This window comes from Schistocerca piceifrons, chromosome 9, assembly GCF_021461385.2.
Source record: "Schistocerca piceifrons isolate TAMUIC-IGC-003096 chromosome 9, iqSchPice1.1, whole genome shotgun sequence".
Lineage (NCBI taxonomy): Eukaryota > Metazoa > Arthropoda > Insecta > Orthoptera > Acrididae > Schistocerca > Schistocerca piceifrons.
This window is the reverse complement of record NC_060146.1, coordinates 97255458-97399636: the sequence shown is the minus strand read 5'-3', so window position 1 is coordinate 97399636 and position 144179 is coordinate 97255458. Positions and strand designations below refer to the sequence as shown.

The 144179-nt window shown below is 44.0% G+C and overlaps 1 protein-coding gene, 4 non-coding genes and 1 pseudogene across 5 annotated transcripts; 4 read left to right on the top strand and 2 right to left on the bottom strand.

Moving 5' to 3' along the window:
- Nucleotides 1-5010: 5010 nt before the first annotated feature.
- LOC124717446 lies at nt 5011-5128 on the bottom strand (annotated as a pseudogene).
- A 28404-nt stretch (nt 5129-33532) lies between these two features.
- LOC124717276 (poly [ADP-ribose] polymerase tankyrase-1-like) lies at nt 33533-127489 on the top strand. Its single transcript, XM_047244090.1, has 7 exons — nt 33533-33555; nt 52931-53082; nt 67872-68451; nt 77429-77566; nt 89378-89509; nt 97050-97181; nt 126901-127489. Exons 2-7 carry the CDS (start codon nt 52995-52997, stop codon nt 127478-127480), a joined length of 1650 nt encoding a protein of 549 aa, XP_047100046.1. The 5' UTR covers nt 33533-33555; nt 52931-52994; the 3' UTR covers nt 127481-127489.
- Trnas-cga lies at nt 76808-76882 on the bottom strand. The gene has a single exon. It is a non-coding gene; the product is annotated as a tRNA-Ser (tRNA).
- Nucleotides 105825-105899, top strand: Trnas-cga. Its single transcript has one exon. It is a non-coding gene; the product is annotated as a tRNA-Ser (tRNA).
- Nucleotides 106126-106200, top strand: Trnas-cga. The gene has a single exon. It is a non-coding gene; the product is annotated as a tRNA-Ser (tRNA).
- On the top strand, nt 106427-106501 carry Trnas-cga. The gene has a single exon. It is a non-coding gene; the product is annotated as a tRNA-Ser (tRNA).
- Nucleotides 127490-144179: the final 16690 nt, after the last annotated feature.

Below are 144179 nucleotides of genomic sequence, written 5' to 3'. Positions count from 1 at the left end.
GTGCATTTCCTTCGCAATTTAAGTTATTTTCGCTTTTTTCTCTCATTTATGTTTTATTGTTGAAGTATTATTCTGCAGTAGTGGGATACAGTAATGTATTGTAAAGTTACTATTGCTTATGTCATAGGATGAGTACAGAGAATGACCGCGTGTGTGTGTGTGTGTGTGTGTGTGTGTGTGTGTGTGTGTGTGTGTGTTCGTGTGTGTGTGTGTGTCAACACGCCTTGCATTCAACAGCAGAGACGAGCGAAACCTGGAGATGCCTCGAATATGAGACTGGTGTGGGCGCTGCTTGGAATGCAACTTTCACCGGTGTTCGGTGGCAGCGACTGGTGCGTGCAAGCTGTGGCTGCCACACTTCGTGGGGGTTGTGGCGCGCGCGGTGAAGCATCAGTCAATCTTCACTTATGGTCCGTTAGAATCACTAAGAGGGGATAGCAGGCTCTGCTACTGTGGAATGGAATTCTGAAGCGTCTTCGTCGGACCGCAGTTAGATTGAGGAACGCCGAACGCGCGCAGCTCTGATTGGAGTGCGCGTTGTGTGTGTAAATAAATGCTTGGTCATTAAGGGCGCCTACATCCAACTTTGGCCTACATTCGGCTGAAGCTCGGGGTTGCACTCCCGCCCGCTCACATCAGCACGTGTGTGTAGGCGAGCGCGTATTTGGATAAGATTGATACAATAGCTCCCTACTTGGCACTCATATACAACCGCTCGCTCACCGATAGATCTGTACCTACAGATTAGAAAATTGCGCAGGTCGCACCAGTGTTTAAGAAGAGTAGTTGGAGTAATCCATCGAACTACAGACCTATATCATTGACGTCGGTTTGCAGTAGGGTTTTTTAGCATATACTGTATTGAAACATTATGAATCACCTCGAAGGGAACGATCTATTGATACGTAATCAGCATGGTTTCAGAAAACATCGTTCTTGTGCAACGCAGCTAGCTCTTTATTCGCACGAAGTAATGGCCGCTATCGACAGTGGATCTCAAGTTGATTCCGTATTTCTGGATTTCCGGAGAGCTTTTGACACCGTTCCTCACAAGCGACTTCTAATCAAGCTGCGGGCCTTTGGGGTATCGTCTCAGTTGTGCGACTGTATTCGTGATTTCCTGTCAGGAAGGTCGAAGTTCGTAGTAATAGACGGCAAATCATCGAGTAAAACTGAAGTGATATCAGGTGTTCCCCAGGGAAGCGTCCTGGGACCTCTGCTGTTACTGATCTATATAAATGACCTGGGTAACAATCTGAGCAGTTCTCTTAGGTTGTTCGCAGATGATGCTGTAATTTACCGTCTAGTAAGGTCATCCGAAGACCAGTATCAGTTGCAAAGCGATTTAGAAAAGATTGCTGTATGGTGTGGCAGGTGGCAGTTGACGCTAAATAACGAAAAGTGTGAGGTGATCCACATGAGTTCCAAAAGAAATCCGTTGGAATTCGATTACTCGATAAATAGTACATTTCTCGAGGCTGTCAATTCAACTAAGTACCTGGGTGTCAAAATTACGAACAACTTCAGTTGGAAAGACCACATAGATAATATTGTGGGGAAGGCGAGCCAAAGGTTGCGTTTCATTGGCAGGACACTTAGAAGATACAACAAGTCCACTAAAGAGACAGCTTACACTAATTACACTCGTTCGTCCTCTGTTAGAATATTGCTGCGCGGTGTGGGATCCTTACCAGGTGGGATTGACGGAGGACACCGAAAGGGTGCAAAAAAGGGCAGCTCGTTTTGTATTATCACGTAGTAGGGGAGAGAGTGTGGCAGTTATGATATGCGAGTTGGAATGGAAGTCATTAAAGCAAAGACGTTTTTCGTCGCGGCGAGATCTATTTACGAAATTTCAGTCACCAACTTTCTCTTCCGAATGCGAAAATATTTTGTTGAGCCCAACCTACACAGGTAGGGATGATCATCAAAATCAATTAAGAGAAATCAGAGCTCGAACAGAAAGGTTTAGGTGTTCGTTTTTCCCGCGCGCTGTTCGGGAGTGGAATGGTAGAGAGATAGTATGATTGTGGTTCGACGAACCCTCTGCCAAGCACTTAAATGTGAATTGCAGAGTAATCATGTAGATGTAGATGTAGATGTAGATGAGGGAGGTGCCGCCACCTCATGTTTGCGGAAGCCGAGCAGGGGCTGTGCGCGGTTCGACATCTGAGGTATACGTCACTTATTGCTGCCTCCTGTGTTCTCAATGGACTGTGCTTGCGCGCGTTGATTGCATTATTTCGGTATCAGGTCGGTAGGCCTTCGTATGCGCTACTTGAATAGTTTACGAGTACTTAGCGTGTCTACACATCATTGTTCTGTATTATTTAGGAGCATTTTACAGGTCTGCACTGAAATTATTTCCGAAAATTAGGAGTTGTTTGGCTATTTGGACGTAAATGTTTTGCATTATTTACGAGCGGTTCGAATGGCTGTAGGCTGTACTATGGGTTATATTTAACTGTTTACAATTAGCAAGCGTGTGTCTAGAGCATTATAAATGAGTTATGTAAGAGTGGTTTGCAGATGTGTATGGTGTGGGACACGTCGGTGCGTGTGTTCTGTGATACATATACTCCATCCCTAAATAAGGTACACTCCTTCCCCCCTAAATCAGACTAGTGCAGGGTGAGTCCTTTTACCACCCACCCCCTAGGCAGTGGTGGTGGTGGTAAGCTTCATTTTCAGCAACTTTCTTACGTTGGCAGTGAATACGCAAGTGAGCTTTGTTTACTGGCAGATTTCACACTTGGCGCCTGATCCTGGGATGAAGTGGTGGTTGGGTGGATGAGGTTAGTACAAGTGTCCTTTCTTTACGTGCAATTTTCTTAGGTTGGTAGCGAGAGCACAAGTGACCTTTCTTTACTGACACAATTCAAACTCGGTGAGGGTTCCTAGGAAGAGGTGGGGGTCTGGTCCTCTAAAAGTAATTGAAAGTAGGCAGTTGAACACCTTTGCATTTGTATACGAAATTGTAAATTAAATTATTTAATGTGATTAAAATTGAAATGGAATTAAGTACTTGGGTAATTGATAGGTTAGTTGCGCGATGTGGGTATTATCATATTTACAGAAGACCATGTCACATCCATGGTTCAGCGGCATGGCACGTGTCCAGTTATAACACACGCATGCATGAGAGAGAGTCAATTAACTTAGTGAGGGGTCTCGTGGCGACCGAACGTGCTGTTGTACAGTCATGACGGGTTCCACTCTCGAGCAAACTTTGGCGGTAAAAGTGTAGCACGGCATTCTCGGTCGCACAAAGACATGTGGTGGATGGTGAACAGTCAGCATCGACAGGTTTGAACGTGTCCAGCGAACAGCTTTGGCGCCAGCTGGTCGGTGGGGGCAGACTCCACTGTTCACGAAAACATGTTTACATTGCCGGACCAGCGCGGGCCTGCGAAGCGAGTTGGTGCCAGTGGGCTGTGATGTGAGCGAGTGCTCACTTGGTGGTGGCGCACAGGCCGGCGTGGGTCGGCAACGACCATATGAAATAATTCAGTTGGACTGGGGACCTTGTGTCGACTGGACTGCGATCTCTCAGATGTGTACTAAGTCTGTTGGAGAACAAGTTATGACTGTACTACTTGAAATAAAGACTTCAGTCCTTTTTCCTTGCAAAATCAGCGGATCTGAATTAAGTTAGTACAAGTGCGGTTTATTATTTGATGCGATTTTGATAGCTTAGCAGTGAAAAAAGATAAGTGACAGTCCAAGATTGTAGGACGTGGACTATTTCGTACGTATGATCGATTACGGTGTTGGAATTTGAACCTGTGACAGATTTTTTACTATGGATGTCTTGCAAATGGCTTTCTTCCTACCGAAATCAGACATCTTGAATAAATAATAAATGATAATAATAATAAATAGAAGTACAGTTTTCGAGACATTATCGTGTTGGAATTTGAATTTGGCACAATTTTCTAGTGGAGGTAGGCCAATAATAAAAATAAATAATAATAATAATAAATGATAATAAATGAATAATAATAAAGATGATTACTATTTTTGAAGGCATTATCATGTTGGAATTTGAATTTGGCGCAAATTTTTTCTGGAGGGTTAGGTTAGTGGAGGTAGCCCAATTGGCTATCTTCCCGCCAAAATCCGCCATCTAGGATGACGTCATCCGCTGTTGCCAAGTCTACACGCCGCCATCTTGGATGACGTCATCGCCGCCATCTTGAATAAAATTGGCAAGAATGCAGAATAGCCTCCTACTACTTACATACTCTCTATTTCCGCTTGTTCGTTTCACCTGTCGATGTTAAATACTGTATAAATATTGTCGGTATTAATGACTTGTACACCCTAGGGGACTGCGTTAACTGTTTTTCTTGATGCACGATGTGTCCAGTGAGATTGAAGAGTTTTCCTTCGAATAAAAGTCCCTTTTGTAGAACACAAGTCAATTTTTCTCTCAACCCCACTCATGGTACGCCGTTTCCTTGCAGTCCTTGCAATAGAAAGAACATTCCACTAGGAAATGTTTGGCAAAAATACAAACAAACATCGTTCCTGTATCACTGTGTCGACGTCTTCGCATTAATCCCGTTGTGCATTCAGTCACTGTATAGCAGGGCCAGCCGCCAGTGCTCAACCGCCAGCCGACGATTCACTTCACTTACAGCCACGTTCGCGTTCGCTGCGCTGTCGGAACTATTACAGCAAAACAATGCAATGAATAATTACGGCACACCGGAAAGTGTCGTAGTATTCGAGCAATCATTGCACTTCGTAGGTATCGTTAATGACCAATTTTGTGTCACACAAAAATACCATCGACTGAAAAAGTAAAAACTTAAACTCCATCGACAGGCCCTGGCGGACCCAGCGGTACGCATCGGCCGCCGTGTCATCCTCAGCCCACAGGCGTCACCGGATGCAGACACGGAGGGGCATGTGGCCAGCGCACCGCTCTCCCGGCCGTCAGTTTCCGAATCTGGAGCCGCTACTTCTCAATCAAGTAGCTTCTCTGTATGCTGAGTGCATCCCACTTGCCAACAACGCTCGGCACAACGGATGGTCACCCATCCAAGTTCTAGCCCAGACCGACAACGCTTAACTTCGGTGATCTGACGGGAACTGGTGTTACCACTGAGGCAAGGCCGTTGGCCGAATGAAAAAGCAAAAACAGCTAATAACAATTCTGTCGCGAGGAAAAGCAAATGAATTTACTCTAGTGTCCATGATTTTATGCGCCATCTGTTCACATAAGGCACTGCACGTCAGTCATTAGATATTAAAACAGACCAGTTGTTTTCCTGTGTTTGTCTGTGACTGAAATATAGTTTCGATTTTTTCGTTGTGCGACCAGCTCGTACTACATGTTCCACTCTCGTCTGAAACACAAAAGCAGCTATCCACATGACACCAGCAGAGGACCGATAAGTGGTTGGCCCTCTGCAGAGCGACAGAGAAAGAAATAAAAATTGTGGTGTCTAGGAAGCCTGCGTACTCGTTTCGCTAGACACACAGATCAAACAATCGTATTAATAAGTTCATATCAAAAAGTAAATGATAATACTTAAGTTTGCAATTACACAGATGTGTCGCAAGCAAAGGGCGACATACAAAGTAATCAAGCGTCTTCAGTATAAACAATTCCAAGTCTGTGCTGCATAGAGTGTCCAAGCGAAGTAACGAGCGTTGACGCTGCTGTAGAACTGGCTATAACGAAGCTACTGTTCAACTGGCCACTCCCAGTCGATGGAGGCGCTTATGTCCTCTTCACGTAGGGGCCGCTGCTGTCGCGTTGTCGTCCTGGGGGGAGGTCCGGTCAGCGTGTGGTTGACTGACCTCTTCTCACAGCCATCTCCTCTATCGTTCCCGACTGGGGTGCCAGCGCTTGGCTTTACACTCTACCAAAAAGTAATCTTTTCACTGCTTAATGTCTTAATGAGTAATCGTGCCTCCAAAATAATACACTGCATAATATGACTGCAGTTAGTTATAAGCTATACTAAACGTTTCAAATTCTGTCTTTCAGTTTAGCGGAGAACGGAGCAGGGGTGCCGGGATGGGGGGAAGCGGTACAGCTATCAAGAAGAAAGGAATAAAATATCAAATTTCCTGGTCACAAACACAACACAGACATAAAGTAATAAGCAACAAAGACATGCATCTTTATTAAACGTCTACTAACTTAATACATGTAAGCATACTGAGAAGTGTTATGTTCTGTTTTCACCTTGTCGTTATCAAAGCAACGACGCGGTATGACTACCAACCAGCTGTCCACCGAGGTGAATGGCCACCGCCGAAAAAGAGCAAAAAATTCTATCCTGTAGCACAGCATACAGCTGAACATAACAAACATGATTTCAATGGCTGCTTCACTACCCAACCCATCTGGATCCATCCCTCCGCCACCAGCCTTCCTGAACTACGCAGATGGGAGTTATCGTTACAACATATCCTCAACTCCTGTAAGTATCCCAGCGTCAAGCTATTTGCAGTCTGGATCAGTCTCTCGTCCCCAAAACACTAACCATTAAAATATTAACCTTGCCACCGAAGGTGCAACTTGATTTTACCTTCTAAGAAAAGTCTTACAGTGAAACGGTGGCAACTTTATATACTAAAATGATCATTTATATAAAAGCCCATGAAATGCAATCTTATATAAAATTCTACAAGGTTGGCCAAACAATAGTTAAGATGCTCTACAGTACATAGATACCGCCTCTCAAGATCATAGGCAATAACATCAAAGTTTCCAAAGATCAAAACATATTTCAGGTATTAGGCCGTTAGGCTCCAAGCAATAAATTCGTTAACACTCTAAATCCGACAAACATGACAGAGGCAGCTACTAACGTACGACAGATTGATAGGAAGATTACCGAACAACCCGAATCGCACGTTGCTCTAACCCGCCCCTGCTCCACAAGGGAAAAACGGACCACCCAATTTATAAACAACCACCTTCCCGCGGTGGGCAAACGGAGAAGAATGGTGGGACGACCCCAAAGCAAAGCGGCTGGTGACCTCACCAAGAAAACAAGTAGAATTTAACAAGAGTAAATCAAACAAGATATCACCAATCACTCCTAATAAACCGCGATTTTTCGAGAAGACCTGGCGCAGCACCCCCAAATCGCTCTCCCGAATCGTCCGCTGCCAGCCGCTTCAACGGACGCAGGAAGGAGCGCCGATCTCCCGTCTCACGGCGTCGCAGCTCGCACCGGCCAGACCGATGTCGAGGGTTGACTCCTGTTGCTCTCGTGTCGACCGCGAAGTCACTCACTACCCTCGCTATTCGCCGCGGCCCATTGGACTCACGTGGCGCCCTCACATGCGCCGACGTTCAAGACGGACAAGTCATCTTGTGTCTCTGTGCGCGACCGACCAACCGATCGATCCAACTGCCAATGACCATTGCCTGAGCAAACTCGAGCAGACTGGCGGCCTAACGCGCAGACTCAGATGCAGGAACTAAGCCCCGACCAGGCGATCACTCGCTGAGTTCTCTTCCTGGCGGAGTGGAAAGACTCTCATTTTGTCGGCTTTAAAGGTTGATCCGAACGACCGACATACTAGCACTCCGAACGATAGACAGACACTAACTGCCTAACAAATGCGGACGAGAGACTGACTAGCAAGCTGGGGACAAGAGACTGAACCAGACTGACCGACTGGCGGGCTCATAGCGCCCCTTAAATGCACGTGAACAGGCAACCTTTCTCCTTTCCCACCAGAGGGAGACACCAAAGCTGCGACTGCCACAGCGGCGCCACCGCCAGAAACGGAGGGCGACTGCTTCACACTGCGCACTGTGGCGCGCTCTTCAACACAGCAAGTTTTACCACGGCTCAACACTGTCCCCACACCATCCACCCAACAGTTTCCACCCCCTCCTCATTCTCATCTCCAATGCTGTTTATTTGCCATATTCTGTCAATGCATCCACCTGTCTTTCCCAGCTCCTCTCCTTTTTCCCCCACCTCCCTGCTCCACAAAATCCTAACGCTGCCCCTGTTTGCTTTCTAGTCCCTGCACACTTCACCAGACAGCGTTCGTCTCTCTCCCCTTCCCCGCCCCCTCCACATTGCTGCTGCTTGCATCCAACGTGACTGTTGCATTCCAGCCTGAGATGCTAGAGTTGGTGGCCATGTGTGCATGATGTGTGCTTGCTTGTGTGTTTGAATGGTGTGTGTCTCTCTTTTAGTCATGAAGGCTGTGGCCAAAAGCTTTATGTAAGTGTCTTTTAGTTGTACCTACCTGCAACATAATGCATCTTCTTTGCAGTAAGTAGGGCTCTGTCTTTTCCTACATTGTTGATATTCGTACCTGGAGTTTCCATCGTTTCATTTTCTAATCTTAACTGCTTTGTGCCTCTCCAGTGTCCTAATTTACAAAACAGTTCATCATTTTTACTAGTTCAAGTTTGAACTGCCCCTTTTTAACTGCCTCCTTACAAATTTAACTTTAGCAACATCTATAATGCCACCTACAAAAGTGTCCTTGCATACAGCCACGAAATTCTTTGTATGATATCTGTCCCCTCCATTAAAAGCTCTGGTAAGAAATCATTACCCCCATAGGATCCCCTAACAAATTATCATTTCCAGCTAAGTCCAATTCTTGGCAACACGTCTGTTTCTCTTGTTCGGATGGTAGGAATACTTATGTCCCAACGCCCTCTGACCCACAGTCTGTTACATGAGCTACGACTGACATACGAAAATACAAACGAGAAATGGGCAACTGCTGTCACAGTCTCTTGAACACCTACAGATATACACATTGCAGAAGGTGACACCTGCGAATATTGTCTGCGGTGAAGAGACACGACGGAAACACTGCAGAGACCATATGATGATGTGATGATGGCAGCACAGACGGTGGTGGCTACAGCGGCAAGTGTGCACGTCGCTGCAGACAGAGGTGGCGCCAGCTCGGAAGGCTGTCCCGAAGAGACGCTGTGGCAATTGTGTGACGGTGTGGAGGTGCTGTGGCATCTGCGCTTAGACATTGCAACAGTGGCAGCAGCCAGGTCGAGTCACGGTGGCTGCGACCGGCCAAGGTGCAGACAGTGCGGTGTCAGTGCGGGCAGGTGCGACAGCTGCCACACGGTTGGGATGTGGCCCGGGCTGTCAGTGCCGTGTGAATGTGGCGATCCGATGAAAATCTGGAGCAGTCGCGCGCAGCAGTTCGGATGGCAGCAACACTATCCTCGCGACCCAGTGAACACTTGCGTAAATGTGTGGTGGCGAGAAACTCTGTGCAGAGACTGTGGCAGAGTGCAGTGGTACAAAATGCACTTCGATTTCGAGTGTGCCGTAGCCTACTGCTACACTACATGTGCTCCCATACGTGACGATTGCACTGCTACTAACGCTCCTCCTGCTCTTGCAATGCCTGCGGCTCTGAGCCTCCACATTAACTGTTCAAAGCCATTAACATTTACTGGAACAAGAGACCTCTAAATAAATCATGGAATGGAATGCAAATTACAGTACTATCCTGGATAAGCCAATCCAATTTCATCACGTATACTATTGGTGCTTTATTTTCTGATGAAAGCTAACCAATTTCAATGTACCATTCGGTTTGTAGCAATGAAATAAAGTGAAGTTAATCGTCAGGCGAATGTTTTCTGCTGACTACAAACCGTTGGGCAAGCACACATCTGTATAGTAAATTTAGTATGTTCTCAGCCAACATAGGTGTCTGATTGTGCAGTGGTGCATGTGCCAGTAAATATTCCTTTAAATAATTTTAAACGATCTAAAAAATCAACAAATTGATTGAGAAGCACAAATAAATATTAAATAAATAAAGCGAAAATCGTACATCTGGACAAGGTTTTATCCTGACACCAGAATTGTATTTAATGTCAATTTTGTGCAAGTCAAGAGAACGAGTTACCTGGACAATTAAAGTCAGCAGAGCAAACACAGTTAACATTTAATTTGTGACCACAGTATAATAATTTGTTAATCTAAAAAAAATTCCCCACGTCTAACGTTTTCACTGCTGTATGTTACTATATGACATATTGTGTTCTTGGTAAGGTGTTCTTAGTTCCCTGTGATCTCTGTGTGTGTCATGTGTTAGTGTTGCTAGTCCTTTCTTATGACTGTTAATATATATTTGTTTGTTCTTTTTCAATTTGCTTCTTTTTATTTTGTTGTACAGTTTGTTTATTTGTGTTTTCTGCTCTTTCTCTCTTGCCGTCTATTATATTATGTATATTTTCCGTGCATAGCTGAGTTTGTCCAGTGGAGTTCTGTTAAGACTGTGCGGCATGAATCTGAAATTTGAGTGTATGTGTGCCAGTGGCTGACTGTATTGTCTGTGGAATTTCTATCAGCTAGTTCGTGTTTTGTAGGCTCCAGTTGTTAATGTACGTGTACAATTTATGTAGTAGTAGTATGTGTGTGTGTGTGTGTGTGTGTGTGTGTGTGTGTGTGTGTGTGTGTGAGTATGTGTGGCTAGGTGGTAAGATAGTGCATTTTCAGTTAATTAATAGCCTACTTAAACAGTTGTTTTTCTGTATTTATGGTAAATTATTTAGGTGGGGTGCTTTGGGAATCTTTTGCGCCATCTTGAACTTCTGTGGAGGTAATTTTGAGCATTTCAGAAGTTTTGTGTGTGTTTTTTTGGTACCTCATGGCAGGGTGACTGATCAATTTAATGATGTTATCCTGTTCTGCAAATTTTATTGAACGGTGAACCATCCTCAGCTACCTTGTGCTTTGGTTTCCAGTAGTTGTGTCGGTACAGGCACCGTTAGTCAGTTGTGATTAGCAGCAGTTTCAAATTAAACCTTTTTACACTAATGCGCACTTATAGCTACACTCACTTAAGCCTGTGCTACATGAATTATTTATGCAGTAGCACCCCAAGTGTTCATGGTTAGAGCTGCAGACTGGCTCATCTCATGTGATTTACAAGATACACATGTGATATTTCTCACAAAAATCCGCACGTGTACACTGTGTGTCAATAATGCACAAAACTTGGAGGAAAGTGACTTATTTCTTGTAAAGGTATTGATTCAAATTAAAAATTTCTAATAGCTCAAGGTTCCTATTTATTAATTAATTATTTCATTTATTGGTATTATTATTATCATTTTTTTTATTAAGTAACTGTTGCTCTCTTATGTGGCTATCACAGAATTATGTTGTTACTGTTCTGAACTAAAGGCTCATTTGTTTATGTTATATTATGTTTACAATAGCGTATGTTCATCCAAACTTACATGTATAGATGATGCAGTTATTTTTGGAGCTATTGCCCTGACAGCGTCTACCCTTAGGATTAGGAGAGCAGAACAATGGAAAGCCAATCCTGAGTTCGAGCCTGGCTGGGAAGAAAGGTTGAAGACATCTGTGGGACTTGCAGCTCTTCGTAACTTGTTTTGACAAACTGGGAGGAAGGAATTCACTTGATATGTAGCCACGATTGTAGGAGAGAATTTTACCGAATTGGAAATAAAAATTACACCATTTGGTTATTCATTTTGTGAACTGACTGTTTCACTGATTTATTGCCAGTTTCTCGTTCTTGCTATGTTGAAATAAAGCAAAAGATGTAGTAATATCAAACATGAACATTCGTTAATTGAGACTTTACATGTACAAATCGAAAATCGCATATGAAAAGTTACATGTATTGAGACGCCCTGCTAAACCTGCAGGAAGGGGCCAAAATAAGGGGTTGTCAGTTACACTCGAACATACAATTTTATTATTTGATCAAACATTACAAAAGCCCAAAAAAATTTTTTTAACACACAGATTTAATCTTTGGGACTTAATTACCAGCTGAAAGCCACTTTAAAATAAAAACGGCTGAAGGCCAATAACTTAAAACGCAAGCATAATCACAAATTTAAAAGGCAAGCCTTATCTTAAAACAGTTCTTTATTTAGGCTGAAGGCCTGAAGAATCTGAGCTTTTCAGACCAAACAATTTGAATTCAAAATCGGCTGAAAGCCCAACACTCAAGGCTAAACAACATTATTTTTTTTAAAAAAAAGGCCTTACATAAAACAGTTCTTAATTAGGGAGAACACAACCAAAACAGGAATTTAAAAGGCAAAGCCTTATCTTAAGACAGTTCTTTAGTTAGGCTGAAGGCCCAAAGAATCAGACACTTCAAAAGCAAAGAAGTTAAATTCAAATCGGCTGAAGGCCTGACACCTAAAATTCAACAACATTAAAATTTTTAAAATGCCGAAGGCCTTACGTGAGGCAGTTCTTTAAATGAGGCTGAAGGCCTAAAGAGCAAAATAACTCAAACTCAAAATCGGCTGAAGGCCCAACACTTAAAATTCAACAACTTTAAAATCTCTAAAATGCCAAAGGTCTTACGTGAAACAGTTATTTAAATTAGGCTGAAGGCCAAAAGAATCTTATACCTTAAGGGCAAAACAAACTTAATTTAAAAAAATCGGCTAGAAGACATACAAGTACAAACAACAAGAATAAATTTAAAAAAAGGTAGTACACCCAAGGGCGCTTAGATGTTCGAGGGTCGGCCTGGAAGTCAAACACTATCACTTGCTTGGGTGAGACAGGCAGTCGGGCCAACCACTCACGATCCGACGACAACCCAACCGACCAACAGTCAACGGACCCACCGACAAGATAACTTCCACTTCACCCGACCAGGGCACAACAGGGAGTTCAGTGGAACAACGTAGAAGATATTGGCGCCCACAGCCAATAATACATGGAACTGTCAAACTATACACCGTGCTGGACAGCAACAACACGATGAGGAAACTACACTGCCTGAAATTTACGTCATCGGCGAGGGTTTGTAACCGGAACGTTAACGGGCACAAGGCAGAAGATTGCGCTGGTGCACTTCAAATAACCAAATACAGTAAAACTCTTCCGGGGGGGGGGGGGGGGGGCTAGAATTTTCCAACTTGAAAACCATGTTGTTGCTCCCGGGAATATCCCAACAGCCGACAACGAACTCCAAACGACATAATGTGAACAGTCTTGACTTGCCAGTAGATTAAATCAAACTCAACTTTCGTGTCCAAGGTCGGTGACCCACGAACCTCGTAAGAATTGGAACAGCCCCACGCACTCCGACACCATGTAGAGAATGCCAGCGGCCCCAGCCAAACTACATCCCATGGAGAACTCCTCGCTGTTCCACGCCAACTGACCAACTGCCCAGGCCCGGAAATGGTGAAAGGACCAAGTACACGTCGGCCGATGAGACGACCAACCGAACGACCAACCAACGGTCTTCCTGCTCCAATCTTCCTCCGTCGGACAGTTCATGTGTGTCACCAGCGGTCAGCGAGCATTTGATGTCGGCGCCTCACCGGTGCTGTGTCCCCCGACTTCTCTGCTGCTGCATCCCGGCTGCACTGCTGGTCCGTCTCCAACTGAGTGCCAGACACACGACGACCCAGACATACTATCGGTCGCTCCAGAGATGATATGACAGTGCACTTACCGATATGCACTGTTGCTGTCACTCACGGGTAAGTAGGGCAGGGAGTCAGTAACGCCAGTAAATGGAATAAGAAAACGATGCGGCAGTACCGTAATAGAAGATGAGAAACAATAAATGGAATACATACGTGCCGTGCATGGTTCATGTATGTTTACTCAGAAGTAAATGACTCCCGACAGAGCAGGTAATGAGGGTTATAGAGGTGCCTTTCCTCACTAGACACCTGTATTAGGATGCTTGATGCTTGTGTAGTGCATTCCATTTCTAGAATACGTAGCAGTCGGTACAAAAAATGCTTTTTGAAAACAGCTTGTGTACAAGACATATGCTGGCAAAAAATATTTATTTTCTTTGATTACTGCATGTATGAAAATTTACCCAGGGAAGATTGCATGAAATATTCAATATTCGAGGTCTGTTCAAAAAATTCTGGAACATTCGTAATTTTGCGCCAGTGTTGTGCTGGAAAGAAAAGTGGTTGACATCCGTGCACGTGTCTGTTTAATGTGTCACTGCTGGAAGCTTCATTGTTTTTGTCTGTTACTTATTGTTCGCTGCTGTATTGAGTAGAACGTTGTGTGACACAGTTTGCGAATTTTGAGATAGCAGAGTTAGAGGAGCAACACATCTGCATTAAATGTTGCGTGAAACTCAAGAAAACCTTTACATAGGCATACCAAATAACACAGTAAGCCTACAGCGGTGAGTAGTCAAGCAGTACTCGGTCCTGTGAATGCTTCACATGGTTTAAAAATGGCCAGATAGAGGTAAAAGATGACACTCATTCAGCATGTCCTTCGACATTTACTGACTACACTCATGTCATAAATGTCAAAGAAGTTTTGCATGCCCAAGACTGACTGACTGAGGGATTGCAGAAGAATCTGGTATTTGAGTTGGATTACGTCACGAACTCCTGACACAGCATTTTGGAATGCATCATGTTGGTACCAAGGCCATCCCTCGGCTAATGAGTCAATCAGTGAAGAGCTTTTGGATTGTCCAAATGAGCACAAGATGTTCCTTAAGAGAATTGCAACTAGTGATGAGACGTTGGCCAACAATAGGTTGGGAAATGTTCTGTCAGACCACAAAAAGTTCATCATGTGAGGTCAAATGTCAAATATGTGCTGATAGTTTTCTTTGACTATCGGGATTTGAGTGGCACCTGAAAAAAATGTGAGAAGGAAATGGCCTGAAATGTGGCGAGACAATTCATGCCTCTTGCATCACAATAATGCACCCTTACATTCATCCCTGTTGGTGCTTGACTATTTCACAGAAATCGAAATCACTGTGCTGCCTTATCCTCTGTACTCTCCAAATCTGGCTCCTGTGGACTTTTTTTATTTCCAAAGTTGAAAACCTCGCTAAATGAATGGAGATTTGCGATAGACAAGATAAAAGAAAATTTGCAGACGATGCTTCACGTGATCCAGCAAGAGGCGTACCGAGACTGCTACCAGAAGTGGGAACAGTACTGGGAGCGGTGATTGAGGAGGAGAGTATTTCCAAGGAGACCATGCACAATAAGTGAAAGGTAAGCCTAGAAAAATTTTGTGGCCAAAATTACAGAATTTTTTGAACAGACGTCATAAAATCTGTAGTTTGTGCATGACACAGATGTCATCAATAACAGAAGACCATAAACAGTGACAATCACAGAGCACATTCAGTGTTCACCCTTCTGCACTTGCACACGTTATCAGTGTTTAGCACGTATGCACGAATTCGTGGGTGTTTAGAACTGCTGTCTATTTCCACACAGGGATAATGTCTCTGGTAATTCCCTTTGTTCCATCCTGTCTACCGCCGGGTGGCTGTTGGTCTATACTTCTGCCATTCTTGGCGGATTGTCCAATAATATCTGGTCAGATGAATAAATCTGTAGCACCCAGTCAGCTTGAGTTGACAGTTCCTTATGATGACATGAATCATGAATCTCTGTGAAAGACAGCAGTTGCTTAAATGCTCAAAACAGATGATTTGTAAGTTTCAAATATTCCAATTTCTCTTAAACTGCTATGTGTGTTTCAAAGATATAAATGGAATTGAATTCATTTCCATTAGAACCACAATATTACTAGCAGAAATTATTGTAATGTAGTTACAGTTGAAAAGCTGAAATTGACTTAAGGATCTCTTTAGTTTAGTGAGGACTTTTACACAGTTCATTTGGATGAAAACTGAAGCACAATATCTTAAAACAGGTTCAGAAATATTTGACATGAACAGCTTACCTGAATCACGCTGTATATTTCCTATCGTGTGATATTGCACTGTTGTGACAAAGCTTTATGATGCAGTTTTTCTGTAGTTCTACAGTATTATCCCCAATGGCACAGAGGACGACGATAAAACTGGAGGCAGTGGCAGTCTGGTTACCAGAGTCAGTCTCCCTGCATAAATGGGCAACACCATACAAGGCACCATCAAGCAGGAAGCATCTTGCGAGATCAACAGCAGTTCACAATATTTTGAGTACAAGTGCAATTACTGCAAAAATACATTTGCAAGAGTTGAAGGAACGCAAACATGTGGAGGTTTATGATTTTCTGCATTCATGCAGTGTGTGTCACACAACATTCACAAGTAGTGTTGACTTGAAGAAGCCTACATATGTGCACACAGATAAACATTCCTACAGATGTGGACTGTGTCACAAGGTGTTCATGAGCCTTAATGTGCTGGAGATTCGCGTACAAGTGCCCACAGGCTCATATACGCCATACGCTTTTTGTGTGTGTCCCGAGACATTCACACAGAGAAGCCATCTCAATGCTCATTTACAACAGCACACAGGGAAAATGCCCTTTTCTTGCACCAGTGTCACTAGCAGTTCTGGTATAGCTCTAGTTTGAAGATCCATTTCCGTGTGCACACTGGTGAAAGCCCATATGTCTGTGAACCTGCCACAAGACATACACACGAAGTTCTGCCCTTAAGGCTCACTTGAGAATGCACACAGGGGAAGAACCCTACATTTACAGACTTAGTCATGAAAAATTTTCAAGCAAAAGCGGTGTGAAGAGTCATTATCGTGTTCACACAGGGGAACGCCCATGTAGTTGTGATTTGTGTGAGACAAGATTTACGAGAAGTGACTGCCTCAGGCAACTCTTGGCAAGTCACACCACTGGCGAACGCCTGTACAGTTGTGATGAGTCAGAAGAGATTCAAAAACAGACGCGGCCTCTGGATATGGTGTCTGCCGCAATACATACTCAAGAAAGATACAAGCCTGATGCGACACTTGCTCCCACACTTGAGATAATGCCCTTTTGGCGGTGACATATGTCATAACAGGTTAAAGACCAAACATTGTATTAAGACTCCCATGGAATCTCACATCTAGAGAGGTGGAAGAGCTCATTTCACGTCTTGAAGTACTATGTAACTTTTTTGTAAAGTTTTTTTGCAAGAATAGCTCTTACTTGCATCTCACATAAGGAAAATAAATGTTATACTAAAGTATCTGATTTTTGGATTTCAGATGCAGAGCAACTGAGTCATAAGTGTCCAGTCTATTTGCTTTAAATAGAATGAATATCACAAGCTGTTGGTACCACATGTTTATCAAAATTCTAATGTACAGCAGCACAGCAACTCACTTCTTATTCTGTATTCATTTGATATGTTAACTATTATTTGCAATTAACTGTTAACTTGAATGGTTGTTGCGTGTACTGTCATTATTATGCATTATAAAACAAGAAACTGAAACTATATAAAGTTATATTCTGCAAAATATAAATACAAAATGTGTGAACATTTTACGTTATTTATATGAGCATCTTCCAGGTACAAATTTATCATTTTATATTATTCTTTAATGAATGTCCAGTGCTCAATGACATATTCCCTCTCAACTCAGGGTAGTGGGGAATGGCCTTGTGCCGTGGTGTGCCTGTCCTTGCCTCACACTGGATCAAAAAGTAATTTGAAAGTACAACAATGCCTGATTGACCACTTACCCAAACAGGTGCTATTCTAAAAGATTTTTACACAAAACGTTTACAGCTTGTTTATACATTCTCCTGACAAAGAAAGTTTATTTATAGAGACATCAAATAAAATTTTTACTGTGGTAATTTGCAGTTGCATTATTGTATGTTACTCTAGTATTTTCTATGTTATGTGTTGGGTACTAGAGTAACACAACACATAGCACCAGACTCGTAAGGTATCACAAGTGCACAGTTCGAAAAGGTAACAAAGCAAAACTATGGTTCATGTGTGAAGCCACTGGTATTACGTTCAACCCCCACCCTCTGTTGTGTCATGAATTTTCTGCGGTCAAGGAAAAAGGCATGAGAAAGTAATAGCTTATGGTAGCTGATGTACAAAAATTTCTCTAGTATTTTCTATGTTATGTGTTGGTTACTAGAGTAACACAACACATAGCACCAGACTCGTAAGGTATCACAAGTGCACAGCTTGAAAAGGCAACAAAGCAAAACTATGATTCATGTGTGAAGCCACTAGTATTACACTCAACCCCCCAACCCCTGTTGTGCCATGAATTTTCTGCACTCACGAAAAAAGACATGAGAAAGTACTAGCTTATGGTAGCTGATGTACAAAAATTTCTCGAAAGATGCTAAAACTTTTTGTATTGGCTTTGTCAATTTTGTAAATGTAGAACTTCAGTACCCGTATAAAGTCACGAAAAAAATTAAATACAGAAATTATCCAAAATATATTACATAAAAATCTGTGACGTGCAATGTTTTGTCCTGAATACTTCGTGAAAACTTTATACATGAATGAACAATTACTCATGAGAAATTATTCTTTACTGAGTCTAACAATATGAATAAAATATGTGCTTAACAATTTTCTTACTTATTAGTTTAGCAACATTTAAACAACCTCTTCTTAAGCTTCATAAATTTCAGTTTAAGTAGTTAACTGAATTTTAAGTCATCATGATAAACTCTACATTCATTAAGAGTACTCTAATTAAATTTTTATTTTGCAAATTCTGACACTTATGATTGAGGAGTGTTTGTAATAAAAACTGAAATAGTTGATCCAATAAATTTCTTGTACATAAAATACTCTCGCTCAAACCTCTTTCATTACCAGTACTTTGTATCCCACACAAGACTGCGTTCTTTCTTTTACACCACAAAGCACGTCTGTTTCCAAAATAGCTAACAAAACACATTAATTTCTTTGTCCTTGGAGTCTTTAATGGCAGTGTGCCTGGATAAAATCTTCAGTGGCACTTTTCCCCTTACACAAACGCAACTGCAGCATCTGCCACTCTGGATATAAAAAGACAGATTTTTTAACGCTTGTAGGGCAGTGACAGCAGCAGTTACAAAAATGGCGCCAGCCCCTGGCACCACGTGACACTACTGGTTCCACAGGGGACTGTAACTGCTGCGTGCTGCACTGCTCGCCTTACATGCGGGCATTATTTTGTGCCTCTCAGATTGGTGCCAGATGCTGCAGTACTGCCAATGTAAGTGGAAAACAGTGCCAGCACTGGTTCAAATGGCTCTGAGCACTATGGGACTTAACTTCTGAGGTCATCAGTCCCCTAGTACTTAGAAATACTTAAACCTAACTAACCTAAGGACATCACACACATCCATGCCCGAGACAGGATTCGAACCTGCGACCGTAGCGATCACGCGGTTCCATACTGTAGCGCCTAGAACCGCACGGCCGCCCCGGCCGGCCCAGCCTTGGTTATCTGTGGTTTCTTGCCCATGACAACAATGGTTGAGATAGCTGTAGAAGGCTGAAGTGTTTTATTCAAAATGAGTGGCCTGAAAACTGACCCCTTATTCGCTGATTTCACATCCGGCTTCAGCCTCAAATCACCGCCGATAGGCAGCAAAGCTAGGCCTGCTGCGGCAGGAAAAATCCTGTCCCACACCACCAATACTCTCAGTACCTCCACAGCAAGTAATAATCATGGCGAGTCACCCATTATCATGGCTAAGTTTATCATTATTAAAAAGTGCAAAATTCAAAATACCGACTACAAGAACGCAAGGACAGTCGGGAACAAAAGCTTTTCACCTTCACTTTATTTTTCCTTGAACCCAGTAATAAAAATTCTAAGTCGCACACCACAGGAAACTTACCGCTCTGAGTTGCGATACACAATTGAGCTGCGACTTAGAGAGATGCGCAGGTCGCCTCACACAGAGAGCATTCGTGGGTGCTCCTGAGAGCTACAACACCAACAGACTTCTCGGCTTTTGGCAAGACCGATGTGTAGTTTCTTTTGCGTGGGGGATCAGAGTTCTTCATTTATGATAATATACAGTCAAATCACCAACAAGGCATACATACTCTCAAAACCTCCACAGCGAGGAGTAATCATGGTAAGTCATCCCTTATCATTGCAAAATATGTTATTATTACTAAGACTTGTTGATGATCCCCCTCCCCCCCCCCAACAAAAAAACGAAATACACACTCATGTTGCCAAAAAGTGAGAAGCGATTCTTGGTGTTTTAACTCATAGGGCAACTGGGAATGCTCTCAGTGTGAAGGAGCACTGTGCATCTCTGTGAGTCACAGCTCGGTTGTGTAGCACATAGTCCCATAAGATTTCACACACATTTGAACAATTTTTTGAGAAAATATGGGACATTAGAAGTCAGATTTGCCGATAATCATTTTTCCCACGCGCCATTCGCGAATGGAACAGGGTAAGGGGACCTGATATTGGTACCAGAAATACCCTCCGCAATACACCGGAAATTGAAATGCAGATTACAGATCTAGATGTACACCTGGCTCAAAATGACTTACAAGTACGTGACGCCCTCCATCGGCAATGCGGGAATTCAATATGGTGTTGGCCCACCCTTAGCCTTGATGACAGCTTCCACTCTCGCAGACATACGTTCAGTCAGGTGCTGGAAGGTTTCTTGGGGAATGGCAGCCCATTCTTCACGGAGTGTTAAACTGAGGAGAGGTATCGATGTCGGTCGGTGAGGCCTGGCAAAAAGTCGGCGTTCCAAAACATCCCAAAGGTGTTCTATAGGATTCAAGTCAGGACTCTGTGCAGGCCATTCCATCACAGGGATGTTATTGTCGTGCATTATGAAGTGCTGCCCGATCGTGTTGAAAGGTGAAGTCGCCATTCCCGAATTGCTCTTCAACAGTGGGAAGCAAGAAGGTGCTTAAAACATCAATATAGATCTGTGCTGTGGTAGTGCCACGAAAAACAACAAGGGATGCAATCCTCCTCCATGAGAAACACGACCACACCATAACATAACCGTGTCCTAATTTTACTGTCGGCACTACACACACTGGTAGATGACGTTCACCAGGCGTTCTCCACACCCACACCCTGACATCGGATTGCCACATTGTGTACGGCGATTCGTCACTCCACACAACGTTTTTCCACTGTTCAATCGTCCAATGTTTACGCTCGTTACACCAAGCGAGGCGTAATTTTGCATTTACCGGAGTGATGTGTGGCTTATGAGCAACCGCTCGACCATGAAATCCAAGTTTTCTCACCTCCCGCCGGTCATAGTACTTGCAGTGGATCGTGATGCAGTTTGGAATTGCTGTATGGTCTGGATAGATGTCTGCCTATTACACATAACGACCGCCTTTAACTGTCGGCAGTCTCTGTCAGTCAACAGGCGAGGTCGGCCTGTACGCTTTTGCACTGTACGTGTCCCTTGACGTTTCCATTTCGCTATCACATCGGAAACAGTGGACCCAGGGATGTTTAGGAGTGTGGAAATCTCAATATATATATATATATATATATATATATGTATATATGTATATATGTATATATGTATATATATATATATATATATATATGTTCAAATGTGTGTGAAATCTTATGGGACTTAACTGCAAAGTCATCAGTCCCTAAGCTTACACACTACTTAGCCTAAATTATCCTAAGGACAAACACACACACCCATGCCCGAGGGAGGACTCGAACCTCCGCCGGGACTATCCGCACAGGAAATCTCACGTACAGACGTATGACACAAGCGACACCCAATCACCTGACCACATTCGAAGTCCGTGAGTTCCACGGAGCGCCCCATTCTGCTCTTTCAGGTTGTTTAATGACTACTGAGGTCGCTGACGTGGAGTACCTGGCAACACAATGCACCTAATATGAAAAACGTTTGTTTTTGGGCGTGTCCGGATAATTTTGATCACATAGTGTAGATGTAGCTATGTATATGAGGATATATGCCAAGAAAAACGCGAGTAGGTTACTTGCTACTAAAAGAAGAAAGTGTAGGTTGCGGCTGTTAAAGATTAGAGAATATGTAAACCATGTTACACTGGGCATCAGCTTAGAAATTTTTGTTCTTTAATCGGTCTGTCTGCGTACCCTATAAAATAAACGAAATTAGTCGTGTAACGGTCCTGATTTGCTTTCGTAGTTAGTGCACTCATTTTCTGTGCTTTCTTTTCATCCGAAAATCTGATTCGCACGGCCAGTGAGTATTCATTTCATGCTAAGAGGTCCGGTTTAGTCACCCTTTTGCGCAAAAGGACTTGCAGAACTTTCAAAAAAAAAGTGGCTATTTTTCGAGGGAGAAGACAATTATAACATGTTACATTCCAATGAACAAGATAAGAAGCAAATTATAATAAATAAAATACCGGAAAACAAACACCCTCAAGGATAAGTTCATTCTATTAACAAGTGAGGTGACGGGTTGTTCATCACTGTAGGTGTTATATCCTAGCCAGTAATGCCACCCGAGCCCGCTGCCAAAAAGGTTGGCAGCATCAAAGTCCGGACGCCGTCCGCATAAGCAGCGCCAGCGAGATAGGAAATCGCCGCAAGTCTGCGCGCGCCACCGCTGGCTTCTGGTTTCTTAAGCGCTGGAGTCGCGAGCGCTAGGACAGTTCTGTATTCGCCGCTCAGTTGTATACTCGCCACCTAATTGTGTACTTGCTAGTCAGTTGTGTGTTCATCGCAGCAGAGTTGTTGTTTGTCGTCAGCCGACGCTGACCTAGCCGCTCCGACTCGAACTAGACAGATTTCTGTAGACACGGAGTTCACTACTGTGTTTCTGTATCTTCGTTAATAAAGATAAGTACCGACTTTTATTTAATCAGAGCGTTTGGGTTTTCATCTTTCTGTTCACTGTTCCAGCGGACCGGTCAGCCCGCTATTAAAAGTGTGGCGGTGACTTCGTAAGCCGTTTCTACAGCGAATTGCTTGTCGCTACGAACGCCGCCACAAAAGTAGGAGTACGTGATATCAAATCCGGACCAAATGAAACACACGTGTCACGCAAAAGGCTGTCCAAGCAGCCTCTCCTTTTCACACCGTACCCCCGTCCCCCATCAGTGTTGGCAACTCAGGCATGTATTTCAGCATACAGGCGATCACAAAGGTGCCGAGTGACGTCCTGTGACAGACTGACCCAAGCATCTTGCGCTTCAGCAGTTCTTCTTGCACGCCCTGGAGAGCGACTTCATTTCCCGCTGCATCGTGTCCCGTATGCGTTCAGTTGCAAACACCTGGTGATCTCGCTGGCTAGGCCAGCCGAAGAACACGTTTCTTTGCTAGAGCTTTATGTTGTTGTTGTTGTTGTGGTCTTCAGTCCTGACACTGGTTTGATGCAGTTCTCCATACTTGCCTATCCTGTGCAAGCTTCTTCATCCCGCAGTACCTACTGCAGCCTACATCCTTCTGAATCTGTTTAGTGTATTCATCTCTTGGTCTCCCTCTACGATTTTTACCCTCCACGCTGCCCTCCAGTACTAAATTGGTGATTCCTTGATGCCTCAGAACATGTCCTACCAACCGATCCCTTCTTATAGTCAAGTTGTGCCACAAACTCCTCTTCTCCCCAATTCTATTCAGTACCTCCTCATTAGCTATTTGATCTACCCATCTAATCTTCAGCATTCTTCTGTAGCACCACATTTCGAAAGCTTCTATTCTCTTCTTGTCTAAACTATTTATCGTCGATGTTTCGCTTCCATACATGGCCACACTCCATACAAATACTTTCAGAAACGACTTCTTGACACTTAAATCTATACTCGATGTTAACAAATTTCTCTTCTTCAGAAACGCTTTCCTTGCCATTGCCAGTCTACATTTTATATCCGCTCTGCTTCTACCACCACCAGTTATTTTGCTCCCCAAATAGCAAAACTCCTTTGCTACTTTAAGTGTCTCATTTCCTAATCTAATTCCCTCAGCATCACCCGACTTAATTCGACTACATTCCATTATCCTCGTTTTGCTTTTGTTGATATTCATCTTATACCCTCCTTTCAAGACACTGCCCATTCCGTTAAACTGCTCTTCCAAGTCCTTTGCTGAATATGACAGAATTACAACGTCATCGGCAAACCTCAAAGTTTTTATTTCTTCTCCATGGATTTTAATGCCTACTCCCAACTTTTCTTTTGTTTCCTTTACTGCTTGCTCGATATATAGATAGAATAGCATCTGGGAGAGGCTACAACCCTGTCTCACTCACTTCAGAACCACTACTTCCCTTTCATGTCTCTCGATTCTTACAACTCCCATCTGGTTTCTGTACAAATTGTAAATAGAGTTTCGCTCCCTGTATTTTACCCCTGCCACCTTCAGAATGTTAAAGAGAGTATTCCAGTCAACATTGCCAAAAGCTTCTCTAAGTCTACAAATGCCAGAAACGTAGGTTTGCCTTTCCTTAATCTTTCTTCTAAGATAAGTCGTAGGGTCAGTATTGCCTCACGTGTTCCACCATTTCTACGGAATCCAAACTGATCTTCCCCGAGGTCGGCTTCTACCAGTTTTTCCATCCGTCTGTAAGGAATTCGCGTCAGTATTTTGCAGCTGTGACTTACATGGAATTGAATTGTCACGCAGAAATGCACTTCAGTTTCCTGTCGAATAAATGGCAGTATCACGGGGACTACTTTCTGCGCAGTACAGTGGCTACTCTGTAGGAATAGGAATATGACCGCGAGGTGGAACTGACTGGCCTCTACACCGTGTAGCCTGGGGTCCGACCTCTGTGTTGTGGGCGAATGCTCTGAACAGGCTGCTCACAGCTCTACACCATACAGTGCTCGTCCCTCACATGCGTACAGACAGAACCGACCCTCATCACTGGAGACAGCAGAGCGCCATTACACTCTCCAGTCAGCTCTCTCAAGACATCACAGGAGCCGTGACTATTCGTCTAGTCAGTGGTAGCCTGGCCAGATTGACACATGTTGTTAGTCCTGATGCAAGCAGACGGTTCCGAGAGGTCGCTGATGAGGCAGCAGGTGGAACACGTGCCCAGGTTTTGTCCCTGATGTAAGGTTGGCTACGCTGTTCACATAGTGGGTCGATCTCGAGACGCGTCAGAACGCAGTGCACAGCTGTGGGAGTGTTCCACAGAGCAGCGCCGATACGTCGTGTTCCATATAGGCAGCACTCCATCCATATAAACTACTGGCCATTAAAATCGCTACACCACGAAGATGACGTACTACAGACGCGAAATTTAACCGACAGGAAGAAGATGCTGTAATATGGAAATGATTAGCTTTTCAGAGCATTCGCACAAGGTTGGCGCCGAAGGCGACCCCTACAACGTGCTGAATGAGAAGCGTTTCCAACCAATATCTCATACACAAACAGCAGTTGACCGGCGTTTCCTGGTGAAACGTTGTTGTGATGCCTCGTGTAAGGAGGAGAAATGCGTACCATCACGTTTCCGACTTTGATAAAGGTCGGATTGTAGCCTATCGCGATTGCGGTTTATCGTATCGCGACATTGCTGCTCGCGTTGGTCGGGATCCAATGACTGTTAGCAGAATATGGAATCGGTGCGTTCAGGAGGGTAATACGGAACGCCGTGCTGGATCCCAACGCCCTCGTATCACTAGCAGCCGAGATAACAGGCACCTTATCCGCGTGGCTGTAACGGATCGTGCAGCCACGTCTCTATCCCTGAGTCAACAGATGGGGACGTTTACAAGACAACAACCATCTGCACGAACAGTTCAACGACGTTTGCAGCAGCATGGACTATCAGCTCGGAGACCATGGCTGCGGTTACTCTTGACGCTGCATCACAGACAGCAGAGCCTGCGACGGTGTAGTCAACGACGAACCTGGGAGCACGAATGGCAAAACGTCATTTTTTCGGATGAATCCAGTTTCTGTTTACAGCTTCATGATGGTCGCATCCGTGTTCGGCGACATCGCGGTGAACGCACATTGGAAGGATGTATTCGTCATCGCCATATTGGCGTATCACCCGGCGTGATGGTATGGGGTGCCACTGGTTACACATCTCGGTCACCACTTGTTTGCATTTACGGCACTTAACAATGGACGTTACATTTCAGATGTGTTACGACCCGTGGCTCTACCCTTCATTCGATCCCTCCGAAACCCTGCATTTCAGCAGGATAATGCACGACCGCATTTTGCAGGTCCTGTACGGGCTTTTCTGGATAAAGAAAATGTTCGACTGCTGTCCTGGCTAGCACATTCTCCAGATCTCTCACCAACTGAAAACGTCTGGTCAATGGTGGCCGTGCAACTGGCTCATCACAATACGCCAATCACTACTCTTGATGAACTGTGGTATCGTGTTGAAGCTGCATGGACAGCTGTACCTGTACACGCCATCCAAGCTCTGTTTGACTCAATGCTCAGGCGTATCAAGGCCGTTATTACGGCCAGAGGTGGTTGTTCTGGGTACTGATTTCTCAGGATCTATGCACCCAAACTGCGCGAAAATGTAATCCCATGTCAGTTCTAGTATAATATATTTTTCCAATGAATACCCGTTTATCATCTGCATTTCTTCTTGGTGTAGCAATTTTAATGGCCAGTAGTGTATCCATCCAGCTTCCCACAGGTCCACAATGCCGTCAGATTCAAATGTCTGAAGCTGTTCAGCGGAAGTCTGTACTCGTCGTAGAGGCAGGGTTTTCTAAACACAACGCAGTTAATTCATCGAGTGTCGAAACAGAGGAGAGCCCTCCTGAGCTCCACCTGGTCGCCGATGGACGTCCCAAATGAATCACTAACGTTAAAAACCCTCCGTATGCACATATAACAAGCTGCTACTACTCAACACACTCTTCGAGTGCCTCGAATTTTTTCGGCAGTGTACAGGTGAATTCTAGCTCCTGTATTTTGGTAGTTTCAAGCAATGGACTGGGGCAGTTTCTGCCACCACAATACTATTTCCTTGTTTTTTAGCAACATACTTGACAGTTTTACCAGAATTCGCCAGCTATACATTTAATGTTCTCGGCCATACACAAAAAGAATAATTTAAAAGAAAAGGTAAACGAAAAAGACGTTGTTTGGTATCAACAAATGACGATATAGCTCTAAAACTAAGTAGATATATCTGTCTGGTATAAATAATCACACTACTCAGACTTCGCTCACGTGACCCATGGGACACTGGGATTATAGTTCCTAGTTTCAAAATAGATAGAGCTGTTCACATGTGCCTAAAGTTATTAATTTGCACGCAGTACTACTTGACACATAACGGTACATTATCACACAAAATATTTCAGTAGTGTTCAATTAATAAGTCATTTTTTCATCAATCTTCTGAATGGTTTGATGCGGTCCACGACGAATTCGTTTCCTGTACTAACCTCATCATCTCAATGTACCGTTGCAACCTACGTCCTGAATTACTTGCTGGATGTACTCCACTCTCTGTCTTCCTCTACAGTTTTATTCTCTACAGCTCCCTCTAGTAAGCTTTTTAACACACAGCCCACCGTCACGGCTCTTCTTCCTGTCAGTGATTTTCACTTCACCAGTTCGACGGAGTTTCTCCATATCACGTATGTTACAATTCCATGTAATTTTAAGCATCCTCCTATAGAACCACATCCCAAACACTTCGATTCTCCTCTTTTCCTCATTTCCATCATTCGATGATTGACCTCAACGCCATGCTGTGCTCCAAATATAAATTGTCAGAAATTTCTCTCTCGAAGAAAACCGAATTTTGATACTAGTAGACTTCATTTAGTCTTCTTCACCTGTGCTATTTAGCTTGTTATGTCCTCCTTGCACCGTGGGTCATCTGATATTTTGCTTGCAAGGTAGCGCAATTCCTTCAGTTCGTATTTTTCTTGGACTCCTATTTATATGTTAAGTTCATCGCCACTCTCCCTCCTGCTATTCCCTATAACCCTCGTCTTTCTTCGTTTCACTCTCAAATGTTATGCTCAATATACTCTCCACCTACCTGCTCTATCCTCGGAGTTTAACACTGCTATTCCAATTGCGCTCTTAGTATTGATGTCCTTGCTTTTAATCTGACAGAGGATTATTATCTGCGTGCTGATTTAGTGTTTCTGACGACCGTTCCTTTTTCGATTTCTTCCATTTTCTTGCATCCATTTCACCTTGGCTTCCCTGCTATCCCTAGTTATTTCATTCCAAAGCGATTTATATTGCTGTACTCCCAACTTTTCCTGAACATTTTTGTAATTCCTTCCTTCTTCAGTCAACTGAAGCAATTCTTCCGTAACCCAAGGTTTCTTCGCAGTTACCTTCTTTGTGACTATGTTTCTCTGTTCAACTTCCGTGATTGCTGTTTTTATTGATATACATTCTTCTTCGACTTAACTGACTACTTTGGTAGTAAGTATGGCAATTTCTAACGTCTTACAGAGCTTTAATCATATATCATTGTATCTCAGTGCTCCAGAATTCCTTGCACAGTGATTCTTCTAGATGATTGTCTTAAATTCAGACAACTATCACTAAGCTGCATTCCGAGTCTATATCAGATCAGAAAGCGTTAAGTTCCAATATCTGATTTCGGGATTTCCATCTGGCCCTGTTACAATCCAGCTGGAATCTTGCCTTGTCTCTGGGTCTTTACAAAGTAAACATATTCCTCTTATCTTGAAAATACGAAATTTATTGTAGAACTCATTTAGCCTTTCTCGTTTCTCATTCCTCCTAGCAAACCCATAATCTCCTGCGTCTCCGTCTTCTGCTTCTTCCCATACTATTCTATTCCAAAACTCCATATTTATTTGATGATCATCACCTTTACGTGCTGTATTACCTGTGCAACATCCTCATATACTTTCTCCATCTCTTCATCTTTTACTTGCGACGTTGCCATATGTATCTGAAATATTGTCGTTAGAGTTGTTTTGCTGCCGATTTTGTTCAGAATGACCATATCACTCCACTGTTCACAGTAAGTGGCTCTCTGGCTGTCTTAAAGTTTTTGTAAGCTCTTCATTTCCTTTCTTCATGAGCTACGAAGTACGTTCTTTTTTCAAAATCTATCAGATTCGCTTCACCGAATTAGTCGTCTGCGAATAAATCTCGTTTCTGCGGGTTCTAGTGGTTCTACGATACAGTTGTTATGCGAACGTAATTGACTCTAAATTTTGTTTCTCTGTGACGGCTCAACCGCAAGCCTTGTAGTGTCGGATAGATTGGAGATGTTTGAGATATATTTAATTCGTCGTCTGGGAGAAATTTTTCATCAGTACAGATTCAAATCGGGGAATTATTATGATACTGATCTTTCATTATTTTGCGTGTGTACCTGGGAACGTGTCACAAAATTGTGATTACCAATGTCATCGACAGTAGGAATCACAAGTAGCAGGAAATCTAAATTACCGTGGCGCAAGCAGGATAGAAAACGGGAAGCAGTCGTTCAGCCAATACGACGCACAATTGCTTCGAGGAAAACACTGTTCAAGCAAGAGGTTATCTCGGGGTCGACGCTGCCAAATACACTCAGGGTCACCTCCTGCCTCTCCAGCGGGAAACTGTGGGACGCTTTTTACGCGCCTTACGCTCGACTAGTAAGTGTTTCTCGTAGTGCTATCTACCTCTACATCCACATGTACGTCTCCACTCTGCAAGTAACCTGACAGTGTCCAGCGGAGCCGGCCGAAGTGGCCGTGCGGTTAAAGGCGCTGCAGTCTGGAACCGCAAGACCGCTACGGTCGCAGGTTCGAATCCTGCCTCGGGCATGGATGTTTGTGATGTCCTTAGGTTAGTTAGGTTTAACTAGTTCTAAGTTCTAGGGGACTAATGACCTCAGCAGTTGAGTCCCATAGTGCTCAGAGCCATTTTTTTTGTCCAGCGGAGGGTACTTCTGCGGGGTGCGATTGTTCTGGAAAGCATGTAATTCTCAGGGCATTACGTTTTATCTGGATCATAAATTTTAAAATGTTTAATATTTGAGAGAATCTTATTTATATGAATATTATTCCGTATAAACTATCAGTATTTAAAAATGGTTTATTGCTAATGTACCTCAGCTGAGAGGAAAAGAAAAGTCGTTATCGTGGAATGCTCCCCATCCCCTGTCACTCATCATTAATTTATCAGGACATTCTTCTTTGCATTTTACATTTGCGAACGGCGCTTTAGAAGACTGAATGTCGGTAAAATTGCGTACTAGCTCTAATTCCCCGGGTTTTCTCGCGGTGGTCATTTCGCAAGATGCTTTTGGGAGGACGTAACATGGTCTCCTAGACTTTCTGGTACGCACTCTCTCGGAATTTCGACCGCAGTAACACAGTATATCCGTGATGCACAACGCCTCTCTTGCAGCATCTGCCAGCGGAGTTCGGTGAGCGCCCCGCGCCGACCAGAAGATACCGTGGCGAAACGCGCCGCTCTCCGTTGGATCTTCTCCAACTCCTCTACCATTCCTACCGCGTAGGAGTCGCACATTGACAAGCAGTATACAAAAAAGCGTGAACGAGTTACATTTCCTTAAGATTCACGCTGTGAATCTCAGTCTGCCATCTGCTTTTCGTACTATTTGTTTTACGCGATCATTTCACTTAAGGTGGCTCTCTTACTCCTAGGTATCTTACGGTTGACACTGTTTCCAACAACTTGTCATCATTGTTGTTGTACAGTAATGGATTTCTTTCCCTGTGTATACGCAGTACGGTACACTTATATACGTTCAAGGTCACTGCCAGAGCCTGCACCATTCGTGAATGTTCTGTAGGCCATTTCGGAAAGTGATATTGTGTTTTTGCGCTGCTGCTTTCTTATAGATAACCGGATCGTGTGCGAACAGTCTTATAGAGCTTCTGATGTTTTTTACTAGATCATTTATATACAATGCAAACAGTAACAGTCCTATTACACTTTCTTGGGCAATTCTGGAATTTACCTTTACATCTTTCGATTTTATTCCGTCGAGGGCGACACACTGAGTTCTGTCTGCGAGGAAGTATTGAATCCAGTCACAAATCTGGAAACCTGGTCAGATACTCGGTGAACTCGTTTCCCGCTAAAGGGCAGTGTGGGACGGCGTCAACGTGAACGCTGGTGTGTACAGCCGTGTGGCTCTCACAGAGGAACACAGCGAACTGAATTTCGCAAGACGGCGTTGACTTTTATAGAGGAGATATCTGTTCTTCGAAAACGACGTAATACTTGAGCCTGGAACACGTTCCATAATTCTAAAAGAGATCTAAATTTATTCACGTCTCTGGTCGCAAATTTTTGTCATCACACTATCGGTTTCGGTCTGTAATGACCATCTTCAGGTCTATTTTGTAAAAACACGTCCTAATATACATCGTCAAATGCTAAACACAAAAGCATCGGCAGCATCGTCAAATGCGTATAAATAATGGTATATACAAGAACCATCTCGTCAGCAGCCCTACTGTTTCAAACCAAACTGCCCAAAGGTATATAAATAACAGTATATACAAGAATAATCAAAAGCACTTCTGTTCAAAGCAATCTGGGCAGTTCGCTTTGAACAATAGTGCTGCTGACGAGATGGCTCTTGTATATACTGTTATTTATATACCTTTGGGCAGCTTGGTTTGAAACAGTAGGGCTGCTGACGAGATGGCTCTTGTATATACTTTTATACACGTTTGATGATGCTGGCGCTGATTTTGTGTTTAGCATTTGACTTCGCTGCTATGGCTCCAGTATATTAGCAAATGTTTCCATAAAACAGATCTGAAGATGGTCATTGCAGAACGAAACCGACAGTCTGGTGACAAAAAATTTATGAGCGTAGACGTGAATGCATGGAAATTCATTCTAATTTCGGGTCGCTGTTCAATTCGCGACTACGTCGCAGCTTGTGCTACAACAGATCGGCGTCAGCTATATAGGCCTATAATTACGTGCATCGGTCCTACGACCCTTCTCGTATAGCGGAATGCCCTGCGATTTCTTCCAGTCACCGTGTGCCCTTCAGTGCTCCAGCGTCCCGCGATACGCTGCAGATAGAAGGGGAAGAAGTTCTTTCACATAATCTCTGTAGAACTCGTAGGTGTCGTGTCGGACAGATGCGTTTCGACCACCTATCGATTGTAGCTGTTCTTCCGTTCCATGATCATTTTTCACAATATCTGCCACTTCCTCGTTGATGTAGTGATTGAAAGAAGGAACTGTTTCACCGTCTTCCGTAGTGGAATAGTTCTGGAAGACCGAATTCAGTATTTCGGATTTGTATGGGCAATCTTCAGCACGGTGACTACGTGACTACGTGACTGACTGGACTGTTCAGTCACCTTACTGATTTTACACTACTGGCCATTAAAATTGCTAAACCAAGAAGAAATGCAGATGGTTCATTGGACAAATGTACTATACTAGAACTGACATGTGATTACATTTTCACGCAGTTTGGGTGCATAGATCCTGAGAAATCAGTACGCAGATCAACCACCTCTGGCCGTAATAATGGCCTTAATACGCCTGGGCATTGAGTCAAACAGAGCTTGGATGGCGTGTACAGGTACAGCTGCCCATGCAGCTTCAACACCATACCACAGTTCATCAAGAGTAGTGACTGGCGTATTGTGACGAGCCAGTTTCTCGGCCACAATTGACCAGTCGTTTTCAATTGGTGAGAGATCCGGAGAATGTGCTGGCCATGGCAGCAGTCCAACATTTTCTGTATCCAGAAAGGCCCGTATAGGACCTGCAACATGCGGTCGTGCATTATCCTGCTGAATTGTAGGGTTTCGCAGGGATCGAATGAAGGGTACAACCACGGGTCGTAACACATCTGGAATGTATCGTCCACTGTTCAAAGTGCCGTCAATGCGAACAAGACGTGACCGAGACGTGTAACCAATGGCACTCCATACCATCACGCCGGATGATACGCCAGTATGGTGATGACGAATACACGCTTCCACTGTGCGTTCACCGCGATGTCGCCAAACACGGATGCGACCATCATGATGCTGTAAACAGAACCTGGATTCATCCGAAAAAATGACGTTTAGCCATTCGTGCACCCAGGTTCGTCGTTGAGTACACCATCGCAGACGCTCCTGTCTGTGATGCAGCGTCAAGGGTAACCACAGCCACGGTCTGCGAGCTGATAGTCCATGCTGCTGCAAACGTCGTCGAACTGTTCGTGCAGATGGTTGTTGTCTTGCAAACGTCCACATCCGCTGACTCAGGGATCGAGACGTGGCTGCACGATCCGTTACAACCATGTGGATAAGATGCCAGTCATCTCTACTGCTCGTGATACGAGGCCGTTGGGATCCAGCACGGCGTTCCTTATTACCCTCCTGAACCCACCGATTCCATATTCTGCTAACAGTCATTGGATCTCGACCAACGCGAGCAGCAATGTCACGATACGATAAACCTCCTTACACGAGGTATCACAATAACATTTCACCAGGCAGCGCCGGTCAACTGCTGTTTTTGTATGAGAAGTTGGTTGTATACTTTCCTCATGTCAGCACGTTGTAGGTGTCGCCACCGGCGCGAACCTTGTGTGAATGCTCTGAATAACTAATCATTTGCGCATCACAGCATCTTCTTCCTGTCGGTTAAATTTCACGTCTGTAGCACGTCATCTTCGTGGTGTAGCAATTTTAATGACCAGGAGTGTATTTAAGACCTAACTTGTTAGGACTCTCGGCCAAATTTTATCGGCGAACTCATTAAGCGCTGTCACGGTCACGTGACCCCGGCGTCTGCCTTGTGAGGCGTCGAGCAGGAGTAGTTGGCACGTCAGCCGCGTGGAGTGGCGGCGGCGGTGGCGGTGGGGACCGAGGGGCGGAGGGGTGGAGCACGTGGGGGGCGGTACTCGGGGCTCATAGGCACCAGCGCCAGCTCAAGCACCAGCAGTGTACGGGCAGCCGCGGCGAGGGAAGTGTCTGGTGAGTGGAGTCTCTGCGTGACCTTCCCCTTGTCACTGTTACCGTATCTTGACAGCGGTGGATACAAAGGACCAAGTTTTATTCCTCTCTCTTTGTCTTTAAAGAAAGATCGCAACACCGAAAAATAATTAACGCAGATTAATGAAAGATATGCGTCCATTTTGTCGTACCAGTGCTGGATGTTAGTTTCATCCGGGTCTCTTGCACTCGATCGATCGATAAGGGAACGGTTAACGCTGGTTTTGGTTAACGCTGGAGTTTCGTTCGATGGTGTCTCCCATGTGGTCGACTGGAGACAGGTCTGGTGACGGTGTAGGCCGAGGCAGCATGTCAACGCTGCACAGAATATTGGGTTACAACAGTGCTATGTGGGCGAGCGTTAGCCCGCTGGACAACACTCTGCAGAAAGCTGTTCGTGAATGGAGGCACAACTCGTCGAATCGACAGTCTGACGTACGAATTTGCAGTCAGTGTGAGTGGGATAACCCCGATAGTGCTCGTGCTATCATACGAAATCGCTTCCCAGACCATAGCTCCAGGCTGGTTGATTGATTTGGGAGATGGGACCAAACATCGAAGTCACCGGTCTCATCGGATTATGGAAGGATGAGAAGGAAGTCGACCGTGCCCTTTCAGAGAAACTATCCCGGCATTTTCCTGAAGCGATTTAGGGAAATCACGGAAAACGTGAATCAGGATGGCCGGACACGGGTTTGAACCGTCGTCCTCCCGAATGCGAGTCCATTGTGCTGACCACTGCGACACCTCGCTCGGTGTAACTCCAGGTGTAGGTCCAGGGTGTGTAGCACGCAGACAGGTTGGTTGCAGGCCCTCAGCTCACGGCCACCACGCACACCGAGGCACAAACAGTTTGCATCAGAGAACACAACAGACCTCCACCCTGTACTCCAACGAGCTGTCGCTTGACACCACTGCAGTCGCAAAAAAAAAAAATGGTTCAAATGGCTCTGAGCACTATGGGACTCAACTGCTGAGGTCATTAGTCCCCTAGAACTTAGAACTAGTTAAACCTAACTAACCTAAGGACATCACAAATATCCATGCCCGAGGCAGGATTCGAACCTGCGACCGTAGCGGTCTTGCGGTTCCAGACTGCAGCGCCTTTAACCGCACGGCCACTTCGGCCGGCGCAGTCGCAAAAAGTCGTGGTTCGGGGTCAGTGGAATGCACACTGGTTCGGAGCTGTCCTTGAAGTGAAATATAACAGTTCCTTGTGTCACTCTGGTGCACAAATTGCTGCTGCAGATGCATCACGACTCGACGAGGGCCATACGCCGAACACGACCGTCTTCCGTCTCTGCACTGCCATGTGGCCGTCCGGAGCCCAGTATTCGTCTTACCGTGTTGTTGTTGTTGTGGTCTTCGGTCCTGAGACTGGTTTGATGCCGCTCTCCATGCTACTGTATCCTATGCAAGCTTCTTCATCTCCCAGTACCTACTGAAACCTATATCCTTCAGAATCTGCTTAGTGTATTCATCTCTTGGTCTCCCTCTACGATTTTTACCCTCCACGCTGCACTCCAATACTAAATTGGTGATACCTTGATGCCACAGAACATGTCCTACCAACCGAGCCCTTCTTTTAGTCAAGTTCTGCCACAAACTCCTCTTCTCCCCAATTCTATACAATAACTCCTCATTAGTTATGTGATCTACCCATCTAATCTTCAACATTCTTCTGTAGCATCGCATTTCGAAAGCTTCTATTCTCTTCTTGTCTAAACTATTTATCGTCCATGTTTCACTTCCATACATGGCTACACTCCATACAAATACTTTGAAAACGACTTCCTGACACTTAAATCAATGCTCGATGTTAACAAATTTCTCTTCTTCAGAAACGCTTTCCTTGCCAATGCCAGTCTACATTTTATATCTTCTCTACTTCGACCATCATCAGTTATTTTGCTCCCCAAATAGCAAAACTCCTTTACTATTTTAAGCGTCTCATTTCCTAATCTAATTCCCTCAGCATCACCCGTCTTATTCGACTACATTCCATCATCCTAGTTTTGCTTTTGATGATGTTCATCTTATATCCTTCTTTCAAGACACTGTTCATTCCGTTCAACTGCTCTTCCAAGTCCAGTGCTGTCTCTGACATAATTACAATGTCATCGGCGAACCTCTAAGTTTTTATTTCTTCTCCATGGGTTTTAAGACCTACTCCGAATTTTCCTTTTGTTTCCTTTACTGCTTGCTCAATATTCAGATTGAACAACATTGAGGAGAGGCTACAACCCTGTCCCACTCCCTTCCCAACCACTGCTTCCCATTCATGTCCCTCGACTCTTATAACTGCCATCTGGTTTCTGTACAAATTGTAACTAGCCTTTCGCTCCCTGTATTTTACCCCCCGCCACCTTCAGAATTTGAATGAGAGTATTCCAGTCAACATCGTCAAAAGCTTTCTCTAAGTCTACTAATGCTAGAAAAGTAAGTTTGCCTTTCCTTAATCTTTCTTCTAAGATAAGTTGCAGGGTCAGTATTGCCTTGCATGTTCCAACATTCCTACGGAATCCAAACTGATCTTGCCCCTTACCGTACATTCCCATTATCATCCCTGCCAGCGAATGATGTGCAGTGGCTACATTCCCGCCACGTCTTTCTACAATATCACAGAACGAAGGTCCAATTACAAGATTAGATTAGATTAATACTAGTTCCATGGATCATGAATACGATATTTCGTAATGATGTGGAACGAGTCGAATTTTCCAATACATGACATAATTAGGTTAATTTAACAACATACTTAAGTTAACATAACAACTTTATTTTTTTGTGTTTTTTCTTTATTTTTTTTTATTTTTTTTGTTTTTTTTTTTATTTTTTTGGTTTTTTTCTTAATTTATATCTAAAAATTCCTCTATGGAGTAGAAGGAGTTGTCATTCAGAAATTCTTTTAATTTCTTCTTAAATACTTGTTGGTTATCTGTCAGACTTTTGATACTATTTGGTAAGTGACCAAAGACTTTAGTGCCAGTATAATTCACCCCTTTCTATGCCAAAGTTAGATTTAATCTTGAATAGTGAAGATCGTCCTTTCTCGTAGTATTGTAGTTATGCACACTGCTATTACTTTTGAATTGGGTTTGGTTGTTAATAACAAATTTCATAAGAGAGTATATATACCTGGAAGCTACTGTGAATATCCCTAGATCCTTAAATAAATGTCTTCAGGATGATCTTGGGTGGACTCCAGCTATTATTCTGATTACACGCTTTTGTTCAATAAATACTTTATTCCTCAGTGATGAATTACCCCAAAATATGATGCCATATGAAAGCAATGAGTGAAAATAGGCGTAGTAAGCTAATTTACTAAGATGTTTATCACCAAAATTTGCAATGACCCTTATTGCATAAGTAGCTGAACGCAAACGTTTCAGCAGATCATCAATGTGTTTCTTCCAATTTAATCTCTCATCAATGGACATACCTAAAAATTTGGAATATTCTACCTTAGCTATATGCTTCTGATTAAGGTCTATATTTATTAATGGCGTCATACCATTCACTGTACGGAACTGTATGTACTGTGTCTTATCAAAATTCAGTGAGAGTCCGTTTACAAGGAACCACTTAGTAATTTTCTGAAAGACAGTATTGACAATTTCATCAGTTAATTCTTGTTTCTCAGGTGTGATTACTATACTTGTATCATCAGCAAAGAGAACTAACTTTGCCTCTTCATGAATATAGAATGGCAAGTCATTAATATATAATAAGAACAACAAAGGACCCAAGACTGACTCTTGTGGAACCCCATTCTTGATAGTTCCCCAGTCTGAGGAACGTGCTGATCTTTGCATGTTACGAGAACTACTTATTTCAACTTTCTGCACTCTTCCAGTTAGGTACGAATTAAACCAGTTGTGCACTGTCCCACTCATGCCACAATACTTGAGGTTGTCTAGCAGAATTTCATGATTTACACAATCAAAAGCCTTTGAGAGATCACAAAAAATCCCAATGGGTGGTGTTCGGTTATTCAGATCATTCAAAATTTGACTGGTGAAAGCATATATGGCATTTTCTGTTGAAAAACCTTTCTGGAAACCAAACTGACATTTTGTTAGTACTTCATTTTTACAGATATGTGAAGCTACTCTTGAATACATTACTTTCTCAAAAACTTTGGATAAAGCTGTTACAAGGGAGATTGGACGGTAATTGTTGACATCAGATCTATCCCCCTTTTTATGCAAAGGTATAACAATAGCATATTTCAGTCTATCAGGGAAAATGCCCTGGTCCAGAGAGCTATTACACAGGTGGCTGAGAATCTTACTTATCTGTTGAGAACAAGCTTTTAGTATTTTGCTGGAAATTCCACCAATTCCATGTGAGTTTTTGCTTTTAAGCAAGTTTATTATTTTCCTAATTTCAGAGGGAGAAGTGGGTGAGATTTCAATTGTATCAAATTGCATAGGTATGGCCTCTTCCATTAACAGCCTAGCATCTTCTAATGAACACCTGGATCCTACTATATCCACAACATTTAGAAAATGATTATTAAAAATATTTTCAACTTCTGACTTTTTGTTCGTAAAGCTTTCATTCAGTTTGATGGTAATACTGTCTTCCTCTGCTCTTGGTTGACCTGTTTCTCTTTTAATAATATTCCAAATTGTTTTAATTTTATTATCAGAGTTGCTGATTTCAGACATGATACACATACTCCTGGATTTTTTAATAACTTTTCTTAATATAACAAAGTCAGTGAGGCGCTGATGATGTTATCTTTGTCACCTTACAGGCATTCTTGACTAATATCATTTCACCACGTCCAGTCTGTAAGGTGACAAAAGCTCATGACAGTTAAGGCGTGTATTTAAAGCAGACGTTATTTGCATCCTCATAGCGACGCTCCTAGCGCCACTGCTACGTGAATGGCACGAAATATGAACAGACGTCATCTACCAGATGTACAGGGTGGCGCACGAAATGTGTTACCAATTGTTTCTTTCCGAATTTACGACGCATATTAGCAGAGCTTGGAAAAGCAAATGAGTTACGAAATGACGTTTAATTCACGATACTGCCGCTAGGAGACTAGTATTCAGCAATGGCTGACAATGGAAGACTGACGACACAGCAACGATCGGCAATTGTGTTACTTTTTCATGAAACTAAAAGCCTTGTTGTGACTCAGAGGAGTTTCCGACAACAGTTTAACACACGATGGGTCCCTCGCAAGAAGACCATCCACAGGTTGTACGATAAATTTGTACAGGAAGGAACAGTATTGGAAGCGCAGCGACCTCGGCTTAAGCCTGTTTGTTCGCCGAAGAATATTGAAGCGGTACGAGTTGCTGTACAGAGAAGTCCCGGGAAATCGTGTAGAAAGGCAGCACTGCAACTGGGAATATCCAGACGCTCCAATCAACGCATTCTTAAAAGTGACCTTCATATGTACCCATACAAGATGACTTGTGCACAGAAGCTCACTGAAGAACACAAGCAGCAGAGACTACTGTTTGCTCAGTGGGTGGAGGATAGGGAAGAAACTCTCAACAACGTTTGGTTTTCAGACGAGGCTCATATTCATTTAGACGGTGTGGTTAACAAACAAAATGTACGCTTTTGGGCCACTGAAGACCCACAAGTGCTTCATGAACGATAACATTACGCTCCGAGGATTACAGCGTGGGCAGCAATTTCCAGTTACGGACTTATTGGACCATTTCCTTTGAAGGAACTGTGAACAGCGAGCGTTATTTGAGCACGCTTCGCAATAGCTTCATTCCACAGCTTCTTGCTACTGCATTGCCCTTCGACACGCAGTGGTTCATGCAAGATGGTGCAAGGCCACATATTGCAAACACTGTGTTGGAGTTTTTACACGAGCATTTAGACACGCGAATCATTTCATCAGGTTTCCAGGTCGCTTCCATGACGGCCAAAATTGCCCCCCCACCCCCAATAGTCCAGACCTCAATCCATGTGACTTTTTTCTTTGGGGGTACCTAAAGGAAAAAAATTTCCCGAAACGTCCACGTGATTTAATGGAGCTCAGAATACTTATTCTTCAAGCTTGCAGTGAAATTACGGAAGATATGTGCCGTAGGGTAATCACTAACTTCAGTGTTCGTTTGAAGGAAGTTAGGAAACGAAATGGTGGACATATTGAGCATGTGCTGAGTTAGAACAAATCTCCATGGACGGCTCTTCATTGTAGTATATGTTCCTTTCAGATTGTATTGACAATAAAGTTTATATTTAAAAAAAATTGGTAACACATTTCGTGCGCCACCCTGTAGAAACACGCCTACCTAGTTTCTTTTTTATTGTGAGTCTCCTTCTTGGTGCTGCGATTTTTTCCCCCATCAATGTATTGTCCGTGACCTGTGGAGCAGCAGCTCATCCGAGGCATCCCTGTATCGTCCTGGGGGTGGTCTGGTGTGGCCTGTGCCAACCTACTGCATCTGACAGCTTAATTAAAGTAATATGACTGCTCCTACATACTTACTATTGCTACATCTTGCGCGTTTTTGAAATAGGTTCCTGAACGAATGTGTCTCTTACTGTAACAGTAGAAACAGTCGAGTTGTCGGGACCGCTTCGTAAAGAAGCCACATATATGAGCTGTATTTGCCAATTCGCAGAACACCTCGTACAAAGCGTTCATCGTTGTTTTTGCTAAATAAGTAAAAATGTGGAAGACATTGATAGTATTACAGTGTACATGGTGACTCTCAAGATTGCGCACAAAGTTGATACAGGTCTTAAAAGACAAGCTTGGGGGTAGGAATTTAAGGTATTTGAAGCAATCCTGTCACAGGGAAAGCTTTCGATAGTCAGGAACCACACAGACAATCAACATATGCGCTCCCCAAGTTCAGAAAAGATAATGTACTGCTCACTGAACAATTTTGACGTTCCAGGAAGTTTTCATAATGGCGACTTGGTGGAGCGCCTGCACACTTTTCTTTGCGTGTTTGAAATCACATAATCTGAATCAGTGCCCAGTACATATCGTTGTGGGGCCTCATACGTTAGTTTCAAGCCATACTGATGTTAGTTTCGTGCCTGTAACATCCTGTGATTTCTGTTATGAAGTTGAGGCTCCATCTGTGGAGAAGGGGGTGCATTAATGCCAGAACTCATTAGTTTGCCAAGTGGAATAATGTGATCCACACACTCAAAGACTCTGGAAAGGTCACATAATATACGAATAATGTAATTTATCTTGCTTGGCTCTGCAGCCGCTTAATTTGTGAAGTGCTGTAATGATTTCTCTGTAGAGAAATGTTCACGAAAGCCAAACTGTGAAGCATTTAAGAACTTTTGGTCATTTAAATCTGTTAGTATTCTGTCACAGCTACTTTCTCATAGGAGGAGTTAAATAAGTCTGCAATTAAAGATATTTTCCTTACTTGCAGTTTTATAAAGCGCTGTTCCTACGCACATTTATATCTGTAATCATGTCATATGATATATCTACGTATTAGTCATTGCTAAATACACTCCTGGAAATGGAAAAAAGAACACATTGACACCGGTGTGTCAGACCCACCATACTTGCTCCGGACACTGCGAGAGGGCTGTACAAGCAATGATCACACGCACGGCACAGCGGACACACCAGGAACCGTGGTGTTGGCCGTCGAATGGCGATAGCTGCGCAGCTTGTGCACCGCCGCCGTCAGTGTCAGCCAGTTTGCCGTGGCATACGGAGCTCCATCGCAGTCTTTAACACTGGTAGCATGCCGCGACAGCGTGGACGTGAACCGTATGTGCAGTTGACGGACTTTGAGCGAGGGCGTATAGTGGGCATGCGGGAGGCGCGTGGACGTACCGCCGAATTGCTCAACACGTGGGGCGTGAGGTCTCCTCAGTACATCGAAGTTGTCGCCAGTGGTCGGCGAAAGGTGCACGTGCCCGTCGACCTGGGACCGGACCGCAGCGACGCACGGATGCACGCCAAGACCGTAGGATCCTACGCAGTGCCGTAGGGGACCGCACCGCCACTTCCCAGCAAATTAGGGACACTGTTGCTCCTGGGGTATCGGCGAGGACCATTCGCAACCGTCTCCATGAAGCTGGGCTACAGTCCCGCACACCGTTAGGCCGTCTTCCGCTCACGCCCCAACATCGTGCAGCCCGCCTCCAGTGGTGTCGCGACAGGCGTGAATGGAGGGACCAATGGAGACGTGTCGTCTTCAGCGATGAGAGTCGCTTCTGCCTTGGTGCCCATGATGGTCGTATGCGTGTTTGGCGCCGTGCAGGTGAGCGCCACAATCAGGACTGCATACGACCGAGGCACACAGGGCCAACACCCGGCATCATGGTGTGGGGAGCGATCTCCTACACTGGCCGTACACCACTGGTGATCGTCGAGGGGACACTGAATAGTGCACGGTACATCCAAACCGTCATCGAACCCATCGTTCTACCATTCCTAGACCGGCAAGGGAACTTGCTGTTCCAACAGGACAATGCACGTCCGCATGTATCCCGTGCCACCCAACGTGCTCTAGAAGGTGTAAGTCAACTACCCTGGCCAGCAAGATCTCCGGATCTGTCCCCCACTGAGCATGTTTGGGACTGGATGAAGCGTCGTCTCACGCGGTCTGCACGTCCAGCACGAACGCTGGTCCAACTGAGGCGCCAGGTGGAAATGGCATGGCAAGCCGTTCCACAGGACTACATCCAGCATCTCTACGATCGTCTCCATGGGAGAATAGCAGCCTGCATTGCTGCGAAAGGTGGATATACACTGTACTAGTGCCGACATTGTGCATGCTCTGTTGCCTGTGTCTATGTGCCTGTGGTTCTGTCAGTGTGATCATGTGATGTATCTGACCCCAGGAATGTGTCCCCTTCCTGGGACAATGAATTCACGGTGTTCATATTTCAATTTCCAGGAGTGTATATATCATAATGTTTGTATACTGCCCTAGTTCTTATATTGTACGATGCCAAGCTACTGTCTGTATGTTAGCTGTTGACGGGAACTGTTTTCCCATTTGAGGGATCTTTGACTAGTGTAAACACTTGTGTGTGTCTGTAGATGCAAAAGTCTTTCAAATAGTGGTTCACAAGTTACCGTTGTATAGATAAAGTAACGGAAATCGCTCAACAGAGGGAAGGCCACTGCATTGACGGGATACCAATACGTTTCTACGTAGAGTATGCGTATGAATCCACCCCTCTTCTAGCAGCACTCTGCCGTAGGTCTTTGGAGCAGCGAAGTGGTTCTGACGATTGGAAGAAAAGGATAGGTGACTCCCATTTTCAGGAAGTGTCGTCAAGAAGACACACAAAACTATATGCCTATATCTGTGACGTCGGACAGTTGTAGAATTTGGAACGTGTTTTATGCTCGCGTGCGAGAGTAGTTTCAAAAGTTCTCGCAACAGAATAGAAAGAAAGTACTTAGATCACTGGAACTTCTTCTGTTTTTTAATGTAGTCTGCTTGTAGATAAATGCACTTGGTCCAACGATGTTCGAGTGCCTTGATCCCATCTCGAAAATGTGTTTCCTCCAGGCCTGCAACATAGTTGTCAACTCCGGATATCAGTTCTTCGTCTGAAGTGAGTCTTCGACCACCAAGAAAAATTTCAGTTTTAGGAAGAGATGAAAGTCTGACGGAACCATATAAGGTGAATAAGGTAGGTGTGGCAACAATTCATACCTTAGTTCGTGTAATTTTGCCATTGCGACGGCACATGTGTGCGGGCGCTCTTTGTCTTGATGGAAGATGACTTTCTTCCTGGCTAAACGTGGCTTTTTTTCCCGCATCTTTTGTTGCAATTTGTCCAGGAGTTAGCATAGTATTCTCCAGTACCTGTTTGGCCAGTGGGGAGATAATTTAGAAACAGAGCCCCCTTCCCATTCCAGAGCAATGAAGCCACGACCTTTCCCGCCGAAGGAATTGCCTATGTTTTCTTTGGTGGCGGAGAATCAACATGTTTCCACTGCTTTGACTGTTATTTTGTCTCTGGGGTTTCATATGTGGTCACAAACCGGTGTAAAAAATTTTGTTCGTTTCTCCTAAAACGGGCCAAATATTGTTCCGATGTGTCCATTCTCATGCGTTTTTGTTCCAGCGTCAAGAGTCGCGGCACCAATCTAGAAGATTTTTTCATTTATAAATAAAATATTTCCCACCTTTTGGCTGGTCGTCGATCACAGAATCGAGACGCACGCACTGGAGTATTTCTCAAACGATTTTACAGAAACTATATAGTAAAAAAAAAGTTTTTGTTTCTGATGTGTTGCCAGAAGAGCCAACACCGTGTTGCTAGAGGAAGCCGAAATGCACGCGTTTAAGCTCACGCAAACTGGCGTGAGGTCTGGAACAGGACAATGTAATTAATATAGCCAATAAGGTACGTTGCTGCTGGAATACTTAACTTTAATCCACAATTGGTGTACATCGCTCTTGACGGTGCATGTTTTACAGTCTCAATATTAACTGGTAATGGCGCCTTGCTAGGTCGTAGCAAATGACGTAGCTGAAGGCTATGCTAACTATCGTCTCGGCAAATGAGAGCGTATTTGTCAGTATAGCATCGCTAGCAAAGTAGTCTGTACAACTGGGGCGAGTGCTAGAACGTCTCTCTAGACCTGCCGTGTGGTGGCGCTCAGTCTGCAATCACTGACAGTGGCGACACGCGGGTCCGACGTATACTAATGGACCGCGGCCGATTTAAAGGCTACCACCTAGCAAGTGTGATGTCTGGCTGTGACACCACAGTTTCACTCATAGCTTTATATGCAAGGATCATGATGATGCGCCCATCATTTCGTTAACGGTCATAGTTATTGTGATACTTACATGGAAGTAACACACTGCGCGAAATTCGAAAAAGTTTGCAATGAAAAATGGGGGTCGCTATGGTTTTGCGTCTTGTAAAAATTACATAATATATTGCTGCGTATGAAATTTCGCTAACATATCGAATTCTTCTTAAAACTTGGGTGGAGCTCTCTATCTGTCACGAACCTCTAGAAAGTTGATCTAATGTAGCACAGTCATTTGCGATCGCACCACGTCTGCGATGAATCCAGAATGAAATATCCACAACATTCTTCATATTTCATAAACGGTTTCAAATGCTCCAAACGGCTCTAAGCTCTGTGGGACTTAACACCTGTGGTTATCAGTCCCCTAGACTTAGAACTACTTAAACCTAACTAACCTAAGGACATCACACATATCCATGCCCGAGGCAGGATTCGAACCTGCGACCGTTACAGCAGCACGGTTCCGGACTGAGGCGCCTAGAACCGCTCGGCCACACGGGCCGGACATAAACGGTTTGAGATATCGAAATGAGATTTTGGCAAATGATAGCACAGAAAGAGGATGGTATTTTTTCCATTCGGTTATTGTGCAAAAGTACATTCTCTGCCATGTTATTCCACTAACTACAGACTTACTCGATGAAAGAATGTAATGTTTAGGGGCCATCAATAGCAGTTCAAACGAGAAATGCTATGGGTTTTGGAGCGACATAAGTCTCTATACGTTTATTTTCTTCGAGGACGTGCTTTTTCGGTAAAATACTGACATTACTTCTCCTCAGTTCCACACTTAAACTTAATAAGTCACTGTTTAGAGTTCTCTCGCAGTTGCCTCTGCACATGTTGGACAGGTGACACTGTGTATACTATGCTGTGCTGTGGCAAAATAAGCAAATTCTAACATGGCAACCAGAGAAATGTGTCAAATTTTACTCAAAATTCGCTTCTGTGAAAGGTTCAAATGATTAACAAGCCAAGTGAAAATAAATCGCTGTGTTTTCGGGGAATTCTTTTTAGAAGCAGAATTAATACACTACTGGCCATTAAAATTGCTACACTACGATGATGACGTGCTACAGACGCGAAATTTACCGACAGGAAGAAGATACTGTGATATGCAAATGATTAGCTTTTCAGACCATTCACACAAGGCTGGCGCCGGTGGCGACACATACAACGTGCTGACATGAGGGAAGTTTCCAACTGATTTCTCATACACAAACAGCAGTTGACCGGGCGTTGCCTGGAGAACCGTTGTTGTGATGCCTCGTGTAAGGAGGAGAAATGCGTACCATCACGTTTACGACTTTGATAAAGGTCGGATTGTAGCCTATGGTGATTGCGGTTTATCGAATCGCGACATTGCTGCTCGCATTGGTCGAGATCCAATGACTGTTAGCAGAATATGGAATCGGTGGGTTCAGGAGGGTAATAAGGAACGCCGTGCTGGATCCCAACGGCCTCGTATCACGAGCAGTAGAGATGACAGGCATCTTATCCGCATGGTTGTAACGGATCGTGCAGCCACTTCTCGATCCCTGAGTCAACAGATGGGGACGTTTCCAAGACAACAACCATCTCCACGGACAGTTCGACGACGTTTGCAGCAGCATGGACTATCAGCTCGGAGACCATGGATGCGGTTACCCTTGACGCTACATCAGAGACAGGAGCGCCTGCCATGGTGTACTCAGCGACGAACCTGGGTGCACGAATAGCAAAACGTATTTTTTTCGGATGAATCCAGGATCTGTTTACAGCATCATGACGGTCGCATCCGTGTTTGGCGACATCGCGGTGAACGCACATTGGAAGCGTGTATTCGTCACCGCCATACTGGCGTATCCCCCGGCGCGATGGTGTGGGGTGCCATTGGTTACACGTCTCGGTCACCTCTTGTTCGCATTGACGGCACTTTGAACAGTGGACGTTACATTTCGGATGTGTTACGACCCGTGGCTCTACGCTTCATTCGATACCTGCGAAACCCTACATTTTAGCAGGATAATGCACGACCGCATGTTACAGGTCCTGTTCGGGCCTTTCTGGATACAGAAAATGTTCGACTGCTGCCCTGGCCAGCACGTTCTCCAGATCTCTCACCAATTGAAAACGTCAATGGTGGCCGAGCAACTGACCCGTCAGAATACGCCAGTCACTAGTCTTGATGAACTGTTTTATCGTGTTGACACTGTTTGGGCAGCTGTACCTGTACACGCCATCCAAGCTTTGTTTGTCTCAATGCACAGGCGTATGAAAGCCGTTATTACGGGCAGAGGTGGTTGTTCTGGGTACTGATTTCTCAGGATCTATGCACCCAAATTGCGTGAAAATGTAACCACATGTCAGGTCCAGTATAATATATTTGTCCAATGAATACTCGTTTATCATCTGCATCCGCCTTAACATTCACAGAAAATGTGAGCCCAGGGTAGAGTTTAGAGCGGCACTTCCCCTGCGGCGGCTGCCGCAGCCCCACGCGTGCCCTGCCCACTGCACATCTGCCGGTCGCGGTACTCTGCGCGACCTGTTCCACTTGTGAGACGCAGCTGACACCACGGAAAGGGCAGCACTACTGGCAACCAACAAACAACAAAAGCGTTGATTTCGTAATGGTCAGCCACTTGTCCGCGAAAATTCACTATTTGTAGAAACAGTACAAGGAAATTTGCAATTTTTCATACCTAGCGTGTATTTAGATATCACTGTAGGTAGTGGGGCCGGGCGTAGTAACTACGACGATAAACCATCACTCGCACTTCTGCCACTTACTATGAATACTTTTATTCTCACAGCGTATGCGCAATGCGTCAAGCAAAGAGCGCGTACTACAGAGAACTGATCTGGCAAAGATACGGCTGTTCGTGCTGTGGTAGAGCAGCCATATTATTGGGGGTAGGGGAGGGGGGGGGGGGGTACAGCCAGTGGTACTACGTCCCGACATCACAAAATCCATCAAAGACGAACTGAGAAAAGCTGACGCCGTGGCAGCGTATAATAAAGCAGTTTGCCGCGCAGGATTAGCCGAGCGGTTTAAGGCGCTACAGTCGTGGACTGTCCGGCTGGTCCCGGCGGAGGTTCGAGTCCTCCCTCAGGCATGGGTGTGTGTGTTTGTCCTTAGGTTAATTTAGGTTAAGTAGTGTGCAAGCTTAGGGACTGATGACCTTAGCAGTTAAGTCCCATAAGATTTCACACTTTTTTTTTTTTTTATATATACTCAAAGAGACAGTGTGGCGGATTGGAGGCGCTAGGACTCACTCGGCAGACAGAACAACACTAACGAGAAAAACTTCACACAAGCGACGCTGCGGCAAGTGAAATAAACAAGAACCTTCGTGCCCGGCACTCGAAGCGAAACTGTGCTTATTAGACAGAAATGCCAAACATTACACCACCGCAGCACTACAGTCAGTGTTACTGACGAACGACAGAAGTCCATCATTATCGTAGATAAAGATGAGACTTAAATGTCTCGGGGAAAATCGCTGTAAGATCAGCTACGGTATACGATTTTCCCATTACGTCCAATGTCGGGGTGCTATTCCAATTATGGAGAGCCCTGTACGGGGAAATTAAGATGAAGTATGAACTGTCGCGAGTTCGAGTCTCGGTCCGGCACAAAGTTTTAATCTGCCACGAGGGCTCTGAGCACTATGGGACTTAACATCTATGGTCATCAGTCCCTTAGAACTTAGAACTACTTAAACCTAACTAACCTAAGGACATCACGCAACACCCAGCCATCACGAGTTTTGCCACGAAGTTTCATATCAGCGCACACTCCGCTGCAGAGTGAAAATCTCATTCTGTCAAGAAGCACTGTTCCTGCATTTAACACGACGCCGGAGACTGAGACATAATTTACACTAGCTACTTTCCTTTACATCTTGTTGAGAGGAAATGAGTTGTATTTATTCACAAAATTACATGTTGCTCAAGAGCGTGCAAATGCTGAAGATATTTGGCGCATTCAATCACAAACAGTTGTAGCAAAACTGTCTACGTCCATTGCTGCGTCGCTTCTCACAATTGCAAATTTAAATTTCATATAAGTTGGGAAGGAAAACATAGGTACAAAGAAGGTAGCTGCGAAGAAACCATTGGTAACAGAAGAAATACTTCAGTTGATTGATGAAAGGAGGAAGTACAAACATGTTCCAGGAAAATCAGGAATGCAGAAATACAAGTCGCTGAGGAATGAAATAAATAGGAAGTGCAGGGAAGCTAAGACGAATTGGCTGCAGGAAAAATGTGAAGACATCGAAAAAGATATGATTGTCGGAAGGACAGACTCAGCATACAGGAAAGTCAAAACAACCTTTGGTGACATTAAAAGCAACGGTGGTAACATTAATAGTGCAACGGGAATTCCACTGTTAAATGCAGAGGAGAGAGCAGATAGGTCGAAAGAATACTTTGAAAGCCTCTATGAGGGTGGAGATTTGTCTGATGTGATAGAAGAAGAAACAGGAGTCGATTTAGAAGAGATAGGGGATCCAGTATTAGAATCGGAATTTAAAAGAGCATTGGAGGACTTACGGTCAAATAAGGCAGAAGGGATAGATAACATTCCATCAGAATTTCTAAAATCATTGGGGGAAGTGGCAACAAAACGATTATTCACGTTGGTGTGTAGAATATATGAGTCTGGCGATATAACATCTGACTTTCGGAAAAGCATCATCCACGCAATTCCGAAGACGGCAAGAGCTGACAAGTGCGAGAATTATCGCACAATCAGCTTAACAGCTCATGCATCGAAGCTGCTTACAAGAATAATATACAGAAGAATGGAAAAGAAAATTGAGAATGCGCTAGGTGACGATCAGTTTGGCTTTAGGAAAAGTAAAGGGACGAGAGAGGCAATTCTGACGTTACGGCTAATAACGGAAGCAAGGCTACAGAAAAATCAAGACACTTCCATAGGATTTATCGACCTGGAAAAAGCGTTCGACAATATAAAATGGTGCAAGCTGTTCGAGATTCTGAAAAAAGTAGGGGTAAGCTATAGGGACAGACGGGTCATATACAATATGTACAACAACCAAGAGGGAATAATAAGAGTGGACGATCAAGAACGAAGTGCTCGTATTAAGAAGGGTGTAAGACAAGGCTGTAGCCTTTCACCCCTACTCTTCAATTTGTACATCGAGGAAGCAATGATGGAAATAAAAGAAAGGTTCAGGAGTGCAATTAAAATACAAGGTGAAAGGATATCAATGATACGATTCGCTGATGACATTGCTATCCTGAGTGAAAGTGGAGAAGAATTAAATGATCTGCTGAACGGAATGAACAGTATAATGAGTACACAGTATGGTTTGAGAGTAAATCGGAGAAAGACGAAGGTAATGAGAAGTAGTAGAAATGAGAACAGCGAGAAACTTAACATCAGGATTGAAGGTCACGAAGTCAATGAAGTTAAGGAATTCTGCTACCTAGGCAGTAAAATAACCAATGACGGACGGAGCAAGGAGAACATCAAAAGCAGACTCGCTATGGCAAAAAAGGCATTTCTGGCCAAGAGAAGTCTACTAATATCAAATACCGGCCTTAATTTGAGGAAGAAATTTCTGAAGATTTACGTTTGGAGTACAGCATTGTATGATAGTGAAACATGGACTGTGGGAAAACCGGAACAGAATCGAAGCATTTGAGATGTGGTGCTAAAGACGAATGTTGAAAATTAGATGGACTGATAAGGTAAGGAATGAGGAGGTTCTACGCAGAATTGGAGAGGAAAGGAATATGTGGAAAACACTGATAAGGAGAAGGGACAGGATGATAGGACATCTAAGACGTGAGGGAATGACTTCCATGGTAGTAGAGGGAGCTGTAGAGGGCAAAAACTGTAGAGGAAGACAGAGATTGGAATACGTCAAGCAAATAATTGAGGATGTAGGTTGCAAGTGCTGCTCTGAGATGAAGAGGTTAGCACAGGAAAGGAATTCGTGGCGGGCCGCATCAAACCAGTCAGTAGACTGATGATCAAAAAATAAAATAAAATAAAAATAAAAATAACTGCTCAAATTCGCTCACTGAGGCAAACAGTTGTAGCAAAACTGTCTACGTCAATTGCTGCGTCGCTTCTCACAATTGCAAATTTAAATTTCAAATAACTGCTCAAAATCACTCACTGAGGCTGCGTTGAGAGTATTTGTAATCCTGCTGAAAGCGACGGTGTGAGGCTGAGCTCAGTCGAATTACGCCAAGTTCGACGCTTCGCACACGGCAAGCGCTGCTGTCAACTCGCGGTCCAGACACTGTCTGCAGGATTACCGCGCTTCAGCTCCCCGGAATGACTCGCCGCCAGGAGACACCCCTGCCGAAACCCGTACGACGGGAAGACACGGAAAGCGGAGAGGACGGCGGTCTGCGGCTGTCGCTGCCCTCCGTCACGTCTCACACCGCTGCGTCCCAGTTTGATCCGAGAGAAACACTCAGAATTAAAGCTTGCCTCAAGTATACATCACATTACAATAACTTTACATTCGTCACTGTCATTTTGTGGCCTCTATAGACGTGAAATACACATTATTACGTAAGATATGAACGAGAATCTTGCTCACATTCGGTTTTTAGCACACAGAAAGTACGCTAAGTAAAGTTGTTGTTGTTGTTGTTGTGGTTTTCAGACCAGAGACTGGTTTGATGCCGCTCTATCCTATGTAAACTTCTTCATCCCCAAGTACCTACTGCAGTCTGAATGTTTCTGATTCTGCTTAGTGTATTCATCCCTTGGTCTCCCGGCCGCCCGGTGTGGCCAAGCGGTTCTAGGCGCTTCAGTTTGGAACCGCGCAACTGCTACGGTCGCTGGTTCGAATCCTGCCTCGGGCATGGATGTGTGCGATGTCCTTAGGTTAGTTAGGTTTAAGTAGTTCTAGGGAACTGATGACCTCAGATGTTAAGTCCCATAGTGATCAGAGCCATTTGAACCATTTGAATCTTGGTTTCCCTCTACCATTTTTACCCTCCACGCTGCCCTCCAGTACTAAATTGGTGATCCCTTGATGCCTCAGAACATGTCTTACCAACCGATCCCTACTTCTATCAAGTTGTGCCGCAAATTCCTCTTCTCCCCAATTCTATTCAATACCTCCTCATTAGGTACGTGACCTACCCATCTAATTTTCGGCATTCTTCTGTAGCACCACATTTCGAAAGCTTCTATTCTCTTCTTGTCTAAACTGTTTCACTTCCACACATGGCTACACTCCCTACAAATACTTTCAGGAAAGACTCCCTGTCGCTTACCGTAAATCTATACTCGAAGTAGCAAATTTCTCTTCTCCAGACAGGCTTACCTTGCCATTGCCAGTCTACACTTATATCCTCTCTACTTCGACGATCATCAGTTCTGTTGCTCCCCAAGTAGCAAAACTCATCTTCTACTTCAAGTGTCTCATTTTCTAATCTAATTCTCTCAGCATCACCTGATATAATTCGACTACATTCTATTATCCTCGTTTTGCTTTTGCCGATGTTCATCTTATATCCTCTTTCCAAGACACTGTCCATTCCGTTCAACTTCCCCTTCCAGGTCCTTTTATGTCTCTGATAGAATCAAAATGTCATCGGCAAACCTCAAAGTTTTTATTTCTTCTCCATGGAATTAAATTCCTACTCCAAATTTTTCTTTTGTTCCCTTTGCTTCTTGCTCAATATACAATATACAAATAAAGTCATACGAATACATGTGGCAAGCTTAGAAAGAGCATCCCTCCGCCCTCCACTCATCTGTGCTTTTAGATTTCACATAGCGTGTAGCATTTGATTTTTATTTAGCAATTTTAGCAATCCCCATTTGCATAAACAATGAACTAATGATTAAATACAATTAAACTTTCAATATTCGTCATCTGGAATAGCTAGTAACTGAACTGGATAACTCATACTGACTTTCTATTACATTCAGCCGTGGCAAATTCAGAATAATGACACATTTCCCCTACGATACTGTTATAAAATCGGCTGTACTTTAAGATTAACTAATAGAAAAGAAATGTGACTTCTATAGTTTTTACTGACACTCTCAGCTTTCATGTGATAGCCCATATTCTATGGCAGTTAAAACAGTAGCCATTAATTTTCTATTGCCTGTCACAATATCCATAATCACAAATATTGGTAACTCTTCTCATATTTATTGCAAAAGAAGTTCGTATCGTCGACACAATTTCCGTCGTGTCTTTGTTTCTGTTTCTGTGTATTTAGAGGGCGGCAACAGTCGTACTAGAATCAGCTCTCTGTAGCTGCCAGTATATGCCTCAGGCCGTAGTTTCCCCCACCACTTTGCGCTGTTCTTGCCTGCTCAAGGCTCGCTGCTGCTTTAAGTAAAACACACCAGCATCCCCTCATCAGCTCGTAATTTCATTTAAGACAATTTCATTCGATGTCATTTCATTTCCGAAATACTTGAGGTAAACGGCTTAGCTGAGGCAGAAACTATGTATTGGGTAGAACGAAGTGAAAATTCATTTTTGAAACAGATATTATCCACTATAGCTTGATAGATTAATTTACACTAGCCACTTTCCTTTATAGCTTGTTGAAATAAAATGACTCGTGTAATTGTATTTGTTTATAAAAATACAGGATACCCAACAGCGTGCACGTGCCGAACACATTTCGACGGAGAAGACGCTTTTTCTCCTCCATCATGTCTTGCAGAAGCGCTAGTTGGCTCATCTGCGTCTTTATGGCAGTAGCCATAGCAGCTGACTACAGTGGCTTGAAGTCCACGACAGGTAAAAAATTTACTTTTTTCAATTGATACACACTGAAGCGCCAAAGAAACTGCTATACGTATGCGTATTCAAATACACAGATATGTAAACGGACAGAATACGGCACTGCGCCCGGCAACGCCTGTATAAGACAAATGTCTGGTGCAGATGTTAGATCGGCTACTGCTGCTATGATGGCAAGATTTAGGTGAGTTTGAACGTCACGTTACAGACGGCGCATAAGCGATGGGACACAGCATCTCCGAGGTAGTGATGACTTGGGAATTTTCCCGTACGACCATTTAGAGAGCGTACAGTGAATATCAGGAATGCAGTAAAGCTTCAAATCTCCGACATCGATGCGCCAGGCAAAAGATCCTATAAGAACGGGACCAACGACGACTGAACAAAACCGTTCAAAGTGACAAAAGTGCAACTCTTTCACAAATTGCTGCAGTTTTCAATGCTGCACCACCAACAAGTGCCAGCGTGCGAACCATTCAACTACACATCGTCGATATGGGCTTTCGGAGCCGAAGGCCCACTCGTGTACCCTTGATGACTGCACGACACAAAGCCTTACGCCTCGCCTGGACCCTTCAACACCGACATTGGACTGTTGATGACTGTAAACATGTTGACTAGTCGGACAAGTCTCGTTTCAAATTATATCGAGTGGATGGACGTGCACGGGAATGCAGACAACCTTATGAGTCCATGGATCCTGCATGTCTGCAGGGGTCTGTTCAAGCTGTTGGAGGCTCTGCAACGGTGTAGAGCGTGTGCAGTTGGAGTGATTGGGACCCCTGATACGTCTAGATGCGACTCTGACAAGTGACATGTATGTAAGCACCCTGTCTCATTATTTGCATCCATTCATGTCCATTGTGAATTCCTACGGATTTGGGCAATTCCAGCAGCACAATGCGGCACCCTAGACGTCCTGAATTACTACAGAGTGGCTCCAGAAACGCACTTCTGAGTTTAAACACTTCCGCTGCTACGAAACTCCCCAGATATGAACATTTTGGGCGTATGTGGGATGCCTTGTGACGCACTGTTCGGAAGAGATCTCCAATCCCACGTACTCTTACGGATTTATGGACACCCCTGCGGGATTCATAGCGTCAGTTCCCTCCAGCACTACTTCCGACGTTAGTGGAGTCTAGATGCGATTGTGACAAGTAACACGTACGTAAGATTCTTGCTTCAGAACTCTGCGTTCTCACAGGGGCTATCTACAATATTAGTAGCAGTTTCTTTGGCTCTTCAGTATATATCCCGGTATGATAATGATTAACAGATTTATAGTAAATGAAGCTCAGCTTGGATTCAGGACAAATGCAGGAACCCGCGAGGCAATACTGACCCTACAGCTTCTCATAGTAGATACGTTAAGGAAACGCGAACATATGTTTAAAGCATTTGTATAGTCAGAGGAAGCTTTTGACAATGTTGACTGAATGCTCTCTTTGAAATTCTAAAGGGGGCAGAGGTAAAATACAGGCTGCGAAAGGCTATTTAAAATTTGTACAGAAACCAGATAGCAGTTATAAGATTCGAGAGGCACGAAAAGGAAGCAGTGGTGGTGAAGCGACTGAGACAGGGTTGTAACCTATCACTGATGTTATGCAACCTGTATGTTGACCAAGCAGTAAAGGAAACAAAAGAAAAATCTGGAGTAGGACTTAAAATCCATGGAGAAGAAGTAAAAACTTTGAGGTTTGCCGATGGCATTGTAATCAGATGAACGGAATGTACAGTGCCTTCAGAGGAGGATATAAGATGATCATCAACAAAAGCATAACGAGGATAATGGAATGTAGTCGTATTAAGTCAAGTGATGCTGAGGGAATTAGATTAGGAAATGAGACACTTCAAGCAGAAGATGGATTTTGCTATGTAGGAAGAAAAATAACTCATGATAATTAAGCTGCGAAGGATAAAAAATGCAGACTGGCAATGGCAAGAAAAGCGTTTCTGAAGAACAGGCATTTGTTAACATCGAGTATAAATTTAAGTGTCAGGAAGTCCTTTCTGAAAGTATTTTGAAAGGAGTGTAGCAATCTATGGAAGTGAAACATGGACAATAAATGGTTTAGACAACAAGAGAACGAAGCTTTTGAAATGTGGTGCTACAGAAGAATGCTGTAGATTAGACGGGTAGATCACATAACTGATGAGGAGGTACTGAATAGAGTTGGGGATAAGAGAAATTTGTGGCACAACTTGACTACAAGAAGGGATCGGTTAAAAGGATACATTCTGAGGCATCACCAGTTTGGTACCAGTGGAAAGCAAGGGGACGGGGGGGAGGCGGGTAAAAATCATAGAGGGAGACCAATAGGTGACTACTACAGTAAGCATATTCTGAAGGATGTAGGTTGCAGTAGTTACTCGAAGCTGAAGAGACTTGCACAGGATAGAGTATCATGGAGAGCTGCATCAAACCAGTCTTTGGACTGAAGACCACAACAACGACAGCAGTAAGTGATATAATACAGGTCCAATATTTTCTCATTGAGATTTATGTGAATTTCTTTTTTAGGATCATATCATGCGGTCACAGTCAATAGTTTAAGAATCGACAATCCTGAGAAGTATTTACTCTCCATTTTTCTTAGAGACATTTTATGGTTCAAGATATTCATTTGATGCTGACTTTGTCTTACGAACGCAGTGCTAACATTCATGCATTGCGAACTCTTCCAACATTACGGTTGCGCATGTATAACCTATGCAGTGACCCCATAATAAGCACCTTAAGTACACAATAATTACATAGCCAAATTGAAAATACATAGCTGATAACGGCAATAATTTATTTTGCACTGTTGTTGTTGTTGTGGTCTTCAGTCCTGAGACTGGTTTGATGCAGCTCTCCATGCTACTCTATCCTGTGCAAGCTTCTTCATCTCCCAGTACCTACCGCAACCTACATCCTTCTGAATCTGCTTAGTGTAGTCATCTCTTGGTGTCCCTCTACGATTTTTACCCTCCACGCTGCACTCCAATACTAAATTGGTGATACCTTGATGCCACAGAACGTGTCCTACCAACCGAGCCCTTCTTTTAGTCAAGTTGTGCCACAAACTCCTCTTCTTCCCAATTCTATTCAATACCTCCTCATTAGTTATGTGATCTAACCATCTAATCTTCAACATTCTGCTGTAGCACCACATTTCGAAAGCTTCTATTCTCTTCTTGTCCAAACTATTTATCGTCCATGTTTCACTTCCATACATGGCTACACTCCATACAAATACTTTCAGTCGCGACTTCCTGGCACTTAAATCTACACTCGATGTTAACAAATTTCTCTTCTTCAGAAACGCATTCCTTGCCATTGCCAGTCAATCCTCTCTACTTTGACCGTCATCATTTATTTTGCTCCCCAAATAGCAAAACCCCTTTACTATTTTAAGCGTCTCATTTCCTGATCTAATTCCCTTAGCATCACCCGGCTTATTCGACTACATTCCATTATCCTAGTTTTGCTTTTGTTGATGTTCGTCTTATATCCTCCTTTCAAGACACCGTTCATTCCGTTCAACTGCTCTTCCAAGTCCAGTGCTGTCTCTGACATAATTACAATGTCATCGGCGTACCTCAAAGTTTTTATTTCTTCTCCATGGGTTTTAATACCTACTCCGAATTTTTCTTTTGTTTCCTTTACTGCTTGCTCAATATTCAAATTGAACAACATTGGGGAGAGGCTACAACCCTGTCTCACTCCATTCCAACCACTGCTTCCCTCTCATGCCCCTCGACTCTTATAACTGCCATCTGGTTTCTGTACAAATTGTAAGTAGCTTTTCGTTCACGGTATTTTACCCCTGCCACCTTCAGAATTTGAAAGAGAGTATTCCAGTCAACATTGTCAAAAGCTTTCTCTAAGTCTACAAATGCTAGATACGTAGTTTTGCCTTTCCTTAAATCTCTTCTAAGATATGTCGTAGGGTCAGTATTGCCTCACGCGTTCCAATATTTCTACGGAATCCAAACTGATCTTCCCCGAGGTCGGCTTCTACCAGTTTTTCCATTCGTCTGTAAAGAATTCGCATTAGTATTTTGCAGCTGTGACTTATTAAACTGATAGTTCGGTAATTTTCGCATCTGTCAACACCTGCTTTCTTTGGGATTGGAATTATTATATTCTTCAAGTCTGAGGGTATTTCGCCAGTCTCACATATTTTGCTCACCAGATGGTAGAATTTTGTCAGGACTGGCTCTCCCAAGAATGTCAGTAGTTCTAATGGAATGTTGTCTACTCCCGGGGCCTTGTTCCGACTTAGGTCTTTCAGTGCTCTGTCAAACTCTTCATGCAGTATCATATCTCCCATTTCATCTTCATGTACATCCTCTTCCATTTCCATAATATTGCCCTGAGGTACATCGCCCTTGTATAGACACTCTATATACTCCTTCCACCTTTCTGCTTTCCCTTCTTTGCTTAGAACTGGGTTTCCATCTGAGCTCTTGATATTCATGCAATTGGTTCTCTTTTTCTCCAAAGGTCTCTTTAATTTTTCTGTAGGCAATATCTATCTTACCCCTAGTGAGATAAGCCTCTGCATCCTTACATTTGTCCTCTAGCCATCCCTGCGTAGCCATTTTGCACTTCCTGCTTCATTTACTGCATTTTTATATTTTCTCCTTTCATCAATTAAATTCAATATTTCTTCTGTTACCCAAGGATTTCTACTAGCCCTCGTCTTTTTACCTACTTTATCCTCTGTTGCCTTCATTACTTCATCCCTCAAAGCTACCCATACTCCTTCTACTGTATTTCTTTCACCCATTCCTGTCAATAGTTCCCTTATGCTCTCCCTGAAACTCTCTACAACCCCTGGTTCTTTCAGTTTATCCAGGTCCCATCTCCTCAAATTCACACCTATTTGCAGTTTCTTCAGTTTTAATCTACAATTCATAACCAATACATTGTGGTCAGAGTCCACATCTGCCCCTGGAAATGTCTTACAATTTAAAACCTGGTTCCTAAATCTCTGTCTTAATATTATATAATCTATCTGATACCTTCTAGTATCTCCAGGCTTCTTCCATATATACAACCTTCTTTCATGATTCTTGAACCAAGTGTTAGCTATGATTAAGTTATGCTCTGTGCAAAATTCTACCAGGCGGCTTCCTCTTTCATTTCTTACCTCCAATCCATATTCACTTACTACGTTTTCTTCTCTCCCTTTTCCTATTATCGAATTCCAGTCACCCACGACTATTAAATTTTCGTCTCCCTTCACTATCTGAATAATTTCTTTTATCTCATACATTTCATCAATTTCTTTGTCATCTGCAGAGCTAGTTGGCATATAAACTTGTACTACTGTAGTTGGCGTGGGCTTTATCTTGCCCACAATAATGCGTTCATTATGCTGTTTGTAGTACCTTACACGCACTCCTATTTTTTTTATTCATTATTAAACCTACTCCTGCATTACCCCTATTTGATTTTGCATATATGACCTTGTATTCACCTGACCAAAAGTCTTGTTCCTCCTGCCACCGAACTCTGCTAATTCCCACTATATCTAACTTTAACCTATCCATTTCCCTTTTTAAATTTTCTAACCTACCTGTCCGATTAAGCGATCTGACATTCCATGCTCAGATCCATAGAATGCCTGTTTTCTTTCTCCTGATGACGACGTCCTCTTGAGTAGTCCCCGCCCGGATATCCGAATGGGGGACTATTTTACCTCCGGAATATTTTACCCAAGAGGACGCCACCATCATTTAACCATACAGTAAAGCTGGATGCCCTCGGGAAAAATTACGGCTGTAGTTTCCCCTTGCTTTCAGGGGTTCGCAGTACCAGCACAACAAGGCCGTTTTGGTTAGTGTTACAAGATCACATCAGTCAATCATCCAGACTGTTGCCATTGCAACTACTGTAAAGGCCGCTACCCCGCTTCAGGAACCAGACGTTTGTCTGGCCTCTCAACAGATACCCCTCCGCTGTGGTTGCAACTGCAGTACGGCTATCTGTATGGCTGAGGCACGCAAGCCTCCCCACCAACGGCAAGGTCCATGGTTCATGGGGGGGAGGGGGTGGGGTATTTTGCACTCGTGTTTACAAATTCACGAATGGAGTACAAGAAGCTATCATACAGGAAGAGTTGCATTTAGGTAATGCCTTCTCTGTTTCTGACACATTTGAGTCCAGTCGGTACAGAATTGTGGTACCATTACATCTAAAGTCTTCATTCACCAGCGGCAGATTTTCGTGTGTGTAGTATGTGCCGTTACTGTGGCTCACGTGGACTTTTATTTCATATACATCAGAGTTCGTGACAACAATCCTGATAAATTGTGAAACAATGTGAAGAATTCTCAACTGTTAACAGAATCTTCCGTCGATTCTTGGTAGAACTACATTATAATAAATGAAAAGCACCATTTTGCTTTTGTTTATCTGTTCTTTTATAGAACAAAAGCAAACTGCTGCTTTTCATTTATTAATTCTCAACTGTCTACACGATTCGCAACAAGAGGTCCTTGGACTTATTTTACAAATTATTCTACTCACTATTTTCTACATAATGAAGATTATTTGAAAAAGAAAAGTTTTTCCTTAAAAATTATTTAAACACCGCACAGTGGAATGCACACTTTATGACTCCCTGATCACTAACGATATAAAATCAATGAAAAACCAAAATCCATCAGCTATCTTGTTCAGAATGTGAAGTATGATTTGTTTCCTGTTTTGTTTTTAACCTGATGAAGCTTTTGCGATGACCTTACCGTACGTAAGTTGTGGTGTCACCGCCAGACACCACACTTGCTAGGTGGTAGCCTTTAAATCGGCCGCGGTCCGTTAGTATACGTCGGACCCGCGTGTCGCCACTATCAGAGATTGCAGACCGAGCGCAGCCACACGGCAGGTCTAGAGACACTTCCTATCACTCGCCCCAGTTGTACAGCCGACTTTGCTAGCGATGGTTCACTGACAAATTACGCTCTCATTTGCCGAGACGATAGTTAGCATAGCCTTCAGCTACGTCATTTGCTACGACCTAGCAAGGCGCTATTTACCAGTTACTATTGATGCTGTAAAACATGTACCGTCAAGAGCGATGTTCACCTATTATGGATTAAAGTTAAGTATTCTACCAGATTCCTCCTTTTTTCTGAAGTCTAAACTCCTTTAACTGTTCCAGACCTCACGCCAGCCTGCATGCGCTTAAACGCGTCCCTTTCGGCTTCCTGTCATAGTGGATTGGCTGTCTTGCCAGTCCACAACATAAGTTCTTCTAGATTTTTCTTGCCAGGGAGAAACTGAATGTCGTTGATGTGACTTATGTTGGTTGAAAGGGAACTTACAGTTAACATGATGGAAAACAGGGAAAGGAAGTTACTGGTGTACGCATCTGACACATTTTCAATCACTATATTGGTCTCATCTATAAGGAAATAATTGAATTCACAGTTTCATAACGTTGCTGTGAGCGGGTTGCTATCAGAAATTGGAAACAAAAGGGAAGACACGACGGAACACAAAAATACATAACTCCCTTGTCTGATGCCACATAGCGTCGATTTCAGCGAGACGAGATGTCAGAAGTGTAGCTGATGAGCCACTGACGCTATAGTGTTGAGCGTTTGCTAGTAGCAGTTCGTGACCAACACAGAGCGCCAGTCAAATCACACCATGTACCTACTGCCAACCAATCTCTGGTCAGGCTCTCTGAGGTATCATTCACAGCTGTAAAGACGAACATCCTTAGGAAAGCCAAACTGTCTTTTTCATTAATTATTACTAAACATTCTTCTCGTATGAATTAGTCATTCGATTAATTTTGAAAAGATATTAAGAATCGAGACGAGTCGGTAATCGGAGGTCCACATAGGTGTTGTGCTTTTCGTGTGGTCGTCTTGCGAAACCCGAGAGGTACTCAGGAGTAACACTGCGTTTATTGTCTCAGCGAGGTTCAGACGCTGATTATGATGTGTCGGGATATCACTTCTTCACGCACTGATTGTTGCTGATGTTTCTGTTAAACTTCAGCCTACTCTTCATGATTACTAAATTGTGGTCTGAGTCCATCTGCTCCTGACTATGCCTTACAGGCCAATAACTGATTCGAAATTACTGCCCCACAGTGACGTAATCCGGCTGGTGTCTGCCCGTGCCTCCAGGGCCTCCCCCAGTATACATGTCTGTCATCTGTACTTACAGTTACTGATTGAATTTTATTGCAGAACTCAGTTGGTCATACCTCTGCTCTCATTTCTGCCAACAAACCCGTATCCTTGTGTAAGTCTGTCTCTCGTTCCTTCATATACTCGTAGTATTTCGCTCTAATCCCGCTCTGTTACAAATGTTGCATGGTCCTTCAGACACGCAGTTACCCGTTCAGTATCCTCTTAGACTCTCTCCACGTCTTCATCTTCTGCCAGTGGTGTCGACACGTATAGCTGAACTATCGTTGTTAGCGTCCCCAGATCACTGTCGACTCTGATGAAAGTCCTGTCTCTCAACTGCTCACAGGAGCTCACTCTCTGCCCTAACTTCTTATTTGTAGTGAGTCCTGCTACAGCTATACCATTTTCTACTGCAGTTGACGTATCCTACATTCGCAGAAATCTTACCTTCCATTGTCCTTTACTGAGCCCCGTTATAGCTACGAAGGTTGTTCAATAAGTAATGCCCCACATTTAAAAAAAAAATGCTATTAATAAACATAGACCAACGCCCTTGTTGGTTCTTCACATTTGATGTTTGTTCTGTGCGCCGGTGAAATTTAGCACTGTTGTGGCAGGTGGCAGAGCCGTACTACAGCGTCAAAGTGGCGTCTACATACGACTCACGTTACATGCAGCGTGCTGTTATTGAATTCTTGTGTATAGGAAAATAAAACCATAGTGAACATCCAAAAACATTTGTGTGCAGTATATGACGATGCTGCAGTTGATAGGAGTACAGTTGCCGCACAGTATGAAGCGCGGTTTCACGCATTGCGCGACCCCTCCCGCCGAAGGTCAAGTCCTCCCTCGGGCGTGGGTGTATGTGTTGTTCTTAGCATAAATTAGTTTAAGTTAGTTTCAGTAGTGTGTAAGTCTAGGAATAGATGAGCTCAGCAGCTTGGTCGCTTAGGAATTCACATACATTTCAACATCTTGAGTACAGTTGGGCGACAGGTAAAGAAAGTTACAGTCTCAGGAAATGAAGAAACAGATCAGCCACGCTCGGGACGTCCTGTCACAGCTACTGCTCCAGACATGCTGAATCGTGCGGATGCCATTATTCGTGCCAACCGGCGCATCTCAACTCGACAATTTCCTCTACAGTTGTCGGCCATCATTGGAAGTGCGTCTGAAATGATCGAGACTCTCGGATATTCAAAGAGGTGCTCACGATGGGTTCCACGAATGCTCACAGCGGACTACAAGATTCACAGAAAGGCCATTTCATCTGCATTGGTGGAGCGTTTTGAGACCGACAGAGAAGCTTTTCTGTCACGGATCGTTTCGGGGGACGAAAGCTGGGTGCACCACTTTGCACCAGAAACAAGAAGGTAGTTGATGAGTGGCATCATCTTCATTCACCACAAAAGAAGAAAATTCAAGACAACCCCCTCTGCCAAAAAAGTCATGGTGACATTGTGATGACATTCTCGTGCATGTGATGCCAAGAGGGTCAACCATCAATTCAGAGGCATACGTGAGGACTCTGAATCAACTCAAGAACAGTTTCGGACGTATTCGATCGGACAAGAACCCATCAGAAATCTTGCTCAAACACGATAATGCACTCCCACACACAAGTCTGAGAACCTGGGAACACATCGCCAAATTGGGTTGGACATCACTGCCTCATCCACGCTGCAGTCCAGTCCTGCCATCCTTGGACTTCCATGTTCGCGCCGCTTAAAGATTCTGTACGGGGAATACACTTTGAAGATTCGAGTGTGTCAGTCACGCAGTAAAACATGGCTACGCCTACAGGACAAGAGCTTTTACCACCAGGGAATACATGTTCTTCCACAAAATTGACGTACAGCCATAAAACGTGATGTAGTCTACGTAGAAAAATAGGAAATGAACGAAACATATTGGTGTATATTGTCACCAAATTCTGACTCTTACCAATAAATGTGTTCTCAGAAAAATGTGGTTCATTATTTATTGAACGACCCTTGTAGATCGCGCCCTTGCATTTCCCTTTTCAGATTTTCTAGCTTCACTACCGCATTAACATTTCTTACATTCTACGCTCCGGCGAATAACCATTTCGTTGAGTATGGTACTCGATGTTTTTCTCATTGTCACCGTGTGATTGGCAGTCCACTACCAGAGAAAGGTATGGAGAACTAATCCGATATCTTTTCCCAATGGAAAGTTCATCACGATGACATATGTGTGACTTACACGTTACGTGACTTTAATGCAGTGGTTACCACTGCCTCCCGCATCCGCATGCCGTTACTCTTTGGCGGCTGGGTACGGGTTTGACGAACCTGGCACCGCTGAGCTACTGCCGCCACTATTCCCCTGCAGTCCTGGGCCCTGCTCTGCCAGAGCGCAAAACGCGCTGGGATGTTGGCGATCGTACCTCAGCTGTCTGAATCTGTAGGACGACACAGTCCTCTGTTACAACCACGTACTACCAGTTCTGCAGCATGCGGACCGCTTCAGCGTAGACAGTGTTCCCTTTCTATAAAGAGGTGACTAATATTTCGCCGGGTGAGCTTACAAACAAAATAAAGTCAAATGGAAACAGTACGTGTGACGTTATACGCGTATTTTTGATCATGGTAGCACAAATCAAGAATCTCACTTCGCTGAGGCAAAGTATTTGAAAGATCTCCAGATATTATTACTAATAATTACTAATTATCAGAGATATTTAGGTTACGGTCAAAAAATACGTTTCGTCCATAGCAACGATTACACGTCGATCGCGTGTTTCCAGTTGAACTCTGACTGATAAAAAGTGCTACCCTTCCAACAAAATATCGCCACAGCTGGTTCGAAATGTCTACGGCTTCTATACATTAGTATTAGCGCTTATCGATAAGGACACTGTCGTACTGTCTTTGGAGCGACCGCTAGTATTTCCGGGTTGTCGTGTTTGGCGCGTTCCGTCGGGACGGAGCAGCAGTGCGGTCCGGACAGCCATGTCCTGCCCACCGTTGCTGACACGTGACCTGAGTGGGGACGACCTCGGTTGGTCGTTCGGTCGGTCGTCTCATTGGACGGCATGTATTTGGTCGCCGACCGCTTCTGGGTTCTCTATGTGTATCGACTTGTGATTCGCCCTTGTTGTTCCACAGTGACTGTTTTAGTATTCTTCGAGTTGTTTGTGGAAGTGTTTTCGCGCAACACTTTGTCTGAGCAGTTATTTTAATGCTGTCTGTGTGCTGGATTGAGTCGGTCAGTTAGGACAGAGCAGCAAGTAAGCCTCCACGGTACGGGGTCAGGCCGGGACCACTGGCGGCGTGCACGCGCGTCGGATTGTGAGGCGCTAGCTGCGAGAGCTGCAAAGATCGTTGCCCACTCAACCTGGACACTGAAGTTGAGCGATCAGTTAACCTGTAATGAAACCTCAACTGCTGTGACATATTTTGAAACTGATAACGGCCCGCTGCACAACCATAACCTGATCTGCTCTATCCTGCGAAACTAGATTTCACATTTCTCTATTCCTAATGTTAAAGAACGTATTCCTCCCCTGGTTCCTTTGTTTTACCAGAAGCCAAACTGATTTTCGGAATGCATGATGGTTTTCACTTTTTGAGGACAATCGAAATTATTGTTTTAGGATGCATTCACAACTAGACCGAGCGTTCTGTAATTTTCGCGTTTTAAGATGTTCGAATTTTTGTGGATGGACGCTTATGGTTCCTCAGGTTTTACGGAATTACTTGAGATTAATCTATTGAGATGAATATTCCAACTACTGGTGTTGTCTGATATAAAGTAAGTATAATAAGAGAACAGTGATTTAAACTCTTATTTAAAGAATAACCGCGACATTTTAGATGTTGAGTGTGAACTGGAGGATGAATTACACCATATAACTGAGAACTGAAAATTTTTTTGGAAATGTGTGGCATGTTCCTATGGGGCCAAAGTGCTGAGATCATTGGTTCAAAAAATGGTTCAAATGGCTCTGAGTACTATAGGACTTAATTCTGAGGTCATCAGTCCCCTAGAACTTAGAACTACTTAAACCCAACTAACCTAAGGACATCACACACATTCATGCCGGAGGCAGGATTCGAACCTGCGACCGTAGCAGTCACGCGGTTCTAAAGTGAAGCGCCTAGAACCGCACGGCCACCGCGGCCGGCTGATATCATTGGTCCCTAGCATTACACACTTCTTAACTTAACTTACACTAAGGAGAACACACACACCCATCCCCGAGGGAGGACTCGAACCTCTGATGGGGAGAGCCATGTGAACCGCGGCAAGGCATCTTGGGATGCCTGTGAATGGTGCGAAAATTGGCACTTCACCCCAAATAACATAAGGGTGAAGACAACCACATGAGTGCTAAAAGGAATCCATTAAACTTTGGTTACATGATAATCAGTCAAATCTAAAGGCCGCAGATTCAACTAAATACCTAGGTATTACAATTACGAACAACTTAAATTGGAAGGAACACACAGGAAATGTTGTGGGGAAGTCTAACTAAAGACTGCGTTTTATTGGCAGGACACTTGGAAAATGTAACAGATTTACTAAGGAGACTGCCTACACTACGCTTGTACTTCCTCTTTTAGAAAGCAGCTGTGTGGTGTGGGATCCTTACCAGATAGGGTTGATGGAGTACATCGAAAAAGTTCAAAAGAAGGGCAGCATGTTTTGTATTATTGCGAAATATGGGAGAGAGTATCACTGAAATGATACAGGATTTGGGCTGGACATCATTAAAACAAAGGCGTTTTTCGTTGCGACGGAATCTTGCCCTTCACGGGCAAGCGCTCAACCGTGAGAGCTTCTGTAAAGTTTGGAAGGTAGGAGACGAGGTACTGGCAGAAGTACGGCTGTGAGGACGGGGCGTGAGTCGTGCTCGGGTAGCTCAGTTGGTTGAGCACTTGCCCACAAGAGCCAATGGTCCCGAGTTCGAGTCTCGGTCCGGCACACAGTTTTAATCTGCCAGGAAGTTTCATATCAGCGCACACTCCGCTGCAGACTGAAAATCTCATTCTGGAAACCTAGAGCTTTTCGAGCAAACAAGCAGTAAATACAATAAACGGTTTAGTTTAAGATTTTGCAGCTGTTCGCCTGTGCCACCTGTTTAAGACATAGAAAAGATATCACACACTTACAGCACAGAGCAACTTTTGCTAGATGTTGATCTGCCTGTGGCTCGAGCAGGTGCAGAGGGCACTGTGTAAAGGTCGGGACACACACGTCCGGGCCGTGTCGGGGCCGAGCGTCGGACGAGTGACGGCCGTGCTCCGGACCGTTCCTGCAGGGGCCACACATGACTGGGGCACGTCCGTGTCTCTGTTGTTCCTTGTAGTGACTCGGACGCGGTGATCTGGGTTTCTGTTGTGAAATCTGTAAAACATGTTCACTAATTTTCGTAATAGTGAATTAGGACTAGATGGAAAGCACATAACAATACAGGCTCCAAAGAACTCAGGAAGTCTCTATTGGAATTACAAAAACACGTATTCCATTGTGCTTCTTGCTCTGGTTAACCCATGTTATAATGTTATTGCAATAGACGCGGGAGCGTACGGAAAAAACTCTGATGGAGGCATTCTAGTAAATTCAAACCTTGGAGAGTCATTGGAAAACAATACACTTAGTGTCCCAAAGAGTAAAACCTTACCCGGAACTGATGTTGAACTTCCAATGGTAATTGTAGGCAATGAAGCTTTTCCTCTCAAAACATACTTGATGGGATCATATCTCGGCAGGAACTTAACAAATGACAAGGCTATTTTTAATTTATCGTTTGAGTCGGGTAAGAAGAATATCCGAAAATGCATTTGGTATATTGAAACAGAAATTTCGAATATTTAGAAGAATCCTTCAGGGAGATCCTAATAACCTTACAATGATTGTGACGGCTGCGTGTGCACTGTACAACTTTATTCGAAAAATGGAAGGTTGTAGGGTGCCCGAACAGATGATGGATCTAAAGGAAACTGCTTAGGGATCCAGAAGATCATCAAATCTTCGAAACCAACCTGGAATTCGTGGGAGATCAACAGACGCTGCATTTGCTGTACGAGAACAACTCAAAAAATTCCTGAATCATCCACAAGGGACTGTGGAATGGGAAGAACACGTCACCTTGGCGATATAACGATGACATAAACCAAACATCTGTTTGTAAAATAAAAAGTAAATAAATATCTTTCGGGTATTCAAACTTGTATAGTTTTTTTCTTACCTTTGGCTTTTAGATCTGTTGCAATTGTCTTCCAAACTCTGTCTTTGTACTCGGTATTCCTGTAGTTTTCACTTCCCTGATCGTAAAGTACAGGAAACTTACGAACTTGTTCTATTAGTCGTTCCACATCCATGTTTTGTACACAGAACTGTCTTGCGCAGTTGCACAGCTCACAAGACAATTCTACCGTCAGGCCGTGTCCGTCACTGAAAAGTTAAACACGGCGAATCCCGCCCGGCCCGGCTCCGGCCCGTTGACGTTCCCCGTGCACGGCCCGGTCAAGTGGGGCCCGCTACATTCGTTTTAATGATGTATTTCGTTGTCCAGGTGACGGCCGATACTCGGACGTGTCTCGGTACGGACACGGTCCGGACATGTGTGTCCCGACCTTATGGGAAGAGAGCTGCTCAGTGACGCCGTGTTTCAGACTCGTCCACCGTGTCAGCAGTCGGTGAGGACGGGGTGACGGCGGCCGCGGACCTGGCTGACCTGCTGGACGCGAGTAGCGGTGCTGTGGTGACTCTGGTGGCGGGCGAGACGCGCCTGGTGGCGCACAGGGCTGTCCTCGCCGCCAGGTGCCCCGTGTTAGCCGCCATTTTTGTCCACGACGCGCCGAAGGCCAGCGGCGGCGGCCAGGCCAGCGTCGCGGACGTGGAGGGCCCGGCGCTGCGCCACCTCGTGGCCTACTGCTACACCCTCCGGGCCCCCCAGCTGCGCGGCACGGCCCACCAGCTGCTGGCCGCCGCTGACAAGTTCGGCTTGCCAGCTCTCAAGTCTGCCTGCGAGCAGCAGGTGGCCGCGCAGCTGTCTGCGGAGACTGCGGCGGCTGCAGCTGTGGTCGCAGTCAGGCACGGCACTGACAGCCACAGGCAGGCCGTCGTGGCCTTCGTAAAGGCCCACCTGCTCCACGTGATGGCCACCCGGGGTTGGGCAGAGGCGATGCGAAGCCACCCCGAGGACTTGCTGGAAGTGATTCGGCTGATGTCTCGTCCGTCAAACGAGACCGAGTAAGTATCCGACGAGCCACCCTTCTGCAGTTTTACAGATGTGTGCATTTCCATACCTACAGTTTTTGCTACTAAGTTTCCCCAGATGAGCCAGTGCTCTAAAATACACCACCATAGATCATTACGGTTTTATCGACATTTCAGTCCACAGTTCGTGGTCTAGTGGCTAGCATCGGTGCCTCCGGATCGGAGGGTCCCGGGTTCGATTCCTGGCCGGATTGCCGATTTTCTCTGCCCAGGGACTGGGTGTTTGTGTTGTCCTCATAATTTCATCATCATTGTCATCATTCATGACAGTAACTAGAATGGATTGGGTAAAAATTGGACTGTGCAAAAATTGGGACTGTGTAGTTGAGGGCCCTACAAACCAAACATCGCCACTGACATGTCGTAATAAGGTCATCAAATGTCTGAACGGAGCAGTGTTTACCAACAAATAAGTTATCAACTGTTTTGATCTACATCTACATCTACACGATTACTCCGCAATTCACATTTAAGTGCTTGGCAGAGGGTTCATCGAACCACAATCATACTATCTCTCTACCATTCCACTCCCGAACAGCGCGCGGGAAAAACGAACACCTAAACCTTTCTGTCCGAGCTCTGATTTCTCTTATTTTATTTTGATGATCATTCCTACCTATGGAGATTGGGCTCAACAAAATATTTTCGCATTCGGAAGAGAAAGTTGGTGACTGAAATTTCGTAAATAGATCTCGCCGCGACAAAAAACGTCTTTGCTTTAATGACTTCCATCCCAACTCGCGTATCGTATCTGCCACACTCTCTCCCTTATTACGTGAAAATACAAAACGAGCTGCCCTTTTTGCACCCTGTCGATGTCCTCCGTCAATCCCACCTGGTAAGGATCCCACACCGTGCAGCAATATTCTAACAGAGGACGAACGAGTGTAGTGTAAGCTGTCTCTTTAGTGGACTTGTTGCATCTTCTAAGTGTCCTGCCAATGAAACGCAACCTTTGGCTTGCCTTCCCCACAATATTATCTATGTGGTCTTTCCAACTGAAGTTGTTCGTAATTTTAACACCCCAGTACTTAGTTGAATTGACAGCCTTGAGAATTGTACTATTTATCGAGTAATCGAATTCCAACGGATTTCTTTTGGAACTCATGTGGATCACCTCACACTTTTCGTTATTTAGTGTCAACTGCCACCTGCCACACCATACAGCAATCTTTTCTAAATCGCTTTGCAACTGATACTGGTCTTCGGATGACCTTACTAGATGGTAAATTACAGCATCATCTGCGAACAACCTAAGAGATCTGCTCAGATTCTCACCCAGGTCATTTATATAGATCAGGAACAGCAGAGGTCCCAGGACGCTTCCCTGGGGAACACCTGATATCACTTCAGTTTTACTCGATGATTTGCCGTCTATTACTATGAACTGCGACCTTCCTGACAGGAAATCACGAATCCAGTCCCGCAACTGAGACATTACCCCATAGGCCCGCAGCTTTATTAGAAGTCGCTTGTGAGGAACGGTGTCAAAAGCTTTCCGGAAATCTAGAAATACGGAATCAACTTGAGATCCACTGTCGATAGCGGCCATTACTTCGTGCGAATAAAGAGCTAGCTGCGTTGCACAATAACGATGTTTTCTGAAACCATGCTGATTACGTATCAATAGATCGTTCCCTTCAAGGTGATTCATAATGTTTGAATACAGTATATGCTCCAAAACCCTACTGCAAACCGACGTCAATGATATAGGTCTGTAGTTCGATGGATTGCTCCTATTACCCTTCTTAAACACTGGTGCGACTTGCGCAATTTTCCAATCTGTAGGTACAGATCTATCGGTGAGCGAGCGGTTGTATATGATTGCTAAGAAGGGAGCTATTGTATCAGCGTAATCTGAAAGGAACCTAATCGGTATACAGTCTGGACCTGAAAACTTGCCCGTATCAAGCGATTTGAGTTGCTTCGCAACCCCTAAGGTATCTACTTCTAAGAAACTCATGCTAGCAGCTGATCGTGTTTCAAATTCTGGAATATTCCATTCGTCTTCCCTGGTGAAGGAATTTCGGAAAACTGCGTTCAATAACTCTGCTTTAGTGGCACAGTCGTCGGTAACAGTACCATCGGCACTGCGCAGCAAAGGTATTGACTGCGTTTTGCCGCTTGTGTACTTTACATACGACCAGAATTTCTTCGGATTTTCTACCAAATTTCGAGACAATGTTTCGTTGTGGAACCTATTAAAGGCATCTCGCATTGAAGTCCGTGACAAATTTCGCGCGTCTGTAAATTTTAGCCAATCTTCGGGATTTCGCGTTCTTTTGAACTTTACATGCTTTTTCCGTTGCCTCTGGCTGGTTCAAATGGCTCTGAGCACTATGGGACTTAACATCTGTGGTCATCAGTCCCCTAGAACTTAGAACTACTTAAACCTACCCAACCTAAGGACATCACACACATCCATGCCCGAGGCAGGATTCGAACCTGCGACCGTAGCAGCCGCGCGGTTCCGGACTGGGCGCCTGAACCGCTAGACCACCGCGGCCGGCCGTTGCATCTGCAACAGCGTTCGGACCTGTTTTGTGTACCATGGGGGATCAGGTCCATCTCTTACCAATTTATGAGGTATGAATCTCTCAATTGCTGTGAAACTTCCTGGTAGATTAAAACTGTGTACCGGACCGAGACTCGAACTCGGGACCTTTGCCTTTTGCGGGCAAGTGCTCTACCAACTGAGCTACCGGATCACGACACACGGCCCGTCCTTACAGCTTTCCTTCTGCCAGTACCTCGTCTCCTACCTTCCAAATTTTACAGAAGCTCTCCTGCGAACCTTGCGGAGGCCCTAGTCACACGACATATATATTTATTTATTCCTTTCCCTCAGCCCATATTCACCTACTACTTCTCCTTCTCTTCTTTTTCCAACTATCGAATTAAATTTTTGTCTCCCTTAACTATCTGAATAATTTCTTTTAGCTAATAGTATGTTTCCTCAATCTTCTCCTTATCAGCGGAGCTAGTTGTCATATAAAGTTGTACTATTGTGGTGAGTGTGGCTATGTGTCAATCTTGGCTACAATAATGCATTCACCGTGCTGTTGATAGTAGCTTATCTGCATTCCTTATTCATTATGAATCGTACTACTGAATTACCCCCATTTGATTTTGTATTTGTAACACTGTATTCGGCTGACCAGAAGTCCTGTTCTTCCTGCCTCAGAACTTCACTAATTCCCACTATATCTAACTTTAACCCATCGATTTCCTTTTTTAAATTATCTAACCTACCTGGCCAATTAAGGGATCTGACATTCCATGCTCTGATGAATAGAACGCCAGTTTTGTTTCTCCTGATAACGACATACCCCCGGTAGTTCCCCCCCCCCCCCCCCCCCCTCAAGAGATCCGAATGGGGGTTCATTTGATCTCCGTAACATTTTACCCAAGAGGATGCCATCATCATTTAACCACACAGTAGAGCTACATCCCCTCGGGAAAAATTACAGCTGTAATTTCCCCTTGCTTTCAGCCATTCGCAGTACCACCACAGCAAGGTCATATTGGTGGTTTTAACAAGGCTAGATCAGTCAGTCATCCAGATTATTGCGCCTGCAACTACTGAAGAGGCTGCTGCCCCTCTTCAGGAGCCACACGTTTATCTGACCTCTCAACAGATACCACTTATTTGTGGTTGCACCTCTGGTATGGCTATCTGTATTGCTGAGGCACACAAGGATCCCCACCAATGCCAAAATATATGGTTCATGGGGAAGATAATACACTACCTAAATTAAATAGAGTCCCTTCAGTAATTCCTGATCGTCATCTACTTCATTGCCTCAGGCTTCACAAATTTTTGAATGGTCAGCTTATTGTAAAAACAATTTCTCATACAGCTTCTGTTCCCATCTTCAGGATCTACGTGATAGGCTTCATTTTGAGTCAATCGTAAATTCATAGCACAATAACGTCCCACACCTTCAATACCATATGCGAATGTCTCAATTGGTTAGTGTCATTAAATATTGCTTTTAACTGTTTATTTTCTTTTGCCATGACTATACTGCTTCATTATTAGCTCATTAATGAATTATATGTTTAATTATACTATCATCCACACTCCTCTCACAGTTGTTTCTACTTGTCACAACATTACATACAAACTTCCGTCAAGTGGCTTACGTAGTATAGCTCCCGTGTCAAAAATTCCTACTGTGCTTTTGCACTGCACTGAGAGAATAACTGCCAGTCCCATACTTCGTAACGTCTTACCTCGAGCGCATTAGTAGCATTAATTTAGTAACTACTGATACAATATATGTGGTCTACTGACAAACCTACAGTAGTCACGTGACTGAGCACACAATATGCATAAACTTATTTTTATATACCCTTACAATAGCCACATTCAAATGACACGGGTGAAATGCTGACCTTCAAAGTGGAACTCGAAGCTGCAGCAATTCACGTCTGCAGACAACCCACAGAGGCGACTACACGACTAAAAGGAAATCGTCTATTTTCGACGTCAACGTGCAACACCCACGCTGCGGCATAAGCTGTGGAGGGCAAATGAAACGTGTTGAATGAACGAGGAAACAGTACAGTCGCTACCACAGTGTAGAAAGGGAGCGATTTATCTGACGTCCAAACAAGCACGAGCATTGGCTTTCCGGCCAAGAAACATTTTCGAAACTGCCAAGTTTGTAAACTGTATGTGTGCTATCGAGTTATTATTTCCAAAAACGAAAGTTTTCTCTATTGTGGGTAGTGCTCTTTAGTGGTAATGGAAAAATACATTTTGATAAGAGGAAATTAACTGGAGTGCCATTAATTAAAAGAAGCAGCCAAGTAAAAAGAATGATATGACAGCAAACGATATGTACCACAGTCTCGCAGTTCTCCTAACTGAGACATAGACAAGTTGGCAGGCAAGGCTAATGTTGTTGAAATGAAACATTGGTTCATATACTGACGATACCTTTACATAGATAAGTACTTTACACACCTTGAAAATATCTTTCAAGTTCAACTGCCTACCACAAAATCATTCGAGAGAGCGACCATTAAGAGCGATCAACAAGAGCGGAGACACCGGAAGAGAGCGGGCCTCAGGAGAGAGAGAGATATCGAGAGAGACCGATCCAGACTCCGATCGTGTTTATATACAAATAGACAACTGAAGGCAACTCCACTGTCATTCTTACTCAGTCTCTTACTGCTCTGGAAGTCTCTTGCGGGGGAAAATGTTCGAGAGACTTCGCTGCGCACCTTTCTGGTGCGACCGATCGCACCAAATGTGGTTGTTGACGCCGCTTGCGTTGCATTTGATGCATTATTATCAATTAAAAAATACAGTTGCTCTCTTTCGCTAGTTTTGACATCTGTATGCTCTCTCACATTTAAGAATTAATTGCAATTTTACATTATAAGACAACTTAGAAATAATACGCGGAATTCATACAAAAATACGACCTTTCTGACGTAGGTTTTCATAAATTATTCAGTTTTGGGACTGAAATTTATTTACAAATGAAAAGAAACATTTCACCGTCCTGGTTAAAGCACAACCTGCGTGGCATAATGGCGCAATCAAAAACAGGTCCGGGTTCGATTCCCGGCGGGATCGGGGATTTTCTCTGCCTCGTGATGACTGGGTGTTGTGTGCTGTCCTTAGGTTAGTTAGGTTTAAGTAGTTCTAAGTTCTAGGTGACTGATGACCATAGATATTAAGTCCCATAGTGCTCAGCGCCATTTGAACCATTTCCAAAACAGGTGCCAAGGGAACTGTGGTGCATTGCGTGTCATGGATGACAGTGGTGAATGATGGCTGCAGAGACGTGTATGAGCTGACAGATATGCAGCCATTGAGCAGTTGACTGCCCAGATGAACTAAGGGGATATCAAAAGTGCTTATTCAGTGATCACTCAGCGAATGTTGGTGCATATGGTCCTGCTGTTCATCAGTGACAAAGGATGGAAGTTGCATGGGAGCACCAGAACTAGGTGTACACTGAATGGCGACAGGTGGCTATTTCGGAGAATGTTTCCGTTGCACTCATTGGATGAACTCGTCATTCTGGAAGGCACAAAGGATCGGCACAAGTATGCATCTACCCTTGGGGATCATGTCCACCCCTACAAGCTGTTTTTTCTTTCCTCGTCATGATTGCATCTACCAGTAGGACAATGCAACTTGTCACACAGCTCGCAGTATATCTACATGGTGTGAAGAGCATCAGGGTGAGTGGCCTGTAATCCCCTCGCCATGAAACTAGCGGATTTCAAACCAAACGAGAATGTACGGGACCACTTTCATCAGACAATCTGTGCCACGGATTGTCAACTGAGAAACTAAGCACAGACGGCCACGGCATGACAGCAAGTGTCTCTTGGAGCCTTTTGGAACGTCATTGGTTCTCTTCCTGCATGTCTCGCAGTTGCCCATGCGGTTATTTAGCCTATTCAGTGTTTTGACAGGTGATCATATTAATGTAACTGGACAGTGTTGCATGTATATAACAAAGAGTTTAGGGGTACGACTGCAAACATTTTTATTGATGACTGAGGTTAGTGAATGCACAATATTATGCGGTATTTAATTCATTTTCAGTCTAATAATAACAAATATTAGGAATAATATGGTTTTAGGTTGGTTAGTATGTCCAAGTAGGTGTGTCAAGAGCAGCAAGTCAGGTGCTGAAGTGTGGTCATGTGGATGCAAAATGTTTAGTCTGTACTGGCAAGTGTAGTCCACTTAATGGTGCAGCAGTTGTGGCCATGCGAAAACATCAGGAAGTACATTATGTGACTTATTTTTGGGAATACTGTTAGACACAGAGGAAAAATAACTAGCACACAGGAGTGGGTAGACGTTAAGGTATCAATGATCACAATATCTGCTCTTTATACCCATTTCCAAGCGTAAATGTATATATGCGTTGTCTCTGTTTTCTTTACTGACCTTACTCAGACACTTTGCAGTCAAATGATATTCAACATTCGCCTGCTCATTGAGGGTGCTCGTTGGCTAATATTAATCAAATACATGCTGTTGTGTACATAGTTCCGTGTAGTCAGCGCGTACACAACTTTCCCACTAGAGCGCGCCCCGCTAAGCACAACAGCGCAGGCGCAGCGCTCGTCCGTCTCCGCACTACAAGATGGCGCTGCCATAGACATGGACCAAATTCTGCTTCCGCCGATCGTCGTATTAATGTGTAACGCAGCCAATGAGATTGCTGCTTACGTAGAACCTTTTCTCCTCGTGGATCACACTCGCGCAGTGGTACATGAACGCGCGAGGTATTACAACGAGTGTACAGACCTCCAGTTAGTCAGTCTGCATTAGTCTGTACCAGTCTGCCTTTGTCTGCACCAGTCTGTACCAGTCTGCATTAGTCTGTACCAGTCTGTACGAGTTCTACGTTTGTCTGTACCAGTCTATAGTCAAGTTTCAGTCTGCACCTAATAAGATTACCATATTAGTGTACATAGCAATGACGATAAATGTATAGACACTTGTTAAGTATCAGAGATATATGTGAGAATAAGATTAACATACCAATACCAAAGGAACTTCAGATTGTCAATTGTAAATAGCATCCAGAACCAAGTTAAGTAATTTTTATGTTTGTTATTATTTTAATAAATGTGTGTGAAAATTAATCAAGTTCTGTTTAAAGTTGGTCACTGTCAATCTGCTACTCCAAGCGTACAAGTGGCATTACATCGTCGAACCTAACGGCAGAAGATAAACACGCCACGATAAGACAACGAGACATATCGCTGACACTCGCCTGCTTCGTTCGAGCTACTAGTCAAATAATTTGATTGTGTGTGTACTGAAGGTATTACAGTACGCACACCACACAGGCAGTGGGAAATGTTTCAATTTCTGTGATAATAATTCTTGCAACAATTAAATGGTTTACTGGTATGGCTTCATAATATCGCTAATTTTGTACCCCTTGCTTCCCTGGACGCCCTCCCCACTAGTTCAAAAGTTGCTCTCCTCGTTTTGCACCTGTGGCTTTACAGCCCGTCCGTGACACATGTGCTGGGAACGTCATTCAGTGACTACAGTGTCCAGTCAGTTTATTTAAAGTTGTTCCAGTTCTAGTTTCTGTTTTATTGTTGTTTTTATGTATTCAAACTGTGCTGTACAATAGTTATATCACTCCACGATAACTGTTGACCCTTGTATATACCTCTCATTTGCATATTATTTTGTACAACATGTATTTTGGTATGCAACGGAATTGTTGTGAGAATCTGAGGAGAAGCAGTGTGTGAAGTAGAACGATATTTTCACTCTGCAGCGGAGTGTGCGATGATATGAAACTTTCTGGCAGATCAAATCTGTGTGCCGGACCGAGACTCGAACTCGGGACCTTTGCCTTTCGAGGTCAAGTGCTCTACCAACTGAGCTACCCAAGCACGACTCACGCCCCGTCCTCACAGCTTTACTTCTGCCAGTACCTCGTCTCCTACCTTCCGGCACACAGTTTTGATCTGCCAGAAAGTTTCGTATGAGCACACACTCCGATGCAGAGTGAAAACCTCATTCTGGAAACATCCGCCAGGCTGTGGTTAAGCCATGTCTCCGCAATATCCTTTCTTTCAGGAGTGCTAGTTCTGCAGGTTTCGCAGGAGAGCTTCTGTAAAGTTTGGAAGGTTGGAGACGATGTACTGGCAGAAGTAAAGCTTTGAGGACGGGGCGTGAGTCGTGCTTGGGGAACTCAGTTGGTAGAGCACCTGCCTGCGAAAGGCAAAGGTCCCGAGTTCGAGTCTCGGTCCGGCACACAGTTTTGACCTGCCAAAAAGTTTCAGTGTCTGAAGTGATTAGCTCGATGGCAAGGCATTCACCTTTGTGGTCACACTACAGTCGTTGTTCCATTGTTAAGAATGACAATCCGTTAGCAGTAGTTCTTGTAGTGAGGTGCCCCCCGGCCTCCTCGCTAACACGGTGTCTCCCTCGGTCCAGCTCTCCAGCCACTGGAGACAGCAGGGCCACGGCGGCTACCAGCTCCAGCGAGAGCAGCAGCACTCCCATGGCAACCGCGCCACCAGTGGAAGCCTACACCACTCCACCTCCTGGTGACGCTGAAGTCTCTCGCATGAGGTGAGTTCCGTCGCGACGTCTGTACGTTTTCCACTTTAACAGGGGGCGTCAGCCAGTAGTTACAGACAAAAAAATCACACACCATTTTATTGCATTTTTTAATAAGGGAGAGGGGAGACTCTTAACAGTACTTGTTTCAGTCGATCTCTACATACTTCTTTGCGTTCACAGAGTCAGTAGCATCCAGCTTGAAGATTAAATGTCAACCTTTGAATAACCATGTATATTTCCCAATTCACCATTAGATTAGATTAGATTACATCCGTAATTCCGTGGATTCTGTTAAACGCCTTGATAGCTTCAGGTTGGATGAGTCAGATATCATGGTGAGTTTTGACGTCGTTTCCTTGTTTACGAGGGTACCCCTGCGAGAGTCACTAGAATTGATTAGTCAGACGTTTGACGAGAAGACCACTGCACTTTTTAGGCATGTCTTGACTTCCACGTATTTTCTTTTTAATGGAGAATACTGCGAACAAACGGAGGGAGTTGTCATGGGTAGCCCACTCTCACCGGTGGTAGCGAATTTGTACATGGAAAACTTCGAGGAGGAAGTCCTGTCGTCATCCGAATGGAAACCTACTTGCTTTTTCCGTTACGTGGACGACACGTTCGTCAACTGGCCACATGGTATGGATAAGCTCCTTGACTTCCTTACACATCTAAACTCCATACACCCCAACATCAAATTCACTATGGAGACTGAAACGGAGGGTAAATTACCTTTCCTTGACATCTTGGTCAAGAGAAGGGCTGACGGCACCCTAGGTCATGGGGTGTATCGGAAGACAACGCACACTGATCCGTATTTGCATACAGACAGCTGCCACCACCCTTCACAGAGGAATGGGGCACTTAAAACGCTTGTACATAGGGCGCGCACTATCTCCGACGCAGAGAGTCTACCCCAGGAATTGGAACATCTGAGAACTGTATTTCGAAAAAATGGGTACTCAGAGTGGCAGATTCAACGTGCTCTCCGCCCAACCACTACAGCACAACCTGTGGAGATGGATGAAATCACGAGGAGGAGGTAGGCACTGCGTTTATTCCATATACAGGCGCACTCTCGGGGAAAATCGCTCGCATTTTGAAGAAACACCCGGTCGGAACTGCGTTTTGTCCTACGAATAAAACTCGTGCATTGGTGGGGATCGCCAAAGATGACCTCGATTTGAGGAAGGCCGGCGTGTACCAGATTCCGTGTCAATGTGGCAAGTCGTATATTGGTCAGACGATGCGTACCGTCGAGGATCGATGCCGTGATCACGAGGCACACTCGACTGATGTATCCGAGCAAGTCGGCGGTCGCTGAACATTGTTTGTCGGAAAATCACGCTATGGAGTATGAACGCTCGAGGATTCTGGTACAGACGTCGAGATACTGGTACAGCGTTGTTAGAGAGGCCATCGAAATTCGCATCAATGACGACCTCATAAACCGTGACTGTGGCTATAATCTTAGCAAGGCTTGGGAACCAGCGATTGGGTTAATCAAGAGTAATTCGAGCAAACGTATAGTTGTGACGACCACGGTGGACAGAGCCATTACTCCGACGTCATCTCAGACGCCGTCGCAATCTGTTCCACCGCGCGAACGTGGCGCGGGGCGCGGACAGCGGAGGGAGCGACCCGCGGGAGGAGGGTATTTAAATCGGCCGCCGCCGCGACCGAACCCAGTTCCCTCCGAGGAGTCATAGCGTACGGATCTCCGTGCCGGCACGTTCACAGGAGCTCAGTCCGTCAGTTCACCTGATGATGGAGACATGTATGATCGCCGAAATATTGTGCCCGTTGGACACTAGACCGTCAGTACGCCCGTGGATATTTTGATTACATTAGATTAGTACTTGTTCCATAGATCATGACTACGACACTTCGCAATGATGTGGAACGTGTCAGGTTAATAAAAGGTGTCTATACAAGATTTTACATTAGACAAAATATTGCATGACACTCAATATTTGTAATTATTTTTTGTTATGGGGTTTGGGAAATTACCCACTTACTATATCCAAAAATTCATCTAATGAGTAGAAGGAGTTGCCATTAAGAAATTCTTTTAATTTCCTTTTAAATGCTATATGGCTATCTGTCAGACTTTTTATGCTATTAGGTAAGTGACCAAAGACTTTTGTGGCAGCATAATTTACCCCCTTCTGAGCCAAAGTTAGATTTAACCTTGAGTAGTGAATATCATCCTTTCTCCTAGTGTTGAAGCCATGTACACTGCTATTACTTTTGAATTCATTCGGATCGTTAATAACAAATTTCATAAGTGAATATATACATATTGTGAGGTTACAGTGAAGATTTCTAGCTCTTTAAATAAGTGTCTGCAGGATGATCTTGGATGAGCTCCAGCAGTTATTCTGATTACACGCCTTTGTGCAATGAACACTCTTTTACTCAGTGATAAGTTACCCCAGAATATGATGCCATACGAAAGCACAGAATGAAAATAGGCGTGGTAAGCTAATTTACTCAGATGTATATCGCCAAAATTTGCAATGACCCTAATAGCATAAGTAGCTGAACTCAAACGTTTCAGCAGATCCTCAGTGTGTTTTTTTCCAGTTCAACCCCTCATCAATGCATACACCTAGAATATTCTACCTTAGCTGCCAATTTCTGATCGAAGTCTATATTTATTAATGGGGTCACTCCATTTACTGCGTGGAACTGTATATACTGTGTTTTGTCAAAGTTTAATGAGAGCCCATTTGCAGAGAACCACTTAATGATTTTCTGAAAAACATCATTTACAATTTCACCAGTTAATTCTTGTCTGTCGGGTGTGATAGCTATACTTGTATCATCGGCAAAAAGTACCAGCTTTGAATCTTCGTGAATATAGAATGGCAAGTCTTTAATATATATTAAAAACAGCAGAGGACCCAAGACCGAACCTTCCAGCACCCCATTCTTGATTGTTCCCCAGTTTGAGAATTCACCAGTTTTTTGCATATTATGTGAACCGTTTATTTCAACTTTCTGCACTCTTCCAGTTAGGTATGATTTAAACCATTTGAGCACTGCCCCATTCATACCACAGTACTTGGGCTTATCTGGAAGTATTCCATGATTTACACAATCAAAAGTCTTTGATAGATCACAGAAAATCCCAATGGGTGACTTCAGGTTACTCAGAGCATTTAATATTTCATTTGTGAAAGTATCTATAGCATTTTCCGTTGAACAACCCTTCTGGAAACTAAACTGACATGTTGTTAAAACTTTATTTTTACAAAGGTGTGAAGCTACTCTACAATACATTACTTTTTCAAGAATTTTGGATAAGGCAGTCAGAAGAGAGATTGGGCAGTGGTTGTTGACATCAGACGTATCCCCTTTTTTGTACAGTGGTTTAACAATGGCATACTTCAGTCTATCTGGGACAATACACTGCTTCAGAGAGCTATTACATATGTGGCTAAGAATCCCACTTATTTATTGGGAACAAGCTTTTATTATCCTGCTGGAAATGCCATCAATGCCATGTGAGCTTTCATTCTTGAGAGAGTTTATTATCCTCCTAATGTGTGTGTGTAAATTGCCTCCAAAAACGTTCAAATGTGTGTGAAATCTTATGGGACTTAACTGCTAAGGTCATCAGTTCCTAAGCTTACACACTACTTAAGCTAAATTATCCTAAGGACAAGCACACACACCCATGCCCGAGGGAGGACTCGAACCTCTGCCGAGACCAGCCGCACAGTCCACGACTGCAGCGCACTAGACCACTCGGCTAATCCCGCACGGCAAATTGCCTCCCCTCTTTTGTTTTATAGTATGCAACGTTTGTAAACAACACCAGGTCTTGACAGACCGTGTTTATCCGTTGCCTGGCCCTTATCCTCGTGGGTCATTAAAGTACCAACACGAAGGAAAAAGGCTTGCTACAGCCAGCTATTGCTTCAGTGGCTGAAACTGGTGGAGGCTGAAAAACTGGCCATGGATGGAAGGTCACTGAAACATAATTGTTTGGTGTTATATTGAAACGTCCCCTTAGAAAAATTTATGAATGACTGTGCTGATAAACCTCTTACGTTATTTGATTTTCAAACAGCTGAGCAGAACTGAAAGTACTCAGACATTTCTCTCTTCACTTATTCTGATCAACACTAAACTGACACAATATTTTTAGCGCAACGCAGTCTGACTTTCAATAATCCCTACAAAAGAATGGCCCTGACTAACATTAACCTATATCTTTCACGAATCACTTACCTCACAAAAATCTTAGTTACTCGAACTACTGCAATACAGCGAGCGCCACTACTGCCAGCTAAACAAAAGATTCTAACTAATGAAGGCACTAACTACTGATAGGCACACTCAGCAAATGAAAGATTTTGATAGAGAACAAACAATGTATTTACCTTAATAGTGTTCAAAAGTCATTATATGCTCTCTCTGATGGACACACGTCCAGATCATCTGCTCCGCCACCTCACCCCCCCCCCCCCACACACATCCACCACTGCTGGCGGCTCACCTCCAACTGCGCAACGCTACGGGCTGTTAACAGCCAACTGCCCAATAGCGAATATTACAACGATGCCAACCAGACACAGATTGCACAAAGCACAACCAGTGATTTTCATACAGAGCGCTAGGTGACGTTACCAACATAAAAAAACCTAAACAGCCTACTTACAATATATCTGCTTCTAGAGCAGGACAATAGATTTTTTTGTATTCTAGGATATGTAAATTGAGTCTTTGTTGTTGTGGGAAATGAGGCACAAGTGGCTGGACAGAAATGACACGTTGGATGGCGCCAGTGTGTTTGGCACGAAAGCAATGGCTCCCGCTGTGCACGGACATAGACGTCACCTGCTTTTTGTGTTGAGTCATCTGGCTGGCCTACTGACGCCACCTGTGCAGCCTCTGGGTTGTTTGTCACACATCCACATCACAACTCGGTGTCCGGAATGCGTGGCGTTTTTACGCTGCCGCCATCTCGGTTCCAGGGGAGAACTGGCTGCAATCCCAGTGTGCTCTCTCGGCACGCAGCTCTCGCTGGCCGTTTGTTGGGTCACCAGTAGTGTCAGGAAGCGACCTCACACAACATCCTATCACTGGTACAATTTACCCATTCGTATTCTTATTTCCCATTTTTTCGTAGTTTGTATTATTTCGCAGTCTTTCTTGCATCCTTCTACAGCCCGGTTCTCGATAGAAGCTGCAGACACCATCGGAGGATCATAGTACCACTTAAGTACCTCTAAAGGTTCTTGCCGGTCCACCGTGACATTGAATGCCGCCTGGTGGGGTTGCGAGCACATGATGCGGTAGCAAAAGTATGTAAGCAGAGCAGACGCGGAAGGGGGAACACACCAGCGACGATAGGGGCTGCAAATGGGAAAGTCCATTGAGACAAGCGACTTTGACAAAGAGCAGATTAAACTACTGGCCATTTAAATTGCTACACCACGAAGATGACGTGCTAGAGACGCGAAATTTAACCGACGGGAAGAAGATGCTGTGATATGCAAATGATTAGCTTTTCAGAGCATTCACACAAGGCTGGCGCCGGTGGCGACACCTACAACGTGTCGACATGAGGGAAGTTTCCAAACGATTTCTCATACACAAACAACAGTTGATCGGCGTTGCCTGGTGAAACGTTGTTGTGATGCCTCGTGTAAGGAAGAGAAATGCGTACCATCACGTTTCCGACTTTGATATACGTCGGATTGTAGCCTATCGCGATTACGGTTTATCGTATCGCGACATTGCTGCTCCCGTTGATCGAGATACAATGACTGTTAGCAGAATATGAAATCGGTGGGATCAGGAGGGTAATACGGAACGCCGTGCTGGATCGCAACGGCCTCGTATCACTATCAGTCGAGATGACAGGCGTCTTATCCGCATGGCTGTAACTGATCGTGCAGGCACGTCTCGATCCCTGAGTCAACAGATGGGGACGTTTGCAAGACAACAACCATCTGCACGATTAGTTCGACGACGTTTGCAGCAGCATTATCAGCTCGGAGACCATGGCTGCGGTTACCCTTGACACTGCATCACAGACAGGAGCGTTTGCGATGGTGTACTCAACGACGAATCTGGGTGCACGAATGGCAAAACGTCATTTTTTCGGATGAATCCAGGTTCTGTTTACAGCATCATGATGGTCACATCCGTGTTTGGCGACATTGTGGTGAACGCACATTGGAAGCGTGTATTCGTCATCGCCGTACTGGCATATCATCCGGCGTGATGGTATGGGGTGCCATTGGTTACACGTCTCGATCGCCTCTTGTTCGTATTGACGGCACTTTGAACAGTGGACGTTACACTTCAGATGTGTTACGACCCGTGGCTCTATTCCTCATTTGATCCCTGCGAAACCCTACATTTCAGCAGGATAATGCACGACCGCATGCTGCAGGTCCTGTACGGGCCTTTCTGGATATAGAAAATGTTCGACTGCTGCTCTGGCCAGCACATTCTCCAGATGTCTCACCAATTGAAACCGTCTGGGCAATGGTGGCCGAGCAACTGGCTCTTCACATTACGCAGTCACGCCCCAGAACGTGGGGCTCGGAGGCCTGTCTGCTCTGTAAAGTAACGTAGATAGCGATCTGTGGCATCTGTGCCGAAAGAGCACAATGCAGGCGTATGCTGATGTGCTTCGGAGTACACCATTCATGATACATTGTTGGACATGCAGCTCTGCAGGAGACCACCCCTACGTGTTCAAATTTTGACCCAGCTACATAGTCAATTACGATAGCAGTGGGCACACAATCTTAGGAATTCGACCGTCGATCAATCGAAACGAGTCGGCTCTTCGGGTGAATCACAGTTTTCTTACACTGGGTCCCTGGTCGTCTCCATTAACGCCGTCTTCGAGGTGAACAGCGGCTCGAAACGTGCAGCGCGCTACGGGCGCAGGCTGTTGGCAGCAGTATTACCCTGGTCTAGGAGTAGCGTCTTTGATTCATAATAAAAACGTCTTCGGTCCCGGGTTCGATCCCCGCCACTGGCTAAATGTTGATAAATAATCAGCACTGGCGGCCGAAGACTTCCGGCATATGAAGTCAGCCTCATTCTGCCAACGGCCTTGTCAAAGAGGGCGGAGGAGCGGATAGAGGTTCAGGGAACTCTCTTGTCCTAGGGGTGGGAAATTGCCCCTAAAGACGGAAGAATCAGCAATGATCAACGACATGAAGATGCAGAAGGCAATGGAAACCACTGCATTAAGGACACGTAACGTGTATCCGCAGGACGTGTGGCCTGTAATTGAAGAAGTGTCATAATGATCTCTCCATTGGCAAAAGTCCCCCATTCGGATCTCCGGGAGGGGACTGCCAAGGGGGAGGTTACCATGAGAAAAAGATTGAATAATCAACGAAAAGATAACGTTCTACGAGTCGGGGCGTGGAATGTCAGAAGCTTCAAAGTGGTAGGGAAACTAGAAAATCTGGAAAGGGAAATGCAAAGGCTCAATCTAGATATAGTAGGGGTCAGTGATGTGAAGTGGAAGGAAGACAAGGATTTCTGGTCAGATGAGTATCGGGTAATATCAACAGCAGCAGAAAATTGTATAACAGGTTTAGGATTCGTTATGATTAGGAAGGTAGGGCAGAGGGTGTGTTACTGTGAACAGTTCAGTGACCGGGTTGTTCTAATCAGAATCAACAGCAGATCAACTCCGACAACGATAGTTCAGGTATACATGCCGACGTCGCAAGCTGAAGATGAACAGATAGAGAAAGTGTATGAGTATATTGAAAGGGTAATGCAGTATGTAAAGGGGGACGAAAATCTAATAGTCAGCCGGCTGGAGTGGCCGAGCGGTTAAAGGCGCTACAGTCTGGAACCGCACGACCTCTACGGTCGCAGGTTCGAATCCTGCCTCGGGCATGGATGTGTGTGATGTCCTTAGGTTAGTTAGGTTTAAGTAGTTCTAAGTTCTAGGGGACTTATGACCACAGCAGTTGAGTCCCATAGTGCTCAGAGCCATTTGAACCACTTTTTCTAATAGTCATGGGCGACTGGAATGCAGTTGTAGGGGAAGGAGTAGAAGAAAAGGTTACAGGAGAATATTGGCTTGGGACGAGGAATGAAAGAGGATAAAGACTAATTCAGTTCTGTAACAAGTTTCAGCTAGTAATAGCGAATACCCTGTTCAAGAATCACAAGAGGAGGAGGTATACTTGGAAAAGGCCGGGAGATACGGGAAGATTTCAATTAGATTACATCATGGTCAGACAGAGATCCCGAAATCAGATACTGGATTGCAAGGCGTACCCAGGAGCAGATAAAGACTCAGATCACAATAAAGTAGTGATGAAGAGTAGGCTGAAGTTCAAGACATTAGTCAGGAAGATTCAATACGCAAAGAAGTGGGATACGGAAGTACTAAGGAATGACGAGATACGTTTGAAGTTCTCTAACGCTATAGATACAGCAATAAGGAATAGCGCAGTAGGAGGTACAGTTGAAGAGGAATGGACATCTCTAAAAAGGGCCATCACAGAAATTGGGAAGGAAAACATGGGTACAAAGAAGGTAGCTGCGAAGAAACCATGGGTAACAGGAGAAATACTTCAGTTGATTGATGAAAGGAGGAAGTACAAACATGTTCCAGGAAAATCAGGAATACAGAAATACAAGTCGTTGAGGAATGAAATAAATAAGAAGTGCAGGGAAGCTAAGACGAAATGGCTGCAGGAAAAATGTGAAGACATCGAAAAAGATACGACTGTCGGAAGGACAGACTCAGCATACAGGAAAGTCAAAACAACCTTTGGTGACATTAAAAGCAGCGGTGGTAACATTAAGAGTGCAACGGTAATTCCACTGTTAAATGCAGAGGAGAGAGAAGATAGGTGGAAAGAATACATTGAAAGACTCTATGAGGCTGAAGATTTGTCTGATGTGATAGAAGAAGAAACAGAACTCGATTTAGAAGAGATAGGGGATCCAGTATTAGAATCGGAATTTAAAAGAGCTTACGGTCAAATAAGGCAGAAGGGATAGATAACATTCCATCAGAATTTCTAAAATCATTGGGGGAAGTGGCAACAAAACAATTATTCACGTTGGTGTGTAGAATATATGAGTCTGGCGACATACCATCTGACTTTCGGAAAAGCATCATCCACACAATTCCGAAGACGGCAAGAGCTGATAAGTGCGAGAATTATCGTACAATCAGCTTAACAGCTCATGCATCGAAGCTGCTTACAAGAATAATACACAGAAGAATGGACAAGAAAATTGAGAATGCGCTAGGTGACGATCAGTTTGGCTTTAGGAAAAGTAAAGGGACGAGAGAGGCAATTCTGACGTTACGGCTAATAATGGAAGCAAGGCTAAAGAAAAATCAAGACACTTTCATAGGATTTGTCGACCTGGAAAAAGCGTTCGACAATATAAAATGGTGCAAGCTGTTCGAGATTCTGAAAAAAGTAGGGGTAAGCTATAGGGAGAGACGGGTCATATACAATATGTACAACAACCAAGAGGGAATAATAAGAGTGGACGATCAAGAAAAAAGTGCTCGTATTAAGAAGGGTGTAAGACAAGGCTGCAGCCTTTCGCCCCTACTCTTCAATCTGTACATCGAGGAAGCAATGATGGCAATAAAAGAAAGGTTCAGGAGTGCAATTAAAATACAAGGTGAAAGGATATCAATGATACGATTCGCTGATGACATTGCTATCCTGAGTGAAAGTGAAGAAGAATTAAATGATCTGCTGAACGGAATGAACAGTCTAATGAGTACACAGTATGGCTTGAGAGTAAATCGGAGAAAGACGAAGGTAATGTGAAGTAGTAGAAATGAAAACAGCGAGAAACTTAACATCAGGATTGATGGTCACGAAGTCAATGAAGTTAACGACTTCTGCTACCTAGGCAGTAAAATAACCAATGACGGACGGAACAAGGAGAACATCAAAAGCAGACTCGTTATGGCAAAAAAGGCATTTGTGGCCAAGAGAAGTCTACTAATATCAAATACCGGCCTTAATTTGAGGAAGAAATTTCTGAGGATGTACATCTTGAGTATAGCATTGCATGGTAGTGAAACATGGACTATGGGAAAACCGGAACAGAAGAGAATCGAAGCATTTGAGATGTGGTGCTATAGACGAATGTTGAAAATTAGGTGGACTGATAAGGTAAGGAATAAGGAGGTTCTACGCAGAATCGGAGAGGAAAGGAATATGTGGAAAACACTGATAAGGAGAAGGGACAGGATGATAGGACATCTGCTAAGACATGAGGGAATGACTTCCATGGTAGTAGAGGGAGCTGTAGAGGGCAAAAACTGTAGAGGAAGAGAGAGATTGGAATACGTCAAGCAAATAATTGAGGACGTAGGTTGCAAGTGCTACTCTGAGATGAAGAGGTTAGCACAGGAAAGGAATTCGTGGCGGGCCGTATCAAGCCAGTCAGTAGACTGACGACAAAAAAAAAAAAAAATTATGCTACGGGAGACGTTCTCCTGAACTTGCATGGGAACTGTGGTAGTACTCGAGGGTGCGCCGACAGCTGCGAACCACCTGCATCCCTTCGTGCTTGCTGTCTCCCGCGACGGCGACTTCATCTTTCAGTAGTATAATCGTCCGTGTCTCGGAGCCAGATTAGCGCTGCAGTGGTTTGAGGAACAGTATAGTGAAACCACGTTGATGCCTCGGTGGGCAAATTCGCCTGATGTAAATGCCACGGAAACCATCTGAGTGTAGATGTACGACTGCATATATTTATATTGATAACTGAAGTCAGTGAATGCACAATATTATGCCATATTTAAATCATTTGCAGTCTAATAATAACAAATATTAGGAGTAATATGGTATTAGGTTGGTTAGCACGTCCAAGTAGATGTGTCAAGAGCAGCAAGTCAGGTGCTGAAGTGTGGACATGTGGATGCAAATGTTGAGTCTATACTGGCAAGTGTAGTCCACTTAATGGTGCTGCAGTTGTGGACATGCGAAAACATCAGGTAGTACATTATGTGACTTATTTTTGGGAATACTGTTAGACACAGAGGAAACATAACTAGCACACAGGAGTGGGTAGACGTTATGGTACCAATGACGACAATATCTGCTCTCTATACCCATTGCAAAGCGTAAATGTATATATGCGTTGTCTCTGTTTTCTTTACTGATCTTACTCAGACACTTAAACTTTGCAGTCAAATGATATTCAACATTGGCCTGTTCATTGAGGGTACTCGTTGGCTAATATGAATCAAATACAGGCACTGGGATATGTTTCAATTTCTGTGATATTAATTTTTACAGCAATTAAATGGTTTACTGGAATGGCTTCATAATATCGCAAATTTTGTACCCCTTGCTTCTCTGAACGTCCTCCCCACTAGTTCAAACGATGCTCTCCTCGTTTTGCACCTGTGGCTTTACAGCCCGACCGTGACACACGAGCTGGGAACATCATTCAGTGACTACAGTGCCCAATCAGTTTATTTAAAGTTTGTGCGAGTTCTAGTTTCTGTTTTATTGTTGTTTTTATGCATTCAAATTGTGCTGTACAGTAGTTATATCGCTCCACGATAACTGTTGGCCCTTGTATGTACCTCTCATTTGCATATTGTTTTATACAACATGTATTTTTGGTATGCAACGGATTGTTGTGAGAATCTGAGGAGAAGAGGTGTGTGAACTGATTAGCTCGATGGTAAGGGATTCACCTTTGTGGTCACAGTACAGTCGCCGGCAGCGTGTGTTCCATTGTTAAGAATGACAATCCCTTAGCAGTAGTGCCTGTAGTGAGGTGCCCCCTGGCCTCCTCACTAACACGGTGTCTCCCTCGGTCCAGCACTCCAGCCACTGAAGACAGCAGGGCGACGGCGGCCGGCACCTCCAGCGAGCAAAGCTGTACTCCCGTGGCAGCTGCACCACCAGCCTGCCCCACTCCACCACCTGCTGACGCTGAAGTCTCTCGCATGAGGTGAGTTCCGTCGCAACGTGTCCACGTTTTTCATATTCACAGTATGAATTACGGGGGCGTCAGCCAGTAGTTACAGACAATAAATCACACACCATTTTATTGCATTTTCCAATAAGGCAGAGGGGAGACTCTTAACAGTAAAGTACTTGTTTCAGTCGATCTCTACATACTTCTTTGCGTTCACAGAGTCAGTAGCATTCAGCTTGAAGATTAAATGTCAACCTTTGAATAACCATGTATATTTCTCAATTCACCATTAGATTAGATTAGATTACATTAGTACTTGTTCCATAAATCATGAATACGACACTTCGTAATGATGTGGAACGTGTGAGGTTAATAAAAGGTGTCTACACAAGATTTTAAATTAGACAAAATATTACATGACACTCAATATTTTCCTTTTTTTGTGGGGTTTGGGAAATTACCCACTTAGTATATCCAAAAATTCATCTAATGAGTAGAAGGAGTTGCCATTAAGAAATTCTTTTAATTTCCTTTTAAATGCTATATGGCTATCTGTCAGACTTTTTATGCTATTAAGTAAGTGACCAAAGACTTTTGTGGCAGCATAATTTACCCCCTTCTGAGCCAAAGTTAGATTTAACCTTGAGTAGTGAAGATCATCCTTTCTCCTAGTGTTGAAGCCATGTACACTGCTATTACTTTTGAATTCATTCGGATCGTTAATAACAAATTTCATAAGTGAATATATACATATTGTGAGGTTACAGTGAAGATTTCTAGCTCTTTAAATAAGTGTCTGCAGGATGATCTTGGATGAGCTCCAGCAATTATTCTGATTACACGCTTTTTTGCACTGAACACTCTTTTACTCAGTGATAAGTTACCCCAGTACATGATGCTATACGAAAGCACAGAATGAAAATAGGCGTGGTAAGCTAATTTACTCAGATGTATATCGCCAAAATTTGCAATGACCCTAATAGCATAAGTAGCTGAACTCAAACGTTTCAGCAGATCCTCAGTGTGTTTTTTTCCAGTTCAACCCCTCATCAATGCATACACCTAGAATATTCTACCTTAGCTGCCAATTTCTGATCGAAGTCTATATTTATTAATGGGGTCATTCCATTTACTGCATGAAACTGTATATACTGTTTTTTGTCAAAGTTTAATGAGAGCCCATTTCCAGAGAACCACTTAATGATTTTCTGAAAAACATCATTTACAATTTCACCAGTTAATATTTGTCTGTCGGGTGTAATAGCTATACTTGTATCATCGGCAAAAAGTACCAGTTTTGCATCTTCGTGAATATAGAATGGCAAGTCATTAATATACAGAGTGTCCCAGCTGTCTTGTCCACCCAAAATATCTCTGGAACAGTAACAGCTATTGGAAAACGACTTTCACCGGTATCAATGTAGGGCTGGGGCCAATGAATGTACATATTTGGAAACATTCTAAAACGAAAGCATATGTGTTTTTCAACACAAACCTTTGTTTTTTTAAATGGACCTCCTAGTTTTTTCAGCAATCCATAGCATGACAAAACACATACACAATGGCGTTGATTGCATCGCAATATTCCCATTACATCCCGAGATATTGAGACGCGAAGTTGACACTTGAAACACCCGACATGCGCTGCTAGCCCACGTCCTGAGGCTCAGGCGTGAACCCCATTCTGCCCGTAATCGCAGCAGACCGTATTATTCGTTTCGGACCTCTTGATAAGTATGGAGGTGTGATTACACATGTCAATCACATCGCGATTACGGGCAGCATGGGGTTCACGCCTGAACCTCAGGACGTGCGCTAGCAGTGTCATGTCGGGTGTTTCAAGCATCAACTTAGCTTCTCAATATCTCGGGATGTAATGGGAATATTGCGAAGCAATCAACGCCATTGTGTATGTGCTTTGTCATGCTATGGATCGCTGAAGAAAAAATACAGGAGGTATACTAAAAAAACGTAAGTTTGTGTTGAAAAATACATATGCTTTCGTTTTAGAATGTTTCCAAATACGTACATTCATGGGCCCCAGCCCTACATTGATACCGGTGAAAGTCGTTTTCCAATAGCTGTTATTGTTCCAGAGACATTTTGGGTGGACAAGATAGCTGGGACACCCTGTATATTAAGAACAGCAGAGGACCCAAGACCGAACCTTGCTGCACCCCATTCTTGATTGTTCCCCAGTTTGAGAAATCACCAGTTTTTTGCATATTATGTGAACCGTTTATTTCAACTTTCTGCACTCTTCCAGTTAGGTATGATTTAAAACACTTGAGCACTGCCCCATTCATACCACAGTACTTGGGCTTATCTAGAAGTATTCCATGATTTACACAAGCAAAAGCCTTTGACAGATCACAAAAAATCCCAATGGGTGACTTCCGGTTACTCAGAGCATTTAATATTTCATTTGTGAAAGTATCTATAGCATTTTCCGTTGAACAACCCTTCTGGAAACCAAACTGACATGTTGTTAAAACTTTATTTTACAAAGGTGTGAAGCTACTCTACAATACATTACTTTTTCAAGAATTTTGGATAAGGCAGTCAGAAGAGAGATTGGGCGGTAGTTGTTGACATCGGACGTATCCCCTTTTTTATGCAGTGGCCGTCCTTCACAGAGGGCGCTAGCCAACCAGGACGCTGCAAAGCGCGTAACTAAACTGCCGAGAGCATCGCGAGAAGTCACGGCTCATATAACAAACGTAGCGAGGTTTCAGGAGTATTTGTTCTTTTGTTCAGCATATCCCGGACAGGATTAAAGGAGAAAATACAAAAATGCACTAAATGAAGCAGGCAAAAATGAATACAAACGTCTCTAAAATGAGATCGACAGGAAGTGCAAAATGGCTAAGCAGGAATGGCTAGAGGACAAATGTAAGGATATAGAGTCTTATCTCACTAGGGGTAAGATAAATACTGCCTACAGGAAAATTAAAGAGACCTTCGGAGAAAAGAGAACCACTTGCATGAATATCAAGAGCTCAGATGGAAACCCAGTTCTAAGCAAAGAAGGGAAAGCAGAAAGGTGGAAGGAGTATATAGAGGGTCTATACAGGGGCGATGTTCCTGAGGACAATATTATGGAAATGGTAGAGTAAGTAGATCAAAATGAAATGGGAGATATGATACTGCGTGAAGAGTTTGACAGAGCACTGAAATACCTGAGTCGAAACAAAGCCCCGGGAGTAGACAACATTCCATTAGAACTACTGACAGCCTTGGGAGAGCCAGTCCTGACAAAACTCTACCATATGGTGAGCAAGATGTATGAGACAGGCGAAATTCCCTCAGACTTGAAGAAGAATATAATAATTCCAATCCCAAAGAAAGCAGATGTTGACAGATGTGAAAACTACCGAACTATCAGTTTAATAAGTCACAGCTGCAAAATACTAACGCGAATTCTTTACAGACGAATGGAAAAACTGGTAGAAGCCGACCTCGGGGAAGATCAGTTTGGATTCCGTAGAAACGTTGGAACACGTGAGGCAATAATGACCCTACGACTTATCTTAGAAGAAAGAGTAAGAAAAGGCAAACATACGGTTCTAGAATTTGTAGACATAGAGAAAGTTTTTAACAATGTTGACTGGAATACTCTCTTTCAAATTCTGAAGGTGTCAGGGGTAAAATCTAGGGAGCGAAAGGCTATTTACAATTTGTACAGAAAGCAGATGGCAGTTATAAGAGTCGATGGACTTGAAAGGGAAGCAGTGGTTGGGAAGGGAGTGAGACACGGTTGTGGCCTCTACCCGATGCTGTTCAATCTGTATATTGAGCAAGCAGTAAAGCAAACAAAAGAAAAATTCGGAGTAGGAATTAAAATCCATGGAGATGAAATAAAAATTTTGACGTTCGCCGATGACATCGTAGTTCTGTCAGAGACAGTAAAAGGACTTGGAAGAGCAGTTGAACGGAATGGACAGTGTCTTGAAAGGAGGGTAATAGATGAATATCAACAAAAGCAAAACGTGGATAATGGAATGTAGTCGAATTAAGTCGGGTGCTGCTGAGGGAATTAGATTAGAAAATGAGACACTTAAAGTAGTAAAGGAGGTTTGCTATTTGGGGAGCAAAATAACTGATGATGGTCGAAGTAGAGAGGATATAAAATGTAGACTGGCAATGGCAAGGAAAGCGTTTCTGAAGAAGATAAATGTGTTAACGTCGAGTATTGATTTAAGTGTCAGGAAGTCGTTTCTGAAAGTATTTGTATGGAGTGTGGCCATGTATGGAAGTGAAACGTGGACGATAAATAGTTTGGACAAGAAGAGAATAGAAGCTTTCGAAATGTGGTGCTACAGAAGAATGCTGAAGATTAGATGTGATCGCTCTAAGCTTGTTGATACCAGTGCTACCAATTTTAATTGTATATTACAGCACTGAGGATGGTCACTAAGTGACCGAAAATCGATTTTGCGGATAATAAACAAAAAAATACGACCAATGCTCTTTCTCCTTCCAGTTGTGGTGCTCAGAATACTCCATGGAGTCGCCAATCAATTAGATGGGTAGATCACATAACTAATGAGGAGGTATTGAATAGAATTGGGAAGAAGAGGAGTTTGTGGCACAACTTGACTAGAAGAAGCAATCAGTTGGTAGGACATGTTCTGAGGCATCAAGGGTTCACCAATTTTGTACTGGATGGCAGCATGGAGTGTAAAGACCGTAGAGGGAGACCAAGAGATGAATACACTAAGCAGATTCAGAAGGATGTAGGCTGCAGTAGGTACTGGGAGATGAAGAAGCTTGCACACGTTAGAGTAGCATGGAGAGCTGCATCAAACCAGTCTAAGGACTGAAGACCACAACAACAACAACAACATGAGTGCTGTCGAGTTATTATTTCCAAAAAGCAAAGTTTTCTCTATTCTGAGTGGTACTCTTTACTGGTAATGGAAAAATACATTTTGATGAGAGGAAATTAACTGGAGTGCCATTAATTAAAAGAAGCAGCCAAGTAAAAAGAATGATATGATAGCAAACGATATGTACCACAGTCTCGCAGTTCTCCCAACTGAGACATAGGAAAGTTGGCAGCAAGGTTAATCTTGTTGAAATGAAACATTTGTTCATATGCTGACTATACCTTTTACATAGATAAGTACTTTACACACCTTGAAAATATCTTTCAAGAACAGCTGCCTACCACAAAACCATTCGAGAGAGCGATCATTTAGAGCGATCGACAAGAGCGGAGACACCGGAAGAGAGCGGGCCTCAGGAGAGAGAGAGATATCGAGAGAGACCGATCCAGACTCCGCTCGTGTTTATATACAAATAGACAACTGAAGGCAACTCCACTGTCACTCTTCCTCAGTCTCTTACTTCTCTAGAAGTCTCTTGCGGGGGAAAATGTTCAAGAGACTTCACTGCACTCCTTTCCGGTGCGACCGGTCGCATCAAATTTGGTTGTTGACGCCGCTTGCGCTGCATTTGCTGCATTATTATGAATTATAAGATACAATTGCTCTCTTTCGCTAGTTTTGACATCTGTATGCTCTCTCCCATTTAAGAATTAATTGCAATTTGACATTATAAGACAATACGCGGAATTCATACAAAAATACGACGTTTCTGACGTAGGTTTACATAAATTATTTCAGTTTTGGGACTGAAATTTATTTACAAATGAAAATAAACATTTCACCGTCCTGGTTAAAGCACAACCTGCGTGGCAAATTGGCGCCACCCAAAACCGGTGCCAAGACAACTGTTGTGCATTGCGTGCCATGGATAAGAGTGGTGAATGATGGCTGCAGAGACGTGTATGAGCTGACAGATATGCAGCCATTGAGCAGTTGACTGCCCAGATGAACTGAGGGGATATGAACAGTGTTTATTTAACGACCATTCAGTGAATGTTGGTACATATGGTCCTGCTTTTCTTCAGTGACGAAGGATGGAAATTGCATGGGAGCACCAGAACTAGGTGTACACTGAATGGCGACAGGTGGCCATTTCGGAGAATGTTTCCGTTGCACTCACTGGCTGAACTCGTCATTCTGGAAGGCACAAAGGATCGGCACAAGTATGCATCTGTCCTAGGAGACCATGTCCATCCCTACAAGCAGTTTTTTTTTCCTCGTCATCACTGCATCTACCAGTAGGATAATGCAACCTGTCACACAGCTCGCAATACATGTACATGGTGTGAAGAGCATCAGGGTGGGTGGCCTGTAATCCCCACGCCACGAAACTAGCGGATTTCAAACCAAACGAGAATGTACGGGACCACTTTGATCAAACAGTCTGTACCACGGATTTTCAAATGAGAAACCCAGCACAGATGACCTTGGCATGACAGCACATGCCTCTTGGAGCCTATCAGAACGTCATTGGTTCTCTTCCTGCATATCTCGCAGTTGCCCATGCGGTTATTTACCCTATTCAGTGTTTTGACAGGTGGTCATATTAATGGACAGTGTTGTATGTATATAACACAGAGTGTAGATGTACGACTGCATATATTTATATTGATGACTGAAGTCAGTGAGTGCACAATATTATGCCATATTTAATTCATTTGAAGTCTAATAATAACAAATATTAGGAGTAATATGGTTTTAGGTTGGTTAGCAAGTCCAAGTAGATGTGTCAAGAGCAGCAAGTCAGGTGCTGAAGTGTGGACATGTGGATGCAAATGCTGAGTCTATACTGGCAAGTGTAGTCCACTTAATGGTGCTGCAGTTGTGGACATGCGAAAACATCAGGTAGTACATTATGTGACTTATTTTTGGGAATACTGTTAGACACAGAGGAAACATAACTAGCACACAGGAGTGGGTAGACGTTATGGTACCAATGACGACAATATCTGCTCTCTATACCCATTGCAAAGCGTAAATGTATATATGCGTTGTCTCTGTTTTCTTTACTGATCTTACTCAGACACTTAAACTTTGCAGTCAAATGATATTCAACATTGGCCTGTTCATTGAGGGTACTCGTTGGCTAATATGAATCAAATACAGGCACTGGGAAATGTTTCAATTTCTGTGATATTAATTTTTACAGCAATTAAATGGTTTACTGGAATGGCTTCATAATATCGCAAATTTTGTACCCCTTGCTTCTCTGAACGTCCTCCCCACTAGTTCAAACGATGCTCTCCTCGTTTTGCACCTGTGGCTTTACAGCCGGACCGTGACACACGAGCTGGGAACATCATTCAGTGACTACAGTGCCCAATCAGTTTATTTAAAGTTTGTGCGAGTTCTAGTTTCTGTTTTATTGTTGTTTTTATGCATTCAAATTGTGCTGTACAGTAGTTATATCGCTCCACGATAACTGTTGGCCCTTGTATGTACCTCTCATTTGCATATTGTTTTATACAACATGTATTTTTGGTATGCAACGGATTGTTGTGAGAATCTGAGGAGAAGAGGTGTGTGAACTGATTAGCTCGATGGTAAGGGATTCACCTTTGTGGTCACAGTACAGTCGCCGGCAGCGTGTGTTCCATTGTTAAGAATGACAATCCCTTAGCAGTAGTGCCTGTAGTGAGGTGCCCCCTGGCCTCCTCACTAACACGGTTTCTCCCTCGGTCCAGCACTCCAGCCACTGAAGACAGCAGGGCGACGGCGGCCGGCACCTCCAGCGAGCAAAGCTGTACTCCCGTGGCAGCTGCACCACCAGCCTGCCCCACTCCACCACCTGCTGACGCTGAAGTCTCTCGCATGAGGTGAGTTCCGTCGCAACGTGTCCACGTTTTTCATATTCACAGTATGAATTACGGGGGCGTCAGCCAGTAGTTACAGACAATAAATCACACACCATTTTATTGCATTTTCCAATAAGGCAGAGGGGAGACTCTTAACAGTAAAGTACTTGTTTCAGTCGATCTCTACATACTTCTTTGCGTTCACAGAGTCAGTAGCATTCAGCTTGAAGATTAAATGTCAACCTTTGAATAACCATGTATATTTCTCAATTCACCATTAGATTAGATTAGATTACATTAGTACTTGTTCCATAGATCATGAATACGACACTTCGTAATGATGTGGAACGTGTGAGGTTAATAAAAGGTGTCTATACAAGATATTACATTAGACAAAATGTTGCATGACACTCAATATTTGTAATTATTTTTTTTTTTGGGGGTTTGGGAAATTACCCACTTAGTATATCCAAAAATTCATCTAATGAGTAGAAGGAGTTGCCATTAAGAAATTCTTTTAATTTCCTTTTAAATGCTATATGGCTATCTGTCAGACTTTTTATGCTATTAAGTAAGTGACCAAAGACTTTTGTGGCAGCATAATTTACCCCCTTCTGAGCCAAAGATAGATTTAACCTTGAGTAGTGAAGATCATCCTTTCTCCTGGTGTTGTAGCCATGTACACTGCTATTACTTTTGAATTCGTTTGGATTGTTAATAACAAATTTCATAAGTGAATATATATATTGTGAGGCTACATTGAAGATTTCTAGCTCTTTAAATAAGTGTCTGCAGGATGGTCTTGGATGAGCTCCAGCAATTATTCTGGTTACACGCTTTTGTGCAATGAACACTCTTTTACTCAGTGATAAGTTACCCCAGAATATAATGCCATACGAAAGCACAGAATGAAAATAGGCGTGGTAAGCTAATTTACTCAGATGTATATCGCCAAAATTTGCAATGACCCTAATAGCATAAGTAGCTGACCTCAAACGTTTCAGCAGATCCTCAGTGTGTTTTTTTCCAGTTCAACCCGTCAGCAATGCATACACCTAGAAATTTTGAATATTCTATCTTAGCTGCCGATTTCTGATCAAAGTCTATATTTATTAATGGTGTCATTCCATTTACTGCGTGGAACTGTATATACTGTGTTTTGTCAAAGTTTAATGAGAGCCCATTTGCAGAGAACCACTTAATGATTTTCTGAAAAACATCATTTACAATTTGACCAGTTAATTCTTGTCTGTCAGGTGTGGTAGCTATACTTGTATCATTGGCAAAAAGTATCAGCTTTGCATCATCGTGAATATAGAATGGCAAGTCATTAATACATATTAAGAACAGCAAAGGACATAAGACCGAACCTTGTGGCACCCCATTCTTGATTGTTCCCCAGTTTGAGAATTCACCAGTTTTTTGCATATTATGTGAACCGTTTATTTCAACTTTCTGCACTCTTCCAGTTAGGTATGATTTAAACCATTTGAGCACTGCCCCATTCATACCACAGTACTTAAGCTTATCTAGAAGTATTCCATGATTTACACAATCGAAAGCCCTTTATAGATCACAAAAAATTCCAATGGGTGACTTCCGGTTACTCAGAGCATTTAATATTTCATCAGTGAAAGTATCTATAGCATTTTCCGTTGAAAAACCCTTCTGGAAACCAAACTGACTTGTTGTTAAAACTTTATTTTTACAAAGGTGTGAAGCTACTCTACTATGCATTACTTTTTCAAGAATTTTGGATAGGGGAGTCAGGAGAGAGATTGGGCTGTAGTTGTTGACATCAGACGTATCGTCTTTTTATGCAGTGGTTTAACAATGGCATACGTCAGTCTATCTGGGGAAATACACTGCTTCAGAGAGCTATTACATATGTGGCTAAGAATCCCATTTATTTCTTGGGAACAAGCTTTTATTATCCTGCTGGAAATGCCATCAACTGCATGTGAGCTTTTATTCTTGAGAGAGTTTATTATCTTCCTAATGTGTGTGTGTAAATTTCCTTCAAAAATGTTCAAATGTGTATGAAATCTTATGGTACTTAACTGCTAAGGTCTGCTAAGGTCATCAGTCCCTAAGCCTACACACTACCTAAGCTTAAGTATCCTAAGGACAAACACACACACCCATGCCCGAGGGAGGACTCGAACCTCCACCGCGACCAGCCGCACAGTCCACGACTGCAGCGCCCTAGTCCGCTCGCCTAATCCCGCGTGGCAAATTGCCTCCCAAATGGTTCAAATGGCTCTGAGCACTATGGGACTTAACATCTATGGTCATCAGTCCCCTAGAACTTAGAACTACTTAAACCTAACTAACCTAAGGACAGCACACAACACCCAGCCATCACGAGGCAGAGAAAATCCCTGACCCCGCCGGTAATCGAACCCGGGAACCCGGGCGTCGGAAGCGAGAACGCTACCGCACGACCACGAGATGCGGGCAATTGCCTCCCCTCTTTTGTTTTATAGTATGCAACGTTTGTAAACAACACCAGGTGTTGACAGACCATGTTTATCCGTTGCCTGGCCCTTGTCCTCATGGGTCATTAAAGTACCAACATAAAGGAAAAAGACTTGCTACAGGCAGCCATTGCTGCACAGTGGCTGAAACTCGTGGAGGTTGAAAAACTGGCCAAGGATGGAAGGTCACTGAAACATAATTGTTTGGTGTTATATATCTGCTTCTAGTGCAGGATAATCAATTTTTTGTATTCTAGGATATATAAATTCAGTCTTTGTTGTTGTGGGAAACGAGTCACAAGTGGCTGGACAGAAATGACACGTTGGATGGCGCCAGTGTGTTTGGCATGAAAGCAGTCTCTCCCGATGTGCACGGACATAGACGTCACCTAATTTTTGTGTTGAGTCATCTGGTTGGCCTAGTGGCGCCACCCGTGCAGGCTCTGGGTTGTTTGTCACACGTCCACATCACAACTCGGTGTCCGGAATGCGTGGCGTTTGGGGCTACCGCCATCTCGGTTCCAGGGCAGAACTGGCTGTAGTCCCTGTGTGCTCTCTCGGCACGCAGCTCTCGCTGGCCGTTTCTTGGGTCAAGTGGTGTCAGTAGTGTCAGGAAACGACCTCACACAACATCCTATCACTGGTACAATTTTTCGTAGTTTGTATTATTTCGCAGTCTTTCTTGCATCCTTCTACAGCCCGGTTCTCGATAGAAGCTGCAGACACCGACGAAAGATCATAGTACGACTTAAGTACATCTAAAGGTTCTTGTCGGTCCACTGTGACATTGGATACCGCCTGGTGGGGTTGCGGGCTCGTGATGCGGTAGCAAAAGTATGTAAGCAGAGGACACGTGGAAGTGGAAATACGCTAGCGACGATAGGAGTTGCAAATGGGAAATTCCATTGAGACAAGCGACTTTGACAAAGAGCAGATTACACTACTGGCCATTTAAATTGCTACACCATGAAGATGACGTGCTACAGACGCGAAATTTAACGACAGGAAGAAGATGCTGTGATATGCAAATGATTACCTTATCAGAGCGTTCACACAAGGCTGGCGCCGGTGGCGACACCTACAACCTGCTGACATGAGCGAAGTTTCCAAACGATTTCTCATACAAAAAACAGCAGTTGACCGGCGTTGCCTGGTGAAACGTTGTTGCGATGCCTCATGTAAGGAAGAGAAATGCGTACCATGACGTTTCCGACTTTGATATACGTCGGATTGTAGCCTATCGCGATTACGGTTTATCGTATCGCGACATTGCTGCTCCCGTTGATCGAGATACAATGACTGTTAGCAGAATATGAAATCGGTGGGATCAGGAGGGTAATACGGAACGCCGTGCTGGATCGCAACGGCCTCGTATCACTATCAGTCGAGATGACAGGCGTCTTATCCGCATGGCTGTAACGGATCGTACAGCCACGTCTCGATCCCTGAGTCAACAGATGGGGACGTTTGCAAGACAACAGCCATCTGCACGAGTAGTTCGACGACGTTTGCAGCCGCATGGACTATCAGCTCGGAGACCATGGCTGCGGTTACCCTTGACGCTGCATCAAAGACAGGAGCGCCTGCGATCGTGTACTCAACGACGAATCTGGCTGCACGAATGGCAAAACGTCATTTTTTCGGATGAATCCATGATCTGTTTACAGCATCATTATGGTCGCATCCGTGTTTGGCGACATTGTGGTGAAAGCACATTGGAAGCGTGTATTCGTCGTCGCCATACTGGCGTATCATCCGGCGTGATTTTATGGGGTGCCATTGGTTACACGTCTCGATCGCCTCTTGTTCGTATTGACGGCGCTTTGAACAGTGGACGTTACATTTCTTATGTGTTACGACCCTCATTTGATCCCTGCGAAACCCTACATTTCAGCAGGATAATGCACGACCGCATGTTGTAGGTCCTGTACGGGCCTTTCTGGATATAGAAATTGTTCGACTGTTGCCCTGGCCAGCATATTCTCCAGATGTCTCACCAATTGAAAACGTCTGGGCAATGGTGGCCGAGCAAATGGCTCGTCACAATACGCCAGTCACTTCTGTGGTATCGGGTTGAAGCTGCATGGGCAGCTGTACACGCCATCCAAGCTCTGTTTGACTCAATGCCCAGGCGTATCAAGGCCGTTATTACGGCTAGAGGTGGTTGTTCTGGGTACTGATTTCTCAGGATCTATGCACCCAAATTGCGTGAAAATGTAATCACTTGTCAGTTCTAGTATAATATATTTTAATGGCGAGTAGTGTATTATTACACAGAGCCTGTGAACGAGTATCTCGGAAACAGTGAAGCTGGTCGAATGTTCACATTCTACTATTGTGAGCATCTACGGGAAGAGGTAGAAGGACGGTTAAAGTACCACTAGGCGCTAAATGGTTGGATGTCCACGACCGTCCCCAGAACGTAGGGTTCGGAGACTTGTCTGCTCTGTAAAGTAACGTAGATAGCGATCTGTGGCATCTGTGCCGAAAGAGCACAATGCAGGTGTATGCTCAAGTGCTTCGGAGCACACCCTTCATCGTACATTGTTGGACATGGAGCTCTGCAGGAGACCACCCGTACGTGTTCAAATTTTGACCCAGCTATATCGTCAATTACGATAGCAGTGGGTACAGAATCTTAGGAATTCGACCGTCGATCAATCTCAACGAGTCGGCTCTTCGGGTGAATCACAGTTTTCCTACACGAGGTCCCTGGTCGTCTCCATTAACGCCGTCTTCGAGGTGAACGGCGGCTCGAAACGTGCAGCGCGTTACGGGCGCAGGCTGTTGGGAGCAGTATTATGCTACGGGAGACGTTCTCCTGAACTTGCATGGGACCTGTGGTAGTAATCGAAGGTGCGCCGACAGCTGGGAACCACCTGCATCCCTTCATGCGTTATGTCTCCCGCGACGGCGATCTCATCTTTCAGTGTCTCGGAGCCAGAATAGCGCTGCAGTGGTTTGAGGAGCAGTATAGTGAAGCCACGTTGATGCCTCGGTGGGCAAATTCACCTGATGTAAATGCCACGGAAACAATCTGGATTGTATCAGGTGACATCACCGCGTACGAAAATCAGCGGCTGGTTATCTAGGCGAATTTCATGACCTGCGCGCAGACAGCTAATGCCACATACGTCCAAAAACCTACGAACAAACTGCTGGGTCCCTGATACGCACAATCTGTGTTGTACTCCGGTCCAAAGACGGAAAAATAACTTGTTTTTGGTCATCAGTGTATATTCAGTTTCAGAAAGAAAGTGTACGATATTCGAGTGGAACAGATGCTAAAGGAACTACAAGATACGAAATAATAACATTGCAGCGAGTGCTGTATCTCTTCTGGTCTAAGAAAGAAAACTACACTGATGGCATAGAACTGTGGACAGCAGATGGCACAGGTATGGAGATTACGAGAGCTGTGTTGTGCTACAGAAGATTTCTGTTCCTTTTAAACTCTACTTGTTTTGACAACAAGAGCGCAAGACAAGAAAGAAGAGTAACTGACAAACTTACAGTATTTCAATAACGAAAACACGACTTTGTGGTTTAAGGAATGACTAGCGAAAATCAGTGTGGCTACACGGAGAAATGACATCCAAATGCTCCACCATAAAATGACTCACCATTTAGAGCTAGTCCAGGTGCTCACCGTAAACGTGCACGCCAGGGTAAGCTCCCGCGCTCTCCTCAGGATTCCATATGGGCACGACTCGTGACTTTGTTGACGGGTGACTGCTTCCGCACTCCAGTTCCACTGGCCGCCGGAATGTCAGCCCGTGCGTCCTCGCAGTACACCGAGAGCCGGGTGACTACTCGCGTTGCTCCGTGCCTTGCCTGCCCTCTGTCACTGCCGTCAACCGACGCTCTTCACCTCGTGAGACGTGGCCGTGCTTCACAGAGGGCGCTAGCCAACCAAGACTCCGCAAAGCGCGTAACTATCCTGCCGAGAGCATCGCGAGAAGTCACGGCTAATATACCTAAATAAGCGAAGTTTCAGGGGTCATCGTTCTTTTGTTCAGCATATCCCGGACAGCAATAGGGGAAAGGAATACAGTAGAAGAAGAATGGGTAGCTTTGAGGAATGAAATAGTGAAGGCAGCAAAGGATCAAGTAGGTAAACAGACGAGGGCTAGTAGAAATTCTTGGGTAAAAGTAGAGATATTGAATTTAATTGATGAAAGGAGAATATACAAAAATGCAGTAAATGAAGCAGGCAAAAAGGAATACAAACGTCTCAAAAATGAGACCGACAGGAAGTGCAAAATGGCTAAGCAGGGATGGCTAGAGGACAAATGTAAGGATGTAGAGGCTTATCTCACTAGGGGTAAGATTGATACTGCCTACAGGAAAATTAAAGAGACCTTCGGAGAAATGATAACCACTTGCATGAATATCAAGAGCTCAGAAGGGAAAGCAGAAAGGTGGAAGGAGTATATAGAGGGTCTATACAGGGGCGATGTTCCTGAGGACAATCTTAAGGAAATGGAAGAGGATGTAGATAAAAATGAAATGGGAGATATGATACTGCGTGAAGAGTTTGACAGAGCACTAAAAGACCTGAGTCGAAACAAGGCCCCGGGAGTAGACAACATTCCATTAGAACTACTGACAGCCTTGGGAGAGCCAGTCCTGACAAAACTCTACCATCTGGCGAGCAAGATGTGTGAGACAGGCGAAATTCCCTCAGACTTCAAGAAGAATGTAATAATTCGAATCCCAAAGAAAGCAGGTGTTGACAGATGTGATTATTACCGAACTATCAGTTTAATAACTCACAGCTGCAAAATACTAACGCGAGTTCTTTACAGACGAATGGAAAAACTGGTAGAAGCCGACCTCGGGGAAAATCAGTTTGGATTCCGTAGAAACGTTGGAACACGTGAGGCAATACTTACCCTACGACTTATCTTAGAAGAAAGGTTAAGAAAGGCAAACCTGCGTTTCTACCATTTGTAGACTTACACAAAGCTTTTGACAATGTAGACTGGAAAACTCTCTTTCAAATTCTGAAGGTGGCAGGGGTAAAATACAGGGAGCGAAAGGCTATTTACAATTTGTGCAGAAACCAGATGGCAGTTATAAGAGTCGATGGACATGAAAGGGAAGCAGTGGTTGGGAAGGGAGTGAGACAGGGTTGTGGCCTCTCCCCGATGCTATTCAATCTGTATATTAAGCAAGCAGTAAAGCAAACAAAAGAAAAATTCTTAATAGGAATTAAAATCCATGGAGAAGAAATAAAAACTTTGAGGTTCGCCGATGACATTGCAATTCTGTCAGAGACAGCAAAGAACTTGGAAGAGCAGTGGGATGGAATGGACAGTGTCTTGAAAGGAGGATATAAGATGAACATCAACAAAAGCTTAACGAGGATAATGGAATGTAGTTGAATTAAGCGGTTGATGCTGAGGGAATTAGATTAGGAAATGAGACACTTAAAGTAGTAAAGGGGTTTTGCTATTTGGGGAGCAAAATAACTGATGATGGTCGAAGTAGAGAGGATATAAAATGTAGACTGGCAATGGCAAGGAAAGCGTTTCTGAAGAAGATAAATGTGTTAACGTCGAGTATTGATTTAAGTGTCAGGAAGTCGTTTCTGAAAGTATTTGTATGGAGTGTGGCCATGTATGGAAGTGAAACGTGGACGATAAATAGTTTAGACAAGAAGAGAATAGAAGCTTTCGAAATGGGTTGCTACAGAAGAATGCTGAAGATTAGATGGGTAGATCACATAACTAACGAGGAGGTAGTGAATAGAATTGGGGAGAAGAGGAGTTTGTGGCACAACTTGACTAGAAGAAGGGATCGGTTGGTAGGACATGTTCTGAGGCATCAAGGGATCACTAATTTAGTACTGGAGAGCAGCGTGGAGGGTAAAAATCGTAGAGGGAGACCAAGAGATGAATACACTAAGCAGATTCAGAAGGGTGTAGGCTGCAGTAGGTACTGGGAGATGAAGAAGCTTGCACAGGATAGAATAGCATGGAGAGCTGCATCAAACCAGTCTCAGGACTGAAGACCACAACAACAACAACATCTCGGACAATCTAGTGTGGAACGGGGTACAGGTTTCTGAACCGTGAATTTACTTTCAAAATGAGCTACCGAAGCAAGAGAGCTTCTGTAAAGTTTGGAAGGTAGGAGACGAGGTACTGGCAGAAGTAAAGCTGTGAGTACCGGGCGTGAGTCGTGCTTCGGTAGCTCAGTTGGTAGAGCACTTGCCCGCGAAAGGCAAAGGTCCCGAGTTCGAGTCTCGGTCGGGCACACAGTTTTAATCTGCCAGGAAGTTTCATATCAGCGCACACTCCGCTGCAGAGTGAAAATCTCATTCTGGAAACATCCCCCAGGCTGTGGCTAAGCCATGTCTCCGCAATATCCTTTCTTTCAGGAGTGCTAGTTCTGCAAGGTTCGCAGGAGAGCTTCTGTAAAGTTTGGAAGGTAGGAGACGAGGTACTGGCAGAAGTAAAGCTGTGAGTACCGGGCGTGAGTCGTGCTTCGGTAGCTCAGTTGGTAGAGCACTTGCCCGCGAAAGGCAAAGGTCCCGAGTTCGAGTCTCGGTCGGGCACATAGTTTTAATCTGCCAGGAAGTTTCATATCAGCGCACACTCCGCTGCAGAGTGAAAATCTCATTCTGGAAACATCCCCCAGGCTGTGGCTAAGCCATGTCTCCGCAATATCCTTTCTTTCAGGAGTGCTAGTTCTGCAAGGTTTGCAGGAGAGCTTCTGTAAAGTTTGGAAGGTAGGAGACGAGGTACTGGCAGAAGTAAAGCTGTGAGTACCGGGCGTGAGTCGTGCTTCGGTAGCTCAGTTGGTAGAGCACTTGCCCGCGAAAGGCAAAGGTCCCGAGTTCGAGTCTCGGTCGGGCACACAGTTTTAATCTGCCAGGAAGTTTCATATCAGCGCACACTCCGCTGCAGAGTGAAAATCTCATTCTGGAAACATCCCCCAGGCTGTGGCTAAGCCATGTCTCCGCAATATCCTTTCTTTCAGGAGTGCTAGTTCTGCAAGGTTCGCAGGAGAGCTTCTGTAAAGTTTGGAAGGTAGGAGACGAGGTACTGGCAGAAGTAAAGCTGTGAGTACCGGGCGTGAGTCGTGCTTCGGTAGCTCAGTTGGTAGAGCACTTCCCGCGAAAGGCAAAGGTCCCGAGTTCGAGTCTCGGTCGGGCACACAGTTTTAATCTGCCAGGAAGTTTCATATCAGCGCACACTCCGCTGCAGAGTGAAAATCTCATTCTGGATACTTTCAAAATCTTTTCTTAAAGAATTTACTTTATTTACTAGCGATTCATCAAGAACATTAACACATTTAATCACACTAGGTGAGAGTGGAAGCAGTAACTGATGAAAATGAAATTACCTTTAACAAATGGGAATTTTATTCATAAAAGCCTTTTCAAAAACAGATTTAAAATTTATAAGCAGAAAAGGACCCTCGAAATATCAAGTTACCATTTTATTAAGAGGCAGAAAGTGTAATATTGACAGTATGAGCCTTCGGGCTGAGAATCTTACCGCTCCCTTTCAACACGGCCGCAGTCACGACCGCTCACAACAACCTCAACACTGGTGCAAATCTGCAACACACCAGATTACTTTAAACTAAAAATTTTAACAACTCACATAAAGACATTAACTATGCAGCCCGTAAGAGGGATGGAAATGGTACAAATAAATTATTTGCCACCGCAAGTGCAATTTGTTTTTGAAAGTACTCTGACGGTGGAAGGGTGGCAACTATATAAAAATGACTATTTAAATAAAAGCCATCAAATTCAGACTTACATAAAATGTATAACATGCTCTGCATTACACATATGCCGCCTCGCAAGATGATAGGCAAGATAAAATCATATTTCAGGAATTCAGCCTTTACACCTTAATTCTATAAATTCGTTAACAGCCAGTCATGAGAGAGGCAGCTATTAACGAACGGCAGACCGACCGACAGACAGACAGACACTAACTGCCTAACAAATTCGGACGAGAGACAGACGAACAAGCTGAGAACGAGAGACTGACCAAGAAAACAAGTAGAATTCAACAAGTAAATAAAACAACATATCACGGATCACTTAACTTCTAATAAACTGCGATGTCTGGCGATGACCTGGAGCAGCACCCCCAAAACGCTCTCCCGAACCGTCCGCTGCCAGCCGCTTCAACGGACGCAGGAAGGCGCGTCGATCTCCCGTCTCATGGCGTCGCAGCTCGCCCCGGCCAGACCGATGTCGTGGGTTGACTCCTGTTGCTCTCGTGTCGGCCGCGAAGTCACTATCCCTCGCTATACGGCGCGGTCCACCGGACTGACGTGGCGATCTCACATGCGCCGACGCTCAAGACGGACAAGTCATCTTGTGTCTCAGTGCGCGACCGACCAACCGATCGATCCAACCGCCAATGACCATTGCCTGAATAAACTCGAGCAGACTGGCGGCCTAACAGATACTAGCACTCCGGACGACAGACAGATACTGACTGCCCCACACTGACCCGGCTGACCAACTGACCAGACTCACCGAGACTGACACACTGCCGAGTTCATAGCGCCCCTTAAATGCACGTGAATAGGAAACCTTTCCCCTTTCTCATCATAGGGAGACGCCAAAGCTGCGATTGCCACAGCGCCGCCACCGCCAGAAACGGAGGGGACTGCTTCACATCACGTGCTGCGGCGCGCTCTTCAAAACAGCAAATTTTACCACGGCTCAGTTTTTGTTACAGCAGATGCTGAAGCATTTCTCAGAAGTGATACTGAAGTCTCTTGTGGGAAACGACCTACATGACCAAAAGATGCTTCCATTTCTGCCTCTGATGTAGGTAGGCTTATTACTCACTCTGGGGGCTTCAGAAACCATACGATGGTAAACTGGTACATCAGATGCTCCTTTAGCCATCTCCTTGTTGAAAAAGCGGCTAACATGTATCGGTACACTGACAAAAAATAAACGTAAGATGCCACAACAATTTTTGCCTAAGAAATCTAGGGATTTCCATTCCCGTCTGTTTGGTTTCCGGAATGATATAATATCAGTTTCCGATTACCGGAAAAAAGAAGGCAGTTTTATTGGTTTTAGCTTTGCAAGATTCTGAAACTTTTGACTAAGCTACAGGTTAACCAGGGATAGCTTTCAATTACATTGTTACAGCTCTAATGGATATAGCAGGAATCAATAATCAAATAATTTTTCATGCGAAAGAGGTAAATCCAAGAAAGAAAAGAAGGATTTTCCATTATAAACCTTCAGCTAGTGCAAAGAGCTAAGATTCTTTCACTTCGTACTGACGCACCAATGGCCGGCCGGTGTGGCTGTGCGGTTCTAGGCGCTTTTGTCTGGAACCGCGTGACCGCTACGGTCTCAGGTTCGAATCCTGCCTCAGGCATGGATGTGTGTGATGTCCTTAGGTTAGTTAGGTTTAAGTAGTTCTAGGGGACTGATGACCTCAGATGTTAAGACCCATAGTGCTCAGAGCCATTTGAACCATTTTTTGACGCACCAATTTTCCTCGAGAAATAGAAAGAACCGTGGGTTGAAAGAATTGAGGAGAGTGCCACCGAGAAAAGATGGCGGAGTGTGTCACACGGACGAGCGGAAAACACCTCCATCACCATCAGATGGCACTCATGCCGCAGCTTTGTTTCCAAAAGGAACGTGAAAACAATGCATACGTGTGGGAAGCGTCAAGGAGCTCTCGAAAATGCACAAGAAAATTAGTGGTAACTGTGCAATCAAAAGAAAATGTGACTACTCATACTGCATCAATATAGAGACCCTATGTGGTTTTGTTTTGCAATGACAGAGTGGCGTTGTGCACTGTCTGCTGAAGAAAAGAGTTGGGGAAGATTGACCACGACAACACAGTGACATAATGTAAGTTCATTTTTTTATTGTTGAATTAAACAGCGATTCAGCTCACGTAACGTAAGTTTAATTTACCGTTGTATATGGGAACGATATCTGTATATTGAGCAATCAGTAAAGGAAACGAAATAAAAATTAGGAGTAGGTATTAAAATCCGTGGGGAAGAAAAAAAAAACTTTGAGGTTCGCCGATGACATCGTAATTCTGTCAGAGACAGCAAAGGACTTGGAAGAGCAGTTGAACGGAATGGGCAGAGTCTTGAAAGGAGGATATAAGATGAACATCAACAAAAGCAAAACGAGGATAATGGAATGTAGTCGAGTTAACTCGGGTGATGCTGAGGGAATTAGATTAAGAAATGAGACGCTTATAGTAGTAAAGGAGTTTTGCTATTTGGGGAGCAAAATAACTGATGATGGTCGAAGTAGAGAGAATATAAAATGTAAACTAGCAATGGCAAGGAAAGCGTTTCTGAAGAAGAGAAATTTGTTAACATCGAGTATAGATTTAAGTGTCAGGAAGTCGTTTCTGAAAGAATTTGTATGGAGTGTAGCCATGTATGGAAGTGAAACATGGACGATAAATAGTTTAGACAAGAAGAGAATTGAAGCTTTCGAAATGTGGTGCTACAGAAGAATGCTGAAGATTAGATGGGTAGATCACATAACTAATGAGGAGGTATTGAATAGAATTGGGGAGAAGAGGAGTTTGTGGCACAACTTGACTAGAAGAAGGGATCGATTGGTAGGACATGTTCTGAGGCATGAAGAGATCACCAATTTAGTATTGGAGGGAAGCGTGGAGGGTAAAAATCGTAGAGGGAGACCAAGAGATGAATACACTAAGCAGATTCAAAGGCATATAGGTTGCAGTAACTACTGGAAGAAGCTTGCACAGAATAGAGTAGCTTGGAGAGCTGCATCAAACCAATCTCAGGACTGAAGACAACAACAACAACAACAATGGGAACGAAGTTTTTCGCGGCGGCACTTACGTAAAAAACATTCTCGGTATTTTTGCCGCGTCAGTTCTGGATAAAATATCGAGCTCTTGACGATTACCTCCAGCGTCATCGTCAGGAACTGACTGTCGTCACTGCTGTTTTTTTTTCTTTTTTCCTTTACTGTAATTTTAATCACCTATACAGGCGGGCTTTCAGCAGCATATTACGCTGCTCTTCAGCCTTAAGTGGAACAAGAACATGACAGAGAGGTGATACAGACAATACAAAAAACGGCGGGCAAAAAATGGAGATGCAAAAAACATGCACTGCTGCTGTGGTAGCCTTATTTATAGGCCGTGGACGGCTTCTGATTGGTCGGCTTATCATTGGTCGGCGATTACGTACTGCTGTCGCAGACGATGTCACAGTGTGCGCCGGTGGCGCCACTGCTTCCGTTGGAACGTAAACCTTGGAAGGAACGTCTCTGCTGCTTCTCTGCATCAAGCGCTCGTTTCCATGCACAGCTCAGATGGTATCCGCTATCGCGTTTAATGTTATTTTGGCTCATTCTTATTTCAACAGCCTCCTTTATAACAGTATCACAGTACTTGGAGGTATGGGACAGAATTTTTGTTTCATCAGGAGGAAAAAGATCCGCCAGCATTTTCAAAGTGTCCTCCACAGGAACTTTTGTGAACATCGCTACCACATCCAGGCTGACTAAAATCTCCTGTAACTATAAAGTTGTTCCGGCACGTGATGACGGCCACCTACTTCTTGTATGGTAACAAATTTTATGAAATGACGGACGGTATGGCGATGGCCTCTCTGTTGTCTCCATCACTGGCTAACATTTTTATGGAGAATTTTGAAGAACGTGCATTAAATTCGGCTCCCTCCGTCCATCCTTATTTTATCGTTACGTTGACGACACATTTATGATCTGGCCACACGGCGCAGAGCTCTCGAACGATTCATGGAACACACGAACAGGATACATTCGAACATCCAGTTCACTATCGAGATGGAAAAGGAAGGGGACTGCCTTTCTTAGAAGTTTTAGTACAACGACAGGCGGACGGGCGTCTTGGCCACTCTCTGTACCGTAAGCCGACACATACCGGTTTATACCTGAATGCACAGAGTTTCCATCATCCAGCTCAGAAGAGAGCCGTTTTGAACACGTTGGTATATAGAGCAAAAACTGTTTCTGACGAGGACCACTTAAGGTCCGAGATTAACCATTTGAAGTACGTGTTCCGAAAGAATGGCTATGGTACACGCGATATAAAGGCAGCGTTCTCCAAAAAAGGGAAACGTGAAAATGCTGCACGCTCAAAGGATGAAACACCGATTGCGGTTCTTCCTTTTTGTGGCGCGATTTCCAACAAAATAAGAAGACTCCTGCGTAGACGAGATGCAAGACCTATTTTTCGTCCTTCTAAGAAAATTAAGATGATGGGCCCTGTTACGGACAATATCAGCCTCAGGATCCCTGGAGTTTATAATATACCCTGTGAGTGTGGAATTAGTTATATAGGTCAGACGATTCGTATTGTTTCTGACCGCTGTGCAGAACACCAACGCCATATTAAAAATATAGAACTGGAGAAATCAGCAATTGCAGAGCACAGCCTCACGAACAAACATAAAATTTTGTTCGATGAAACAAAAATTCTGTCCCATACCTCCACGTACTGGGATTCTGTTATTAAGGAGGCTGTAGAAATAAGAATGAGCCAAAATAACTTTAACCTCATCAGCGCACACCATCTGAGCTGTGCATGGAAACGAGCGCTTGATGCGGAGAAGCATCAGAGACGTTCCTTCCACGATTTTCGTTCCAAAGGAAGCGGTGGCGCCACCGCCCCACACAGCGTCTGCGACAGCAGTACGTAATCGCCGACTAATCAGAAGCCGTCCACGGGCTATAAAGAGGCTACCACAGCAGCGGCGAAGACATAAATCCCTCCAAATCCTTGAACGCCATGCTCTCCGCCTTGCCTATCGCATCCGTCTCCCCTCCCCCACGTGGATCCTGTATGATCTCATCCCCTTCCCCCACCTCCTCCTTTTCCTTGCAAGGATACGGATCCTGTACACCTCCCGTAAACTTGATCCTCCTCACCCGCTCGTATCCCCGATCCTCTCCCACCCCCGCCCGCTGCCGCTCCTGTATTCCCACGTCCCACCCGGTCTCCATCTCTCCACCCTCCTTACTCTCTCCCAAGGTGGCTTCCGCCAGCTCCACCTCCCTGATGATGTCCTCCTCCCCTCCATCTACCCCTCCTATCAACTTTGACCCTGCCCCCCCCCACTTCCGGTGTCCTTTCCCTTAGGCACCCTCCCTCCCTTCTCTTCCCCTCCCTTCTCTTTCCTTTTCCCCGTCCCCTCCCTCCACCCCTCTTCCCCCGGGCTTCCCCTCCCCCTTCCTCTCTCCCCCCCTCTCACCCCCCTGCCTGTAGCGTCTCTGCTCTCCCCTCTCGCTCTCCCCCTGCCCCTCCTCGTCCTCCTCCTCCTCTCCTGGCAGGTCCCCGGACTCGCACACGCATTGTGAACATTCACGCGCCGGAGATCGTCGCCCTCGGTTTAGTGTCTGTGCCGTCGTGTTTGTGCATCAGTGTTTTTCGCCGTCCACGCTCCTTCGTTCACATGTGTCGTCTAACTCGTCAGTGTTTGTGCACAGTGCCGACAGTTTTCTTGTTTGTTTCGTCGAGTGTGAACGGCTTCATGTTTTTTAATTATTGTATCTACTGTTTTTTCAAACCGCCAGTCTGTTACTTTTCTGTCTCCCTTTCTCTTTTATTGTACTGCTTATGGCTGAAGAGCGGAGTACACTTTTCCGCTGCCAGCCCACCTTGTATGGGGTGTTCAAATTACAATAAAGAAAAAAAAAAAAAAAAGCGGCGAAGACAGTCGCCCCCCAACGATGACGATGGAGGTAATCGTCGAAAGCTCGAGATTTTATCCAGAATTGACGTGGCAAGAATACCGAGAATGTTTTACATTTTCCATTGTATAATTAAACGAAAAGTGTACTGTTATTGAGCTCATACAGGGTTACTTTGGGAACATAGAGACCGCTACTCTTGAGTACAAAGTTCGTCGCTCGCCCGTCAGTCTTACGGGTAATGGCGCGCCCGCTCCAGGGCCGACAATGAGTGTGCCTCTGCAGGGCTTGTAATGCCGTGCACTACAGAGGACGACGTATGGAGCTGGATGATGGGGAAAGTGCTGCAACTGAATTCAACCGATCATTCTGACACTGTCATTATTTTAAGGGATAGTGAGGTTAAAGACACTTACACGTAAGGGATAAAGAACACCTTTCAACTGTTTCTCAAAGCTGGGGATCAAATAAACGGTTTCGATAACAGCTCACGCTAACAAAAAATTTCGATTGTAGTCCTCTTCTGACACAAATTTAACAAATTCTATACGTCCCTCCAGAACCTTGAGCGTCATGCACTCCGCCTTGCCTTCCATATACGCCTCCCATCCCCCATGCGGATCCTCTATGACCTCATTCCTTTACCCTATCTGCTCCTATTCCTCGAACATATCCGCATACTCTACACCTCCCGCCACCTTGATCCCCCTCACCCCCTGGTTGCTCCTCTCCTCTCCCGTCCCCACCCCCTGCCACTCCTTCACTGTTGTGTCCCCCCTGCCCTCCGTCTCTACACCCTTCATCTCCTTTCCCAAGGTGGCTTCCATCAACTCCCCCTCCCGGATGATGCCCTCTCCCTCCATTTATCCCTCCTATCAACTCTGATCCTCACCCCCCCTACTTTCCCCCGTCCATTCCCTGGGCTCCCTCTTCCCCCCATCCATCCTGTGTTTTCTTCCCACCTAACTTCTCCCAGCAGACCACCACCGACAACGATAGTTCAGGTATACATGCCGACGTCGCAAGCTGAAGATGAACAGATAGAGAAAGTGTATAAGGATATTGAAAGGGTAATGCAGTATGTAAAGGGGGACGAAAATGTAATAGTCATGGGATACGGAAGTACTAAGGAATGACGAGATACGTTTGAAGTTCTCTAACGCTATAGATACAGCAATAAGGAATAGTGCAGTAGGCAGTACAGTTGAAGAGGAATGGACATCCCTAAAAAGGGCCATCACAGGAGTTGGGAAGGAAAACATAGGTACAAAGAAGGTAGCTGCGAAGAAACCATGGGTAACAGAAGAAATACTTCAGTTGATTGATGAAAGGAGGAAGTACAAACATGTTCCGGGAAAATCAGGAATACAGAAATACAAGTCGCTGAGGAATGAAATAAATAGGAAGTGCAGGGAAGCTAAGACGAAATGGCTGCAGGAAAAATGTGAAGACATCGAAAAGATATGATTGTCGGAAGGACAGACTCAGCATACAGGAAAGTCAAAACAACCTATGGTGACATTAAAAGCAACGGTGGTAACATTAAGAGTGCAACGGGAATTCCACTGTTCAATGCAGGGGAGAGAGCAGATAGGTGGAAAGTGTTGTGGACTGACAAGACAGCCAGTCCACAGTGACGGGTAACCAAAAGGCACGCGCTTAAACTCACGCAGGCTAGAGAGGTCTGAAACAGGATACGTGATGAATGCTATAAAGAAAAGTACGTAGCTTCTGGAATACTTAACTTTAATCCATCATTGTTGTACATCGCTCTTGACGATACAAGTGAGACACTGTAGATTCATGCAATGTAATGCTAATGGCGCCTTGCTAGGTCGTAGCCATGGACTTAGCTGAAGGCTATTCTAACTATCTGCTCTGCAAATAAGCGAGGCTTCGTCAGTGTGCATCGCTAGCTAAGTCGTCCGTACAACTGGGGCGAGTGCTAGTCCGTCTCTCGAGACCTGCCGTGTGGTGGCGCTCGGTCTGCTATCACTGACAGTGGCGACGCGCGGGTCCTACATGTACTAATGTACCGCGGCCGATTTAAAGCTACCACCTAGCGAATGTGGTGTCTGGCGATGACACCACAGAAAGAATACATCGAAAGCCTCTATGAGGGTGAAGATTTGTCTGATGTGATAGAAAAAGAAACAGGAGTCGATTTAGAAAAGATAGGGGATCCAGTACTAGAATCGGAATTTAAAAGAGCTTTGGAGGACTTACGGTCAAATAAGGCAGAAGGGACAAATAACGTTCCATCAGAATTTCTAAAATCATTGGGGGAAGTGGCAACAAAACGACTATTCACGTTGTTGTGTAGAATATATGAGTCTGGCGATATACCATCTGACTTTCGGAAAAACATCATCCACACAATTCCGAAGACGGCAAGAGCTGACAAGTGCGAGAATTATCGCACAATCAGCTTAACAGCTCATGCATCGAAGCTGCTTATAAGAATAATATGCAGAAGAATGGAAAAGAAAATTGAGAATGCGCTAGGTGACGATCAATTGGGCTTTAGGAAAAGTAAAGGGACGAGAGAGGCAATTCTGACGTTACGGCTAATAATGGAAGCAAGGCTAAAGAAAAATCAAGACACTTTCATAGGATTTGTCGACCTGGAAAAAGCGTTCAACAATATAAAATGGTGCAAGCTGTTCGTGATTCTGAAAAAAGAAAGCTATAGGGAGAGACGGGTCATATACAATATGTACAACAACCAAAAGGGAATAATAAGAGTGGACGATCAAGAACGAAGTGCTCGAATTAAGAAGGGTGTAAGACAAGGCTGTAGCCTTTCGCCCCTACTCTTCAATCTGTACATCGAGGAAGCAATGATGGAAATAAAAGAAAGGTTCAGGAGTGGAATTAAAATACAAGGTGAAAGGATATCAATGATACGATTCGCTGATGACATTGCTATCCTGAGTGAAAGTGAAGAAGAATTAAATGATTTGCTGAACGGAATGAACAGTCTAATGAGTACACAATATGGTTTGAGAGTAATCTGGAGAAAGACGAAGGTAATGAGAAGTAGTAGAAATGAGAACAGCGAGAAACTTAACATCAGGATTGATAGTCACGAAGTCAATGAAGTTGAGGAATTCTGCTACCTGGGCAGTAAAATAACCAATGATGGACGGAGCAAGGAGGACATGAATAGCAGACTCGTTATGGCAAAAAAGGCATTTCTGGCCAAGAGAAGTCTACTAATATCAAATACCGGCCTTAATTTGAGGAAGAAATTTCTGAGGATGTACGTCTGGAGTACAGCATTGTATGGTAGTGAAACATGGACTGTGGGAAAACCGGAACAGAAGAGAATCGAAGCATTTGAGATGTGGTGCTATAGACGAATGTTGAAAATTAGGTGGACTGATAAGGTAGGGAATGAGGAGGTTCTACGCAGAATCGGAGAGGAAAGGAATATGTGGAAAACACTGATAAGGAGAAGGGACAGGATGATAGGACATCTGCTAAGACAGGAGGGAATGACTTCCATGGTACTAGAGGGAGCTGTAGAGGGCAAAAACTGTAGAGGAAGACAGAGTTTGGAATATGTCAAGCAAATAATTGAGGACGTAGGTTGCAAGTGCTACTCTGAGATGAAGAGGTTAGCACGGGAAAGGAATCCGTGGCGGGCCACATCAAACCAGTCAGTAGACTGATGACCTAAAAAAAAAAAAAAAACTTTTCCCTAACTCGCTTCTCCCTCCAGAGTCCTGTTGTATTCCCGTCCTCTGCCTTCCCTATTCCCTGTTGTGTCTGCCCAGCACCCCCACCCCTCTTATGGGTCCTCATCCTCCATTGGCTCCTTTCCCTCCTCCCCCCTTCGCTTTCCCTCACCTACCCCCCTTTTTTATTTTCCCATCATCTGACCAGATTTCCCCCACCTGCTCTCAACTGTGGTGTGTCACATTTCAGTGCAGTGTTCCAGTGATTGTTCAGTGTTGTTTCGTCTTTTCCATGTTGCGAACAGAAACCATGCTGTCGCTGGGTGTGAATTTTATGTCTTTTGCGAACAGAAACCAGACAGTCGCCGTGTTTTTTAATTGTCTGTCTATTATTTTACCTGTCTGCTTCATATGTATTTTATTAGCATCATCATCCCTTTGTTCTCTGTTTTAAGTTCCTCGATTTTGTTTTTCGCCATGTTACCCTTTGTCTCCGATTTTGTCGCCTGTTTTCTATTATATATTATCTTCTCCTGTTTTAAAACAAAATCTGTCGGCTGAAGAGCGGCATACTAAGCTGCTGCCTGCCCGCCCCCTTCGGGGGGAATCGAGATTCAATAAAGAAAAAAAAAATGTATCATACGAGGGTTGGAACTTACACAGTGGCAACTCATTATTCACAACTGATACAAAAGAGTTATATGTTTGCACTTGTTACTGTCCATCAAACTAGTCAACAGCAATGTGCAGAACCCGTTCCCAGTTATGTGGAAGGCGTAGTATACCATTAGCAGAGCCTGTTCTGTTGATGGTGCGAATGGAGCCCGTCGAATCTCTGGAACAGTTCTGAAGCGAACGCTACGAAGTGGTTCCTTCATCTTCGGAATCAAATCAAAGTCACAAGGACTTACGTCCTGGGAGTATGGTGGATGGTACAGTACTTCCCAGTCCCATCGACCGAACAGAGCAGCCACAGCTTGCGCCGTATGCGCCCGCGCATTGCCGTACAAAATGATGGGTGGGTTGCGCAGAAAGCGTCGCCGCATCTTTTGCAAAGCTGGTCGCATGTGATGCTCCAAGAACGAACAGTAATACTGTGCATTGACGGTCTGCCATGGACGAACATAATGCATTAGGATAACACCATCACAGTTGTACACATGAATCACCATAACTTTCGCCATACTGGGGCTCTGACGCACTTTCGACTTTCGCGGCGATCCATAATGACGCCATTCGTTGGATTGGCGTTTCAGTTTTGGCTCGTGCGATGTGGCCCATGTCTCATCTAGTGTTAACATACGGCTTTTGCAAAGCTGGTCGCATGTGATGCTTCAAGAACGAACAGTAATACTGTGCATTGACGGTCTGCCGTGGACGAACATAATGCATTAGGATAACACCATCACAGTTGTACACATGAATCACCATAACTTTCGCCATACTGGGGCTCTGACGCACTTTCGACTTTCGCGGCGATCCATAATGACGCCATTCGTTGGATTGGCGTTTCAGTTTTGGCTCGTGCGATGTGGCCCATGTCTCATCTAGTGTTAACATACGGCTTTTGCAAAGCTGGTCGCATGTGATGCTTCAAGAACGAACAGTAATACTGTGCATTGACGGTCTGCCGTGGACGAACATAATGCATTAGGATAACACCATCACAGTTGTACACATGAATCACCATAACTTTCGCCATACTGGGGCTCTGACGCACTTTCGACTTTCGCAGCGATCCATAATGACGCCATTCGTTGGATTGGAGTTTCAGTTTTGGCTCGTGCGATGTGGCCCATGTCTCATCTAGTGTTAACATACGGTGTAAGAAAGCCTCTCCTTCGCTCTCATAGCGCTCCAAGTGCGTCTGAGCAGCGTCGAAACGCATCCATTTCTTCATTTCCGTCAATTCATGCGGAACCCATCGTGATGCAATTTTTCGCATGCCCAGGCGTTCCTTCAGCACCCGAAGCACCGTCGTATGCGCTAATCCGGCTTCATGGGCGAGCTCACGAATCGTACGGCGTCGATCACTGTTCACTAACGCGGCTACAGCATGCACTTCTTCTTCTGAGACGCTAGGACTATCTGTCCGATGCATGTCTGCCACAGTTTGCCGACCTTCGTTGAAGGCTTTTACCCAACGTGCCACAGTTCTGAACGGCAATGCCGATTCCCCGCACGCCTCTTGAAGACATTGATGACACTGTCGCGCTGTACGAACTGTAGCACATTCAATCTTGATCCAACTCCGTGCGCACGCCGGTGACGTGGGTCGGGCGAGTCCATTTACTCGGAAGTAAGGTAGGTATGTCAACAACGTGTGCTATCAGCGACAATAGTAGATTCCATTGCATAGTGTATCCACAGCAGTGTTGGCAGTGTGTTCCAGCCTACGTATTAAGCTGCAGGTGCAACGTTTGCACTGGCATCATTTCATTTCAGTGCACATTCACTGGTTCCATCGCCAAAGACTTATTCGTCAGTTTTCAACGCATTAAAATGAGTTCACTTATATTACTGCTTGTGTAAGGTACCGCTTCTCGGTACAACTCAACACAACTGAATGATATCTTAGCGTTTGATGCCTGTAATTATGACAGCAACGACTGTATAATATTCTACAATAACATAGAGAGGAAAATGTGAGCCATACTTTATAAATGAAAAAAAAATTGTTCCCAGAGTATCATCAATTTTTTATGTCGTGTTCTTGGTACTTTTTCTGATTAAATCCTAAGATACACACATCTCGTATTAGTGTTCCTACATACATTAAACCAAATATATCAGAGCCACCTGGAATATGTACACTCACTTTCAGAGAAAAAAGAACATCTTGAGCGACTACAAGTAGGACGTTCATATTCACAGGATATGTACGTTACTATGTTCTGCAGACACGATTAGCATTTGAACCATGTCGGCCAGCAGGTCCAAGGCCAACATCGATATCGCGTCGCAACACCACCTACCGGTAAAGTATGCCTGCCGCTCTCGTTGTCGCTGTAAAATCAGTGTAACATGATCAGACGTGCAGGACGACTCGCAGACGTATGAGCGATCCGTACCGTCAAATCAGTGAGTTCGAAAGAGGGCGCATTATTGGTGTGAGACAATGTGATGCATCAATGCGGGAAATTTCTGTTCGTGTGGCAATGCAGGACAGACCTGCATCCTTCTCGGCTCCACATCAACAGTGGAAAAGTGTAACAAATCGTACACTACCAGAGGTGACCGTCACCGTTTATTACAGCATGAGTTACGTGCGCGTCGTCCACTTTTCTGCCTGTCTTTGACGAATGTGCAGAAAGGTTCTAGACGTGAATGATGCATGGACCGACGTCGCTAGTGACAGGAATGGCATCCGATAGTGTTTTCTGACGAATCTAGTTTCTGTTTGTCTGAAAGTAATGGCCGCATTTTGGTTCGCTCCAGAGAGGGGGAGCGGCATCACAGTGACTGCATTGGCACGAGACTTTCACGGCCGACTCGAGGCCTTATGGTGTGGGGGTGCTGTTGGGTACAGCCATAAATCACAGTTTGTGTGTGTCCAGCACACTGTGACTGTAATGCCACTTCCTCGGACGAGAAATAAAAAATCAAAAATTAGCTCCCAATACCCCAAAGATTTCCCCCCAAGTCCCAAATTCCCAGAAAAGTGAATAAGCGAACGAAGTTCCATTTATCACTATGATTAGGACAATAACAAGTAATTAAATCAGGAATCAAAGACTTGACAATTTAGCAATCTGCGAAAGAAAGATTAAATTTCAGTAAAATTAAAATCAAAATCATAATAAATCGCAGAATTAGCATAAATTAACATTCGCAAAGTAGAACCAACGATCCCAAAGAATGCTCCGTGTGAGTGCTCTTTGGGAATCGTGAGTAATGACTAAGTATAATTCAATGCATTGTCAGTACGTTACGATTGTTAGCCGAAGCAGGTCATGTATCTGAATGCTCGTACATGTAGGCGCGCTTAGAATGTTTTTGAAATTGAATAATTGCGATCTATTATGACGCAGTAATACGATCTTCTGACTTCAAATATCACGACATTAGAATTCGAACGGAGGACTTTTCTCCACTACAATAAAGTGAACTTTTAACTAGATAATTGAACTAAACATTACTTAGACAGTGATTTAGGTAACGAACACAGATAGACAATTTTCATTCATAATAGCCAGTGGTTTATGGAACTTCAATGATAGGTCCGAAGCATACAATTTAAATCCCCCCAACACCTGGGAAAGTTTTCTTCTCAAGGCTCGGTCAGAAAGTGACTGATATTGTGCAATAAAACATCCTCTCGTGCCAAGTCGTGCATTTGTGATTTAAAATTCTATCAAATTCTTGACAAGAAACTCCCGAGTAATAATTACGCGCGGCGATAATATTTGACTGTAGCACTCGGCACTTGTGTAGAATCTTTGACTCAAATAACAAGCCCACTGCTACGATTTCTTAGCTACTTGAAATTACGACCAGCTTGTAGGGAATTTGTTGTGGATGTGACTGCATTGGTTTTATCATTAATATTTCGTCATTAATCAGTTAAACATCGATTACGAACGATTAATTACTATTATTGGTGAAGTAAATATCTCACGCACGTCGACATTTCGTTTGTGTACCGTCGTCATCGTAACTTGATAACGATCTCAACACTGTACCGACTGTAGCCGAGTTTTAGCCGAGTCCAAGTACAAATCAAGCCAAATCATCAAGAAGAAGAGCCGTTATATGACCTTCGTGAATGACATTCTGCGACCCGTAGCTGTACTCTTTGTGCACACTGCCCCAGGCACCATTTTCCATCGAGATAACGCACGACCACATTTTGCTGCATGAACGTGTGCCTTCTGGGTGCCACAGGATGTCAGCCTTTTGCTCTGACCCGCCAGATAAGCAGTCTTGTCGCCTATCGAAAACGTGTGGGATGTGGTGAAGCGACGGGCGCACCGCCATCACCCAGTGTCGACCACCATAGATGAACTTTGGAACCAGGTGAATGAAGCGTGGGTGGCTATACCACAGGACGCCATTCGCGCCTTATATGCCTCGATGCCATCACGCATGGGACAAGTTATCAGGGCCCATGGCGGACCCTGTGGCTACCAGGCAGCAGGACATGTGCTGAACTGAGGCGACTGAAATGCTAATCATTTCTGCAGTACATACTAGTGTACATGTCCTATGAATATCACATCTCTAATCAATGCGGGAAATTTCTGTTCGTGTAGCATTGCAGGACTGACCTGCATCCTTCTCGGCTCCGCATCGACAGTGGAAAAGTGTAACAAATCGTACATTACCAGAGGTGACAGGCGTTCGCGTCTTACAGTTTTTAAAGCAATAGACAACATTTCTATTACTACCAAGGATTTCGTAGACACCCAAGTCATCTTGCATGGTCCATCGGTGTTTTGCGGTGGAGCTTTGAACTTCACTCTCGCTAACAAGGACACGAATGAACACGGTAACGGCTGGGTCACCGTTGCTCTCTTTTCTGCGCACGAGGGTACAAGCATACTGGTCATTACAATGTAATATTTTGGACTGAATCATTGTTACTAAAGAAGTTGATATCCACGTGGTATCTGCGAAAATTTTTACAGAAAGTGCTAAGCAACCTCTCAATCTAAGAATTTTCATTTTTATACGGTACATACACTACTGGCCATTAAAATTGCTACACCACGAAGATGACGTGCTACAGACGCGAAATTTAACGGATAGGAAGAAGATGCTGTGATATGCAAACGATTAGGTTTTCAGTGCATTTACGCAAGGCTGGCGCCGGTAGCGATACCTACAACGTGCTGACATCAGGAAAGTTTCCACCCGATTTCTCATACACAAACAGCAGTTGACCGCCATTGCTTGGTGACACGTTGTTGTGATGCCTCGTGTTAGGTGGAGAAATGCGTACCATCACGTTTCTGACTTTGATAAAGGTCGGATTGTAGCCTATCGCCATTGCTGTTTATCGTATCGCGACATTGCTGCTCGCTTTGGTCGAGATCCAATGACTGTTAGTAGAATATGGAATCGGTGGGTTCAGGGGGGTGATACAGAAAATGTTCGCTTGCTGCCCTGGCCAGCACATTCTCCACATCTCTCACCAATTGAAAACGTTTGGTCAATGGTGGCCGAGCAACTGGCTTGTCACAATACGCCAGTCACTACTCTTGATGAACTGTGGTATCGTGTTGAAGCTGCATGGGCAGATGTACTTGTACACGCTGTCCAAGCTCTCTGTCCAAGCTCTGTTTGACTCAATGCCCAGGCGTGTCAAGGGCCGTTATTACGGCCAGAGGTGGCTGTTCTGGGTACCGATTTCTCAGGATATATGCACCCAAACTGCGTGAAAATGTAATCACATGTCAGTTCTAGTATAATATATTTGTCCAATCAATGCCCGTTTATCATCTGCATTTCTTCTTGGTGTAGCAATTTTAATGGCCAGTAGTGTATGATACTGCAGTGCCCATGTTACTCTGATTACGACGCAAAGGAACAGCGACTACAGTCCTTATGAAACGCTTTACATGTATTCGCAGTGGCGAATATGGACAACCATCAGCTGTAGAATGGAATCATCGGACAGGGACCCAAACCCGGATTTCCCGTTATATCGGGAGCGGTCGGTTCACCATTTGGCACCACCAGGGCCAGTCCCAAACCGACATATGCCGTCAACCTCGCGTCTACGACCTGTACTCGTACATCCGTTATTTACATTCCCGCACGGGCCACACGCTGTACAATAAAGTCGCTAACCCGGTATCGGCGGATAAATGTGATACTGCAGTGCGCGTGTTACTCTGATTACGAGCAAAGTTCCTTTGGAAATGTTTGCAGGGCTGGAGGAATGTCGGCGTTCTGGCTTTGACCTCTGCCAGTGCTCTGTGTGTTTTAAAGCTATGTGGCACCATTACTAGTATTCTGTGTCAGACTGTGGGTCAGTGTCGACAGTAATTCACATCAGAGGCAGGCTGAAGTGCATGGTCTCCACCTTTTAAAGCACTGTGCAACCTTTCGTCGTTGGCCACTGTAGAGGCATCCTGAGTTTACATTTTTTGCTTCGTTAGTGAATAGGAAAGATGAAGAATCGAGAAACGAACAGCTGTGAGAACACTACGATCCATTTTGAGTGTATGCAGTGTACGATTTTCACTTCAAACAGCGGCAACAGCACTTTCATTTGGGCATTATATTTTATACCAGTAAAAAGTGGCCATTTGATTGGTTGACAGAGGGTGGGTTTCTCATGTGCAACACTTCACTCGGCAGAGTAACAAAATAAATTTGCTGTTAACTCCATTCACTTATAAAGAATTTGTTACATTTTACATCTGAGGAAAAGCAACACTCAGCTGTTACGATCGTTGTACAGGAGGCTTCAGATACTGATGACATGACGTCCATCTTTTCTTAGTGTCTACAGCGGCGTGAGAGATCTCCGAGGTGTTCAGGAAGCTCAGATTCACTTCGAGCAAATTTTCATATCGTAAATTAGACAAATGCATGGAATGTGCATTTACTCTTATGACCTACATGTTTTGCTGTTACCTTGAGAGGCATTACCATCACAAGAATTAAGGCTGCAAGTCTGTCTGTGTGTGTCCTATTATTGTGCAGACGCTTTTATCTGTGCAAAGTGCATGTGTGCATGTGGCAACATGTGTGTTTGCGGAGGGATAGTAGAGGAGAGTTAGTATTGTTGCTAAATGTGAATCATTTTGGCTAAATGGTATCTTGTATCCCTGATGATGGTGTGTCAAGATATTTGCGAATAAAGGAGCTGAATTTTTTTCTACCACGGCAGAATAGTTTTTGTAAAAACCTGGAGATGTGATTAGCTTCGTCACATTTCCAAGTGTCGGAAGGGATTACTACAGGCAGTATTGGCTGCGTGCTCTTTCACTGGAGGCCAACGACTGCTTAACAGTGACATCGAGAGAGCAAAGGAACATAGTGGCAGCAATCAGCATGACAAAAGTGGGACAACTGAATTAGATGGAATGTAGGACTTTTCAGCGCAGAGTAGGTGAAGATTTTGTGAGCGAGATACATTTGTACCTTAATATACAGAGGAAGTCCCAGTGCTCTGCGTCACTGAAGGGAGAGAATTGTAGATTCATCGTTTGTCACTGCAGATGTGTTGGTTGATTGGTTGATTCGGGGGAGGGGACTAAACATCGAGGTCATCAATCTCTACGGATTAGGGAAGGATGGGGAAGGAAGTCGGCCATGCCCTTTCGAAGGAACCGTCCGTGCATTTGCCTTAAGCTACTTAGGGAAATCACGGAAGACCTAAATCAGAATGGCCGGGTCAGTGTTTGAACCGCCGTCCTCCCAAATGGGAGTGAAGCGTGCTAACCTCTGCGACACCTAGTTCGGTTTGCACATGTGTGCTTTTACACTACTGGCCATTAAAATTGCTACACCAAGAAGAAATGCAGATGATAAACGGGTATTCATCGGAAAAATATACTAGTACTGACATGTGATTACATTTTCACGCAATTTGCGTGCATAGACCCTAAGAAATCAGTACCCAGAACAACCACCTCTTGCCGTAATAACGGCCTTGATACGCCTGGGCATTGAGTCAAACAGAGCTTGGATGGTGTGTACAGCTACAGCTGCCCATGCAGCTTCAACACGATACCACAGTTCATCAAGATTAGTGACTAGTATATTGTCACAAGCCAGTTGCTCAGCCAACATTGACCAGACGTTTTCAATTGGTGAGAGATGTGAAGAATGTGCTGGCCAGGGCAGCAATCGAACATTTTCTGTATCCAGAAAGGCCCGTACAGAACCTGCAACATGCGGTCGTGCATTATCCTGCTGAAATGTAGGGTTTCGCAGGGATCGAATGAAGGGTAGAGCCACGGGTCGTAACACATCTGAAATGTAACGTCCACTGTTCAAAGTGCCGTCAATGCCAACAAGAGGTGATCGAGATGTGTAACCAGTGGCACCCCATACCATCACGCCGGGTGATACGCCAGTATGGCGATGACGAATTCATCCTTCCAATGTGCGTTCACCACGATGTCGCCAAACACGGATGCGTCCATCATGATGCTGTTAACAGAACCTGGATTCATCCGAAAAAATGACGTTTTGCCAATCGTGCACCCAGGTTCGTCGTCGAGTACACCATCGCAGGCGCTCCTGTCTGTGATGCAGCGTCAAGGGTAACCGCAGCCACGGTCTCCGAGCTGATAGTCCATGCTGCTGCAAACGTCGTCGAACTGTTCGTGCAGATGGTTATTGTCTTGCAAACGGCCCCATCTGTTGACTCGGGGATCGAGACGTGGCTGCACGATCCGTTACCGCCATGCGGATAAGATGGCTGTCATCTCGAGTGCTAGTGATACGAGGCCATTGGGATCCAGCACGGCATTCCGTATTACCCTCTTGAACCCACCGATTCCATATTCTGCTAACAGACATTGGATCTGGACCAACGCGAGCAGCAATGTCGCGATACGATAAACCGCAATCGCGATATGCTACAATCCGACCTTTATCAAAGTCGGAAACGTGATGGTACGCATTTCTCCTCCTTACACGAGGCATCACAACAACGTGTCACCAGGAAATGGCGGTCAACTGTTGTTTGTGTATGAGAAATCGGTTGGAAACTTCCTTCACGTTGTAGGTGTCGCCACCGGTGCCAACCTTGTGTAAATGCTCTGAAAAGCTAATCATTTGTATATCACAGCAGCTTCTTCCTGTCGGTTAAATTTCGCGTCTGTAGCACGTCATCTTCGTGGTGTAGCACTTTTAATGGCCAATAGTGTAGATGTGATTCCGTGATCAGATGTGTGTATGGCAACGTGTGAGAATGTCTTTGTTTTGTGCAGGAGACTTTCGGGAAGAGAGAAGGGCAGGAGGCTGCTGGAAGCAGCTCAGCAGTCACGAATGTCAGAAATGCGAGCCGTGCTGGCTGCAGGTGCGGACGTGGGGGCGACGGACAGCGACGGTTGGACCGCCCTGCACTGGGTGGCAAGAAACGGACAGGTGGAGATGGCCAAGTGTCTACTGGCTGCAGGGGCAGACGTCGAGGCCAGGGGGCAGTGGAAATGGACCGCCCTGTTCTGGGCAGCACGACAGGGGCAGGTGGAGGTGGCGAAGGCTTTGCTTTCCGCAGGGGCTGACCTGGAGGCGAGGGACATCTGGCAGAACACGCCCCTGTTCCTGGCTGCAATGACTGGACACACGGCTGCCGTGCGCTTTCTGGTGGCGTCCTGTGCCGACCCCAACGCCACGGATGCGAATGCGACGACTCCGCTGCACTGGGCAGCGTACAATGGGCACGCAGATGCAGCAGCTGCACTGTTGGAGGCAGGCGCCGACAAGGGGGCCAGGAACAGCTCTGGGCGCACCCCTCAGGATAATGCCAGGAAATGGAACGACCGGCAGCTGATAAACATGCTTAGCTGAAGCTGGCACTCCAGAAAAATGACTGTTGTGTATAAACAGCTGCGTTTTTTAAAATAAATTATACAAAAATATTAACCTGTTCTCAATATTTGCACCCACATTTACATAGTACATGTGTGTAACAAGATGGCAACAAAAGGGACGTAGGAGATTTCTATTTCTTGGTTCTTAAAGGGCCAATGTGAAGAATCTTAGTTTGTTTCTGAATACTTTCTGTCAATTTTAGACAACTATTAACAGTATGAAACTTCCTGGCAGATTAAAACTGTGTGCCCAACCGAGACTCGAACTCGGTACCTTTGCCTTTCGCGGGCAAGTGCTCCACCATCTAAGCTACCGACCGGGCGTGAGTCGTGCTTCGGTAGCTCAGATGGTAGAGCAGTTGCCCGCGAAAGGCAAAGGTCCCGAGTTCGAGTCTCGGTCGGGCACACAGTTTAATCTGCCAGGAAGTTTCATATCAGCGCACACTCCGCTGCAGAGTGAAAATCTCATTCTATTAACAGTATATTTGGGGCTGGTTCAAAAATGGTTCAAATGGCTCTGAGCACTCTGCGACTTAACTTCTGAGGTCATCAGTCGGCTAGAACTTAGAACTAATTAAACCTAACTAACCTAAGGACATCACACACATCCATGCCCGAGGCAGGATTCCAACCCGCGACCGTAGCGGTCGCTCGGCTTCAGACTGTAGCGCCTAGAACCGCACGGCCACTCCGGCCGGCTATTTGTGGCTATTTCTTACCATCATTATAGTAAATCATCTTAAGTAAAGCTTATTTTTAAATAATAAATTTCTAGAATATTGAACTTCAGAATTAAAGGCCTTACGAGGATACTGGCCTGCTTTAAAATCATGAACTCTCTTAAATTATTTGACATTGCCCATTTGGACATCAGGGTCAGGTACACTGAATAACCAGAAACAGGTAGTTTTAAGATTAATTAAATCACTTTACTCATTCCTCTGCAATTTAATAACTGATAGCAACTGTTACATGTTCCAAAAGACACATTTTATCTCTGTAAATCATGAAAACACTGTTCGGTCTCGTAAGCAGCGGGGAAACTTTATTCAAAATTCTTAATATCATTCAAATAATTTGGATATACTATGGTTGACACTATAGAAGGGGAGACAGAAAAAATATATCACTCGTTTCCGTCGTCACCATCCTCATCCTCCCTTCGTAAGATATCTGTTTATCTCTTTCATCTGACTGTCTATTGGCTCTCATTTGATTGATGAACTGCATGTAGAATGGACGACTGCTTACATTGATGTACGGAAAGAGATCCCTTAAGTCCTATAATTTCTTTTCTGAAATAGGTATGATGTCTTCAGAAATAGGTCCAAGTTTTGGCATAGACAAGCATCGAGTTTTCTTTCTGTTCAGATTTATAATCCTGAATGGTTCTTCTGAGGAGTAACTGTGTTTGTAGGAGACAATTCCTGGCATACCTGAGTGATACTTCATCTATTTTATTTTGTTTCAAACAATAGGATTCCTTCTGTGTTAATTTTCTTGCAGATAATGGCTTCTCATCAGGTCTTTAAGTGTGTAGAGGTCCTTTTGTTCCAGGTCTATTGCTGTTATGGGTGGCTTTCGGGGACCATGCGTATTAATTTGGCCCAGTCTCTTGGCAGTTCTACTTCAACAGTTGTTGTTTGCTTTGTCTTCTCAATGGCTGCGTGAATTGAGTCAACTTCCAAGTCAGTATGTCCAAATTCAAGAAACTTGTGGTTGATTTCCAAACGTCTTCCCTGAATTATGAATTCTTCCACTACTCTCAGAAACAGGATGGCAATAAAAATATTACTGTTTTGTGTGGTCCACGAATCGCTGTACAGGTGTACCTTTCGTTGGCCAGTTTCATCAAATAATCATATAGACAAGAAGCTATTTCTTGGTCACCTCTTCCTGCCACTGTTTCATTCCAAACGTAACATACTGGAGAACATTCTTTATGTTTCTTTACTTAGATGGTCAAGCTGAAGGTCCAAAGTTGTCTTTTGTATAATGCCACTCCACAACGTAGAAAAGGAGTGGGTGGACATTTCTGCAAATCAAAGGCTAGGGTTACTATATTGGAATTCTGCTCAGCTTTCTTTTTATTGCTGTCTTTCTGATCGTAAGCAGCCTAGGATAAATCCAAATGTTGCTGTTCCATTTCAACGTTACAACTTTCAGCATCATCAGTACAATTCTTGAGCATCATAACGTGTTTGTCACATTTTGCACAAGTGTCAGTCTTCGGTTTGTGGAAGCTAAGATTGAAACAGGTCAATAAAACTCTTCGGTTACACGCTTCACTTCTTGGCTTCATACCTTTGGTTTTGAAAAATTCTTGACAGAGCCGGTACATTGCTGAAATATTCAAGTCTGGAGATAAACATTTTTTAGATGAATGAGATTGAGAATAATGGCTTACGTAGGAAGGAAATATGTTAATGTGTTCCTTTATGAAATCAATGTCGTCAGATGGAACTTTCGGATGATTAGAATGTTTACCACGTCCATCTTCAGAACACACTCCTCCTTCAGAGCCGCGTCTTTTCTCCTCGATTATTATTACCTTCTGTTGTGTTAAAGAAAATGTGCTAAGGAACATATCCTGACATACTTCTATCTTAGTCTGCAAAGAAGGACTGTAAAGAAAGTTCTTCCTGGAATATTTTCGCCTGCTTGCAGTTCCTTCAGGTTTGTTCCTTAAACGCTCCACATGTTTCTTTTCCTCAGACACATATTAGCTATGAACTGATTTTGAGCTTCTGGGGACAATTCGTAATATTCTATTTAACAATTTCTCTCTCTCTCATCGTCATTTACTTTTCCTTCACAATTTTTCCTGGACTTGCACGATGGTTTCAGAACTTTAGCAGGTATAACTTTTCATTTCGACGTCACATATTCATTTCCTGCTGTTTAAAATTCTTTACTTCAATTTTTCTCCCATAATTTTTCGTTTCGCTTTCTTTTTCTGGCTGATCCTCTGGATCACATTTCTTCCTCCACCTTCCACTGAACTTTGTTATTTCATTGCCAGGCTGCGGTTGAATTAGATCAATTTCTTCGTCCTTGAAGATTTTTTAACTGTCTTTTGTACGGCTATATTCCCTCAGTCATTGCTTTCATCACTACTTTCGCCACCTCTTGGAACATATTCATCAGAATCTTCAAAAACATCTTCATCAGAACTTGAAATCACGTCTGCCAATAATGACGACCATGAATTTCCTTCTGTACTGGTACTGGGATGACCTTAAAGAAAATAAAAATGAAATAAATTTAAAAGGCGGATGATAATATTTTAGATTGGCATTAAATAGAGATACCAGTCAATTTATGGTCTTGTTTTGGAAAAATTAGGGATAAATGCTCCTGATACTAGTTTATTTTGGTAAACTTACCTTCAAGGCAAAGTGATGACTTCAGCGGTGATATTTAAGATGCAGTTTGTTCCTCAAGTTCTTCCTTATCGCCTCTGTGAAACATGTTTGTGTCCACCATGACTGTCTAGACTCCTCACTAACAATGTGCCGAATGGTAAGGGGAATTGTTGAAGGAACAACTCTTATTATTGTGTATTCCCGCCAGATTTCAGTCCAATGCCACAGCACTGTTTCAGTTGTTGAAACCATCCGTCAGCAATAAAGGCCAAGGGCAAGATTGGCCCTTTTCTGCCGATTGGAAACTTAATAAAACACTTTGGGGCTTACAACTTAAAACCCCCAAGTATCTCTCATCCTATGGGGCTTAGACATTGGCCGTTTTAACAATATGAAGGGCTGTGAAACTATATAGCGTACACCAATAAAACCAGTTTTGACGAATATTGACATTGGCCCTTTCAGAACCAAGCACAGATTTATAAGAATTAATGTAAAAACAGGCAGGCTTCCTGTTTTGAAAACATCAAAAATGTGTGAGTACTCAATTACTAACAAACACTGGTTTTCTACGTACAAAACTTGATTACTGAAAACTAGTTGCCAATAGCTTGTTTGGTGCCATGTCAGACTACTGTAGTAGTATAGGTATGGGCGTTCTAGCATAGCTAGAATCCATACAGACACAATCTTGAACTCAATCATGGAGCTTTTTTCAAGATCTGATGACCTCAGATGGATGGCGTTATAAGTTCTATTATCGCCCATATCAGTGGGTGACCACAACCTCTGCCCCCTCCTGAGCCATGGTGTCCCTTTTCTGGCACACCAGATCTTTGGCACGACTATCAAGTACCTGGGTGTACTACGACCTTTGCTTCTGTTGTGATCTGGTGGCGGGTATTTGCAGTTGGGGAGTTGGTAGTCGGACTCGCTACGACTTTCTTAGTCACAATTAGTAGCAGTGCGTGGTATCAATCCACGGACATCTACAACTACATCTACATCCATACTCTGCAAGCCACCTAATGGTGTGTGACGGAGGGTACCTTGAGTCTCGCATTTCTATTCCAGTCTCGCATTTTTCGTGGAAATAAGGATTGTCGGTATGCCTCTGTGTGGGCTCTAATCTCTCTGATTTTATCCTCATGGTCTCTTCGTGAGATATACGTATGAGGGAGCAATATACTGCTTGACTCCTCGGTGAAGGTATGTTCTCAAAACTTCAACAAAAGCCCATACCGAGCTACTGAGCGTCTCTCCTGCAGAGTCTTCCACTGGAGTTTATCTATCATCTCCGTAATGCTTTCGCAATTACTAAACGATCCTGTAACGAAGCACACTGCTCGCCATTGGATCTTCTCTATCTCTTCTATCAACCCTATCTGGTACGGATCCCACAATGCTGAGCAGTATTCAAGCAGTGGGCGAACAAGCGTACTGTAACCTACTTCCTTTGTTTTCGGATTGCATTTCCTTAGGATTCTTCCAATGAATCTCAGTCTGGCATCTGCTTTACCGACGATCAACTTTATATGATCATTCCATTTTAAATCACTCCTAATGCGTATTGCCAGATAATTTATGGAATTGACTGCTTCCAGTTGCTGACCTGCTATATTGTAGCTAAATGTTAAGCGATCTTTCTTTCTATGTATTCGCAGCACATTACACTTGTCTACATTGAGATTCAATTGCCATTCCCTGCACCATGCGTCAATTCGCTGCAGATCCTCCCGCATTTCAGTACAATTTTCGATTGTTACAACCTATCGATATACTACAGCATCATCCGCAAAAAGCCTCAGTGAACTTCTGATGTCATCCACAAGGTCATTTATGTATATTGTGAATAGCAACGGTCCTACAACACTCCCCTGCAGCACACCTGAAATCACTCTTGCTTCGGAAGACTTCTCTTCATTGGTAATGACATTCTGCGTTCTGTTATCTAGGAACTCTTCAATCCAATCACACAACTGGTCTGATAGTCCATATGCTCTTACTTTGTTCATTAAACGACTGTGGGGAACTGTATCGAACGGCTTGCGGAAGTCAAGAAACACGGAATCTACCTGGGAACCCGTGTCTACGGCCCTCTGAGTCTCATGGACGAATAGCGCGAGCTGGGTTTCACACGATCGACTTTTTCGAAACCCATGCTGATTCCTACAGAGTAGATTTCTAGTCTCCAGAAAAGTCATTATACTCGAACATAATACGTGTTCGAAAATTCTACAACTGATCGACGTTAGAGATATAGGTCTATAGTTCTGCACATCTGTTCGACGTCCCTTCTTGAAAACGGGGATGACCTGTGCCCTTTTCCAATCCTTTGGAACGCTACGCTCTTCTAGAGACCTATGGTACACTCTGTGTAAAATCGAACTGGTATCCCATCAGGTCCAGCGGCCTTTCCTCTTTTGAGCGATTTTAATTGTTTCTCTATCCCTCTGTCGTCTATTTCGATATCTACCAATTTGTCATCTGTGCGACAATCCAAAGAAGGAATTACAGTGCAGTCTTCCTCTGTGAAACAGCTTTGGAAAAAGACATTTAGTATTTCGGCCTTTAGTCTGTCATCCTCTCGATCCACCTACCGCTTTGACATAAGACCAAAATTTCTTAGGATTTTCTGCCAAGTCAGTACATAGAACTTTACTTTCGAATTCATTGAACACCTCTAGCAAAGCCCTCCTCACACTACATTTCGCTTCGCGTAATTTTTGTTTGTCTGCAAGGCTTTGGCTATGTTTATGTTTGCTGTGAAGTTCCCTTTGCTTCCGCAGCAGTTTTCTAACTCGGTTGTTGTGCCATGGTGGCTCTTTTCCATCTCTTACGATTTTGCTTGGTACATACTGATCTAACGCATATTGTACGATGGTTTTGAGCTTTGTCCACTGATCCTCAACACTAGCTGTACTTGAGATAAAACTTTTGTGTTGTGCCGTCAGGTACTCTGAAATCTGCATTTTGTCACTTCTGCTAAACAGAACGATCTTCCTACCTTTTTTAATATTTCTATTTACGGCTGAAATCATCGATGCAGTAACCGCTTTATAATCGCTGATTCCCTGTTCTGCGTTAACTTTTTCAAATAGGACGGGTCTGTTTGTCACCAGAAGGTCTAATATGTTATCGCCACGAGTCGGTTCTCTGTTTAACTGCTCAAGGTAGTTTTCAGATGAAGCACTTAAAAAAATTTCACTGGATTCTTTGTCCCTGCCACCCGTTATAAACCTTTGAGTCTCCCAGTCTATATCCGGCAAATTAAAATGTCCACCCAGAACTATAACATGGTGGGGAAGTCTACTCGAAATATTTTCCAAATTATCCTTCAGGTGCTCAGCCACCTCTGGGTTATGGGCCCAGCATGCTCCCACTGCGCCACTCTGACTTTGAAATGTCAAGCCCCAATAATGTCACTCCTTAAACACAACTAATAAATAAATAAATTAACAATTTATTCAAGACCACATTTATAAAACAGCTAACATACAATCAACACGTGGCCGTCTTAAAAACTATATCCAAAATGACCAATAGTTTCCTTCTCAAGCAAGCAGAAAATTAGAATTACTTAATGAACAATAAATCTGAAGTAATTTAAAAAGGTGGATGAGATAAAAATTTTCTCTGAGCAATAACGCAACCAGCACAATACGTTACACTTAATATAATTCATTGGTAAACAAAATTAAAATTATTTTTTTAAGTACATGAGAGATGTTAAATGTTTATCAAATGGGCAGTGATGTGAGGGTGCCCTGGGCAAAAGGTGACTTAACTTAAAATGCCGGAAGCAGCAGACCAGCCGTCCAAAACAACACCTAAACGCCGGGGCCCATTAGTCGGCACATCACAACTTCTGTGCACCGAAGCGGAACGTGGCGCCGCTCCCACGCACCCAAACTCGCAGAAAACGTGGGAAACACCAAGCAAACATCAATTAATATAAGTTAAGAGATCAATAAACAATGCTGTTATTGTTGTTGTGGTCTTCAGTCCTGAGACTGGTTTGATGCAGCTCTCCATGCTACTCTATTCTGTGCAAGCTTCTTCATCTCCCAGTACCTGCTGCAACCTACATCCTTCTTAATCTGCTTAGTGTATTCATCTCTTGGTCTCCCTCTACGATTTTTACCCTCCACGCTTCCCTCCAATACTAAATTGGTGATCTCTTCATGCCTCAGAACATGTCCTACCAATCGATCCCTTCTTCTAGTCAAGTTGTGCCACAAACTCCTCTTCTCCCCAATTCTATTCAATACCTCCTCATTAGTTATGTGATCTACCCATCTAATCTTCAGCATTCTTCTGTAGCACCACATTTCGAAAGCTTCAATTCTCTTCTTGTCTAAACTATTTATCGTCCATGTTTCACTTCCATACATGGCTACACTCCATACAAATTCTTTCAGAAACGACTTCCTGACACTTAAATCTATACTCGATGTTAACAAATTTCTCTTCTTCAGAAACGCTTTCCTTGCTATTGCCAGTCTACATTTTATATCCTCTCTACTTCGACCATCATCAGTTATTTTTCTCCCCAAATAGCAAAACTCCTTTATTACTTTAAGTGTCTCATTTCCTAATCTCATTCCCTCAGTATCACCCGACTTATTTCGACTACATTCCATGATCCTCGTTTTGCTTTTGTTGATGTTCATCTTATACTCTCCTTTCAAGACACTGTCCATTCTGTTCAACTGCTCTTCCAAATCCTTTGCTGTCTCTGACAGAATTACAATGTCATCGGCGAACCTCAAAAATATAAGTTAAAAAACTGTAAGTGCTTTCAATAGAAACTACTTAAATTTTGCAGCAATATCAATGCTGTAAATGATTTAAACTAAGACTTGTACACAAATGCAATGCTGTAAAATAATATTAGACCTTTACACTCATAGTTTACCCAACAATATTTACACATATGATTAAGGCCGTCAATGTGTACAAAGATGACACGGAAATAATTTAAAGATAATATTACATTATTCAAATGCACAACTTCACAACAAAACTAGGTTTGTGCACTTTAATTTGGTTGCATAGGTCTGTAATGTAACTGGCAACTGTGTAAGCATGGTATGCATAAAATCAGAACTAGACTATGAGCTAGTATCTTTAATACCTTACAGTTACTACATATTTTGGGGACCCTGGTTTCCTTAAAGGAAGTAGTGACAGCTGGTCTCCATGCGATCACACACCTTGCTCTTACTTCAACAGCACATACATTAGAGCAACCAACAAGTGATAGTCGCTACAACGCAAATAGTTCCACCAAACAAAGGCACCAAAACCACTTCCACCTTCAATGGAGAAGCGTTGTCCGAGAAAACAGGCACCAACGCAATGCGACAAGCGTCTCCTGGAGTTTACATCAGGCAAGGGCCCCACAAATTCCTGACCGTCCTGCAAGGTAGACCGCTGCTGGCCACCCGTGTTTTACTCCTTCGTCCCCTCAAGCACGTCCTAGCACCTCATAGCGAGTCCGACGACCAACTCCCTGACTGCAGATACCCACCACCAGATCACAATAGCGGCAAAGATTGTAGTACACCCGGGTAAGGCCGGTATTACACTATCAAATATCTTTGTCAAAGATTTGATCAAGGATGTGATCAAATATTCCGTCAAATGTATTTGACAAAGATCTTTGAAGTAGCGCTGGAAGGGGTATTACACTGTCATCATATTTTTCGTCAAAGTTCAAGATGTCTGACAACAACAACTTGTTATTAACCGCAGCAGTTGCATGTACCGCAATTGCACTGTGTGCATAAGCAGAAAAGAAGCAGGGGAAAAAAAAGGAAACATACCTGGGTGAAGCGGTGGGTTTTACGACGACACGATAAAAGCATTCAACAAAACTTGTTACGTGAGCTTATAGTGAAGGACGTCAAGTCATACATCAATTACTCAAGAATGGATGAGCATACATTTCTGTACGTGCTCAATGAAGTGTATCCTCATATCACAAAGCACAATATACACTTAAGAACTGCTACATCTGCAGAAGACAGGCTCACTGTAACACTCTGATTCCTTGCTACAGGAGAGGGTTAGGTTAGGTTACGTCAGGTCTCCAATCTTCGTAATCTATTTTTGGATTCAGCGTGCCTCACATTGTAAAGCGCCTCATCAGCTTCTTACATCTCTATTAATTTTGTAGTTGTCGGCACACATCAATCGTATTTACCCGCAATGTTTATAAAAATACTATAGATGACAGAATGCAGCGATGCTAGCGCTCCATGTGGTAACATGTCACATTGCAGTGAACAGAAGACAAGCGACTTATTTGATCAAATCTTCAGCGAGGCCCTAGATTTGATCAAATATTGGACGACATTTGACAAAGTTCCCTATTACACCACCAAATATCTTTGACAAAGATATTGGACAAAGATATTTGACAAAGAAATTTGATAGTGTAATAGCATCCTAATGGATAGTCGTGCCAGAGACCTAGTGTGCCAGAAAAGGCGCACCATGGCTCAACCTCCCCCACTCAAACCTGACCAGCCTCCTCCCCCTTTGTCTTACCACCACAGAAAGAAGGAAAAGAGACTTATCTAACAGGCTTGATTTGACTAAGGTGCACTCTAAACCTCTTCCCCATTGTAAGCTCCTTAACTAACAAATTAACAGGACCTAAGACTCTAGTGACAACACACGGTCCGAAGAAACGCTGCACAAATTTACGAGTTCCCATACCACGAGCTTTCCGACCAGCAATGTTCTTTATAAACACCTTATCCCCGGTATTAGCCTGAAAAACGCTTCTGCCTTGGTAATAACATTCGGCTTGCCGTCGATGGGCTAACTCCATGTTGTTTCGAGCACGTTGCCAATTTTCCCTAAGGGTATCTGGAGGAATGGAAAACGGCAAAAAGTTATTGATCTGCCAAAGATTGGATAGAGGCGAATTGACTGGATACACCAACATTAACTCAGCCGGAACTACCCTAGAAGTTTCATGCTGGGCCGTGTTGAAACCGGAATTTAACCACGGGTGTGTAGTATCCCACCTACTGGGGGATTTGGTGTGATAAATTACAAGCGCTGCCTTTAGGTTACAGTTGACCCTTTCTGCCAAGGATGCTTGGGGATAATAAGGGTTAGTAGTAATATGCCCGATTCCACTATGGAAGCAAAACTGTTTAAACTCTCTTGACACAAAGGCAGGCGCATTATCGCTAACAAGTTGATTCAGGGGGGCTAAACCATAAGAAAATATGGGTCAGATGGCGTACGGTTATACTCGTAGCGACCCAGGTATTGGGCAGCAACCATACAAAACGCGAAAAGTCATCCACGGCGACGAAGATGTAACGATACCCTCCCTTAGTTCTAGGCATAGGTCCTACAAAGTCGATAAACATATTATCCATCGGTCGCTGCTCTCTTTGAGATTGAAGTAGACCCAAAGGGGTGTGAGAAATGGCCTTGCTCCTTCTACAGTTGTCACACTGACTGACGAGTCGCCGCACATCGCGGTACAGAGATGGCCTCGTCACATGGGCCCACACCTTGGTCAAGGGTTTATAGAAGCCAAGGTGCCCTCCTAGTATAGAATTATGGAAATACTGAAAGAGAGGTGAAACTAAATCAAGTGGTAAGCAAATTCTATCGTCTCCAGACTTACGAACCTCTTTACAGAGTATTCCATTCCTTAAAGAGTAACAGGGCAGGCCAGCAGTCACCTTCCGCTTGATCGGACCCAAATACAGATCCTCATTCTGCTTGATTTTAAGGTCAATGAATAATTGAGGGATCTCTGTGAGGACACTGTTCACCACTTGACTACCAGAGTCATGTTCTCTCCCTAGCTGAGATTCGAGGTCTTCACTAAACATCCTGCTAAGGGCGTCAGCTACCTGATTGTCGGAGCCTCTAATACGACGCACCTTAAAAGGAAAGGCGGAAATACGGACCGCCCACCTAGCAATCCTCCCGGTTTTTAGAGGTCGAGCTAGGACCCACCCAACTCTATGCTTGATTGTGGGTTTCGAGTTAGAACTCCCTATGTTCCAAATAAAATCTAAATTTCTCCAAGGCGAAGAGCACTGCAAGAGCCTCACACCATAAACAGAATAGTTTAACTCTGTAGCGGTGAGCTTCCTTGAAGCAAAGGCAAAGGAGTGCTTCACGCCCTGATCCTCTTGAAGAAGGACGGCTGCTATCCCGGCTTTGGAAGCATCGGTTTGGACTACAAAACGTTTCTGGAAATCGGGAACTACCAAAACGGGAGGGTTCGCAATTGCGGTCTTAATCGCCTCGGAAGCATTTTGTTGGCTGTCTCCCCAGGTAAACTCTTGGCCTTTCTTTCGCAAGTCATTGAGAGGGGCAGCCAACTGTGCGAAATTAGGAACGAAGCTGCGAAAATAATTCGCCATGCCGATAAAACGCTCGACCTGCTTCTTTGTCCTTGGGGTCAGAAATTTCTTAATCCCACTGGTCCGCTCTTGATAGATTCTAACTCCGTCGCCTGAGACAAGATGGCCTGAAAATGAAACTTGGTGTCTAGCAAGAGTAATCTTGACTGGCTTAAAGGTCAATCCAGCAGAACGAATTCCACGCAACACCTGTTCAAGATGGGAAAGGCGTTCTTCGAAGGTTCGGCTATACACCACAACATCATCCAGATAGTTGTACACACACTTAAGTTTTAAATCTCCCAAAAAACGGTCCAACGTGACAATACTGCGGCCCCAGTAGCTAAACCAAAGGGAACTCTGTTAAATTCAAAGAGATTCCAGTCTTTGCAGAATGCGGTAACATGTTTTGATTCCTCAGTAAGGGGAATCTGATGATAAGCTTGATTAAGATCAAGAGCAGTGAACCATCTCGCCCCTGAAAACCACGTAAAACAATTATGAATATCGGGTAAGGGAACGGATTCCAACATAACCTTCTTATTCAATAACCAATAATCAATTACAGGTCTATAATCCTTACCGCCGGCTTCAGGAACAAGAAATAATGGTGAAGCGTAAGACGAGGTCGACGGCCTGATAACGCCCTCCTGCAACATAGCGTCCAATTTTTCCTTTAGGGTTCTCATTTTGGGTGGAGATAGTCTATACGGCGACTGCCTAACCGGTAGCCCATCATACAAATGAATGTGATATTCAATCAGGCTAGTTACACCAAGTTTGTCAGGAAGGACGTCAGGAAACCCATCTAACAATTCTATTAACTGGGCCGCGCGATCATCAGGAAGGCGACTAACCCCAAACCTGTTGGCTTTGCTGCCCACCATATTGACCAAGTTAGAATGATCACATGCACACAGCGCTATGTTTTCCTCCAGTCTGAACTTAATGCTTAATGTGCGACTAGCGTACTCTAATACCAACCCCGTATGCTGAATGAAATCACAGTTCAGGAGTAAGGGTACGGCTAATCCCTCAACCACCAACATGGTAACTGGCCATGTAAAATCACAGATTGATAGGCTACGCTGCACTTCCCCCACCACAGGCAACTCTTCCCCAGTTGCAGCTCGACAATTCTGCCAGGTAGATCTCACAACAGATAACCTATTCAATCGATGAAACTCCAAATCAATCAAGGACACCGAACTTCCGGAATCAAGCACTCCATGAAGCGGCTCTGTTCCCTCCCGAGGACAAACTTAGGGCAGAGGGGGCCTACCGGGAGCACAGATGTGTGCACATCGGAGTAGTAGCTTACGATCCCCACCCCCTCTCTTCCTATGGCGTCGAGGTTTGCCTGCGATCCCTTAGGAATAGAGCAATTGCGCACTAAGTGATTAGTGCCACCACAGCGAAAACAATGCTTCCTAGTCTGCACAACAGGCTCAGCGCGTAACCTGCAATTCGCTGGAACTAAAGATAGTGTCCCTGCGCTTTAATTAGTACTACGCTGGGAATCAGCGAACGCGAGGGCCTGAATTTACTCCACTACTTGGTCCAGCTCCGAAAGGTCAGCCGGCCGGCTAGCAAAATCTAGCCGTGACCAATCATCAGGGCGCATCCCCTCAAGAATGTTAGATATGACATCAGACTCAGACTTAGACATATCCAGAGCCAACATTGCGTTACGAACTCTCTCCACGTATTGTTCTAATGTTTCAGCAGAACCCTGTACTTGCAAAAGAAACTTGCGCTCAAGTTCGATTCGCATTCGAGCTGACAATTACCTAGCTATAATTAAAGTCCTCAGATATTTGATAGACTGCCGACTCGTCAAAACTTCCTAAACTAATACATTTAACACTCCTTTAGTTAAGGGATACAGTAGCGGGAGCATTACCTTGTGCAGGACACGGAAGGTATCTGCCTGAACCTCCAACTCGGCTAATAACCACAAAAGCTCTTGAACCTGACTCAAATTATCGACAGATAATTCCGATAATCCAGTAGATAAACACATAATTGGATTGGGCAGCTTAGCAAACCAGTCGAAGGCTACCTGACTGCGAACCTTTACGTCACAATTCTGAGTGTCGCTGACTACCAACGTCTCCTTGTTCCGAACTAGCGCCTTCCATGTTTAAACTTAGGGCTGCGGTTCTGCTTTGCAAACCGTGCACATGACTCGTAACTTGTTTTATTTGCTGCCGCTCGGCGTCTTTAACTTCCACACAATCAAAATCTCTTATGTGGTTCCCCAAATGAACTAACTGGGGGGTGGGGGGGGGGGGGGGGGGATGTGTGTAATGTCCTTAGGTTAGTTAGGTTTAATTAGTTCTAAGTTCTAGGCAACTGATGACCAGTCACATAGTGCTCAGAGCCAGCCAACTAACTGGGACTGTATACAAGATATCTGCCTATGTGTTGGCTGGCTATCCTCTAAAAAGGCAAGGCTCCAGTCTATCTTATCAATGGAGCTCAAAATAAATTGCAAGGCATCACCTACCTCACCAATCATACCCGCCGTAAAGGATATCCGTATATCCGAGACCCCGCACAACCAAGCTGTGAACTCTGGAACGCTGCCCATTAAAGGTTGTTCATGTATCCTCAATTCATACTGCAAGAACTCCTTCTTGAGATAACCAATTCCTGGACACCCCTTCGAGACCATGTCACCTGAGAACAATAGAAAATGCAATGGAATCACAATAAGCATAAATTTTTACTAAACAACAAATGATCTATTAAGGAGTGACACAATTGAAAGGAAGGCAAATCTATCCCCACTGACAACTGAACGTAACCACGCTCTGGATTAACAATTCTTATCTCCAACCAATTCAAAAATTTAAAAATCCCTCCTCTCTACATATTTCCCAACAATCGCACGGTGCACTGCACCTTATTCTCAGCCAGCTACACTACATGACAAAAATCAAAGACGGTAGAAATATCACAACTGTGGTAATGGAAGATTTAAAAATTTCTCTTCTCCATATAAGGGATCATGGACCAGTTGTGAACTTTATACACCAGCTCCCCTCACCTTTTTCCTACCAATCACAGGATAGTGTGTAAAACTGGCAACGAATTACACTACTTTTCATAGACACACCAAGTCACACCCCCTCCCCCTCCCACTTACCTCCAGAAAATCATAGTACAGTATTATAAACACAAAATGGTGGAAATATTGCAACTGTGTTAATGGAAAACCCTTACCTCCTTGCATGGAAACAAAGCAATTGACCGCTCCATTTCCTCTTTTCCCATTCAATTAGAGCAAAGTATTTAAATGCTGTGCCAGATACTCATTATAAATTACATAACCTCCATTTAAAAGTCAAAGACATTCATTATTTTTTTGAAAATAAAAAGCTATTTTACCTGCGATTTTTATTATTTCTTTGAAAGTCAAAGGTATTCATTCTCTCCAGCGTAAAATGGTTCCGAGTCATAGTATTTATTTACAGACCAGTTGTGTGCTTTGTAATCCCAGCCCCTCATCTACTCAGCACCCCATTCTACTAAATGCTAATGGTAAATGGTAAACATTAAATGGTAAATGACGAACAGTAAACACAGGATGGTAAACACTTAACACTAAACAGATAATGGCAAACAGTAGATGCTAAATGCTATACAGTAGAAGCCACACTGGTAACACGGGATCACATCAAACCATGGGCCTGGAAAGTACTTGCATGGGTGATCATTCAGGTCTGCTGAGCACTGCTGGCCAGTGGGGTGCACTCAGCCCTTGTGAGGCCAATTGAGGAGTCAATTAAGTAGCAGCTCCTGTAACGAAAACTGACAACCACCAGGAGAGCAATGTGCTGACCACTTTCCCCTCTGACCATTTGCCCCTCCATAGTCGCATGCAGTGATGCCTCTCAGCTAAGATTGACACAGCGAGTGGTTGGAAACCATTGGACCTTCTGAGGACTGTTTGGATGAAGTATTAGTTTAGTTAGATGGTAAATGGTACATGCCAAATGGCAAACACTAAATGGTAAGTGCTAATAACTAAACATTGAAAGGTAAACGTAGAATGATAAATGTTAAACAGTTAGGGTTGAATAACAAATGCCTAATCCTAAACAGTAAATGCTATAGGATTAGCAGTAAACATTAAACAGTTATCAGTAAATGGTAACAGTAAATGGCAAATGCTGTAAGTTAAACACTAATTACTTAACAATAAATTCTAAAGAGGGTATGCTAAAAGCCAAATGGTAAAGGCCTTATGCAATGCATAATATCTATAAATTACTGGGCATCATTGATCACTGAACTACTGACCACCATTGATCAATGACCATCTGTGATCAGTGACCGTTAGTGATCAGTGACCATCGTTGATCACTGTAATCATAATTACAGATCTCTATGAAAATTTATCATGGTGTCAAATTTAATTATTTTTGTGAATGTAAAAGATGACTCTGTATGTAAGCATATCTCTGGCATAATATTAAAAAAAATATTTCACAGTCAAAATGTTATGCATAATTTATGTACACAGATCTCTCTACGTTCCTTACACCAAATATATTTTACAGGAAAAAGAAACCAATAACTGAGGAAAGGGACTGTAATTCCTGTAAGGTATTGTAGGAAACAGGAAGAACTAGGAGAATATAGTGAATATGGTGATGAAGTGGAGTTGGATCCTAAGGGATTAGAATGGATTTGTACTGAAATAGAAATATTGGTGGACATTTTACATGAGCTAGATATGATCTGAGGATAAATACCTCAGAAGTCATTGCACTATTTAAAATGCTAGGCTACTGACAATCATCAAGTACTTGAGTTACTGGCAATAATGTTTAGTTTTCCTTTCATATTGTCAATATTCCTCTTCTATCATTCTGAAGGATTTGTCATCTTTTATCTCCTTAGCTATCGAGTGAAA

Coding starts and splice junctions, on each gene's coding strand:
- LOC124717276 (XM_047244090.1), top strand. CDS start 52,995: ATGTCTTGCAGAAGCGCTAGTTGGCTCATCTGCGTCTTTATGGCAGTA. Junction 77,567..89,377: donor GCTGAAGTCTCTCGCATGAG/GTGAGTTCCGTC, acceptor CCCTCGGTCCAG/CACTCCAGCCACTGAAGACA. Junction 89,510..97,049: donor GCTGAAGTCTCTCGCATGAG/GTGAGTTCCGTC, acceptor CCCTCGGTCCAG/CACTCCAGCCACTGAAGACA.